This window comes from Hyperoodon ampullatus (genome assembly GCF_949752795.1).
Source record: "Hyperoodon ampullatus genome assembly, chromosome: 14".
NCBI classification, from domain to species: Eukaryota; Metazoa; Chordata; class Mammalia; order Artiodactyla; family Ziphiidae; genus Hyperoodon; species Hyperoodon ampullatus.
The window spans coordinates 36484665-36628843 of NC_136927.1; the positions used below are offsets into that span (position 1 = coordinate 36484665).

The 144179-nt window shown below is 47.0% G+C and overlaps 2 protein-coding genes across 2 annotated transcripts; both read right to left on the minus strand.

Annotated features, from left to right (window-relative positions):
• Nucleotides 1-299: 299 nt before the first annotated feature.
• Nucleotides 300-77777, minus strand: SYT17 (synaptotagmin 17; the record flags this gene model as incomplete). Its single annotated transcript, XM_079719274.1, has 8 exons — nucleotides 300-496; nucleotides 37064-37219; nucleotides 38975-39095; nucleotides 68049-68668; nucleotides 71461-71609; nucleotides 76709-76857; nucleotides 77510-77532; nucleotides 77675-77777. 8 exons carry the CDS (start codon nucleotides 77775-77777, stop codon nucleotides 300-302), a joined length of 1518 nt encoding a protein of 505 aa, XP_079575400.1.
• A 47808-nt stretch (nucleotides 77778-125585) lies between these two features.
• ITPRIPL2 (ITPRIP like 2) lies at nucleotides 125586-127184 on the minus strand (the record flags this gene model as incomplete). Its single annotated transcript, XM_079719697.1, has 1 exon — nucleotides 125586-127184. One exon carries the CDS (start codon nucleotides 127182-127184, stop codon nucleotides 125586-125588), a length of 1599 nt encoding a protein of 532 aa, XP_079575823.1.
• Between the last annotated feature and the right edge of the window lie 16995 nt (nucleotides 127185-144179).

Below are 144179 nucleotides of genomic sequence, written 5' to 3' on the forward strand. Positions count from 1 at the left end.
GATCCACAAGAGCAAGCACTGCCCGTAAGTCTCAGAGCAGAGCCCACTCAGCTCATGACCTATGGATGGGACTTCTGGAAAGTTCTCGGGCCTCGCTCCTTGAGGGCGGCCAGTTTGTGATCAACAGTCAGCTTCCTTTCAGTTCTGAGAGGAGTTGTGTGTGTGTGTGTGTGTGTGTGTGTGCGCGCGGTGATGAGTGTGTGTGCAGGTGTGGATGTAATAGTATACATATATGGCATATTTTTTGTCCTAAGTTTTCTTCCTTTTTTCACAAATGAAAGCTGCCTTCCCCACAGCCCTCAGGTCACCTCCAGTGAGGCAGGGGACACACGGTCACACTCGGCCCGGGACCGCAGGCTGTGCCACTGCTCCACGGCCGTGCGGTGGGCACTGAGCATCCGCCGCCAGTGGTTTGATTCTGAGGGGCCCGAAGAGTACTGGCCGATGACGATCCTCCCGATGAAGTCGTTGCTGCTCTTCATGTTGTGGCCGAACACTAGCCAGAGGGGCGAGAGGAGGAGGGGGCAGGACAGGAGGCAGGAGCAAGACAGAGGCGTTAGTCTCCATACTCCTCAACTGCAGGTGCGAGGTCCTTGTCTTCAGGACACTGTTACTTTTAACCATGAGAATTCCCTGATTCCCTCATCATCCTCCCACGAGTCCCTTGGCTGCAACTTTAAACTTCCGACCCATAGACTCACCACACTGTCCTCAGGGCACTACAGCCGGACAGTCCTGGTGGAACTGCCAGCCACCACTGGAGTCCAGCTGAGCACTTAAACCAGGGTTCTCAAGCCCGGCACTGTTGACATTGGGGCCTGGATAATTCTTTGTGGGGCATCCTGTGCACTGTAGGAGGTCCAGCAGCACCTCAGGCCTCTACCCACCAGATCCCAGTAGCACCCACTGCCCCCAGCTGTCAAAACCCCAGAGTCTCCAAACATGGCCTGGTATCCCCAGGAGGTCAATTCATCCCAGATAAGAACCACTGGGCCATGGGGCCAGACATCCTAGGTGAATCCTGGCTCTGTCATTCAACAGCTCTGAGACCCTGAGACAAGCAAAGGAGCCCCTCTGACACTCAGTTTCCTCCTCGGTTACACAGGAATCTTAACAGTACTTTGAGAGCTTTCAGTGAGATAATGCACACTGTGCCTGGCACTCAGTAAGTGCTCAATAAACACTACACTGCTCTTTCGATCCTCAATTTCTACCTCTTGACCTTTTACAAAAGGGACTTAGGCAACAGAGGCAAGTTTCCTGAGAGAAAGGGCTCCAGCAATTTCTCCTCCCCTTGTTGCACTGCATGTCTCTTTGGAAGGCTGTTAATTCCCATGCAAGCTTAATTTGTGTATTTCAAGCCTAATGAGATAGCTTGATTTATCTTCCCAGCCGAGTTCTGCCTAATTCCTTATCTGCATGTGGGTAGTCCAGGCATGCCATCTCACTAACGGGGAAGCAGGCTGTGTCTGTGTTATAAATGAAAGACTACGGAATGGGGACTATCACAAATTCACCCAGCGTGAGCAGAGCACAGGCAGGCTGGATCCCAGGAGGGATGCCCATTATCAAACAAACCAGCTAAAATATGCAGCCCAAAACAGAGCTTGAATGCTAACACATCTCTGTTTTCCCCTGTGGGGCTCACATCAAGAATTCCAAATGTAAAAATATGGGGAAAAAAAGAAAAGTGGAAAAACAAAAACAAAAATCTCATCCATTGTCTTTAAACCCAAAAAAGACCTAGAGTGAACCAGGCTAAGTGAAACGCTGTGCCATCTCCATCAAGAGTGTCCCGTACCTGTCAGCTCCGTGAACAAAAATTGGACCAGGTATATTTTTTGTACATTTGGTAAAGTGTTCACTTTGCATAGGTAGACCTTATTTATATGAGAATCCCTTATGGAAGAGAAAAATTAGGAAAAGAATCTTTGCTTAATAAAGGAAATTGCTGAGAAGCTCTCTGATGCATCTGAAAAAAAAAACAAAACTTTTTTGAATAGGTAACATTCAGGACTCTTGAACTACACTTAGTGGGCAATGTAAGGTTTAATTTTCACCAAATGAAAACAAGTTACCAGAGTCCCCTTCCCCGTGGGCCTCAAATCGAAAGTAAGACATTAGGAGACCATTTCAGGCCTCATTTGGCTTTCTTTCCTGGGGGCAAAATGTTCTGTCTTCCTCTGCCTCTCCAAAGCTCAAGAATGAAAATGCAGAAACATCCTAGTCAATAGGTGTAGGTTTTGCTTCCTTGGCAAGTGGTTCTAAGAGGAAATCTCAAAGGTTCTCAGGCACTGTTGGTGAAAGAGGAAGCATGTTCAACTTTTGGGGGAGGTTCACAGTATCTGCTCAAAATAAGAATGTCATTACTCAAGATTCAGCAATTCTACTTCTAGGGATCTGTCCCATAGAATTATCTGCACAAATGGACAAAGATAAACATACAAGAATTATCCACTGTAGCAGGGGTTGGCAAATTAGAGCCCTCAAGCTAAATCTGGTCTGTACCGGTTTTTTGTAAATAAAGTTTTACTGGAACCCAGTCAAACCCATTTATTTACATAATGCCCGCAGCTGCTTTTGTGCTACAGCAGCAGAGTTGAGTAGTTGCAGCAGAGACTGTGTGGCCTGCAAAGCTGAAAATATTTACTAGCTGGCCCTTTACAAAGAAGTTTACCAACCCCTGCTCTAGAACATCATTTGTGAGAACGAAAAACGGAAATAACAAAAACACTTCATGATGAAGTGTGGCTGAGGCTTGTTGGTACCCTGCCTGCCCCCTCAGCCCACCCCAGAGGCTACCCATAGCTTCTGTTGCTGGCATCCTTCCATGAGCGCCCAGTGCTCTCTGCCTGGGACATGCCAGTGTATGCTGACAATGTGACTTTCAGTAGGGGCCTTGGACCACTCAATAGAAACTTGACCTCTGAAAAGGCTGGGGACTAGGGTCAATCCAAATCCTGGACACCAAGGCTTCAGTGCTCTTCCCTGGTTGGCGATCCTCCGAGCATGCTGCCACACGTCGTTACCGGGAGAATTAAGTGCTGTCCATACACAACTGGAAACTCACGGCCGGTCTCTCCTGGACTCTGCCTTTTGCTGATTTGAGTCTGTATCCTTTCACTTCAATAAACCATAACCAGGAGTATAACAGCTTTTCTGAGTTCTGTGAGCCCTTCTAGAGTATCACTGAACCTGACGGTGGTCCTGGGGCCCTCCTGAGCTGCAGTTACCCACGCATCAATCGTCCTTGATTGGGGGCTTCCCTGGTGGCGCAGTGATTAAGAATCCGCCTGCCAATGCAGGGGACACGGGTTCAAGTCCTGGTCCGGGAAGATCCCACATGCCGCGGAGTAACTATGCCCGTGTGCCACAACTACTGAGCCTGCACTCTAGAGCCTGTGAGCCACAACTACCGAGCCTGTGTGCCACAACTCCTGAAGACCATGTGCCTAGAGCCCGTGCTCCGCAACAAGAGAAGTCACAACAATGAGATGCCCACACACCACAGTGAAGAGTAGCCCCCGCTCGCCACAGCTAGAGAAAGTCCGTGCACATCAACAAAGACCCAACACAGCCAAAAATAAATAAATAAGTAAATCAATTAATTAATTAAATAAATTTTTTAAAAAATCGTCCTTCATTGGCCTGCCTCCCTTCCTGGTCTCACTTCCCCAGCCTCTTATTGGAGTTTCCTGGGATCACCTTCCTAGTAGCCTGCTTGCACCCACGTCCTTGTCTTAGGATCAGATTTGGGAGCACCCAGACTAAGACTGGAGAGGACTAATTAAATAATTTCTGATGTGACGATACCATGGAAACCAGAACCATGGTAAAAAATGAGACAGACCTATATATACAAGATGGAAACATCTCCAAGACATATTGCTAGGAGACAAAATCAAGTTGCAAAACAGTATATGTAAACACAATCTCTTTTTGCTTAAGAAAATGTTAACATATAGAATAGAAAACAGTATCTGGAAGAATATTCACAAAATTGTTAAGAGTAGCTCTCTCTAGAGAGAGGAAACAGAGAACTTGCCACTTTTTCTACTTATTATATAAGTATGTACCGTTTGAACTTCTTACAAGAATATATTATTTTGGAAAGAAAACAAAGGAAACAATAAGTTGATATTAGAGAATCAACATCGAAATTACCAGAAGGCGCAGAAGGATGAATGGCGATCTGATAGCCTACGTTCCTTCACCCAATGTGCAAAGTAACTGGCCTTGGTGAGTCACTCAGCACTTGAAAGGTGGTCGCTCCTCAGTGATTCAGCCCTTCTGATGGGAAGCAGCTGCTGCTATGGCCATCTGACCTAACTGGCAGGCTTTGGGACTTGCAAATCACTTGGTAAAGTTATGGCAATCTTAACAGTCTTTTAAAAACCATACATTTAAAATGCAAATTATAACAAGCTGAATAAAACGAATGACTTCTATCATAAAAGTTGCCTGGGAGAATATGAAGATTTGCCATCACTGTAAATTCTAGGGAGTGTGAGAATAGGGAATTAAGACTGGATATTTATTGAATCCAGGAAGGGGCTCAGAGACAGGAGACCAGATACCCCTGACCACTCCACTTTGTAGATAGGGAAGCCAAGTCACTGAGCAAGCTGGTGAGACACTCGCAGTATTTGCAGCAAAAAACCTGTAAAGGAAGCAAATTCCTCATAACTAGATCCCTGTATTTCTCCTCTTTAGAAACAATAACATCTAGAAATTTTGTTGTGAGGCACCCCAAATATCCCCACTGGCTGTTATGGGGAACTCGTCTTACTGCAGTCAACAGTATACACCTGCAAAATGTATAGGCTCTAATTTACCCTCATCATCTGGAGGGAACTTCAAAACAAACTCTACAAACCAGAGAGTGACAAAAAGGCATAGATGTCAGCAAGGACCTACTGTATAGCACAGGGAACTGTGCTCAATATCTTATAATAACCCATAATGGAAAAGAATCTGAAAAAGAATGTGTGTGTGTGTGTATGTATAACTGAATCACTTGGCTGTACACTTGAAACTAATACAACATTGTAAATTAACTATACTTCCATTTAAAAAAAAAGGCATAGATGTCACAAAGTCCATGCACAAAACCTGTGAAGAGGGCACCTCACATTTCCTCTTAGATCCTATTTACTCTTCATGGCTTTAGACATAATTCAAATAAACTTGGTCATGTGGTTTCCCCATCTGGAGTAATTTAAATTAATCTGGTAGACTATGGCTACCACACAGATACCAGAACTTAAAAAAGTACAACAGAACCAGGGCCATTTGGTGAAGGGGCAAACAACCCTTTTCTCCTTCATAGAGCCCGGGGAAACTCACTGTGTGATCATTAATTTTTTTTTTTTTTTTTTTTTTTTTTTTGCGGTACACGGGCCTCTCACCGCCGCGGCCTCCCCCGTGGCGGAGCACAGGCCCCGGACACGCAGGCCCAGCGGCCACGGCCCACGGGCCCAGCCGCCCCGCGGCACGCGAGACCCTCCCGGACCGGGGCACGAACCCGCGCCCCCCGCATCGCCAGGCGGACCCCCAACCACTGCGCCACCAGGGAAGCCCTGATCATTAATTTTTTTTGTTTTTGTTTTTTTGTTTTTTTTTTTTGCGGTACGCGGGCCTCTCACTGTTGTGGCCTCTCCCGTTGCGGAGCACAGGTTCTGGTCGTGCAGGCTGAGTGGCCATGGCTCACGGGCCCAGCCGCTCCGCGGCATGTGGGATCTTCCCGGACCGGGGCATGAACCCGTGTCCCCTGCATCGGCAGGCGGACTCTCAAGCACTGCGCCACCAGGGAAGCCCCATTAATTTTTATAATTAAGATTCTGAATCAGTAGGAAAGCTCAACGTCCTGGTTAATGGGTCAAAGGAAGTACAAACAGTTTTCTATCAAACAGTTAAAATGTTAAAGCCTTTTTTTTTTTTTTTTTTTTTTTTTTTTGTACGCGGGCCACTCACTGTTGTGGCCTCTCCCATTGCGGAGCACAGGCTCCGGACGCGCAGGCTCAGCGGCCATGGCTCACGGGCCCAGCCTCTCCGCGGCATGTGGGATCTTCCCAGACCGGAGCACGAACCCGTGTCCCCTGCATCGGCAGGCGGACTCTCAGCCACTGTGCCACCAGGGAAGCCCCTAAAGCCTTTTTTAAAAGAAAAATTAATTAATTAATTTATTTTTGGCTGCATCGGGTCTTCTTTGCTGCGCGCGAGCTTTCTTTAGTTGGGGCGAGCGGGGGCTACTCTTCGTTGCGGTGCGCGGGCTTCTCACTGCGGTGGCTTCTCTTGTTGCGGAGCACAGGCTCTAGGCACGTGGGCTTCAGTACCTGTGGCACATGGGCTCAGTAGTTGTGGCTCGCGGGCTCTAGAGCACAGGCTCAGTAGCTGTGGCGCACGGACTTAGTTGCTCCGCAGCATGTGGGATCTTCCTGGACCAGGGCTCAAATCTGCGTCCCCTGCATTGGCAGGTGGATTCTTAACCACTGCATCACCAGGGAAGTCCCTAAAGCCTTTTTTAAAGTTTAAGGGGAACGCGTTTGGCGAGTAGAAAATTTACTCACACAAAACCCCTTTAGTGCCCCTCCCCCAGTGATCAGAGTACAGCACTGGGCATGCCAGGAACGTGCTCTGTGCCCTGTTACACTGTTCTCTCTCTAACCTCGACAAACCTCACGCACCCTGACGGCTACAGTCTCCAATGATCACCCTCTGTGTGGACCAGTGAGTCACTGAAGTCCAGCTCTATCCTCAGACAGGGCGTGGACATACCTGGCATATTCTACTTTCTGAAATTTATCTCTAAAGAATCACCAACATATTGAAACCATGTACAAGCCCCGGCGTCCTTGTCATGTTGCAGCAAAAATAGAAATAAGGTTTTTATCTTTTCTGACAAACAAGGAAAATAAAGGAACAATGGGTAGGCTAGGGAAACAACATAAACTGGCCTGAAAGAGTTAAGCAATCCTAGTTTTACTTTAACTGTTACTTGTCCTTCACAAAGCTAACTCCTTAAACACTCTCTGACTCATGTAAATTACATCCTGCACCTGGTATTTACATCCCCTACACTCCCTTGTAACAATTTACCCCTTGTAGCATTCTTCATTTCAGAAAGGTCACCAGCCATAACCCAGAGATGAACAGAACTAATTACTGGGCTGCCTGATGCCAGCTGTGACTGTTTTAACTTTTTGCAAAAAAAAAAAAGAATACAAGGCCATCACTGCTTTGATCCCTATCACCTATCCCAGACCTCAGACTATAAGACCTCTCCTGGGACTCCACTGGTGGCACAGTGGTTAAGACTCCGTGCTCCCAATGCAGGGGGCCCGGGGTTCGATCCCTGGTCAGGGAACTAGATCCCACATGCATGCCACAACTAAGAGTTCCCATGCCACAACTAAGGAGCCTGCCTGCCGCAACTAAGACCCAGAGCAACCAAATAAATAAAATGTCAAAGAGAAATGCACACTTCAATACACATCCCAAGGAGGGGAAAAAAAAGACCTCTCCTAATTCCCCAAAGAGGGGGGCACAGTTCTTGAGGCGCTAGCCTGCTGTGTTCCCTTTTTGTCTGGCAAAGAATAAAGCCACTCTTTCTCCTCCGAAACTCTGTCTCCATATCTTATTTCAGCATCCGTGTAAAAAGAGCCTATATTTTGACATCAATATCTGTCTGCTTCTGTGGTGCCGATTGCCATGGCAATTCAGGTTAGGGAAACACAACTGGCAAAACAAAAGCATGATGAGAGGCACCGATGGGCTCAAGGCTTTGAAGGAATATGGAGAGTACCACTGCTTTATGAAGCACCTACTATGTGTATGGCTCAGGGCTAATCATATCACATGGATGAACTCACTTAATCTTCATATCAACCCACTAGAATGGGGTTTCTCACCCTCAGCACTGCTGACATTCGGGGCCAGATCGTTCCGTGTTATGGGGGCTGATCTGAGCACTGCAGGATGTCCAGCAGCATCCCTGGCCTCTGCCCATTGGATGCCATTAGCAGTCCTCTCCCCAGCTGTGACAACCCAAAGTATCTCCAGACACTGCCAAACATAATCCACCCCCTCCCCTTCCACTGAGAACCACTGCTCTAAGGCAGCTGCTGTCACTGGCCCATTTTACAGGTGGGGAGCCCGAGGCCCAGAGGTGCAGGGAGATCCCTGCTCCAGTCAACATCCACGTGCCCTGAGTGAGTCAGGGGCAAGGTGAGGCTTTCACGTGTTGATATGTGCTGTAAAAATGATTTTGTTCTTTCCCACAAGAGCTAAACTCTTTTGGTTGCTAATTTAGTTTGCCAAGGCAGACGGTTCTGGCAGGGAAGCTGGACGACTTAGAGTGTGGGTGTGATAAACACTGCAAATGAAAAGGAAAGAAAATCTTGATCTTTACCAGTGGGAGCAGACTTGGCAGCTGCCCAGTTTGCAGGTTCGGTTCACAAGGTGATGCCCCCACCTGCACAGAGACCCCCGCCTCATGGAACCCCACCTCGTCACTGTCCCCTGCAGTCCACCTCTTGGGTGCTGGATTGAGCATGCTCCCGCATTTCTGAAAAAGCTGCACTAAGGGCTTCCCTGGTGGCACAGTGGTTGAGAGTCCGCCTGCCGATGCAGGGAACACGGGTTCGTGCCCGGGTCCGGGAAGATCCCACATGCCGCGGAGCGGCTGGGCCCGTGAGCCATGGCCGCTGAGCCTGCGCGTCCGGAGCCTGTGCTCCGCAACGGGAGAGGCCACAACAGTGAGAGGACCGCGTACCGCAAAAAAAAAAAAAAAGCTGCACTAAGCTACCAAAACCCATCCTAGCTGTTTCACAGTCCTCCTGAACTCCTCACTGTGGAGGGATCCCCACGCTTCATCAGGCTGTTCAGGAGTGATCTCAGCCCTTGGAGGAGCCCAGTCTACACGCCCCTGCTTCCTCCCCTTCCCCCTCCCCACAGGCCACTCCACAAACGGACCCATTCTCTTTTCAACTTTTGCAAAACTTCCTCAAATTCCAGTTGGTCCCCTGCATCCGTAGACATGGAGGCCATTTCATATAAGGGACGTGAGCATCCACGGAGTTTGGGATCCAAGGTGGGTCTGGAAACAACTGCCTGCAAATACTTTTTTCTTCTCTCTGGAACCTAGAAGCTATTTCAGGTTTTTCTTTAAAACTAGGTAGATCATATCACTTCCCTGGGCCTCGGTTTCCCCATTTACACAATGAGTGGGTTTATGTAGGATTTAAGGTCCCTTTCAGCTCTGAGATTTCTTAAGTTCTAGTTTCATCCATGATTTAAGGGTGACGTTTTTCATGCTTTCTTGGCTCATTCTGTGATTCATAGCAGCTGCATGGACGGAATTTTTTCTCCATGTTTTTCCTTCTAATAGTCATCGTGACAATTTAGATAGCAGTATTACAATAATTTAAAATCAGCAATGCCGAATCCTGACATCTTTTTACTAGGCACTGAGCAAAGTACTTTATATACATTTTTGACTTAACCAACACCACCATCCTATTAGGGAAGGTGCTATTTATACACCCAATTTGCAGATGGGGAATTAGAGGCTCAGAGGGTTTAGGAGGTTGAGTGTCCAAGGTCACACAGCCAGCATGGGCATAGAAGGAATTGAAATTCAAAGCTCAGCATCATTTCTCCTCCTTCTGTCTCAGAAAGAAGAGACTTCTCACCCATTCCCCCCTTCCACTGACCCTGACACAAGACAAAGACAAGATTAGGAACAGAAATATACACAACAGGTCCTCAAGTCAGCATGTCAAGGCAGAGGTGCCAAGAGTCAGAATGGCCCTAAAACCCCCTCATGACAGTGCCATGTGCACCCCAATGTTCATTGCAGCACTATTTACAATAGCCAGTCATGGAAGCAACCTAAATGCCCATGGACAGATGAACTCATAAAGAAGATGTGGCACATATATACAATGGAATATTATAAAAAGGAATGAAATTGGGTCATTTGTAGAGACATGGATGGACGTAGAGACTGTCATACAGACTGAAGTAAGTCAGAAAGAGAAAAACAAGTATCGTATATTAATGCATGTGTGTGGAACCTAGAAAAATGGTACAGATGAACTGGTTTGCAGGGCAGAAATAGAGACACAGATGTAGAGAACAAACGTATGGACACCAAGCGGGGAAAGGGGGTGGTGGTGGTGGGATGAATTGGGAGATTGGGGCTGACATATCTACACTAATATGTATACAATAGATAACTAATTGAAAAAAAAGACCTCTTTAAGTAATAGAAGACATGAAGAGATGAAAAATAAATAAATAAAATAAAAAAATAAAGTACAAGGCCCAGGGTAGAGGCCCCTTTTGCCCAGGTCTGCAGGCAATGATGGCTTAAAGTGTTGGATTCCTTTAATCCAGTGGTTCTCAGCTGGGGCCAATCCTGCCCCCCAAATTTGGCAATGTCAGGAGACATCTGGATTGTCACACTGGGGATGGGGGGTTACTACTGGCATCTAGTGAGTAGAGGCCAGGAACGTTCCTAACCATCGTACACTGCACAGGACAGCACCACATCAAAGAATTATCTGACCCCAAATGTCAACAAGTGCCAAGGTTAAAATTCCTGCCTTAAGGGAAAAGCACGCATTTTAGGGTTTCCCTTCATTAACACCCAATCCATTGTCACCAAAGGAAAGTCTCTGTGACCCAAGTGGCTACAAAGATCTGCAGGGAAAAAGAGCTGGGAGGGGAGAGGGAGGGAGAGAAGTCACCTCTCTGAGATAAAGAGGGTTTGGGGGCTCAACAGAGAAGAAAATCCAGAGCAAATTCAGGGCGAGAGGAAACCGGGGAGTGGGGGAAGGGACTGCTGAGAATGTCGCTGTGGCTTATGAATCAGATCTTCCTCCTTGCCCAAGAGAAAGAAGTCAAGATTGTAATCTGTTTTAAAATTCCTTCGGACCACGGCCGGCCGGACTACTTCTTTGTGTCTGTGTGGAAACTGAGCCATGTGGAGCCTGCATTTACAGGGATGACATATGGGTTGAAGAATCACGTTCAGATCTGTGTGTGGATCACACTGTCTAGGAGGAAGCATTTAAAAGTGTGACTGTAATGTAATGTGCTTGTTTTTACATGAACAACTGAAACTTACACGTCTGAATGAGGATCATCTTTGTAATATTTGTTTAAGAGATGCTGGCATTGCTTTGGGAGAGAATGTTCACTGCAAACTGTCTTCCGAGCTAGTTATAAGACACCCACTGAAGCTTTAGAAGATGTCCCTCGTCTTCTAAAATAACTGAGAAAATAAAGGGGAGATACCACGAACATGAGAATCACTTGGAAGACTTTTAAAAGTATCAGTGCCTGGGCCTCACCCCAAGAGGTTCTGTTGATTGGTTTAGGGGTGGGGGACTGGATGCCAGTGTTTTTCAACTGTTCCCCAGGTGATTCTCATGTGTGGTCAGGTTAGACACACTGTATTAGAAGCAGATCAAAATATCCACTGGATTGGTGGCTTAGCTGGGGAAAAACCCCACACGTTTGGTGTCAGAAATGTTGTGAGTAGAGAAAAACAGACAGTTTTTTCTTTTCACTGTGTTCCAATAAAACGTTATTTATAAAAACAGGGACTGGGCCAGATTTAGCCCATGGGCTGTGATCTGCCAATCCCTGATCTATCTAGGGCAGTGATGTTCAAAGTACAGACCCCAGAACACCAGCTTCAGCATCACCTAGAGCCTGTTAGAAATGCAAGTTCTCAGGTGCCATCAAGGATCTACTGAATCTACTGGAGATCTACTTGTCCTACATAATTTTTCCTTATTCCCAAACAGAGTCTCTTTCTTAACCTTCAATGCGGGTCAATGCAGCAATTGTCTTGAATCCTAGCTCAAGACAAGGTGTCAAATCCTAGTGATAGGTGGGCCCCTACTCTTAACCTCTCTTGGCATTTGCAGCATTCTAAATCATGCTTTGAAAGAAATGATGCTGATTTGGATGGGCACATTCTAGTATGTTTAAATATCACCCTACTTTTAGAATAGATACATAAATTGTTGTATAGTTACACACTGAAATACTATATTAAAAATGTGATGAAAGGGGACTTCCCTGGTGGTCCAGTGGTGAAGACTTCGCCTTCCAATGCAGGGGGTGTGGGTCTGATCCCTGGTCGGGGAGCTAAGATCCCACATGTCTCACGGCCAAAAAACCAAAACATAAAAAACAGAAGCAATATTGTAACAAATTCAATAAAGACTTTAAAAAAAATGTGATGAAAAACCACAAGTACACATAATTATATGAATAAATTTCATAAGGATGATGTTGAGTGAAGGAAGTGGTATGATTCCACCTACACAAAGGTCAAAAAGAGACAAAATGAATGTATGATAAGAAAAGTCAGCACAGTGTTCCCTGGGGGAGGGAGTAGTAATTGAAAAGGGCACGAGGAAATTTCTGGAAATGCTCTTTTTCTTGATCTGAGTGCCAGTCACATGGGTGTGTTTGTTTTATAAAAATTCATGAATTGTATCTTTAAGACTGATGTACTTTTCTATATGTATATTACACTGCAACAAAAAGTCAACTGTAAAAAACAAACAAATGGGACTAATGTCTACAACTGGCCTTGAAATGCATAGGAAAAAAATGAATCAAGAGATAAATAGAGAGATGGAGAGACGTGGTAAAGCAAGCAGAAAATGTTCAATGCAGAATTTAAGTGGTGGGAATACGGATGTTGACAGAACCATTCTTTCAAAAATTTTTAAAGTTTCTTAATAAAATGTTGGGATTTAAAAAAAACCCAAACACAGAAACAGCTTAATTGTCCTACTTTTATATTTTATAGCTTTCGCTTGCTTCTTTATACCATAGAAATATCAATTTCCAGGTCTGTGTGCCCATTCAGTTCACAGGCTGGTCACAGGGCTGTTGGATCCTGCAGCAGGGAGGCAACTTGGTGAATCATCCGGGACACAGGAGCGAGCAGGACAAGACTCTCTGGGGAGACGGTGACGACCTCCCAGTGGGTCCTGCCAACTTATCCCAATGACCACAATAACCTGACCACACATGGCCAGAAACACTGTCCTGCGCCTGAACCAAGGGGTCTCACACCCCGATGATCTGTCTACTCACAACACCAAACTAAAGGTTCAAGTTGACTTTGGACCACTGACCACAGAGCAAACCCCTGCCTTCAATGCCTTCCTCCTTCCACATGATCTACACCACAAGTCATTGGGGAAATGCAAATTAAAATCACATCCAGTTGTTTCATTAAAAAAAAATTACCTACATAGAATAAAATCCATCCATTTTTAAGCATACATTTTCTCCCTAGTACTTAACATCATTTCTACTTGGGATAACTCAGCTGTTTTGTTTACTGCCTGTTCTGTTTACAACATTCAAGCACTCACCCGAGGAAACTGGGATTTTTGTCTGATTCCTTCACTGATGTATATACAGAGCCTGGCTCACAAGAGGTACTCAATAAATATTTGAGTTGAATGAATATATACATTAATATGGAAAAATATCCAAGATACATTATGTGAAAAGAGTAAGTTGCATGAAAGTATATTTATATATTTTGGATGTTAACAACAGAGGATGGAGATCTATGCGTACACACATGTGCACACATGTCACACACACACACACACACAGGTGCACACATTCCTGGAAAGAAGGCTACAATAAGTTGTTAAGGGTAGTTACCTTTAAGTAGGGGGACTTAGGGATTTTTACTTTTTAGTCTACTCTCTCCTGTATGTTTCTATCATACACACATATGTATTATACATACATATATGAATATACATTTACATGTACATATAATAACAACGTAAAAAAGCCTCCAGTACTCCTTGTCCCATGTAACCCCTTCACGTCACCACATGCAGGTGACATGCACCCATAAACCACAATGTGGGGTGGAGTAGAGACCTGATTGAGAAATACTCCGCTCATCTTCCCAGGAGGGTTGCCCAGCCCTGTCTCCCGCTGAGCCAGGCCACAGTGATCTGCCCAGGCCACACTACCTGGGACATGGGGCTTGTTTGCAGAGCAAGATGTTTCTGTCTGGCCCAGTGTTTATGGGCAGAAACAGGGAAGCCGTTTGAAACCCTGCACAGATGAGCACGAATTCAGCCAACAGCCTCTGCCCTGGAACTCTTCACACTTAGGCAGCTAAAGCGAAACTGCTGGGAATGATGAGAGGTTAAAATGCCACAAAGAGAAGAAACATGCCCCAAACAGGCGCATTACAGGAGCAGACTGGCTCCGAGCCCACACCAACCTGCCCTTCACAGCTCCTGGCGGAGGCCACCACCTCACCCGCGAACTCCAAGGAGACCAGCAGAGCTGCTACTCCAGCTCAGGGGGTCCCAACCTCAGCACCCCCGACGTTCTCCTCTGTCTTGTGCAGTGTAGGATGTTTAGCAGCATCCCTGGCCTCTACCCATGAGATGCCAATAGCTCCCCCAAGTTGTGACAACCAAAAATACCTCCAGACATTGCCAGATGTCCCCTATGTGACAAAAATCAGCTCAGCTGAGAACCACCCATCTAACAGCTTTTCTACTTGAGCAGGTGCCCAGGGCTTGCCAGCCAAAAGGTATTTGGTGAATATACTGCAAGGACTTCTCTTGTTAGGCTGAATTCCCCAAGCCTGGAATTTGGTGGTGTAGGATCGCCCATTGACACTGATCATGAACTAAGGTAACAGGTGCTCAGAGAGGCAGTGGAGCAAACTGGTTCAGGGTCCAGGCTGCCTCTTTTGTTTGCCTCTTGGGTGCCCGTGACAGAGAAAATTGTGTGGTTTCCAAAGCCTTTTCTTCCTGGACAAGCAGCTGGACATTTCCCAGCCTCCCCTGCAGGGAGTTGTAGCCAAAAGTGTCTGAGTCGAAGCAGAAGTGATATTCATAACTTCCAGGCCTGCCCCATAAAAATTTCCCATGCAACACACAATCCTCAGCTCTCTCTCTCTCTCCCCCATTCACCAGCTGGAGATGAAACCCTCCAAGGCCTGAGAAGATGGCAGAGCCACAAGATGGAAGGGGCCCGGGTTACTGAATCACCGAGTGGAAGGCCACTTGTGAGAAGACCCACAAAGGATCAGTGTGCAAGAAATAAGGGCCAAGACTCCCTCTTGCAAAAGCACCGGAATCACAACTAACTGCTGAACAATCATCAACAGGAAGACACTGGAACTCAGCAAAAAAGATACCCCACATCCAAAGACAAAGCAGAAGCCACAATGAGACGGTAGGAGGGGTGCAATCACAATAAAATCAAAACCCATAACTGCTGGGTGGTGACTCATAAACTGGAGAACGCTTATACCACAGAAGTCCACCTACTGGAGTGAAGGTTCTGAGCCCCATGTCAGGCTTCCCAACCTGGGGGTCCAGCAATTGGAGGAGGAATTCCTAGAGAATCAGACTTTGAAGGCTAGTGGGATTTGATTGCAGGACTTCAACAGGACTGGGGGAAACAGAGACTCGCCTCTTGGAGGGCACACACAAAGTAGTGTGCACATCAGAACCCAGAGGGAAGGAGCAGTGACCCCATAGAAGACTGAACCAGACCTACCTGTTAGTGTTGGAGGGTCTCCTGCAGAGGCAGGGGGTGGCTGTGACTCACGGTCGGGACAAGGACACTGGCAGCAGAAGTTCTGGAAAGTACTCCTTGGTGTGAGCCCTCCCAGAGTTCGCCATTAGCCCCACCAAAGAGCCAGGTAGGCTCCAGTGCTGGGTCGCCTCAGGCCAAACAACCAACAGGGAGGAAACACAGCCCCACCCATCAGCAGACAAACGGATTAAAGTTTTACTGAGCTCTGCCCACCAGAGCAACACCCAGCTCTACCCACCACCAGTCCCTCCCATCAGGAAGGAAGCTTGCACAAGCCTCTTAGATAGCCTCATCCACCAGAGGACAGACAGCAGAAGCAAGAAAAACTACAATTCTGCAGCCTGTGGAAGGAAAACCACATTCACAGAAAGACAAAATGAAAAGGCAGAGGACTTTGCACCAGATGAAGGAGCAAGATAAAACCCCAGGGCTTCCCTGGTGGCGCAGTGGTTGAGAGTCCGCCTGCCGATGCAGGGGACACGGGTTCGTGCCCCGGTCCGGGAAGATCCCACATGCCGCGGAGCGGCTGGGCCCGTGAGCCATGGCCGCTGAGCCTGCGCGTCCGGAGCCTGTGCTCCGCAACGGGAGAGGCCACAACAGTGAGAAGCCCGTTGTACCGCAAAAAAAAAAAAATAATAATAACCCCAGAAAAACAACTAAATGAAGTGGAGATAGGCAACCTTCAAGAAAAAGAATTCAGAATAATGATAGTGAAGATGATCCAGGACCTTGGAAAAAGAATGGAGGCAAAGATCGAGAAGATGCAAGAAGTGTTTAACAAAGACCTAGAAGAATTAAAGAACAAACACCTAGAAGAACTAAAGAACAAACACACAGAGATGAACAATACAATAACTGAAGTGAAAAATACACTACAAGGAATCAATAGCAGAATAACTGAGGCAGAATAACAGATAAATGATCTGAAAGACAGAATGGTGGAATTCACTGCTGTGGAACAGAATAAAGAAAAAATAATGAAAAGAAATGAAGACAGCCTACGAGACATCTGGGACAACATTAAACGCAACAACATTCACATTATAGGGGTCCCAGAAGGAGAAGAGAGAGAGATAGGACCCAAGGAAATTTTTTTTTTTTTTTTTGCGGTACATGGGCCTCTCACTGCCGTGGCCTCTCCCGCTGCGGAGCACAGGCTCCGGACGCGCAGGCTCAGCGGCCATGGCTCACGGGCCCAGCCGCTCCGCGGCATGTGGGATCTTCCCGGACCGGGGCACAAACCCGTGTCCCCTGCATCAGCAAGTGGACTCTCAACCACTGCGCCACCAGGGAAGCCCCCAAGGAAATATTTGAAGAGATTATAGTCAAAAACTTCTCTAACATGGGAAAAGAAATAGCCACCCAAGTCCAGGAAGTGCAGAGAGTCCCAGGCAGGATAAACCCAAGGAGAAACACACCAAGACACATAGTAATTAAATTGACAAAAATTAAAGACGGAGAAAAATTATTGAAAGTAACAAGGGAAAAACAGCAAATTACATACAAGGGAACTCCCATAAGGTTAACAGCTGAATCTCAGCAGAAACTGTACAAGCCAGAAGGAAGTGGCATGATATATTTAAAGTGATGCAAGGGAAGAAATTGCAACCAAGATTACTCTACCCGGCACGTATCTCATTCAGATTCAATGGAAAAATCAAAAGCTTTACAGACAAGCAAAAGCTAAGAGAATTCAGCACCACCAAACCAGCTTTACGACAAATGCTAAAGGAACTTCTCTAAGTGGGAAACACAAGAGAAGAAAAGGACTTACAAAAACAAACCCATAACAATTAAGAAAATGGTAACAGGAACATACATAACAAAAATTACCTTAAATGTGAATGGATTAAATGCTCCAACCAAAAGACACAGGCTCGCTGAATGGATACAAAAACAAGACCCATATATATGCTGTCTACAAGAGACCCACTTCAGACGTAGGGACACATACAGACTGAAAGTGAAGGGATGGAAAAAGATATTCCATGCAAATGGAAACCAAAAGAAAGCTGGAGTAGCAATATTCATATCAGATAAAATAGACTTTAAAGAATGTTACAAGAGACAAGGAAGGATACTACATAATGATCAAGGGATCAATGCAAGAAGAAGATATAACAATTATAAATATATATGCACCCAACACAGGAGCACCTCAGTACATAAGGCAATGCTAACAGCTATAAAAGAGGAAATTGACAGTAACACAGTAATAGTGGGGGACTTTAACACCTTACTTACACCAATGGACAGATCATCCAGATAGAAAATTAATAAGGAAACACAAGCTTTAAATGACACAATAGACCAGATAGATTTAACTGATATTTATAGGACATTCCATCCAAAAACTGCAGATTACACTTTCTTCTCAAGTGCACATGGAACATTCTCCAGGATAGATCACATCTTGGGTCACAAATCAAGCCTCAGTAAATTTAATAAAATTGAAATCAGGGACTTCCCTCGTGGCGCAGTGGTTAAGAATCCACCTGCCAATGCAGGGGACGTGGGTTTGATCCCTGGTTCGGGAAGATCCTACATGCTGCAGAGCAACTAAGCCCGCATGCCACAACTACTGAAGCCCGCCCACCTAGAGCTAGTGCTGCACCACGAGAGAAGCCACAGCAATGAGAAGCCTGAGCAACACAATGAAGAGCAGCCCTTGCTCTCCACAACTGGAGAAGGCCCATGCACAGCAACGAAGACCCAACACAGCCAGGAAAAAAAAAAAATTACTACCTTAAAAATAAATAAATAAACAAACAAATAAATAAATAAATAAAATTGAAGTCATACGAAGCATCTTTTCCAACCACAATGCTATGAGATTAGAAATCAATTACATGGGAAAAAAAATGTAAAAAACACAAACAGATGGAGGCTAAACAATACATTACTAAATAACCAAGAGATCACTGAAGAAATCAAAGAGGAAATCAAAAAATACCTAGAGACAAATTACAATGAGAATACGATGATCCAAAACCTATGGGATGCAGCAAAAGCAGTTCTAAGAGGGAAGTTTATAGCAATACAAGCCTACCTCAAGAAACAAGAAAAATCTCAAATAAACAATCTAACCTTACACCTAAAGGAACTAGAGAAAGAAGAACAAACAAAACCCAAAGTTAGTAGAATGAAAGAAATCATAAAGATCAGAGCAGAAATAAATGAAATAGAAACAAAGAAAACAATAGCAAAGATCAGTAAAACTAAACGCTGGTTCTTTGGGAAGATAAACAAAATTGATAAACTTTTAGCCAGACTCACCAAGAAAAAGAGGGAGAGGACTCAAATCAATAAAGTTAGAAATGAAAAAGGAGAAGTTACAACAGACACTGCAGAAATACAAAGCATCATAACAGCCTACTACAAGCAACTCTATGCCAATAAAATGAACAACCTGGAAGAAAGGGACAAATTCTTAGAAAGGTATAACTTTCCAAGACTGAACCAGGAAGAAATAGAAAATATGAACAGACCAATCACAAGTAATGAAATTGAAACTGTGATTAAAAATCTTCCAACAAACAAAAGTCCAGGACCAGATGGCTTCACAGGTGAATTCCATCAAACATTTAGAGAAGGGCTAACACCCATCCTTCTCAAACTCTTTCAAAAATTGCAGCCAAAGGAACACTCCCAAACTCATTCTATGAGGCCACCACCACCCTGATACCAAAACCAGACAGAGATACTACAAAAAAAGAAAATTACAGACCAATATCACTGATGAATATAGATAGAAAAATCCTCAACAAAATACTAGCAAACAGAATCCAACAACACATTAAAAGGATCATACACCATGACCAAGTGGGATTTATCCCAGGGATGCAAGGATTCTTCAGTATGTGCAAATTAATCAATGTGATATACCATATTAACAAACTGAAGGAGAAAAACCATATGATCATCTCAATAGATGCAGAAATAGCTTTTGACAAAATTCAACACCCATTTATGATAAAAACACTCCAGAAAGTGGGCACAGAGTGAACCTACCTCAACATAATAAAGGCCATATATGACAAACCCACAGCAAACATCATTCTCAATGGTGAAAAACTGAAAGCATTTCCTCTAAGATCAGGAACAAGACAAAGATGTCCACTCTTGCCACTATTATTCAACATCGTTTTGGAAGTCCTAGCCACAGCAACCAGAGAAGAAAAAGAAATAAAAGGAAAATTAGAAAAGAAGAAGTAAAACTCTCACTGTTTGATGACATGATACCATACATAGAGAATCCTAAAGATGCCACCAGAAAACTACTAGAGCTAATCAATGAATTTGGTAAAGTTGCAGGATACAAAATTAATGCACAGAAATCTCTTGCATTCCTATACACTAACAACGAAAGATCAGAAAGAGAAATTAAGGAAACAATCCCATTCACCATTGCAACAAAAAGAATAAAATACCTAGGAATAAACCTACCTAAGGAGGTAAAAGACTTGTACTCAGAAAACTATAAGACACTGATGAAAGAAATCAGAGATGCCACAAACAGATGGAGAGATATACCATGTTCTTGGATTGGAAGAATCAATATTGTGAAAATGACCATACTACCCAAAGAAATCTACAGATTCAATGTGATCCCTATCAAATTACCAGTGGCATTTTTTACAGAACTAGAACAAAAAATCTTGAAGTTTGTATGGAGATACAAAAGACCCCAAATAGCCAAAGCAATCTTGAGGGAAAAAAATGGAGCTGGAGGAATCAGACTCCCTGAGTTCAGACTATACTACAAAGCTACAGTAATCAAGACAATATGGTACTGGCACAAAAACAGAAATATAGATCAATGGAACAGGATAGAGAGCCCAGAGATAAACCCACACACACATGGTCACCTTACCTTTGATAAAGGAGGCAAGAATATACAATGGAGACAAGACAGTCTTTTCAGTAAGTGGTGCTGGGAAAACTGGACAGCTACATGTAAAAGAATGAAATTAGAACACTCCCTAACACCATACACAAAAATAAACTCAAAACAATTAAAGACCTAAATGTAAGGCCAGACACTATAAAACTCTTAGAGGAAAACATAGGCAGAACACTCTATGACATACATCACAGCAAGATCCTTTTTGACCCACCTCTTAGAGAAATGGAAATAAAAAAAAAATAAACCAATGGGACCTAATGAAACTTAAAAGCTTTTGCACAGCAAAGGAAACCATAAACAAGATGAAAAGACAACCCTCAGAATGGGAGAAAATATTTACAAAAGAAGCAACTGACAAAGGATTAATCTCCAAAATATACAGGTAGCTCACACATCTCAATATCAAAAAACAAACAACCCAATCCAAAAATGGGCAGAAGATCTAAATAGACATTTCTCCAAAGAAGACATACAGATGGCCAACAAACACATGAAAGGACGCTCAACATCACTAATCATTAGAGAAATGCAAATCAAAACTACAATGAGATATCACCTCACACCAGTTAGAATGGGCATCATCAGCAAATCTACAAACAACAAATGCTGGAGAGGGTGTGGAGAAAAGGGAAACTTCTTGCACTGTTGGTGGGAATGTAAATTGATACAGCCACTATGGAGAACAGTATGGAGGTTCCTTAAAAGCTAAAAATAGAACTACCATATGACCCAGCAATCAATCCCACCACTGGGCATATACCCAGAGAAAACCATAACTCAAAAAGACACATGCACCCCAATGTTCATTGCAGCACTAGTTATAACAGCCAGGTCACAGAAGCAACCTAAATGCCCATCGACAGTCGAATGGTAAAGAAGATGTGGTACATATATACAGTGGAATATTAGCCATAAAAAGGAATGAAATTGGGTCATTTGTAGAGACGTGGATGGCCGGAGAGACTGTCATACAGAGTGAAGTAAGTCAGAAAGAGAAAAACAAATATCGTATATTAACACATATATGTGGAACCTAGAAAAATGGTAAAGATGAACAGGTTTGCAGGGCAGAAATAGAGACACAGATGGACACCAAGAGACATGTATGGACACCAAGGGGGGAAAGCGGGGGTGGGGGGAATGGTGGTGGTGGGATGAATTGGGAGATTGGGATTGACACGTATACACTAATACGTATAAAATGGATAACTAATAAGAACCTGCTGTATAAAACAATAAATAAAATAAAATTCAAAAATTCAAAAATAAATAAATAAATAAAGAAGGGCCACAAAACCTCAGCGTTTGATCTATTACAGCTGCTCGCCTTACCTTAACTAATACAGTGCCTTTTTTTTTTTTTTTTTTTTTGCGGCACGCGGGCCTCTCACTGTTGTGGCCTCTCCCGTTGCGGCGGAGCACAGGCTCCGGACGCGCAGGCCCAGCGGCCATGGCTCACGGGCCCAGCCGCTCCGCGGCATATGGGATCCTCCCAGACCGGGGCACGAACCCGCATCCCCTGCATCGGCAGGCGGACTCCCAACCACTGCGCCACCAGGGAGGCCCAATACAGTGCCTTTTGAGCAGGTCACTTGAGCTGAGTTTCCTCCTCTGTAAAATGGGAATAACACTAGTACATTCCTCATTTGGTTGTTGTGAGGATCAATTGAGAGAGTGCCTGGGACAGAGCCTGGAACATACTGAGCCTTGACAAAGACTGGCTATTATGATAAGTGGGGAGAAGAGCTACAACTGCATTCCTGCCCCTCCCATTAGCTCTTCTGTGAATTCTTTTCCAAGTCACACTCAGTAACCTGGAGAAGAATGATTTGCTGCCATCCTGAAATGCCTTAGGGACACACTGGGATTTTAGGGATACTTCTTGTAATGAGGCTGGGAACCCTCATTTTATCACACGGTTGTCCAGGCATCTCTTAAGTATCTTGGCCTCTCCGTACCAAAGAGGCCACTGAGAAGCCAGTGTGACCCTGCACAAGGGTGGAAGAGGACCCCACCCACGAATCATCCACAGGCTGCCTCTCCTCTGCTTCTCCAGCCCCGATAAAATGAAGTAGAATAAAACCTGAAAGCAGACACTTAATGGGAAGTTTGGCACCAAGCCAGTGGACACCCTTCCCGGATGCTGTAACTCAGGATCCTAAAGGGAGTGGCTGAGAGTTAAGCCCCCAAAGACCCTCCCTTCCCGGCCAGTGTGGGCACCAGCTCCAAGAGACAGAGGGAAGGATGAGCCCTCCTCCCACTCTGCTTATTCTTCACCCACTTGTATGCTTTGTTGTTGTTGTTTTTTCTGGTAAATTATGCCCTTGCCTAAGGCCATCTCTAGAAATAATTGCCATAAGTCAACTACATTCTGTCCTGATTTAATGCAGGGGGTGGGGGTCAGGCAGACACCCAGGGAAGCAGTTTTCATGTCAACTTACAAACAGGGAAAGAGAAAATTACACCCACTGAGCATCTGCTGTGTGCTAAGTGCCCTGCACTCACGTCAGCTCACCCATTCTTCGTCAAGGCAGAGCCACATCTGCCTTGCTCATTTCTGTTTCTCCAGTCCTAGGCACACAGGAGGTTATCACCTAAGCTCCTGACCATGGCCCCTACTTATCACTCTGACCTCACTGCATAAGTCACTCCCCTCATTAACTATGCTCTCGCCACTGTACCATCTTTCTTTTCTTTTCTTTTTTTTTCTTTTTTTTTTTTTTGCCTGTGTTGGGTCTTCATTTCTGTGTGAGGGCTTTCTCTAGTTGTGGCAAGCGGGGGCCACTCTTCATCGCGGTGCACGGGCCTCTCACTATCATGGCTTCTCTTGTTGCGGATCACAGGCTCCAGACGCGCAGGCTCGGTAGTTGTGGCTCACGGGCCTAGTTGCTCCGCGGCATGTGGGATCTTCCCAGACCAGGGCTCAAACCCGTGTCCCCTGCGTTAGCAGGCAGACTCTCAACCACTGCGCCACCAGGGAAGCCCCCGTCTTTCTTTTCTTGGAACAAAACAAGCTCACTCTTACCTCAGGGCCTTTGCATTTGCCATTTCCTCTGCCTAGAATGTCCCTCTCTGCCATCTTTGCAGGGCTGCTCCTTTCTCAGCTTACGTCACCCAGTTTAAAGTAATGCTCCAGGCCCTCTCTGTTGCCTTACTTTACTCATCTTTAGGTGTTTATTTATTTCTTGTTTGTCTCACCCCAACTAGAATGCCAGCATCGTGAAAGGATGGATTACTTCTGTCTCTCTGCTATCTCTCCAGCAACTAAGCACAGCACCTCAACATAGTAGAGGCTTGATAAATATTTGAGGCTGTTAAAACCCAGCGACTGAGAGCCCAGATTCTGGATCGAGATGACCCTAGTCGGAATCCTGGCTCCAGGATCTTGAACCAGACGCTCATCCTATTGCTGCCTCAGTTTCTTCATTCCTCATTAAAATGATGACGATGCCCATGTCACAGTGTTTCTATGAGGATTAAATAAGTTAATTCATGTGAAAACAGTTGGAGTAGTTCCTGGCATGTAGGAGATGCTGTATATGTATTTGCTATTATTATTGTTAAAAACTGAATGAACAGGGTCGGGGAGGGGAGGCGGGAGAGGAAGAAAGAAGTCAAAAGGTACAAACTTCCAATTATAAGATACAGAAGTACTAGGGATACAATGTACAACATGATGACTACAGTCAACATAGTATGATACGCAGGGAAGTTGTTAAGAGAGTAGATCCTAAGAGTTCTCACCACAAGGGGAAATTTTTTTTTCTTTTCTTTTTATTATATCTATATGAGATGATGGATGTTAATTAAACCTATTGTGGTGATCATTTCACAATATATGTAAATTAAACCATCATGCTATATGTCTTAAATACATAGACTGATGTATGTCAATTATTTCTCAATGAAACTGGGAAAAAAAGAAATCTAAAATAAGAAACCAGGAAAAAAAACTGAACAACCCCAAGGTAGATTCTATGTGCATCTGAAAGATGGAGAATGGAGGCTCAAAGATATTAAAAGGTCCTTCACAACATGATACAGCAACCAAGCTCTGGAATCTGGTTTTCTCATTTCTAAGCCACATCTATTTCCATGACGGTGAAAGCTCTCCTCGAAATATAGAAAGACAGGTAACACTATAGCTTGTGCCCTGCAGGCCCTGGCATTTTAAAGGTTAAGCCTTCTCCAGCTGACTGGCAGCTCTGGGTTCGTGAAGTTAGGACAAGGCAATGGACAGAAGGGATATCTGGAAAGGATACTTTTGATTTCTGATTTTACTTCACGCACAAGCTTTCACCTCCACAGCCTCCAGGTGCTGGCCTTGGCTGCCGGGCCTCACTGCTAGCAGCCAGCACTTAGGCAGAGGCGAGGCTGAACCTGGCCTCCACTGGCGCCCCCTTCTCACTCCATGTAGCTCAGGCCCTGCAGGCACACATATGGCTGGATAAATTCCCAGCCCCCTGATGGTCTCCCCCATGGGGACTTGCCTGGAACGAGGCTTCATCAAAAGGCACCAAAATCATTAAAAAACCATGCAAATGGAATAACCCCCCCCCCAGGAACCCTGGCAGTTGGCCTGGTCTTCAAAGGCTGCCACTGGAACCCACAATGAATGTTTAAGATCCAGCCAAGTTTTACCACCTGGGTGGACTCCGGCAGCCTCAAGGAGCTCTCTGGAGAAGAGGCTAAAGTGCGGGTGCCACTGCGGACTCTGTGCTCTGCCAGGGGAGCCCCAGGGTGACGGGTCTCAGCTTCCCTCTCCTGATAACTTGGCTGGAGTTCTGCGTCTGCCCACATCCAAGGTCAAAGCCACGATCCGCAGAGCCCTCACCAAGCACTGTGCTAAGCATGTTACATACAGGATTTCCTTTTGTCCCTGCAACACTCCACTCTGTGAGGTGGCAACTGAGACGTACAGATAAGGAAATCGTGGTTCAGACTTAAGTAACTTGCTGAGATAGAGGATGGTCCTTTACCTCTAATCCACCAGCACGTTCTGTTGACTCTGCCTACGTAGTTACATCCTAGCACGTTACTTCTCTGAAACCTTTCTGCCACCTCCCTGGTCCAAGCCACCATCACCTCTCCCCTGGACCAGCACCACAGCCTCATTCCCCATCCTGCTCTCCTTCAACCCAGCTCAACAGCTGGAATGATACTTTAAAACGTTATCCAAATCCTATCAGTTCCCGGTCAAAACCCCTCCAAATGTGTCTCGAAGCACTTAGAAAGCAATTACAAGCTTCTTGCCCTACAGCCTCTATTTGATCTGTCCTCTGCTAATTCTCCAAACTCATGTTGCCTTCCTTGCTCTAGATGTATTGGGGTAACGTGGGAGAACAGAGGAAAGATCTTCTTGCTATTCAAACTGTGGTCCTCACACCAGCACTGGTGTCATCCAGAGCTTATTAGAAATACAGATGCTCAGGTCCCATCTCAGACTTCCTGATTCAGAACCTGCATTTTAACAAGATCCCCAGGTGATTCATACACACCTAAGTGTACGATGAACAGTCAGGAAGGCTTTGGAATCAAACAGATTGAGTGGGAAGCTCAGCTCAACCACTCACCAGCTGGGTGACTTGGCACAAGTGACTAGTTACTTGCTGTGCAGTGAAGAATTCACCTACCCAAAGCGAGGTGTGGTCAATGTCCTTGGCTCCTGGGAGGTGATCGCCAGGCCCCTGGAATGTCCTGTGGAGTGCCTCTGTGTGTCTCAGGGCTCTGGCCATGGGACTAACAATGTGATTTATGATGGGAGCTTTTGGCCTCGCAGTTCAGTTCAGACCCCTGGAGAAAGTGATGACTAAGACGTGAGCTGGACCTCCGGGAGGCGCTCGAGATGGAAGGTCAGCCACCAGACAGCGTGTGATCAAGCCCCAGTCAGAATGCTGGACATCAAAGGCTCGGTAAGCCTCCCTGGTTGGCAACACTCTGTGCACACTGTCACCCTTAGTGACCAGGAGGAGGTACCGCTGCCCATGACTCCATGGGGAGAAGATGACGGGATCCTCTGGACTCTGCCCTGTGCGTCTCTTTCCTGGGCTTATTTTATTTTATTTTATTTTATTTTATTTATTTATTTTTTGGAGATATGCGGGCCTCTCACTGCCGTGGCCTCTCCCGTTGCGGAGCACAGGCTCCGGACGCGCAGGCTGAGCGGCTATTGCTCACGGGCCCAGCCGCTCCGTGGCACGTGGGATCCTCCCGGACCGGGGCACGAACTCGCGTCCCCCGCATCGGCAGGCGGACTCCCAACCACTGCGCCACCAGGGAAGCCCTCCTGGGCTAATTTTAATTTGTACCCTTTCGCTATCATAAAACTGTAGTCATAAGTAGTGCTTTCCTGAGTTCTGTGTGTCATTCTGGTAAATTATTAAACCTGAGGGTGGTCACAGGGACTGTGAACTTGTAGCCAACTGGCATGAAGTGAGGGTGGTCCTGGGGACCCCTGAGCTGGGGACCACTGAGCGTGAAGTGAGGACAGTCTTGTGGGGATGTTCTCTCAGGCTCTGCAGTTGACTCCATTCATTGCACTTCCCTTCTCTGAGCTTCAGTTTCCCCAACTGAAAAATGGCCATCAAAGAGATCACACCTTATATGGTTGTTGAAAGATTAAATGAGATAATGAGTACGTAGGAGCCTCACGATAACGACAAGCATCAGTATTATTGTTCCCATTGTTCAGACAAGGGAACTGAGGCTCAGAGACATAAAGCAACTTGCCTACAACCACACAGAGTGTGAAGCCAGGTCTGGCTGACTTTGTCCACAATGCAATATTGTCTACTCATGACTTGCTGATGTTTTCTGGGAAGGGAAGGACAGTAGTGGTCCTGCTGAGCTGGGGTTGTCCACCCTCATCCCAATGCTCCCCACTGTTTCTCTTCTCTCCTTCTGGGATTCATGTGACATAAATATTAGACTTCTTAATATTTCTCCATAGGTCTTTTTTCCCCTTCTTTTCATCTTCCCCCGCCCCCAGAGAATTTTTTTTATTCTCTGTTGTTCAGATTGCCTAATTTCGCTTGATCTCTCTTCAAGTTCACCAACTCTTTCCTCTGTTTTCTCCAGTCTGCTATGGAGTCCATCCAGTGAATATTTCATTTCAGTGACTGTACTTTTCAGTTCTAAAATTTCCATTTGTGTTTTTTTTTATATCTTCTATTTCTATATCTGTTGATCTGCTGTCTTTTCCATCTTATCGTTCTTTTTAAGAGGGATCACTCTTACTTCCTGAAGCGTGGTTATAACAGCTGCTTTAATGTCTTTGTCTGATAATTCCAATACCTGGGTCATCTTGTGGTTGGTGTCTGCTGATTATGTTTACTCTAGGAACTTGCCAGATTTTCTGGTTCCTCATAAACCAGGTAATTTGTATCCTGGACATTTCGATCTTGTATTATGAGAGTCTAGGTCTTGTCAAAATCCTATTGAATATGTTGATTTTTTTTAGCTGTAGCAGGCAATTGATCAAAGATTAGGTTCAGACTGAAAGTTCTAACCTGCCTTCATGTGCTGTTATTCCGATGCCAGTTCAGTGTGCAAAGCCTTTGCAGTGCTATTCCTATGTGTGCCTCATGTGTGTCCCCCAGGGGTCTACCCTGTGATTCAGTTCTCAAAGTCTCTGATACACTGTGTAGGGCCATCTCCACTCACGTGCAGCTTGGGATGAGCTCAGGAGTTTATACGTAAGCTTATGGGATCCCTCCTGGAGTGCCTCCTCTCTGCAATCTTTCTCATTCTGGCTTCCAGGGGCCCACTTTCAAGGCCCTCTGGCTAGAAAGTGGAGGCTTTAGTCTTCCCACTCTGCTGCTCACTGCCCGTGACTGGGTCTGGAGCCAAGTGCCTACTGCCAGCCCCGCACATACTGCCAAACCCAGGGCACTGAAGGCAGCACAAGCCGGCCTGGTCCTGTGGCTGAGTCCACACAGCTTCAGTGTCCATCCCTGGCTCCTGCACGCTGTACCAGCGGCAGCTTTGGGGTGATGGTGATTAGGTGAGGGAGACAACCACAGGCAGCTGGGCTGAGCTAGTAACCTCAAAAGTGCCAGCGTTTCAACTCACACACACTGTGATGATTAAAACAGCAGGTATGGATTTCTAAGTGGTCACTTCTGGGATGGACAGGTCCACATGATGACCTGCCTTTAATTCCTATAATAGGAATGATTTGCTAGATTTTACACAGGACAAAGTTGGGACTCAGAGAGGTGGAGTCATTTGCTTGAAGTCACACAGCTGGTTAACAGTGAGGCCAAGATTCAAACCCAAGTCTGTGTAATTCCAGGGTCCACTCCTCTATGGCAGCATCCATTAATCTCACTATCATCATCAATCTGGTATTTTTAAAAATAGATTTATTGATTGATTGACTGACTGGCTGCATTAGGTCTTCTGTTGCTGCGCGCAGGCTTTCTCTAGCTGCCGTGAGTGGGGGTCACTCTTTGCTGTGGCGCCACAGCAAACAGTAGTTGTGGCGCACGGGCCTAGCCACTCCACGGCAATGTGGGATCTTCCCGGACCAGGGCTCGAACCTGTGTCCCCTGCATTGGCAGGCGGACTCTTAACCACTGCGCCACCAGGGAAACCCAATCTGGTATTTCTTGAGCACTAACTATGTACAAAGCACTGCCTAAAGCCCTTTTTTTTTTTTTTTTTTTTGCGGTACGCGGGCCCTCACTGTTGCGGCCTCTCCCATTGCGGAGCACAGGCTCTGGACGCGCAGGCTCAGCGGCCATGGCTCACGGGCCCAGCCGCTCCGCGACATGTGGGATCTTCCCGGACCGGGGCACAAACCCATGTCCCCTGCATCGGCAGGCGGACTCGCAACCACTGCGCCACCAGGGAAGCCCCTAAAGCTCTTTATATGAATTGTTGAGACTGGAATGTTATAACAGGGGAGGAAACTGAGGCTCAGAAGAGGGATATCAATTACCCAAGGTCACAGGCACTTGCTGAGTGGTAAAGGTAACATCTGAACCAAATTGCATCTCACTTCAATCCATACTCTGAGTGGCCATGCGACCATCTCTCCAGGAGGCAGAGCTAGGCCTAGTACCGAGTGAGCAGGGCTGGGAGAGGAGAAGTCAGAGCCTGCGGAGGGTGCAGAAAGGGGGCGGGGCATAGGTGGGCCGAGGCCAGATGCTGGGGAACATCTGTGCCCCAGAACAAACCCACAGCATCTTGATCTCAATGGAGTTTCTGGCTCTCACAGAATGGCTATGCCCCTCTCAGACTGGCTTGCCCTTCTCTCCTCGGCTAGAAACCCAGCGCTCCACTTCTCAAACCCCGACACATTTCCAGCATGTCCCCTGTTGCCCATTCAACCCTGAGGTCTTTCCAGATAAGAGGGCGGCACACTGTGCTCCAGACCTCCCCTCTCATTCTCCTCCACGCTTCCCTACCCGTCTCATCTCACCAGCAGATACAATTAACCAATTTGATGCTACAGCTGCAGAAAGCCAAGCAATTATGGAAAACAGACCAGGTGCCTTGGAACTCACTCTCACAGAGGGGCCTGGGAAGCCTCCAAGCAGACAGTGGGGTCGGGAGGGAGGCAGAACAGGACAGGCAAACGCTTGCCAACCCAGGCTGTGCGAGAGATCCACTTGGGAAGTTTTGATAAATACACACACACACATCCACACACACCCCAGATACAAATGCCCTGACTGATTCAGCTGCTCTGGGCCAGGGCCTGGGCATCAGGATCTTTTAAAGTCCCCACGTAATACTAATGTACAGATGGGGTTAAGAAATCTAATGATGTGCAGAGGTGAGGATCACAGCTGGAGAGTCTGATTCTTTCTAACACAGGCAGAAAGACTGTCACTCACCCTGAAGCACTTTCTGGGTCTCTCCATATCTGCTCCCCAAAGCATGGTCTGCAGACCTGCAGCATCGGCACACCCGGCTGCTGTTAGAAATGCAGAATCTCAGGCCCTGCCCCAGACGGAATCTGCATTTTAACAAATCCCTGGGGAACGCCTTTGCATGTGAAAGTTTGAGGTGCCATGTTCTCTAGTCCTAGCTAGAGACGCTAAGAGTTGGCAAAAAGCTAGGCGTGTCATTCATTGCCTGGCTTCCCTCCCCCGGTGTTCTGCAGCCGCCCGGCACTGGTTATCACTGACAGGCCCCCTTCGAAGCCTATGCCCAGGCCAATTCCTGCAGCAGCTGCCTTGAGAAATTCTAACAGGACGGGAGGGCAGTAGGGCATGGGTTAGCACCCGTTAGCACCAGGCTGAAACGTGAAGTCGGCCTCAATTTCCCCTCCAGCCCTGCCTGATCTCCAGCCCTGCCTGATCTCCCCTCCCTCCCTACACCCTTCAGCTCCCAGCTCACATGTCACCTCCTCTCACTCCCCAGACTGGCTCGGGCACTTCTACAATAGGCCCTGCTTCTCTGCTTCATAACCCTTAGGCCAACTCACAATTACATCGCTTTGCTGTGGCATTTGATTGACGTCTCCCTCTAGAAGAAAGCTCCATGAGAACACGTGTCATGAATGTCTGGTTGTCTACCGAATAAGGATCATCTAGCACAGTGCCAGGCACATAGTAGGTGCTCAAAAAAAATTCATTTGGTGGGGACGGACACCTGGTTAGCTCCTGTCTTGGGCAGCTGGACCCTGCCCGCCCCCAGCTCTGCCATCAGAGGCTGCCTGTAGGCAGCGGGTCCCCACTCCTGTTGCTCCCAGGCATTGGGAACCTTTTCTAAGCTAAGTGCCTCCTGACTAAGGTCACCAGATGAGTAAGAGCTTTGAATGCTTTTCAGAAGGCCAGGAAGCCCAGGGTACTTAGGGGAAACAGACAGAGGTATAGGGCCAGAGGAGCACGACATAAACTTTAGTTCCTTCTAACCTAGCGATCTCCCCCAAACTTCACCTCCAAGCAGACAGAGCGTCTTCCTCTGACACTCAGAAGGAGAGGGACAGGAAGAAGAGACAATACCCCACCCAGGTAAGTCTGTAAAATAAGTCCTTCGCTTTTTGGACTTTCCACAGAATCTCAGACTCTAAATTGACAAAGTGGGTAGAACATATTATTTATTTATGTATAATTACCCGTCTTCTTTCAGAAGCTTTAAGATGGCATCTGGCTGCATAAATCTGGTGTCTATCAAGTAGCAATAATAGTAGCTAATACTGAAGGAGCACTTTCTCTGAGCCAAGCACCACTCTAAGCCTTCACATATATTAACTCATTTCGGGCTTGACAACATCTACTGAAGTAAGGGCCACTGGCCCCATTTTACAGATGAGGAAGCTGAGACAAAGAGAGGCCAAGGAAAGTGCCAAGATCACGGAGTGAACCCTGGGCATCTGGCTCAAGGGTCTGGCCCCTAACCACTGCATTCACCCCCTCAGGGAGGACAGTCTGCAAGGGTCTGGCCTCAGCATCCAGGAACTACTCTGAACCACTGGGGGTCTGCGGAGCTCAAGCTACATTTCTTGTCTCTCTCCTTTTTTTAAATTGTGGTAAAATACACGTAACATAAAATTTACCATTTTAACCATTTTAAGGTATACGGTGGCGTTAAGACAATTCACATTGTGCAACCATCCATCACCACCATCCATCTGCAGAATCTTTTCATCCTCTCAAACGAAAACTCTGTACCCATTAAATACTAACTCCCCATTCTCCCCTCCCCTCTGCCCCTGGTAACTCTATTCTACTTTCTGTCCCTATCAATTTGATTACTCTAAGTACCTCATATAATAAAGGGAATGACACACTATTTGTCCTTTTGTATCTGGCTTATTACTTAGCATAATGTCCTCTAGGTTCATCCATGTAGGAGCATGCGTCAGTTTCCTTCCTTTTAAGGCTGAATAACATGCCACTGTATAGACACACCACATCTGTTTACCCATTTATGCATCCATCAGTGCACACTTGGGTTGCCTGCTCCCACCCCCGCTCTTTCTAGCTGTTGTGAATAAGGCTGCTTTGAACACGAGTGTACAAATATGTCTGAGTTCTGCTTTCAATTCTTTTGGGCATATGTGCAGAAGTAGAACTGCTGGATCATATGGCAATTCTATTTTTAATTTTTTGAAGAGCTGTTATCAAGCTATGTTTCCTTTTTTCTTTCTTTTCTTTTTTCCTCCTACTTCCAATAACAGCCCAATAAGCCCAGTGGCCAACTCCACTTGACTACCTGGAAGAACTCTGGACCTCAGGCTGCTGTCTCAGGAGTCAAAAAGCAATTTTTCCCCTCTTTTAAACTTCAGCTGCAGAAATCACCTGATTGCAAACTGCAGAAGAACCCTCATCCCACACAGGAAAGGAACTGCTCAGAAAGCCCAGCCCACCAGCTAATTACAGACTTTTACCAGGATTCTCCACAAATGCTTCAATTGCAGATCAACCTTCCTTTTGTTAGGAAGTATTTGGAAACATGTTAATGGACTGGCTTTCAGATCCTTAGCCTAGAGGTGACAGCTCTTTCCCCCAGTTGATAAATAAAGCAAGTTAGAACCTTATGCATTTGAATTCAGGAGAATCACAGCTTTGCCTAGATAGATACCAGCTTAATCCACATTTCTTTATTATTCCAGCCAGTGGCCTTTATGTAAAATGCCACCCCAGCTGGGATTTCCACGCAAAGCTGTGGCTCGGAAGGCTGACTGAGCATTAGAAATATCTGGGGGGCTTTAAAAATATAGATTTTTTTTTTCTTTCATAGTTACATGCTTTATTAATCACGTCTGAGAAAAGTCATTGATTTTCATTTTCTACAGCATTATCTTTTTTTTTTTTACATCTTTTTTGGAGTATAATTGTTTAACAATGGTGTGTTAGTTTCTCCTTTATAACAAAGTGAATCAGCTATACATATATATACATATGTTCCCATATCCCCTCCCTCTTGCGTCTCCCTCCCACCCTCCCTATCCCACCCCTCCAGGCGGTCACAAAGCACCGAGCTGATCTCCCTGTGCTATGCGGCTGCTAAAAATATAGATATTTATAGAGAGCCCAGGACCCCGGCTTAGCCCAGCTGAATCAGAGTCTCTGGGGTGGCATCTGGCCACTGGTGGCAGTTTAAAGCTCCCAGCTGATTCTAAAGTACAGCCAGGCTTGAGAATTCCTTGCTTAAGTGGGCACAGAGGCCTGCAATCCTTCCTGCTCTACAAAGAATATTTTCAATGGGCTTTTAACCTGAGGAGAGAAACCCGAGCTAGTGGCCTGAAATGCCAACCTTTAAAGGAGAGAAGCAGGTCTTCCACAAATGGAGAGCACAGGCCTTGCTGATGGCCGCAGCTGACAACTGCCCCCTAAAGCTGGGGGAGGGGGGATGTCAAATGAGAGATGTACGTTGGGGAGGTGGGGCTGGGAGCGCCACTCCGGTTTGAGGCTTCTGCTGAGGCTTCTGCCGTATTGGCCTCACAGATGGGATTCAAGGGGTTCAAAACACCTCTGAACTGTGTGCAAAATTTTCTGTCCTTCTGTGTATTTTTCTGGGGAGTGTACTCCAGAGTTCCTATCACATGCTCTGAAGCTCTGTCACACGCTCCTACCCCTGCCCCCAGAATGAATAACCTTGGCTTTTTATCACAGTATACCATGTGATGGTATATAATGCAGTTATTAAAAACAAAGAGTTAGATCCATTCATATTTGCATTGATCTGGAGGGACTGAACACATTCACTGTTAATGAAACAGAAGCAAGTTTCAGAGTGACGTTCACAGAATGGTCCAGAAACCCCCACAAGAGCAGGGATTGCTTAATACACAGTTCTGGAATTAATGAATAACTTTTTAAAAGAACTGACTCTTCCGTTATGTGGATGATATTTGTGTGAACAAGGGGAAAAGTGTGGAGTGAGACACACCAGGACGTTAAAGGTGGCAACTTCAGGGAGAAGGGCCTGGAAGGAGGGTGAGGAAGAGAGTAAAATTTCCTTTTAATAATAGCAAACAGCTGAGGGCTTGCTTTGTGCCTGGCACAGTGCTCAGCATTGACTATGAATGGATCTCATTAATCTACATAACGGTCCTTTGAGGTCTTCTTGTATGGTTATCCTGGTCCATACACATCCTTCGGTTGTATCACTCACAAGCATGTGCTACTTTTGTCATAAAATTTTAAGTAAAATACAAAAGTGTCAGGACTTTCCACACGGGCTCTCTCAATGCAACTTGCCCCCTGCCCGAACCCCTTCCTGATCTAAAGGTGCAACGTTAAGTCCTTTATTCTCAGGAGGGATGTAGGAATCGATGTTCCATACTTGGATCCAGTCTTGGTTCAACATGGTTCCCACTGCCTGCTGGCTACTTTTAAGGAGTCAGTGGAATCACTGTCTTGTCTTGACCTGAAACCTTGCAGGGAGTGGGGTCCTTGTCTGTTGGTAACTCAATCTGGACAGAAGCCATCACAGGCTCTATCAGAAATCATTACATCTGCTAGGGCAGGTGGCCCTGATTCGATGCAGATGCTCTGGGTGACAGGTCTTGAGAAAGCCCAGAACCAGCCTGCCTCGGAGGGGTCTTGGAGCACCGAACATTAGCAGTCTTGGGGATGAGAAGCAATAAGCTTGTGCAGCAGAAGGATTGCATGCAAGGATTTTTCAGCCATGGCCTGCTTTCTTGGGACACCTGCACCAAGGATTCTAGACTGGATCTAAACAGATGAAGGTTTCCAATTACTCTGGAGCAGGACTCCTCAAAGTATGATGTCAGATCCCTAATGCCAGCACTACTTGGGTGCTTGAAGAAATGCAGATCCCTTGATTTTAGGAGCTAGCAAGACCAGAGCTTGAATCCTGACTCTTACCAGCTTGAGACCCTGGGTGGACTGCTTATGTTTTAGGCCTCAGTTCCCTGCCCTGTAAATGGATGAGGATGATGTTGACTTGACAGGGTGGACTATGATGAATATTAGCAATAATAGAGGTGAGGTCTGTGAAAAGGATACAGGAAATAATAACCATTACTTCTACTAACTACCTTGTGCAGGTGGGGGCAGCTTCTAAATTGGCTCCAATGATCCCTGCCTTCCAGTATCCACACCCTTGTATCCTCCCCTCCCCTTGAATGTGAGCTGGACCTAGCGAATTATTCACACCCTTGTATCACCCCCTCCCCGTGAATGTGAGCTGGACCTAGCAAGTTGTTCACACCCTTGTATCATCCCCTCGCCTTGAATGTGAGCTGGACCTAGCGAGTTGCTCACACCCTTGTATCATCCCCTCCCCTTGAATGTGAGCTGGACCTAGCGAGTTGCTTCTAATGAGTGGAATATGGCAAAAGTGATAGGACGTCACCTCCAAGACTGGGTTACAAAAAGACTCGAGCTTCCGTCTTGCTTACCCTCTCTTACTCCCTCACTTGCCCACTCTAATGGAAGCCATCTGCCATGTTGTGCACTGCCCTATGAAGCAGCCCATGCGGGCAAGGTCACTGGCTAACACCCAGGAAGGAACTGAGGTCTCAAGCCAACATTTTGCAAGGAACGATTCCTGCCAACAACTATGTGAGAGATCTTGAAAACAGATCCCCACCCTACCTCCAGTTGAGCCTTCAGATGAGACTGCAGCCCCCGCCAATACCTTAATTGCAGCCTTGCCAGAGAACCTCAGCCAGAAGCACCCAGCAAATCTATGACTGGATTCTTGACCTACAGGAACTATGAGATAATAAGTGTTGATTATTTTAAGTCACTAAAGTTTGGGGTGATAACTAATACACTCTGGAAACAGTAGATTAAATTACACACTGGAAACAATAGATTCAGCCAGAGTATGGCACCTGAAGCCTCTACTTAAATACCATGTCCTCTGGGAAGCCTTTCAAAATCCTCCTCTCAGAGTTAGGGGATCCTATTTTCTCATGTTTCCCTATTAGACCATAAGCTACCTGAATCATCATACTGTCAAAGCTAACACAGCACTTACTATTATCTCAAAGACACAATTTACTTAATCTTCACGACAAACCTATGAAGCAAGTACTATTATTGCTCACGTTTTATAGATGGAAGAAACTGAGGCTCAGAGAGGCTAAGTCAGCGGTCCCCAACCTTTTTGGCGCCAGGGTTTCGTGGAAGACAATTTTTCCACAGACGGAGGTTGGGGGTGGAACAGTTGTTCCAGTGATAATACGAGCGATGGGGGGATGGTTCAGGCAATAATGCGAGCAATGGGGAGCAGCAGTTGAAGCTTCGCTCGCTCCCCCGCCGCTCACCTCCAGCTGTGCAGCCTGGTTCCTAACAGGCCGCAGACCAGTACCGGTCCGCAAACTGGGGGTTGGAAGCCCCTGGGCTAAGTAACTTGCCCAAGACTTTAGTAATTATGTGGAAGTGCCAGGAAATCTGGCTCCAAAATTTACATTTGTAACAATTATACTTTGTGGTTCTATGAATCTTTTCCAAGTCCACAAATGGTGAGTTCAAACCCAGGTAGCTGAATACCATATGAGAAGTTCTTAAACACCACCCTCTCTAGATCACCTTCTATTCCTAGGACAATACATTGAATATGCCTCACCTGCAGTTCATTAATGTGTGGAACACTACCTACCTGTAAACACTAGGCTAGCATTTTCCAGTTCTTCTTGGGGAACTTTGAAGCTGAAGGATTCATTGTAGAAAGGATCAATTGTGCCTCTTAAGAAGGATGTCTTCTTTGTTTTCACAAGCTTGAGTCCATGTACCAGCTGGATTTTCACAAAGGGATCTGAGAATTGGATACAGAATCATAGCGTTGGAGATCAGGAAACCCAGTCCATCCATCCATCCATCTATCCATCCATCCACCCACCCACCTATCCATCCAACTTCCCATCCATTTGACAGCCCAACCACTGACCCATCCTTTCATTTCTCATCAGTCCATCCATTCCAGGTTTCCACTCCTCCTTTCATTCATCCATTTTCCCATCTATCCATCTATTATATATTCTTCCTTTTTCCCATCCAGCTGCTTATCTGCTCATCCCTTTCTCTCTTACTCTAGCCATCCAAAATTTATTGAGCTCCTCCCGTGTGTCAGGCATTGAGTTCATTTTACAGATGAAGAAACTGAGGACTCAAGACAGGAAATGATTTGTTTAAGATCAGGCTAGTGGAAGAAGAGCTAGACCCAGAGCCTGTCCTAGTTTTCTGCCCTTAGAGACCCATTAACATGTCAGTGAGCCCATAGCCCGTACAGGGAAAAACAGAATTGTAACTATTATTCTCAGATCACTTTATGGTTTACAAAGAGATTCATGTACATTATCTAATTTTGTATTTGTTTAAACAACCCAGTAAGATGAATACTGTTATTATCTCAATTTTTCAGATGGAGAAATTGAGGCTTATAGAGGTTAAGTAACTTCCCCAAGGCCACATTATTTATAAGCAGTAGAACTAGGCTTTGGTTCCAGGCAGTTTGACTCTGGAGCCTTTAATCATTTTATCATACTGACTCTCCCATTGTGGTGATTCTGAAACTCTCCAGCCTTAATACCATTCCCTCTACTGGCCCCTTCAAAACCTGTTTTTATAATGTGTGTTTTTTTGTGTTTTTTTTTTTTTTGCGGTACGTGGGCCTCTCACTGTTGTGGCCTCTCCTGTTGCGGAGCACAGGCTCCAGACGCACAGGCTCAGAGGCCGTGGCTCACGGGCCTAGCCGCTCCGCGGCATGTGGGATCCTCCCGGACCGGGGCACGAACCCGTGTCCCCTGCATCGGCAGGCGGACTCTCAACCACTGCACCACCAGGGAAGCCCTATAATGTGGCTTTGAGAATACAAGTTGTCTTCTAAATTCAGCTGTCACTTTATAGCAAAAGTAATTTATTTTAGCTATTGCACTTAGAGAAGACTGTACTTCCACTACTGAGCAACCATGGCTGCTTTCATGATAATATCCTTTGCTGTCATGGGAAAGCTACATACAAATGGAATGTAATCTGTTCTATTTCATTAAAAGTCACGTTTGAATTGGTGTGTTATAGGCACTTTAAATACAACAGTCTTTTCAGAGCTGGGATTTATAAAGACTTATGCTACTCTTGAAAAGAGCTGGGAAAAGAACCTCAGGGTGTGTCCACTGCTCTCACAGATTAGAATGCATGGTCAGTGCACGCTACCGCCACCTGGAGCATGGTGTCTCCATTACATGCATAGCATCTGGAAAGGCAAGTAACTTCTTTGGGGCTGCATGTGTACAAAGAGGATCTAGATTTCAGTAGTTATCACACCTGGTCTCAGTCAAACCCCTGCTTCAAATGGAGTAACTGGAATGGTATCACTTACCTGCCTCATCCTAAGAAACAACCGATCGTTTATTCTTCCTCTTGAACTAACATCCTAGATCTGGATGCTATTTTACCCTCAAAGGGTCGTTATTAATTAATAGTATCCAGGATGCAGAAAATCAGGTCCCTTGTGTCAAACAAACATAGATGGCTTGCTAAAGAAATGGGGGAAGGAGAGGCCACACAGTACCTGAACCTTGGCTCACATCTGTCTGAAGAAGTTGCTTGGCTCGAATGACATCAACGTTCAGTCTCCCAGCACTCGGGAGATAATTCAGTGACAGAAGCAGCTCCCCCAGCTCTACCTCATTCTGCGGAGGAAGGATATGGTCAGGAAGGTGCATTTTTTTGGTATTCTTTTTGTACCTATCATGCAGGAAACTGATTCTAGCAGCTCACAAATGGACTTCTGTGGGTGGATCAGCTGACAGTAAGTGCCTCTTTCTTTGACTTCTTTTAGCCTCTGTCCCCACTTATTTTCTTCCATCTATTTCAGAAAGTTTGCTCTGCTCTTAGAATGTTTCAGAGCAGCCACAATATAGTAAGAACAAAAGCATCAATAATGATAATAAATAAATGCTACATGTCGAGCTCTGTGCTAAGTGCTTAACATGTAATTATTAGTTCAATCTTCATAACTAGTCTGTGAGATATGAGTGTTACATTTAATAAGAGAGGAAACTGAGGCTCAGAGGAAACAGAGGCTCAGAAACATGTCCAAGACCACCCACAGCTAGAAAGTGGTAGTGCTGGCACTTGGAGCCAGGGAGGCTGATTCCAGATTCTCTGACCATGTGCTATTCTGCCTCCCTGCAGGGTAACAGGGAGGAAGACCACCCTGCAGGGAAACCATCCAGGTGAGAAATCTGTTCTCAACCTACAGGCTGAGTCCACAACAGAGCCCATGCATCTCGCCTCACCAAGGCAAGCTCAGACTGTGACATCCCTTGTTAAAGAGTACCCATTCCTCTGCTGTCAACACTACCACACTCATAGGAAATTCACATACGCACCCAGTACATGACTCCATACTTCCAAAAGTACCTAGAAACAAGAGGGCCCCACCTCTCTATCCCTTTAAACATTTTTTTAACTGTAGAAAATTTCAACCATATACAAATTAAATGCGCCAGTTCAATGAATCTCCATATAACCATCACCCAATTGTACCAATTATCAACATTTTGCTGAAGGATGTTTAATCTTGTTTTAGTCCATACAGGCTGCTATAATAACAAAATACCACAGACAGGGTAGCTTATGAACAACAGAAATTTATTTTTCACAGCTCTGGAGGCTGGGACATCAGGGTGCCTACATGGTCGGGTGAGGGCCCTCTTCAGGGTTGCGGACTTCTCACTGTATCTGCAGCAGAGGGCTGGAAAGTTCTCTGGAGTTTTAGTAAGGGCACTAATCCCATTCAAGGGGGGCTCCACCTTCATGACCTAATCACCCTCCCAAAGGCTCCACCTTCTGACACCATCATACTGGGTGTCAGGATTCCAACACGCAAATTTGCAGGTGGTGGGGAGGGGAACACAAACATTCAGGTCATAGCACATCTATACCCTGACTTGTGAAAATTTTTACCTGAATATTTTAAACCAAGTCCCAGACATGACGTCATTTTACCTATATCTCTTTCAGAGTGCATTTCTAACTGATAAGGACATTAAAACAAATATTTTTAGTATGGGAAATTTCCAATCATATTCAAAAGAAGGCAGAAGAGTATAAGGAAACTCCTCATAGCCACCATCACTCAGCTTCAACAATTATCGTCACATGGCCAATCTTGATTCACCTATCCCCTCGTTCAACTCCCTGTATTATCCTGAAGTAATTCCCAAACATCACATTATTTCATCTGTAATATTTTAGCATGTATCTCTAAAAGATCAGATTGATCTATCTGCCTATCTATCTATCCACCCATCCATCTATCCAACCGTTCTTCATCCACCAACCCATTCACACACCCATAATCTCTATCCCTTTTGGTGTCAGTCATTTGAGCAAATTAATGCCAAGTGGCAGCTCTAGAACAATGCTCCGTAGATACTCAATAAAGATTTGTTGACTAGATGAAGAGTCAAAGGAAAAGATTTCTGAACCGAGTGACTTAGTCCCCAAACAAGAAACAACCTTGTAAATTAACTCAGAGGTTGCAGACTGGCAGCCTGTAGGTGCGTTTTGTTTGGTTCACATCATGTTTAAACAGATAATTCCTTGTTAATAATTATAAAATTTAAGAATCAAGATTTTTCACACTAAAAAAAGTCTGGATTTCTTGTCTTTCTTGAAAAAACAGGAAGGTCTGGCAAGGCTGGGCCCACATTCCCACCTGGCAACATCTGGCCACAATGCAGTGCCCTCTAGATGGGACCTGCCTCTTCACGTCATTGGGTCCCCACCTGTCCTCCTTCACCCTTTAGGTTCCTGCTGTCCAGCTCTGGGCACATAAGCTTGCAGATTTTTCAAGAAAGAAACGGCCAACTCAGTGTCCTGAGTAATCAAAGAAGTTCAGAGCCCTTTACGCATTCGCTAGGGGTTTCATTCTTGTTCTTGAAGGCCTGGAAGATGCCGCACCTTCAGAGCATGACCCTGAAGACATATTTGTCCTCAGGCAAAGAATGCTGTGAATTATGCTGGTGCCCAGGCCATGGAGAAGTCATTCATGTCCTGTGGACTTTTCGTTCCTCCCAGGTTTATAAGTCAGAGTGATGCCTTCCCTGCTTCTTAAACAAACCAGCATCTCCTTTGATGATGTAGCTGTACAGACAGCGATCAGGACTTGTAATTCAGTCAGCTGAGGTGCATAAACAGGGCAAAAAATGGATTCAACCAATCTAGTTGTCGAGGGTAGTTTGTTTAGGGATGGGCTCAACTGAGGAACAATTTAGGATGGCAAGAAATTAGCCTACGTACACAGACCAGTGGTTCTCAACTGGGGACAATTTTGCCCCCAGGGGACATTTGCCAATGTCTGGAAACATTCTGGGTTCTCACAACTGGGGTCAGGGATGCTCCTGGCACCCTTCCCTTTGTAGGATACCCACATCTAGTGTAAGTCCCGGACCCCAAACAAAGAATGATCCAGGCCCAAATGGCAACAGTGCAGAGGTTGAGAAACCCTGGATAGACAAGAGAAAGGGGGGTAGATGTCTCTTTTGTGATAACAAGAGTAAATATTCTTTAACCCAGTAGTTCCATTCCCAGCAACGTACCCCACAGATATCCTCAGACATGTGTGTTGGGATGTGTACACACAAGGATAATGAAGACAATACCATGGCTTCCATAGATTGCTTGTGGGCCTACTATGTGCCTGGACTGGGAATGGGATACGGTCCCTGCCTTTGTAGAACATATACTCTGGTGGTGAAGACAGACAGGAAACAGACTAAAAAGGTCATGAATGAGGTGATTTCAGATAATGTTGAGTACCAGGAAGAAAACTCCTGCAGGGTACGGGAGGTGAGGGGCCTTTCTGGGGATATGGAAATATTCTGTATCTTGATTGTGGTAGTGGTTACACAGGTGCATTTGCCCCCAAATCAATAAACTATATATTTAAAATGTATGTATTTATTGTATGTAAATTATACTTCGATAAAGTTGATTAAAAGGAAAGCTCTAAAGTAAGCAAGTAGCGTAGAACATTAGCCCTTGTCAAGTCTGGGAGATGGGTACGTGGGTGTTTGTTTTATTGTTTTATGTTAGAAATATTTCATTTAAAAACACAAAATAAATATTAAAAAAGAAAGCAAGAAAAGTCAGGCAAGAGAGTGGTGACCGATGGGGCAGACGTGGGGACCGCTATGTGAGCCAGGGTGGTCGGAGGGCGAGGCCTCTCTGTGAGGTGAGCTTGGAGGTGGGGGACACGCCAGGCAGAGAGAACAGCAAGTGAAAAGAGGGAGAAACCAAGCCGGTGTGTTCAATAACAGAGGGAAGGCCAGTGTGGCTGGAGGGTGAGAAGAGGTGGATTCTGGAAGGGTCCCCAGAGCCAGAGAAAGCTGCCCAGCGGCTGACCGGGTGGGAGCCTGCTCACCCCCGGTTGCCAGCTCCTGAGCCCTCAGCGCCTAAGAGGCCCTCAAGCCCTCTCTAAGTGGAGAGTGCTTTCTGGAGTGGAGAGAGCTAGAGAGCTGCTCTTTCCCTCCCCTGAGGCCACTGACTGAACCCTCAACGAGGCAGCTTCCTGGTGTCATCACCTTTCTAAGAAGGCTGTTTGTCATCTAAGAGCTTCTTCTAGTCTTCCTTCCCTTAGTAGGGTACAAGCTCCCTGTGCCCTCCCGGTGCTCCGCCCCCAACACAAGCATCTCAAGGCTTTCATGTTCTATTTTTCCGGGGAAGCCATTCCATTGATCGAGCCCCTCTTTCCCTCTGTCTTGGGAGTGATCAGTTTGCAAGACAGCTGTCTGGAATTTGGGAAACAGTTGGTAGAAATAGAAAAGAAGGCTAACTGAGCAATATTGAAGGGCTGATTCATTTAACAAACATTTATTCAAGTTACTGGGGTCTGGGCCTGGAAAGTCATGAACACGGTAATTACAGCAAACCTTTATGGAGAAATCACCCTAGGACAGGCACTGACCCCAGCAAGTTAAGGCTCAATCTCATTTCTTCCCTTCAATAGCCCTAGAAATTTCCATTTTACAGATGAAGGGATTCCAGCTCAGAGAAGCCAAGTGACTCAAGAAATCATAAAGGACAGGATGCAAGCTCAGCCTCTGCATTAACTCTCACACCATGTTGCTGCCAATTAAAGCATAATCCCAGCCATCAACAAGTCAGTCTGTTGGGGAAGACTACGGAAGGTATAAAAAAACAAAAATTCCAGGGGCCTCATGCTCACTAGGATGGTTATTTAAAAAACAAACAGAAAATAACAAGTGTTGGCACAGATGTGGAGAAATTGGTATCCTGTACATTGCTGGTGGGCATGTAAAATGGTACAGCTGCTCTGCTGTAAACTCTAAACAGTTTGGCCATTCCATGAAAGGTTAAACATACAGATACCATATGATCCAGCAATTTCACTCCTAGGTATATATTCAAGAGAACAGAAATATGTGCACATGAATTTCACAGCTGCACTATTCACAGTAGCCAAAAGGTGGAAACAGCCCAAATGTCCGTCAGTGGATGAATGGATGAACAAAATGTGATCTATCCATACAATGGAATATTATTCAGTCATAAAAAGGGATGAAGTACTGATACATGCTACAGTGTTGTGTAGGTGAACCTTAAAAACATGATGCTAGGTGAAAGAAGCCAGACACAAAACCACATCTTGTGTAATTCTATTCATGAGATATCCAGAATTGGTAAATCCATAGAGACAAAAAGCAGATTAGTGGTTGCCAGGATCTGGGAGGAGGGGGAAATGGGGAGTGACTGCTTAGTGGGTACAGAGTCTCCTTGGGAGTGACAGAAATATCCTGGAAGTAGAGAGAGGTGATGGTCACACAATGTTGAGAATGTACTAAATGCCACTGAATTGTACACTTTCAAATGGTTAAATTGACCTTATGTGAATTTCACTTCAATTTAAAAAATGTTATAGGTCCTAACTGTTAATGAGCCATATGAACCAGACCTAGTGCAAGACTGAAGCACAACCCACTCTTGGGAGGGGCATGATTAGGGAAGGCTTCACTCAGGATGCATTTGAGTTAATCTCTAACAGATAGATAGGATGTGTTAACTAAGCTGATCACGGTAGTCACTTCAAAATGTACACATCTATATATGTCATCACGTTGTACCCCTTAAACTTACACAATGTTCTATATCAATTATATCTCAATAAAGCTAGAAAAAAGAAAGATAAGTAGGATTTTTTTTTTTTTTTTTGGTACACGGGCCTCTCACTGTTGTGGCCTCTCCCTTTGCGGAGCACAGGCTCCGGACGTGCAGGCTCAGCGGCCATGGCTCACGGGCCCAGCCACTCCGCGGCATGTGGGATTTTCCCGGACCGGGGCACGAACCCGTGTCCCCTGCATCGGCAGGTGGACTCTCAACCACTGAGCCACCAGGGAAGCCCAGAAGTTTATAGTTTTAAAGTGGTAGAATGCATTTATCTTTTTCCTCTATGGTTCATACTTTATGACTTTTTCAGAAATGCATTGCTATTCTTAGGTCATAAAGATATTCTCCTTTTTTCCCTTCTAAAACTTACAGTTTGGCTTTTCAAAAAGTCCTTGGACCATCTGGACTTGGTTTTTGTGTATGGTGTGAGGTAAGGCTCTGTTTTCATTTCTGAGGTAGTGACCCTCTTTTCTCCTATCTTTCTGCCCATGAGGCTGTCAAGGGTAGTGATTCTATGTTACCTCCGTCCATCTCCCCAGGTATAGAACAGACCCTGGGTGAATGCTGGCCAAGAGAAACGTTTGTTTATATCCTGTGTATGAAGCTAAATCTTCCAGGGAAGATGGGAGAGAGGCTCAATCTTCTCATGTCTGAGAGTTTATGCCTAGTGCTCAATGGCTGTCCAAATCAGATCAACCTACTTCAGATCCACTCAAGCATCTTGAAAGAGTGAGATACTGACTCTATTCTAAATTGGGCCCCCAGTGAGCATCTTGTAGCAAAGACAGCTGTTCTAGCAGAGATGCCGCCATAATATGCAACACTATCAACCCAAACCTGAATGGCAGACATGAAGCCCTGTCTCCAGCTACCCAGTGTCCATAATGAAGGACCAACAGTGGACAGTTAGGGAGAGTCCCCCTTTAGTAGAAGCAGCAGCAGCAGCATCCAGGATGGGCCAGAGCACTTGAGTGGCTGGGAGAAGCTCTGCCAGCCAAGGGAGGGCTTTCGAGTCAGCAGGGTCCAGCCCCAGACCCTTCTTTCATCTGCTCATCCCACTTCTGCACAGAAAGCCCCCCTCTGCTTCTCTGTGTCTTAGTCACCTCATTAGACCACCCCCTACCCAACCATCCAGTTCACAGATATGTATAGCGTGTTTACCACATGTCAGGCACAGGGCTAGCATACAGTAGGTGCTCAATAATGATCTGTTGACTGGGCAGTCATGCTAGACCCAAAGGACACAGCAGTAAGCAAGACAGTCAAGGTCGCTGTAATGCAGTTCCTGATAGTAAACATTATTTAATGAATTATTATGCAGAACTAATTAATAATCAGATGATTTAATTAGCACTGTGGTGTGTGCTATGAAGAATAACAGGGTGCTGTGGCAACCGACTTTCCTAAGACTCCCCTGCAGAAGTAGGGACAGGAGTTAGAGGGCCAAGGAGTTAAAGGTCCAAAGAGCAGGTCCACTGAACAGCGGAAAAGGCCTATATGGACAAGTAAAGGGGGAAGGGCTGGGGTAGGGCAAGGTGCAGGGCTGAGGCTGGGGGAGAAAGCAGGTCAGCTCATGCCTTGCAGCCAGGTAAGGAGTTTGGACTTATCCTAAGGAATAGGGAGCCACAGAAGGCTTTAGACAGAATCACCTAATTCAACGTGCATTTTTAAAAGATCTCTCTGGCTGCACCTCCTTCCTCTTCCGATGGAAGCTGTCTCTCCTTCTGACTCCCTCTTCCACTCATGTTGTAATTATTCACTTCTCTGCACCTCTTGTAACAAACTCTTTTATGAGGCTATTTTACTTTTCATGTACTATCATTTCTCCAGGGCAGGGCTGCACTTTCTATGTTCGCCCTTACCTCTCTTTCCTACCCCAGTATTTGGAGGTAGGGTGGTTGGTATACGTTGAATTGTGTCCCTCAAAAAGATCATGGAACCAAATCTCCCTCAAGGCCTCCAGAAGGAACCCGACCCTGCCAACACCTTGATTTTGGACTTCCAGCCTCCAGAACTGGGAGAGAACACTTTCCTGTTGTTTTAAGCCACCTGATCTGTTGTCACTTGTTACATCAGCCATTGGAAACTGATACAGTGGTGGTATAAGTAGGACTGAGCCACAGCCCTACAACCCAATGCCAGCTCCACCACGTACTCACTGTGTGGCCTTGGACATGTTGCTGAACCCCTCTGAGCCTCTTTTCCTCTCCTCCTGGGGAAAACGGGGGGCATAATAGACACCCCACAAAGTTCTAGTGGAGACCAGCTCTTCCTGCAATTCTGTCGCCATGCATGACAGGGTTCTCACCTACCTTCCCTCTCCCTCTAGCTTCTGTCTCCTGGTCTTCATAGTTCCTAATCCTTCTCCCCTGCCCTTAAATTCAGTTTTCCCTAGAATTCAACTCACGGTCACCTTTTCTTCTTACATTATACAGTGTTTCTTGGTAAATGCTGTCGATGCCTAGGGTTTCAACTATCATATTTTCTGTGTGTCCCAAACATGCTGATTTCTTTCGAGTTCTAGTCCTGCCTAAGCCTTATATGTTTTCTTTCCTCCTTCTCCTTTCCTTTCTTCCTTACTTGCTTCTCTTCCATAAATATTTTTATTGAACATCTATTATGTACCAGGCACTGGAGGACCAACAGTGAACAAGACAGAAAAAAATCCCCATCCCCTTGATCTTCACATTGTAGTGGAAGGAAGAGATAATAAAGAAATCAGTTTGCAAAGTCTGCTAGTGGTAAGTACTGTGAAGAAAAATAAAGCTGCCTAAGGGGATAGAAAGTGATGGGGCTGCTCTTAAAGAGGGAAGTCAAGGAAGGCCTCTCTGAGATGGTGACATTGAGGGCAGACCTAAATGAAGAAAGGAGGGAGCCATGCAGGTATCTGGAGGGAGAGCATTCCAGGCAGAGACAGCAAGTGCAAAGGCCCTGAGGCAGGACCATGCTTGGTGTGTTTGAGAAACCCAACAAAGTTGGTATGGCTGGAGCAAGTGAGGGAGGCCACCAACAGGGAAAAACAGGTTGGAGGGAGAAGGGACTGGGTCTTGTTTAGGTTTTATCTTGAATGAGATGGGAAACCACTGGAATGTTGGAAGCAGGAGGAAGACCTGAGCCGATATACATTTTACTAGATTCCCTGGCTGCCGTGTTGAGAATATATTGAGGTAGGCAAACGGATGAAGCAGGGAGACCCATAGGAGAGTTACGATAATCCAGGTGAGAGGTGAAGGTGGCCTGGACCAGACAGTCGGAGTGGAGGAAACTGGAAGTGGTTGGTAGGGCTGGCATGGTTTGCTGATGGTTGAAGGATAAGACTCCTAGGTTTAGGGGTAAATGCTGATACCACTGATGGATATGGAGAACATGTGTGGAGGAGCAATCTGGGGAGAAATCAACAGTTCAGTCTTGAACGTATTACGAGCGAGGTGTTGGCCATCCATCCAGGCAGGGGACAGGCCTAGGCTTACAAAGTTCCATGTTTCCATAGCTGCCCTCATCAGAAGCATCCCTGGGGGATTTACGGGGCCTCCCCAAACCTACTTGATCAGATTCTTCATAGGAGGGGCCTGGGAATTTGTATTTTAAACAAGTGCCCCAGAAAAACTGATAACACAGGTGTTTCAAGTGATGGGATCAGACACAATCACTTAGGGAGTTTAACTTTAGTCCACAGGAAATCTCCACGTGGATGCTTCATGGTCATCCTCAACCCCAGCATCCCAAAATGAACTATGCATCACCACCCCCACTCATCCCCACCTGTTCCTCACTGCCCAGCTCCCCCAGCCATCAAACCCCTCAAACTGAACAAGATCCTGGAGGCCTCCTTCACCCTCGTCCCTCGTGTCACTTCCAACAACTAAACATCCTCGACTCCAAGCCCACCCCTGCCCTCAGTCACAGCAGGATGCCTCACCCACTAGTTACAGGCCACCCGCCTCTGCTCTCACACTTCTCTCAACCAGTGCTTCTCAACCAGGCTATGTGCCCCCAGGGGACATCTGGCAGTGCCTGCAGTTTTGGTTGTCACAACTTGGGTAGGAGGTGCTACTGGCATCTAGTGGGTAGAGACCAGAGATGCTGTTAATAATACTCATTCCCGCCTAAAAGAGAATGGTCTGGCCCAAGATCAGTAGTGTTGAGAGTGAGCTCTAACCTATCTGGTCTAAACACCCCAGAGGATTAGCCTAAAATGCAACCCTGGCCAGGTTTCTCTACTACTTATCATCTTTCAGTGGCTCCTGCCCCCATGCCCCCCTCAGGATAAATGCCATCTATGAGGTTCTTCACTCCCCAGCTTCAGTTTCCCTCCATCTCATGCTGTGAAATTCCTTGTAGGGTCCGACTATGTGCCAGGCAAACGGAACATCCCAGACCACCCAACCTCCCTCCATGCTCCCACCCCACCCCCAAGTGGGGACAGAGGCCCCTCCCACAGGCCTCAGACTGTCAAGAGGAAATGCTACCAACAGGTCATTCATTCCACAAACAGAAGCTCTGCTCTGAGCCAGGCGCTGGCACAGCACTGGGCACAGAGCAGTGAACATGTCCCCCAGGAACCTCAGCCCAGGGAGGTCCCAGTGCAGAGCACAACTTAGGACACTGGGTTCTAACTGTCTAGACCTTCTGTGTAGACTGAGAGTCTGCACTAGAGCTGGCACGTGGGAAACCCTGCTAACATGTTCGCTAAATAAATGAACAACTGCAGTAGAAAATATTGACTGAATACTTCTGTACCACACGTGGGGTGGAGCATGTGGCATGTATTATCTCATGCAGTTCTCAAAAGAACCCGTTGATAATGATAATGATGCCGATGATGATGATGGTGATGATGTTGATGATGATGATGTTGATGTTGATGATGTTGATGATGATGATGATGACCAACACGACTGAGAACACACCACGTGCCAGGCCCTGAGTTCTGAGCCCTTTCCTTTACTTTCCCATTTAATCTTTTTTTTTTTTTGTGGTACACGGGCCTCTCACTGTTGTGGCCTCTCCCATTGCGGAGCACAGGCTCCGGACGCACAGGCTCAGCGGCCATGGCTCACGGGCCCAGCCTCTCCGCGGCATGTGGGATCTTCCCCGAGCGGGGCACGAACCCACGTCCCTGCATCGGCAGGCGGACTCTCAACCACTGCGCCACCAGGGAAGCCCCTCCCATTTAATCTTTACTACAACCCTCTGGGAGAGGGACTATTATTATCCTCATTGCACATATGAGTAAACTGAGCCACGGGGAGGTTAAGACTTGTGCCTGACCTTACAGAGTGAGCAGGGAGCAGAGCCAGGGTGTGATACAATGAGAAACACGTATTTGGTCTTTGTGCCCAGTTCCTGGCATACGTCTCCTAAAACTCTTGGGATCTCTGAAGTGATGAGTATCTTCTGTATGCTAATAAGATAACTGATTTAGGCTGGGGCTCCCAAAATAGCTTCAAGATGGAGGCTGGTCACCAGAAAGACCAAGGCAAGATTAGAGGGGTGGAACTCTCAGCCGCAACCCCCATCGTCTGGGAAGGGGAGAGGGTTTATAACAGGGTTCAGAGAACTTCTGAGCTGGTGAACACACTGAGGTACTGGGAACATGGTACCCCTGGAGAGGGCATGGACGCTCTCCGCCCTCAACCCACACCCAATACCTTGCCTTAAGCATCTCTTCCATTTGGCCATTCTGAGTTGTATTCTTTATAATAAACTGATAATAGTAAGTGCCTTCCTGAGTTTTGTGAGCCATTTTAGCAAATTATGGAACCTGAGGAAGAGGTCGTGAGAATCCCTGATTTATAGCTGGGTGGGTCAGAAGTATGGTTGACAATCTGGGACTTGTACTGGGCATCTGAAGTGGGGGCAGTCTTATGGGACTGAGCCCTTAACCTGTGGGGTCTGAGCTAACTCCAAGCAGTTAGTATCAGAATCGAACAGACTTGCAAGACTCCCAGTTGGTGTCTAGAGAAATGGAGAATTTGCTGGCGTGGAGAAAAAACCCCACACATTTGGTGTCAGAAATGTTATGAGTAAAAGCAGTTTACGGCGTATGAACCTAAGGAGGCTGGCTCCAGATTGTGCCTTCTTGACAACTATGCTCTTGGGCTTTTATCCCCATTTCCCCCACTGAAAACTAAGGCTCAGAAGAGTCAAGTAACTTTCCCAAGGTCACATAGTAAGTGGTCCCTATGACAACACTAGTGCCCTAAGTGCTCAGTAAATGTTTATTGAATAGATGAAGGCATACTTACACTTAGTCAAGTCTGGATTAGAACTCAGGTCTCTCAGATGTAAGTCTAATACATCTATTGATGGAAGGAAGGAAGGAAGGGAGGAAGGGAGGGAGGGAGGAAGGAAGGAAGGAGGAAGGAAGGAAGGAAGGAAGGAAGGAAGGAAAGCAAGGGAGGGAGGGAGGGAGGGAGGGAGGAAGGAAGGAAAAAAGGAGGGAGGGAGGAAGGGAGGAAGGGCATTTCCTTTCTTACACCTGCTGCCCTTAAAAGCTCTCACTTATGAAAATCCACACTTTCTCTCAGTCTTAGGTTTTGGAGGGGCCCTATAGGATACATCTGTTATTTCTTTCTGTTTAGCATCCCTCCCACTTATCAGAACCTCTTTGGCTGTGGTTTGGGTGGGGCTAACCCTGGGCATTTGGCACCCGCCCACCCCCCACTGGAGTAACTCCTCGTCTCGCTGGCCAGGTGACAGGCTCAGAGATGGCCATGTGACCAAACCACCCAATCAGAGTCCTCCTCCATGGGGGATGTGGGAGATCCAATTCTAAGATGGTCCCCAAGACTGGTGCACAACCCCCCCCCCCAGTTTACCCTCTCTGAACAATCAATCCCCTCCCCTTGAGTGGGTGGGACCTGTGTAGAGGATCCGACATCACTCTCATGATTAGGTTACATTAATGAAAACGTAAAGGGAGTCTGCAGATGTAATTAAGTCCCTCATCAGTTACTCTGAGTTCACCAAAAGGGAGATTATCCTGGGTGGGCCTGACCTCCTCAGGCGAACCATTTAAAAAGAGGATTTCAAAGTCAGAGATAAGGAGCAACAGCAGACACTCTCCAGTTCAGGTTCAAGCTGACCCTGAAGAAACTGCCGTCTGTAGAGAAAGCCACAAGGCAGGAACTGCAGGAGGCTTCTAGGAGCTGAGGGCTCAGTCTACAACCACACAAAACCGAATTCTGCCAATAACTAGGGAGTCTGAACGAGGACGCCAAGCCTCAGATAAGATCAAAGTCCCAGCCAACACCTTGATTTTAACTTGGTGGGACTCTGAGCACCCAGCTCAGCCGTACCTGGGAAGTGTGAGATAAGGAAGGGGTGCTGTTTTAAGCTGCTAAATTTGTGATGGTTACGGAGCAATAGAAAGTGAATACAGGGTGCCAGGCTGTGAGCTGGCTGGTGGCTGTCTAATGATAGAGTCTATCTGAGGGATGGAGAAAGAGAAGGGTGGCCCTGAGAACAAGGTTTGAGCCTCTGGATCCAGCTGTGCCTGAAGCTCAGGAAACTCCAGGGGTTCTTAATTTCCTGAGCCAGAATCTCTCCTCCCATCTCCTATAAAGGAAGTCTGAGTTGGGGTTGTGTCCCTGGTGGCCCAAAGAGTCCCAACACACTTCACAAACGTCACAGGAGGCAATTCCCAGCCCCCATTCCCACCGGAAGATGAGGGGCGGCCGGCCTCTCCGTGCTGCAGATAAGCAGTCTCTGTTAGCACCCTGTTGCCACACAGAAACCAACTTCCTCTATCACACAAGCTTGAAGTGCAGGTAGTGTAGTCACCTGGACCACTCAGGGGTGGCCGGGGCCTCAGTAGGGCCTGGTGCTAAAGGGGACCTCTGCCATGGGCCTTGAGAATGTGTGAGGGGCCATCTAGAGAGCCCTGGATGGTGGGGAGTTAGAGCTGTTCCCCAGCGGGTTCCCCCACTAGGATGTACAGCCTTTCTTCCAGATGTGTCTGCAAGCTGATCTGACCTTCAGCCTCCGTGCACCGACCTGTCTGCCTAGTTTAATTCCTGTGCCAGTTCAAAGGGGCACCTGAGCCAAGGAAGCTGGCAGAGTCACCAGTGTGGGCAGAAGCACTTCAGGAACTAAATCCTCCATCTCATCTCTCCCTCTCTCCTTTCCCCCAGCACGAGGATTACACACAACCTGAGGCCAAAGCCAACTGAAGTAACTGCCCAGATCAAACAGGGCCACACCTTCTGGGGGTGACTGACAGCACCTGCCCAAGACACCCAGCCCAAGGTGCGGGCCCACTGGATTCCCTGTGTCCTGGAAATTTGAAACTGGAATGGAGAGAGAGAAAGAAAGCAACCCCACGTCCTTGGATCCAAGTCAATCCATCTTCTTGCTCTAGTGCTGCGCTGTCAGAACAGACACCATCAGCCTCCTGTGGCCACTGAGCATCTGAACTATGGCTACTCCGACCTGAGCTGTGCTGTAAGCATGAAACAGACAATGGAGGCCACGATCTAGTGTAGAAAGATGTAAAATTTCACACTAAAAAAAAAAAAATTCACACTAATAATTTCTGATGATTACACATGGAAATAACATTTTAGTTATATTAGATTAAATAAAATAGTACAGAATAAATTTCATCTGGTTCTTTTTAGTTTTTTTAAATGTGGCCACTAGGCGATTTCAGATGACATAAGTGGCTCACGTTATACTTCTGCTGGACAGTGCTGCTCTAGAAAGAAGTTTGTGGAGATCTGCTCCAAAGGATCCCAGAGCTGCCTGGGAGCCTTCAGGGTTCAATTCCTCCTTTGCTTTTATGAACTACTCCACTACCCTTTCTATACTGCCCTCTTTTTCTCCCAGGGAGCCTGGTATGAAGCCTGGCTCTGCCATTTACTGTGTGACCTTGGGCAGGTTCGCTAACTCCCTGACGTCCGTTTTTGCACCTGTACAATAGGGACGGTAAGAGCACCTGTCATATATAATTGATGAAAGAATTAAATGGGTTAACATATGGGAAGGGCTTAGAGCCCAGCATTTAGTAAGTGGCTCTATTATTTTATTTATCATTTCCCTTCAGGTGGCCACAGTCAGATTTGCTGCTGCTTGAAACGAACAGACCGTTCTCCTTTGGTCCCACTAATTTTCACTTTGTATCATAGTTACTGATGGCCCTGACTTGTTTCTCAGAGGCACTTCCAGGTAATGAGGAAGTACTGAGCTCCGGAGTCACCTACGTTCAAATCCCGGCTCCAATATTTATTCCTTGAACACCGAGGCAAGCCACTCATCGACTCGAACCTCAGTTTACTCCGGTGTAAAATGATCACTGTACCTCACAGGCTCGTATGATTCAACAGGATCATGTATGGAAAACGCTTCATGCAGTGTTAGGAAACAGGGAGCACTGACAAATGCTTACTATTGTTATACAGTCGTTCCTTGGTATCTGCAAGGGACTGGTTCCAGGACCCCCTCAGATACCAGAATCCACGGATGCTCAAGTCCCTTATACAAAATGGTGCAGTACAGTTGGTCTTCTGTTCTGCATCCGCAGATTCAACCAACTGGATCTGGATTCAGAACTCCTGTATATGGAGGGCTGACTGTATTACGATGAGAATCTTAAAGGCAGGGATCAGGTAGCCCTCATGTTGGTAGCCCCAGAACCTGCCCTCTGCGTGTGCTCAAGCAATCGGGACGGCCCTCGGAAATTTTCAACCTCTCCCTCTTTGAAGAGAGCCCCAGCATCCTCTCTGGGGTGCACCGCCAGACGCCTGGACCACCCAGCCTGCCAGCGACTCAGAGTGACAGCCTCATCTCTCAATCCCAGCTGGAGTGGACAAATGGCTCGGTTGGCAAATGTTGCTTTAATCTCCTTGGTCAAACTGAGTCGCAGTCCCTCGGCTGGGAAGATTTTAGTGCAATCATCATGGTAACGATTGACAGTGACATTTACTCAGTGCTTACCAGCAGTAAGCACACGTCAACTAAGGCCCTGCCACGTGCAGGGCCTGTGTGAACAGCACAGGCGTTATCACATCCCACCCTAACCACAACCTTTGAGGTCAGGGTTGCTATTCCTGCCATCTTCCAAAGAAGGAAGATGAACCTCAACGAGACAGGGTGGTGGCCAAGAGCAGATGCTGGGATTTGAATGGAGCGACCTTCCTTCACTGACTGCATGGCCTTGGGCAAGTTACTCAAATTTTCTGTCTCACTTTCTTTAACTGTAAAATGGGGAGAATGATAGTCCCTGGTGGTTTTCTGACTTACACGGAAAGCCCCAGAACAGTACCGGGTCTATGGGAACCATTCAGGAAGAGTCAGCAATTTCCATTATTACCAGTGACCTTGAGTAACTGCCCAAGGTCACACCGCTGGAAGTGGCTGGACTGACTCTGGCCTGAAGATTTTGGGACTGCTGGGTCGTGCTCTTGACCACGACATGGCACCACTGTATACACCTGTCAGGCTCTGCTCTGTGGGGGGCAGAAGGGGGAGGCTCTGATTACAAACGCTACAGCATCTGTCAATTTCATACACAGCGGCTGATTTTCAATCTGCCAGTGTGAAGTCAGCGGGTTTGTGAAATTCCTGAAAATAACAATTGACTCTACAGGCCAGTTCAAGCTGGTTCCAGCACACCACATGATTCCCATTTTCTAGACAAAGAAACTGAGGCTTAGAAATGATAAAGTTAACTTTCCTGGACCCACATCTGTAGAAGGTGGCAAAGCTGGGACTTGAACCCAGGTCTGTATGACTCTAGGGCCTGTGTGCTCTTAGCCACTATAGATCCCTTCCCTTGTGGGGTAAAGCAGTATGTGCTAGTAGTAAGACCTCCTGCCTGCTGATCAGGTGACCTAACTCTGGTCTCCTTTCTGTCACTGAAAGCTGTGTGACCTTGGATAAGTCACTCAACATCTCTGTGCTGCAGTTTTCTCATCTATAAAATAGGATTGGTTCAAATCATCTCTGGTTCCCCTTCCAGTTCACGTTATAAACTAGGAATCAAAAGCTCACTTTAAGGCCTGAAATGTAAACTACATTTGTATTTTAGGAGGAAGAAACAAGAAGGACCACATAGAAAGAACCTTCTAGTTAATGCTGCCTTGTAATGCTGCCTGGTGTGCGCCCAGCCCTGGCTGCATAGTGGTGCCAACACTGCTGTTCACCAAACCTGGGCAGGAAACCCTTTTAACTAACACACGCGGAGGACAGGTTTCTGCCGAGAGCGTCAAGGCTGACAACAGCTCAGGACAAGTTAAAGACAGTTTCTCATTAAAAAACTGAATATGCCTTGTCAAGGGCCTTGCCTATTTAGGTATCAGGTGGTCAGTGATCACCAAATACAGTATGCAGTCAGGAGAGGCTGGGGCATGTACGGCCCCAGGCAGATTCCAGGTACTAGGCCCAATCAGCACATGCCTCTGGGTACCTCAAAGCATCACCATTTTTGCTATTAAAAAATGTCCTAAATTCCTTCTAACTTCGTTTGCCTGGGGCACGGTTAAGAAGAAAGTAGCATATACTGAAACACGATCGGATTCTAAGGCCAGTTCCTCATGGCTCAATCTCAGTTGCTCCCCAACCTCTCCTCCCTCGTTTTGCCCTCCTCCCTCCTCAGTTCCCTCCCCAACCTCCTGGTGCCTGAGCTCCTGGTCCCCACTGTTCAGTGTATATTATACGCCAGGTGCTTTGCGTGCCAGATCTTGGTTTATCAAGAGGCAATGTAGTGCAGTGGAGTGGCTAAGTGCACAACCCTGGAACTGGACTAGCCTGGGTTCAAATCCCAATTCTGTGGCCTTAGGCATGTTACTTAACGCATGCCTCAGTTTCCCCATCCATAAAATGGGATGCTGATAGTAGTGAATACAATAGAAGCCTTAGCACCATGCCTGGCACATGGTGAGTGCTATGTAAGTCAGATGTTGCTATTGTTATCTTCACAATGTTCCCCCAACTCTCCACGCAGTAAGCATTATTATCCCCAATTTAAAGGTGAGGAGTTGAACCCAAGTTCATTCAGCAGTAAATGGTGAAGCCAGGACCTTAACCAGGTCAGTCTAACTCAAAAGCTAACACTCTTTACACAATGATATTTATTTAATTCAAAAAACACCTATCGGGCTTCCCTGGTGGCGCAGTGGTTGGGAGTCCGCCTGCTGATGCAGGGGACATGGGTTCGTGCCCCGGTCCGGGAAGATCCCACACGCCGCAGAGCGGCTGGGCCCATGAGCCACGGCTGCTGAGCCTGCGCGTCCGGAGCCTGTGCTCCGCAACGGGAGAGACCACAACAGTGAGAGGCCCGCGTACCAAAAAAAAAAAAAAAAATTAAAAAAAAAACACACAAAAAAACACCTATCAAGTTCCTTCTATGTGCCAAAGCTACAGAGAATAAATAACAAAAGCTGATGTTATGGGGGGTCTGGCTAAGCCTTTAGCTGTGCGTGGACAGAATGTGGAGGGGACTTTTCCTGCTGATGCCAGAACTGGCTGCCTGGGCCCAAAGCTGGGGGCTAGAGAGAGGCAGCAAGGGGCTGGCAAAACCTGGGCCCAACACCTCCCTCCGGGATTTTTAAGAGGCAGAGACCTGGGCCTGCAGCTTTCAAAACCATCCTCCTTTCCCACCTCTATAAGCAGAGGGGAGGTACTGGCCGAGTGGGGAGAGCTGGGGATTTTCCCTGCCCACCCACTCAAAGCCGAGAGAGATGGCTGCCAAGAGGGTCACTTGCAAACATCAGGCGCCTCCTCAAGAAGGGGAGACCGGCGCCTTTTTCTCCACGGGCATCCACTTAGCCAGGCGTCTTTGCTCATCTGCTTTGCACCTTCCTGCCCAGAGGAAAGAAGAATGGAGAGGGAAGGGGGAACGTGGAAGATCCTGCACTCGGAGCCTTCGACGTGGCAAGGTTAAGTGTGGTGATGCTGAGGGTGCAGCCCAGCCCCCGGCCCTGACCAGCCCTCAGACTCTCTGCCCACAGAGTCTCAGGCCACCAGGGTCCTCTTGAAACCCAGTCCCCCTAAAACTGAGTTCCTCTGCTGAGTTTATGATTAACTCTCTCTATCCAAAACTTTACTCCCTTTCTTTTCCTGAACCTGTTCCCCTCAAGATTGAGGACTACCAAAGAAAGGGGGGATGGGAACCATATACAAGCCCCTTTGAAGTAAAAGCCTTTTGCTTTAGTTTCCCAGGCCTCCCTTTGATTCTTTAAAGGCTGGTTCAAGACTTCATGATTAGCAAACGTGAAGATGTAGAAACAGAATAGCTATTGGGCTGGGAAACTGGTACCAATTTAGACTATAAATCTACCACACAGCAGGATCACCCAACTCCCAGTCCCCTGAAAGACACAGATACAGGCCTGACACACAGTCCTAAGTTGCTTTCATAGGAAGCTGACTCCCTCCAGATGGAAACTGCTGATCGCAAGAACATAGACCCTGGTTGAAACCAGAAGGCTGATGATGCTTGAAACTTCACCTTGATGCCGACCAATCCGAGAATTGTGCACGAGCTGATCACACATCCTGCAGCCCCCTCCCTCCCACTGCCTTTAAAACCCCTTCCCTGAAAGCCATTGGGAGTTCGGGTCTTTTGAGCATGAGTTGCCCGTTCTCCTTGCTTGGTGCCCTGCAATAAACGCTGTACTTTCCTTCACCACAACCCAGTGTCAGTGGGTTGGCTTTACTGCATGCAGGCGAGTCGACCCTGGTTTGGTTTGGTAACACTCTCTCCTCAGATGCATAAGGCAGGCTGGAGGAGCCCGGGGAGTTAAGTGCTTCTGGAAACATCCTTCAACCTGTGGCTGCTGGGAGCTGGTGAACACATGCCCCAGCGCCCCCCACCCCTGGGGAAGCCTACACCGAGAGCCCAGAAGGGTCACGATCCAGATGCCCACAGTGGGAAATTGCCTGATAACACTGGTTCTTCTTGGCATCACCCCCCAAATAGAATACTTGCACTCAAATCTTGATCTCAGGGTCTATTTCTAGGGGAGCCCGACCTAGGCCAATAGATGACTCTCTCAGGGGGCAGTGAGCCCCAGAGAAGGGAGCTGGGATTGGACCATCCGACTAGGGCCCACCCTCCAGGGCTGCTCCTCTCTGAAGGGACCCCAACAGTAAGAGGCCATGGGAGACACTCCCAGGGCTAGGAGTCCACCCACCCACCGCCAGGACATTCCAAATAGTTGACACATGCCTGCCACCAGGGCCAGCTCTTGAACCCTGTCTGCCAAGTTCTTTAGTGGGGACATTAGCCAGAGAAGCTTCAGCAATAAAGAGAAAACTGTGGCCATGGCAGTGAAATAAGGAGACAGTCATGTTTCCTTCTCTGAAACTGCACTCCTTCCCACTTCAAGGCCTCCAGCGGTTGTGAAAAGCCACACTCCACTGTGCATGAGGAGGGCAGGATGAGGGAGGCCAGGCCGCTGAGAATCCTCCCTGGGACTTCTGGAACTTTCGGGAAACAGGATCTCTCTTTCCACTGGTGTGGCCCAGCTGGCAGGAGGTAAGCCTGGGTTTTGCTTCCCTGGGGAAAGGGCCTTCCTGAGAAGAAAGACAATGGATGAAGGCAGTGCTGAGGAACATTCCAGCTGAGAGATTCCCAGGATACAACCTGGACCCCAGACTCAGTGGAGCCTGGAGCCCACACAACCACAGACTTTCCTCTTTGACCAAAGCCAGTTTGTGATGGGTTCTGTCGGCTGTAACCAACATTTTGGGAGCCCCCTAAGAAAGTAAATCTTACTTCAGAGTCATGCAATTTTTCTTCTATTGCTCAATCAAAACAGCAGTCCCCACACTGACAATCAACTTGGTTACCAAATCAGACTGTCCTTTGGCCTCTTCCAAAGATCCAATCAGTTTGGTGCTCCTGAAGAAGGCCACCAGCTCACCCCTCAGACTCTGAAGGCTCTCCTAAGGGGCTCCAAGCCAACACAGAATTCCTCTGAATGGCTCCAAAGGTGGAAAGCAGCAAGATACACACTGATATAAAAATCTGGGTATACTTATGAGAAGTACAGTCTTATCACATCCAAGTTACACGGGGTGAGTCAATTTACAAAGTCCTCAGCCAGGACTTCCTCCTAAATAGATTATTTCATAGCGGTTATGGATATGGGCTTGCAGTCAGTCTCAGGTTCAAGTCCCTACTCCAGCTGTGCAATTTTGGGTACGTTTCTTAACTTTCCTGAGGCTCAGGGTCCCCACCTATAAAATGAAGGTGCCAGTGCCATCCATCTGGTAGGGAATTGTTAAGTATTACACTGAGCCCAGGGTCTGGTACGTGGTGAGAACCAGAACGCGCTTATTGCCACCACCTCTGACTCTTATGCTGCAAAGGCAACACACACAGACTTCACTTCCTAAGCCACGGGGCCCTGAATTATAGGCATTGAAGGTCTAAAAGGCGTTCCTTTGGCCAAAGCAAATCTCACATTAAAGCAGTTTTCAGAAACATAAATATCCAGCAGCCAGATGTGCAAATATCACTTTTGACTAAGCACATTTTCTTTTTCTGGGCTCAAATCAAACATTGTTCCTCAGCAGGCAATGTGGCTTTGTAATAAAAGATACTACACTCCACATGACTCAGAATTATCCCCCAAGAACATCTAAGAGCACGCTACCCGGAGCCTGCTCCTTTCCCAGATGGCTCCATAAAACACCATCCTAATGGCAGCCTAGATCGGGCTTGCAGGCAGCCAGGCCAGGTCGCTAAACCAACACAGCAGCCAACCAGCGAGACCACATCTCAGACCTGTCTGTCCAGCTGCAACAGCCAAACCCCTGCAGCATTCCACTGGCCATCCAAGTGCCTCCCAGAATGAGGTCCGCAGTTCACTTACGTCAGACTCTCCCAGCACATTCACTCAAGTGCAGGTTCACCCAAGACTTAAGAAATCGGAATCCAGGAGGCTGAGGTCTGGAAACCCCACAGGCACAGCTCCTGGCTGATTCTGATGCTCAGGAAGTAAGACAACAGCAGCATCCCGTTTGAGAATCCCCCCTCTGTTTGAGAGCCCTCATTTACAGCACCTCTGAAGCTGGAGTGTAAAGGCTAAGGGCTGGCTCTAAGGATCAAAGACTCTGCCTTCAAACTGTCTCCCAAGCTGGGCACTTGTCCGCTCCCCTTCCCACCCGGAAGCCCGCAGCGTATTACTCCTAACTGGTGTTCCCCAACATTTTCTTTCTTTTTTTTTTTTTTGTGGCCTCTCCCGTTGTGGAGCACAGGCTCCAGATGCGCAGGCTCAGCGGCCGTGGCTCACGGGCCCAGCCGCTCCGCGGCATGTGGGATCCTCCCGGACCGGGGCACAAACCCACGTCCCGTGCATCGGCAGGCAGACTCTCAACCACTGCGCCACCAGGGAAGCCCCCTAACATGAACGTTATCAAATACAGAGAAGCTGAAATAACTGTACACTGAACCCCTTTAAATATATCACCAAGCTCGTACAATGAACAGTTATTAATTCTGCAACTAATATTTTGAAAATATGCTATATTTGCTTTATCACACATCTATCAATCTTTTTCTGAGAGCATTTTAAAGTAAGTTGCAGGCACTAGTGACCTGAACACTTCAGCAGGCATATCATTAACCAAAATTTGATGTTTATGGCTCTTTTATTTTTCAGATAAAATTTATATGCAATGAAATGTGCAAACCTTAAGTGATGAGTTTGACAAATGCATACACCTGTGTATCCAACGCCCTATCACTATTAGTCTAGAAACTTCCCTTTGGCCCCTTTCCAGTCAATCCCCTTCCCCAGTCACAACCACTGTTTTGATTTTTCACCATAGATTAGTTTCGTCGTTTCTTAAACTTTATATATATGCAATCATCTATATGGGCTCTCTTGGGTCTGACTTCTATTTCTCATAATGGTTGTCAGCAGGATGTTCTACTTAGCATAATGTTTGTGACATTCATCCACGCTGTATCAGTCCTTTTTCCTTCTTATTGCTGAATAATGTTCCATTATATGAATGGTACATATGTTATCAAACTATGGTATCATAGTTTGTTATCCTTTATCCTGTTGATGGACACCTGGGCAATTTCTAGTTTGGGGCTATTACATGTAGAGCTTCTTTGAATATGCGTGTACAAGTTTTTGTGTGGACATAACATTTTCATTTCTCTTGGGAGTGGCACTGCTGGATCGTGGGGTAGATATCGGTTTAGTTTTACAAGAAACCACTAGAATTTCTTCCTAAGTGGTTACATCACATGATATACCCACAGCACTGCCTGAGAGTTCCAGTGGCTCCACATCTTCACCAACATTGGATGTTGTCAGTCTTTGTGATTTTAGACATTCTGGTAGGTGGGTTGTAGTGGTATCTCACTAAGGTTTTAACCTGCATTTCTCTGATGGATAATGAAGTTGAGCACTTTTCTATGTGCTTTTAGACCATTTGCATGAGTCTTCTTCTGTGAAACATCTGTTCAAAATTGTTGCCCATTTAAAAATTGGATTTTGTCTTTTGAGTCATTGGAGGTTTTTTTTCTTTTGCTTTTTAAAAATTGGGGTATAGTTGCTTTACAATGTTATGTTAGTTGGAGTTCTTTATATATTTTGGAAATAAGTACTTGTGGGTCTCCCAGGAACAGTTCTCTCCAGGCAGCCTGGCTGGGTCACCCCTCCTTCTCAAAATACTCCAAGGCTTCCCGTCACCCATAGGAATAAAATCCAAGTCTTTACCTCAGCCTACAATATCAATGTGATGGGGCCTTTTAAGCCAGTTCAACCTCAACTCCTGCTGCTCTCCCCTCACTCACTCTCCTCCAGCCTTCAACACACTCTGCCTCAGGGCCTTTGCACTTCCTGTACTCACTGTTTGGAATGCTCTTCCCCTGGACATCCTCCAGGCTCACTCCCTCAACCCTTCCAGCTCTCTACTTAAATGCCATCTCCTTACCCACCTAGAACAGCTTCCCCACTCTCACCACTCAGCCACCCCTCTCCAGCCCCTTATCCTGCTTTATTTTTCCTCCTGGCAGAGACAATGCCAACAGGCATGATGTGTTCGTTCATTCACGGAGTAACTCCGTCCACTAGAATGTAAGCTCCATGAGGGCAGGGGCTCTGTTTTGCTTGCTGTAGAGAACCAATCTAATGTCTTGGTTATGGTACATCACTTTTTAAGCCAAAGAGCCTCAGTTCTACCACTCAGCACAGAAAGATTACTTAACTTCTCTCTGCCCAGTTTCCCCACTTTGTAAAATGGGCCCTTGTGAAGATAGACAAGTGAGCACGTGTAGAACATTGCCTGGCTCATGGTAGACACTCAGGAAACTCAGAGTGAAATTAGTAGCCCCAGCCCCTAGAACACGACAATCACCTAACAAATATTCATTGACTAAATAAACGGATAGTTTATATATGTACAATATTTTTATTGTATATTTATAATGTAAAGTATATTTATAATTTTCCTCAATTCGAGAGACTTTCACAGCCAGAAGCTACCTTCTCCTGAGAAGAGTTTATAGCCCTAGAGATGCACTGCAAGGGAGCGGGCAGCAGGTACCATGTCTCCACTTGACACGAGCAAACCAAGACCTACGAGGTTACGTGACTCCAGTCACAAGGGAACTAGTGAAAGGGCTGGAACAAGAACTCTGGTTCCTCCTAATGCTCTGTGAGGTTCTGGCATGCCCACGGGACCTCTGCTCTTTCCACCTCCCTCCCCCTTCCTTCCCCAAACCACATGATCTCAAGAGAAAACGAACGTCCTTCATCCTGAATATTTTTCTGGCTCAAAAAAAGGTTGAAGAAATAACTGCACACCCCCGTTCATAGCAGCATTATTCACAATAACCAAAACGTGGAAGCAACCAAGCACCCATCAATGGATGCATGAAAAAACAAACAAAACGTGGTCTGTCCACACAATGGAATATTACACAGCCTTCAAAAGGAAGGAAATCCTGCCATATGCTACAACATGGATGAACCTTGAGGACATTATGCTAAGTGAAATAAACCAGCCCCAAAGAGACAAATATTGTGTCATTCCACTTATATGAGGTACCCAAAGTAGTCAAACAGAAAGTAGAGTGGTGGTTGCCAGGGGCTGGGGCCAGTGGGGTGTGGGGAGCTACTGTTTAATGGGGACAGAGTTTCGTTTCTTGCAAGGTGAAAAGAGTTCTGGACATGGGTGGGGGGTGATGACGTGTGTGTATGTACTCAATACCACTGAAAGATGGTTAATTTTATGTTATGTGTGTTTTGTCACAATTATTAATAATTTTTTAAAAAGAGTTGAGACTACATGGATTTCACCTCTAAATGGCCAAAGTATCAATTCACTTCAATCCACTTGGATGAGAATTTCTCTCAGTGGCCACTATAACTTCATACCACATCAATCACACCACACACTTCGGTATTTCTATGTCTTCATTTCCATTATCTTTTGGCCCAGCATTCTCAATGTGACCAAAAAATCTGCAGTAGATCCATTAGCTGCTAATTTCCTGAATGTCAAGATCAAAGACACAATGTTCAAAGGCACAAAACAACTGGGACATTCTGCCGTGAGCCAGAAGATGCCTATATGCTGGCCCTACAAGCCAGCAATCTATACGTCCCCACGGAGTCTCCACGGCAGAGACTGTAGAACTAATAAACCCTCAAGAGTTGCTCTGACCCGCATACCGCGAAGTCAGGCTGAAAACGAGAAACTGCTTCCACCCACCACCCACGCAGCTGCATCTTCGGAGCGCTCTGGTGAAGGCAGACGCCTGTCTCCAATGGAAATCAGAGATGATGGCCAACCTAACCGCCTGGGCACACTGTGTGAGGATTTCGTTTTCTGTCTCCAATGCAGGCCTATTTTGCTTGATGTGGATTTTTGTTCAAAACCGGTGTCTCCTTTTTCACATTTGGAATGAAAACCAAAGCAGCTACCTGGAGATCTGCCACTCACATCATCTTCCCCTTGGCCCGACCCCGACCCCTGACCACTGTCTCTCCCTGGAAAACCCTCCTTCCCCAACAGGGAACAGCCCAGCTCCCGTCTTGCCTGTCATGGCAGACCCTGCTCCGTCCCCCACCTCCATCCTCCCCTTCACCCCACAGCAGGCTTTCTCACCCTCAGCACTACGGACATCTTGGGCCAGATCATTCTGTGTTGCAGGGTCTATCCCGTGCGTTGCGGGATGTTTAGCAGCATCTCTAGTCTCTACCCGCCAGAGGCCAGCAGCACTCTCCCATCCCCCAAACCCAAAATGTCTCCCAGCACTGACAAATGTCCTGGGACCAAAACTGTCCCTGTTCAGAACCACTGTTCCACACTATAGAGGCTTCAGGGAGGCCCAGGGCTGCCCGGCTGAAAATCGGATTTCCCAGTACGGTCCCCGCCAATGGCTGACGATGTGGGCTGGCTGGCTCCCTTGTCTGAAGGAGGAAATGCTGCAATGAGATCCAGGACCCAGAGTCCCCTCCCCACCACACACCAGGCTGAGGCTCAGCCTTGTTTGACTGTCACCCTTCACCTAGACCACTTCACACCCACCCCTGCAGGGTTTTCTCTTGCGTCCCACTTTGGATTGAATTGTATCCCCCAAAGGTGTGTTGACTTCCTAGCCCCCAGTACCTCAGAATGTGGCCTTATTTGGAAATAGGGTCATTCCAGATGTGATTATTGAAGATGAGGTCATCCTGGAGTAGGGTGGGCCCCTAACCCAACATGACTGATGTTCTTACAAGAAAAGACACAGACACACACAGAGAGAAGGCAGGCTAAGTGAGGGGGAGGCAGAGATGGGAGTGATGCAGCTATAAGCCAAGACTGCCAACAACCAGAAGCTAGAAATAGGCAAGGAAGGATCCCCTCTAGGTTTCAGAGGAAGCACGGCTCTGCCAGCACCTTGATCTTCGACTTAAAGCCTCCAAACTCCGAGACAATACATTTCTGTAGTTTTAAGCCACCCAATTTGTGGTGCTTTGTCACAGCAGCCCTAAGGAAACTAATCCACACTGAAATCCTGTCTCAAGCTCTGCTTCTCGGGACCCCAACTGCAGACAGCTGACCCTCCCACTCAAAGAGTATAAATTCCAGAGCAAGCTTGAGATGGCAGATATGAGACCATTCTTCCCTCAATTTCCATGAGCCTTTCTTTACATGAGAAAGAAGAAGAAGAAGGAAGGGAGGAAGGGGGGAGGGAGAGAAGAAGGAAATTTACTTTGGGGATCCTTCTTTCCTCCATCCTCCACTCACTCAATAAATATTCCTGAGCACCACCACCTGCCAGGCACTGTTCCAGGAGCAGGGGAGAGAGCGGTGAACAAACAGACAAAAGTCACTGCCCTCACGGGGTTCACATACTAGCAGGGGAGACAGACCATAAAATGTACGGTTTACGGGATGATGACAAGTGCCATAGAGAAAACTAAAGCAGGAGAAGGGGACAGGGAGTGCCCAGGGTGGGGGCTGCCTCTGGCGTCTGATACAAATGCTCCCGTGGTCCTGTCTGGGCGAGGTCTCAGCTCAGGCAGGCAGAGAGCAGCACACCCGTGCACACCAGCACACTTGGGCTCCTTCTCTTCTCTGCCTTAGCCCTTCTGTGAGGTTTCGGGAGCCCACCTGGCCAGTGTGCTAGGACGGGGTCCATGCCCATCCCAGTGCCAGAATGGCGACCTTCAGAACCACCACTGACTCTGACGTTCCCGCCTTCCCTGTCTCCTTCTCAGCTCTCACTCCTGCTTCTTGGGATCACCTCCTAAATTAACGATCTGCACCCAGGCCCCTGCCTTGGCCTCAGCTTTCAGGAGAACCAAACCAGGGCAGATGGGCCAGGAAGACTTTCCATTTCAGGCAAGGTAACCTTTCAGCCAAGACCTAAAAGAGCCGAGGTATGGGGATGTCCAGATTCTCCACCTCCGGGGCCTTCCACTGATGTGAAGAGCGGAGCTGGCAAATTTGGAATTTATTTTGTCAGGTGGGCCTCCCTGTTTCAACATAATTTTCTTGACAGTGGAAAACCGAGTGATATCAAATATCGAGGAGGATACACAGAAAGCACCAAATATATCCTGATCGTGTGACGGGAAAGAGGATTTGGGATTAGAGCAGCCATTGCCAACATCGTGCCCACCTTCTCCTGACCGTGACCACTTCAGCCTGCCAGCTCCTGCACTTTTTTTGCATTTGTGGATGTCAAAAGTCTCTGTACCTGCCAGCGTAACAACAGGACAGAAATACCAGGAAATGAACATCCCCATCCCCCCAGCCCTCATTCAGTGGCTGATAGGAGGTGCTGTACAAAGACCCCAGGTCCCTCACCCCTCAGGTGGAAAGGCTCTTAGGTGTGTGTCTGACACTGGCTCCCAGTTCCCCCAGCAGGTTTCAGCTCCAGTCACCCACAGTGGTGGTCGGCTCAATAACTGCACCCTTCATGTGACTTTCCCACCCTCTCCTGGTGTTTCCTCTGGTGTCACCTCCCTATTAAATGACTTCCCCTGCCTCAGGGTCTTCTTTTTCTTGGGGAATCCAAACTAAGAGAGTGATAGCTTTGAAGATGTGTACACACACACACACACACACATACACACACACACAGTGGAACAGCCCCTCCAGGCCTCATGTTTAACACCTGCACCCCAAATGTGATGCTAGCTCATCAAATCCCTGGCCAGTAGAGCTCAGCTTTAGAAGCACCTTGATGTATTTGATGCAAAATAATCCCATCTGCATTACACAGGATCATTGTCCCCGCATGGATGGTCTAGACCAGCCTCCAAATGGTGGGGTTTTTTCCTTCCCATACACTCCCCTCATATCTTTCCACCCACAGTGGGGGCAGTGCTGTCCTCCAGCCCACAGAATGCCCAAGGGAGGGACCGTAAAAGCCCACCGGTGAGACAGCCTGGTCCATGGGTGGCTCCCCAAGCAGCCAATTGCTCTCCCCTGGGGTGCAAGAGGGAAGGAAGCTAATCTCACAATTTGCCCGAAAAACATCCATCTATCATCCCATTCTTCAGCCTTCATTTTATTTTTCCCAAATCAATTTCGGAAAGTCAAAATGACTGATAGCTTCATACCCTGGACAATCACTCTCCTTAGTAAATAACCCAGCATCAATGACAAAGAGCTCCCAGGGCAGTGGTGGCTACATGAACCCATACACATGGTAAAATTTCATAGAACTACACACACACACACACAGGGAGGTGCATGGGAAAACTGGTGAAAAATTGCATAGGGTCTGTAGTTTAGTTACCAACATCAGTTTTCTGGTATCGCTAATGCACTCGGATCGTATCAGATTTATCATCGGGGAAGCTGGATGAAGAATACACAGGACTCTCTGTACTGTTCTTGCAACTTCTTGGGAGTCAAAAGTTATTTAAAAAACCAAAGGTTTTAAAAATGCAAAAAACAAAAAAAAGTTAAATACTGAGATAAAAATAATCATTTTTTAAAAAGCTCCCAAGAGGAGACGCTGCCAACCCACCCCTTACCTGAGAACTGGGAATCAGCGCCTTCCACCAGTGTCCGCCTTTCACCAAGTCGACCTCGCACAAAGGCACGGCCACCTTGCCGATGACACAGTGGCGTGAGAACTTATCAAAGTCCAGCACGGTCAGCAGCAGGGTCCTCCTCTGCGCCTCCAGGAAGGGGATCTCAAAGGTGTAGCGCTCCTCGAACACGGGCTTCTGGGTCTTGCGTTTGACCCCAGTCTGCTTGGAGTTCTTCTGGTCTGGCAGGAGGCAGATCTTGACGTAGGGGTTGGAGTGCGCCATGTCCTGGCGCGTGCCGTCGTGGGAGATGGGAGGTGGCAGGTCCCTGGCCTCGATCACGCGCACCGTCAGGTGGTTGTGCAGCAGGTCGTACTGGGTGCTGAAGTGCAGCATGCCCAGCTGGTACTTGGACAGGATCTCTGCGTCCGTCAGAAAGTCCACGTCGTCACTGTTGGAGCTGAGGGAGTACAGGTGGGGCTCGAACTTTCTGAAATAGTCATCCGGGGTATAGGTCCGTCTGAGCACCGAGGGCTGGATGGGCTCCTTCTTGGCGCTGAGAACGCCGAACTCGATGGGTTTAATATCGATGAGTGGCGAGCTGGGTCGTCTGGACTCGAGACCTACACACCCATCAGAAATAACAATGAACACCACACCAAGTACCGGACCGGACCTGGGCCGATCTGTGAGACTGACGACATTTCCTGGATCCTCACACCTGTTCGCTCTGCTTCATAATGCTCTTTGCCAGGTGCTCTCCACTCCCGGAAATCCTCTTATTTACTCTATGGGAGGCAGCCTGGCGGTACAGCCATCCCCATCGCCATCATCACGGCAGCTAAGCGCCAGGCACTGCCCTAACTGCACTGTGTATATCCAGTCATCTAATCTTCACAAGGTACTAGCCAGTGACTGTTATCTCCACTTTACAGATAAGGAAACAGAAACTTTAAGTCACTCACCAAAGGTCACACAACTAGTAAGAGGAGGAGCCAGGAGTCAAGCCCCACCTGTCTGGCCCCAGAGTCTGGCTCTAACCATTACCCTATACTGCCTCCACTTTCACAGAGTAGGCTCTGGGGCCAGAGTGCCTGGGTCAAATTCCAACCTGGCTACTTCCCAGTGAGTGTGAATCTCTAGTAATGAGCCATGTGACTCCAGGCACATTTTACACACTCGGTTTTCCCATCTGAAACATGGAGTCAATCACAGCACCCATCTCAGGGACTGTGGTGAAGATTCACTGAGCAATGCACAGAGAGGGCTCAGCACAGAACATGCACATGGTTAAGAGGCACTAAATGGTAGCTATTACCCATCTTCAAGGATCACATTCACACCTCGTCACTTACGGGGTACCTCTCCCCGGCAAGCAGCAGAGTTCACTGCTCCCAGGTTCACCATTCCAATCTCTGCTCATCCCTCTATTCTAGCGATGAGCTCATGGCATTCTATTTTCATTTTTAAAGCACTTAATTGAGGCATGATTGACATACAAAAACCTGTCTATATTTAATATACACAACTTGATGAGTTTGGAGATAAGTTTGCACCCATGAAACCATCACCACAATCTATACCATAAACGTATCTATCACCTTCAAAAGTTTCCTCCTGCCTTCTTTATTTATTTAATTTTATGTGTGTGGTAAGAACATAAGATCTACCCTCTTTTTTAAGTACTCCATACAGTACTGTTAATTTTATGCACTCTGCTGGACAGTGAATCTCTAGAACTTACTCATCTGGCATAAGTGAAACCAACACCTGCCTGGTTCCAGCTCCCCCTGGTAACCATATTCTACTCTCTGGGCTTAGGAGTTTGATTATGAGATGTCTCGTATTAGTAGGATTGATATTTGTCCTTTCATGGCATCTTGTTAATTGCCCAAAGCCTGTCTTGCTGGCTAAAATCATGAGCCTTAGCCGGTGCGTGGCTGCACTCTCTGATAAATGTGTGCTAAATGCAGTCATCTCTGTGTAGAGCTGGGCACGAGATTTAGGAATCATCTAGACTAGCACCATCCAAGAGAAAATAAATGCGAGCCAGATACAGATGTTCCAGCCACAAAGGTAACTTAAAATTTTCTGGTAGCCACAATTTTTTAAAACTACAAAGAAAGAGGCGAAATTAATTTTAATGTTTTATTTAACCCAATATATCCAAAATATAATCATTTCAATATGCACTCAATATAAAAACATTTTAGTGAGACACTATAAATTCTCTTTTTCACACTGGCTTCAAAATCCACTGGGTATGTAACAGGTGCGGGGCATCTCAGCTCAGCCACATGGGTGGTGGCCGCTGTATGGCACAGCGTGGGGCAGGTCAGCCCTCTCATTCTACAGATGGAAAGACTGAGGCTACAGAAGCCCGACATCCCCTCCGTTTCACTATTTCAAGCCCTTGAACTTTACTTCCTTCTTCTTCCCCACCTAGTCCCGGGAAAGACCAGACATCAATCATTTCCAACTGAGTGGATTAGTTTCATGAATTTAAGCTTTTTCCCTGTTAAGTGAATTTCAGACATCAGCTGAATGAGACAGAGGAGACCCATTTGGGGAGTGACAGGAGATTGGGAGTCTCTGGGCTTTCTCCTCCACACCCAAATCATGCCATCTGGTCAAACACACAGGCTATACATCAGAGTGGACAAACTGAGTGGCCTGAGGGCCACATTCAACCCAGAGATACATTGTGTTTGGGTTTAAAAGTAAAGAAGTTTCATATAAAAACCGAGACTGCCAGTTTCTCTTTCCAAAGATCAGGCAATACAATCCCACATGGCAAGAGGTGAGTAGTAGCTGCCCCCGTTCAATGAGACGTTAGCTTCCTAACTGGCCCCAATCCCCACCCTGCCCTAGTACAAGGCCAAGAGTCGGCTGCCATTTGTCACTGCGTTAGGGTGACATTTATCTCTCTCCAACCCTCTGCACTCAGTCACTGACACAATCCATTTGGCCCCTGAAGTCACTTGAATTTGCAAGACCTGCTACGTAACACGGTAACTAACACTTGCCTTTTGGGGTCCGAAATGATATATGCTGACAATGTCATCAACTGAGGCAATTCAATGAAACTTGTGATCAATACTACAAAAATCAATCAAAATGATCGCTTCTTACTGAACTTGGAAGAAATCAGGTGTGATGCCCTCCTCTGTCACACTGCCATTATCTCTGTCATCTTGTCTCCTGGACTGTCACACCACTCCACCCCCTCCCCAGAGATGACCCTGTCCTGCACGTCTTTCCCGGGGATGCTCCTGAGTGTCTGGGAATGCCAGCTTTCTCCATTTGTCCTGGGGACCCAGATAGCGGGGGTGTACTTCACAGGACTCTGAGTGGCAGCTGAGCAGCAAGGCTTGCTCGAGCCAGGACCCCTGACTGTCACGGCAGAGACGCTTACTTGAAATCCTCCGGGTCAGGCTGTATGTAGACTTAGATGTGTCCGAGGATGAGCATCTCTGATCTGGGGAGTTGGTCCGCGGGGTCAGCGGGACATCACTGCCTGTGTGGACAGAGTCCCCGTCCTTGTCACTGTTCCGGCTGGCCAACCTGTAGGACAGAAGAGGTCTCAGTGATTGTCAGAGAATCCCCAGGGATTGGTATCTCTGTCCCGTGGGAGATAGACCCATGACGAAACTGCTCTCAGACCCAGTTTATGCAACTTGGAATAATGCAAATTTGAAATAAATTCTCAATAGCCGTTAACTCTCAATAACGTCTTACTTGTTGCACAAAATGTGAAATGATATAAATGAGTATTTCCCAATTTAGAACAATCTGCCAAGAATTTGCATAATTTCAAAGTTGAGGCTGGGGTAGGGGGAGGGATATGTAAACTTATTCGGGATATTGCCACACGGAGGGCGCCACTTTGACTAAACCAAGACAAGACCTGTCTGTCAATCCTCAGTCTGGAAGGGAGAATGTGGCTGTTTATAGGCATCAGAACTTCTGCAAGTGGCTTTTGGTAAGAAGTGTCCTGCTATTTCAACAGTCACTGTGTCTATAACATCTTTAAAAAATATCCTATAACAATGTCACTCAAAGTTTCTTTGAATGGCAAGGCTACGGCTACAAAATGGCCCTGAGAACCAATGATTTAAGAGCAACATTTTGATGTGTAGAAACAGCTGCGAATTAGCAGCAGCCACAACTCAATGTGCTCCCAATAAGGATGAGAAATGCTGAAAAAATGGAAAGCGCTTCGGGGGGTGGCGGTACAAGGTAGTAATTACGAGCTAGCTCAAGGCAAGTCCCTCCCTCTCTCTGTGCCTCCGTCTCCCCGTCTGTAAAATGGGACTAATAATAGTACCTACCTTACCCAGTTGCTGTGAACACTGAGTTAACAATATAAAATGCTTAGAACAGTGGTTGGTATGTTGCAGGTAAGTGCTCAATACATTTTAATTGATGTTATTATAGCAGAGGTGGCTTTAAGATCCCCCAATACTCACACAGCTACTAAGGATGCTGGGAGGGGGAAGGAGCAGGGAGACAGCTTGCAAAGTGGCCATGAGATTGATGCTGCCGATAGCAAGCCCCTCAGCCATACCTTCAAGACTGCATCCCCCAACTTGACATTTAAACCTGAGGCGAAACTAGTCTTGAAAAATTCAACTTTCAAATTCTATAAGGTCTGCAGATGCAGCCTGGGCATGACATGAGACTGATCTGATGTTCCTCCAAAGCTAGGGTCACAGCCAGGACGAATGGGCACGTTATGGGGTGAAACTCCCAGTCCTTGTTTGCCTCCTGCTCCTGGTCTGTAAAAGGAGAATGGAAGGGCTTCCCCGGTGGCGCAGTGGTTGAGAGTCCGCCTGCCAGTGCAGGGGACACGGGTTCGTGCCCCGGTCCGGGAGGATCCCACATGCCGTGGAGTGGCTGGGCCCATGAGCCATGGTCGCTGGGCCTGCGCGTCCGGAGACTGTGCTCCACAACGGGAGAGGCCACAACAGTGAGAGGCCTGCGTACCGCAAAAAAAAAAAAAATAGTACCAGGTGCTGAGCACCTACTATGTGCCAGGTACTGTGCTAAATGCTCTGTATGAACCATCATTTCATCCTTGAAACAATACAGGAGTTAGTCGTTATGAACCACCCCCAGCCCCTTTACAGACAGGGAAATGGAGGCCCCAATCGGGTGGAGGGAGGGATGGAGAATTGACCTGCACCACTGTGAAATGGCAGAACCCCAGTGGAATGCAGCAGTACCAGACTCCGGATCACATGCCCCACGCTACAGAGCTGGGTATCCCCTGGGAGGCCTGTAAGAGCCCTGCACTTAGTAGGTACTCAACACATGCTTGTTGGACAAAGAAATAACCTAATTCACTCTTCAGTGAGGGTCTTTCTGGCACTGCCCCAAAAGGAGCCAGTCGGATTGTACCGTTTTTCTGACCCTCACCAGCCCAGCCCAGCCCAGCCCAGCCCAAGAAAGCTGGGGGACCCACGTGATGGAAGCATATGTGACAATTAATGGTGTGTCCCCCCAAATCACACACACAAAGGGCCAGCTCATCTGCCACATGCCACCCCACAGAGAGGCATGTTCTGTGGTTCTTGGTTCAAATGTCACAGTAGGAACAGCACTACAAGGCCTGTACACTTGACATTTCTACACCCTGCCTGTTTGATAACATGCAACTGCCTGCTTGGTAAATAAATCTGAGGAAAGCACAAGCTGTAAATTCTCTTTTTGAAGGATTTAACCGACCTCCCCTTTACAGATTTCTCTTAATATTTTGCATGATATTGACAGTCAAAAATGTACTCAGGGGCCTCCCTGGTGGCGCAGTGGTTGAGAGTCTGCCTGCCGATGCAGGGGACGTGGGTTTGTGCCCCGGTCCGGGAAGATCCCACAAGCCGCGGAGCGACTGGGCCCGTGAGCCATGGCCACTGAGCCTGTGCATCCAGAGCCTGTGCTCCGCAATGGGAGAGGCCGCAGCAGTGAAAGGCCCACGTACCGCCAAAAAAAAAAAAAAAAAAAAAAATGTACTCACTGTGCCCAGGATTCAAGGAAGACCTGGGTCATTTTAGGAAGCACGAAGGCCATATACAGCTGCTCAGACCGCACACTGCACTACTCTAGGTGGTCCCATTCATAATGACCACCACGTGAAGGGCACCTCCTGAAGCTGTGTGGTGTGTTGGCTCTGCTGGAAGGTTCCAGCCCACTTCTCTGCTTGTGGCATAACCAAAACAAGTGTCTTGGGCTTCCCTGGTGGCGCAGTGGTTGCGAGTCCGCCTGCCGATGCAGGGGACACGGGTTCGTGCCCCGGTCTGGGAAGATCCCACATGCCGCGGAGCGGCTGGGCCCGTGAGCCATGGCCGCTGAGCCTGTGCGTCCGGAGCCTGTGCTCCGCAATGGGAGAGGCCACAACAGTGAGAGGCCTGCGTACCGCAAAAAAAAAAAAAAAAATGAGGCAGAGAAGAAAGCAAGCTTAAGAATGAGGCCAAAACAGAAGAAACATAAAGAGAGTGAGAGCACGTACATGCACGCCCATGACATCATTTGAGCCCCTGGATCCAGCTATGCCTGCAGTCATTCTCCCAGGATTTTTCCATAACAAAACTCTATGCAAGACCGTCATATGTGTGTGCAGGGTGTGAATACACAAACTGAACTTATATACCTGCTGTATCTCCTATACTAGAGTTTAAATCCCCTGAGCATGGGAACAGGACTCTATCTAGCCTTGTAGGGCAACCTCAAGAAAAAAACTATCAAAGAAACTGAGATTAACTTTTCAATAGCATGACTGGCACTTTCAGGACTCAATTTCTGCCTGCAGGTTAGTCAGTTGGTCAACAGCGATTTTTTGGAATGAACAAGATAGCCCTGCCATAGCAGAGCTGGAGTTCTTCTGAGCATGGCTTTAAAGACACCAGATGGGCTGAGCCAACCTCTGTCACTGGAAAATGGGAATGATCCCTTGATTAACGAGTTGGTTTCACCGAACATCTCAACTCTATACACACCTGCAGGATTCAGGCTACAACCTGTGAGTAATGGAAGGTTCCTTAACATTATCTTTATCAGTTTAAAGAATCTCTATCTGTACCTAATAATAATAGAGATGAATACTTACTATTGTGCTCAGCACGTTATGTGCATATCTCATTACTCTTTTTTTTTTTTTTTTTTTTTTGGTACGCGGGCCTCTCACTGTCGTGGCCTCATCCTGTTGCGGAGCACAGGCTCCGGACGCGCAGGCTCAGCGGCCATGGCTCACAGGCCCAGCTGCTCCGCGGCACGTGGGATCCTCCCGGACCGGGGCACGAACCCGTGTCCCCTGCATCAGCAGGCGGACTCTCAACCACTGCGCCACCAGGGAAGCCCATCTCATTACTCTTAACAGCGACCCTATAAAGTAAGTTCTATTACTTTTCCTACTTTACGGATTGGAGAAACCCAGAATAGGGTAAAAAGAATCACTTAACGTCTATGATTATCAAAAAGGTATCAAGCAGCCCTAGGTACTTTTCCATACACTAATTCATGCAATCACCACAACCACCCTATAAGATAAATACTATTCTTTTTATCATCCCCATTTGACAGATGGGAAGTCAAGGCATAGAGTGATCAAGCAACTTGCCCAAGGGGACAGAACTAGAAAAAAGTAGGAGAAACAGGATTTGGACTCACAGAGCCTGACACAGAGCCATTTTGCTATGGAAATATCTGATACTTGCTTCTAAGAAAATAAGAGGACTGAGGCATGACCCCGAACTTGGAGGCAAAGATGGGGCGCCAGAGGCTTCTGGAATCTTAGCCCAAGGATTTAGCTGAGACAGCACTGGATCCCCACTGAGGCTCCAGCTGTGGGCCTTCACACTGTCTTCCCACCTCTCTGAGCCTCCCCTCCGTATCATGAGAAGTGGCACTTGATGATTCCCAGGCCCTGGCCCTCTAGACTCAACCCAGACTCTCCGGCCACATTCCTCTCCCAGCCACAGAGAGGTGGACCAGACACGTGGCTGAGAAGCTTCAAAACTGCGTTCCCAAAATATCTGAGCGACTGGCAGATGGAGATGTTGTATGCAGGCGCGGGAGGAAAACGAATTGGAAATAAAACGAAAGATGCCAGAGAGAACATAAACAGCGAAGGAGGACACGATGGCGACTGGAGGTGCTTTTCTGCGTCCCTGTTTCTGAAGTTCCTGCTCAAACCAGCAGAGAGGCACTTGTTTGTTCATGCTATCCACACCAAATACTCACTGAGCATCTAGCATGAGCCAGGCACGTGCCAGGTGCTACGACAGTCTGTCATACTGACTTGGATTGAAACCTTTACAATTTGGACATCCCTTGAAGAATATAGACGCTCACAGATCTTTTTCTGCTTGGAACGACACTCAACGTGATTAAAAGTGCCCACATGCTTAGCATTACACAGTTCATATCTCAGAAGGCCCGATGTGAAACCAGCTAAACTGAAGCCCCACCCCCAGCTGGTCTCGCCAGCTTGCCAAACGCAATGAGGCACAGAGCACATCCCATCAGCAACTAAGAGGTCGATGGAAACTCAGCCTTTCCCGCTTTCATACCCCAAATCCTCCTTCCCGTGCCCCAAACCCCCTCGCAGAAACGGAGAAAAGGAAGGTCTTAAGATTGCTTTCCAGGAAGTTTGGAGCAGTTTTACTTACAGCCAGGGAGGAGTCTGGGCAGGGAAAGGTCCCAGAATTTCAACTTCATCCTCACTCGACTGGCAACAGCTGGATTCATAGCACTTCTGACAGCAGTGCCGGCAAGTCCATCTGCAGAGCAGCAGATCGGAGATTCTAGAAAGAAAACCCTGAGGCCATTGGGGGAGGTGGGTAGTGGAGAGGGGTAGAGGGGAGGTGGAAAGGGTGGGGAGGAAGAAGAGGAAAAACACCCAAAATTACAAGCAGCTGATCCCTGATGAGAAATAACGACATTCAGGAGGTCTGTCTCCGCCACTGATCACTTAGGACAAAATGTTTTCCATTTCTATTTACCAACTGCAGGCACAAAGATGGCAAACACCAACCGTCCGAGCCATTAATAGTGAGCAAAATATTTGCAGGTATTTTCTTTTGTAGTTTATGAGACCGTCTTTCTTGACATGTGGGTGGTTTATTCAACATCATGAGGGCTATGCAATATGTTCTCAAAACACAATGAATATTACTTTGTCTTCTTGAAAGCAAAGCAAAAATATTTTAAAAAAATAATCTCATGACATGAAAGTAAACAGAGATAATCAAATGGCATAAGTAGGGGGTGGGAAGGAAAACTTATCTCATCAACTAGTGTCTCTTCACCGGGATCTCCCTGCCGTAGAAGGGGATCGAAACTGTGCCGTTATCAACATCCGGTTGCTGTTTAATATTCAATATCCCCGCAGCCCCACATAAGGCTCCAAAATGACAAGCAAGCATTTCTTGATTAGAAGCCAGACCAAACAAATCACCGAATTAACTCACCTCGTTTAAAGGTTCCAACTGCCCTTTTGGAGATCCACGTGAAGCCAAGGGGCGCAGAGGGCGAAGGGGGCGACAGAGAGAGAGAGACAAGACCAGTTTAGCAATATTCCAGCAACCCCCCCCCAAAAAAAAAAAAAAAAAAAAGCCCTGGTTCTTTCCACTTACCATCCTGGGAAGGGAGCTGACCTCCTAACAAGGTGTTGCTACCTTCAGGGTTGCTGGTAGCCTCCTGGCTAACCAACACCGAATAAATGGGAAACTTTAGCATTTCGATTTGATTTGCACCGTATGCTGTTATGAATCAGAGCGGGTGGATAGATAGTCATGCTATCCAATGCAGCCACACTTCAGGAGAGGAGTAAACCTTGCTATACAGAAATAGCCATGAAGCCAACCCAAAAGGACATGATTAGCTAACACGCAGGCAGGCACAGCGTGGATGTGACTTGGCTCCACCGCCCTCCCCGAGGCCCTACCTTCCAATTCTGCTCCAATGGTGGGGAGCTTCACATGACCACCCACAAATAGAGGGAGCCAAAGAAAAGAAAGCCATAGTCTGGTCCTCAGGGAAGAAGGGAGGGGCTCCCTCCCTTCTCCAGCCCCACCTCCACCCCCGTTTCTTCTCTCGGTTCCGAAGGCACAGGCTCCCGCCACCCCCTTCTGGGAAAGAGTCTTAATGGCTTTCCAAACGGGCCAAGTAAACCAGGTAGGTTAGGAGGAGTCTCCCATAGAACTCAGAACTTTGAGTCAAGAGGGAGAAAGTTAACTGTCTTTTTCAATTCTCTTGCAAGGAGGAGAAACTCTTAATTTGGTACCATTGTATGTGACATTTTTCTAACAGTTGCAAATCCCATCCCCGCCTTCCTTTTTAAACAGAGAGCAGACCCCAGCTCAGAGCCTTGGAGACAGCCTACCCATCTAGAATCCAAGAATGTGGCATTATTCTCATTGTTTTCCTGCTGTCTTCTGTTTATATCACGTGACCCTGGTTTTCTATTATGGTAATAACATAAAGATTCCTTTTCATACTATTTTTTAAAGTTAAAATAAAGTGCAAGTCCATTTATAGAAAAAAAATGAAGTGAATAACAGCACAGGTGGTTCGCAGCTCATGAAAAACTCAAAATCCTTGAAGTGATAAGCGATTTACTGCAGCTTGGGAAACGAAGTCTCCGGCACTAATCACACGGAGGGGGGTGAGGGGGAGAGAACGAAACTGAGTGAAGAAGCGCTAGTCCTGGCCTCACCAGTGGCCAGTCATGTGACTTGGGCCAGTAGGGGTGGCGAGGGGGCACTCTGAGCCTCAGTTAACCTCTTTTCTTTAGTGGAAGGGCTAAGCTAGGACACTATGAAAATGCTTTGTCCTGCCCAGCTGCACAATATCTGAACCCTTTCTGTGGCTTATGAGAACCAGGCGGTTTGTCAAGTCCAGTTGGAACCTGCTAGGCACCGGGGACTGTCCTGGCCAATACAGCGGTGAGGTGAACAATGCAGCAAAAAGCTATGCCCTCGTGGGGCTTACATGAGAAAGTGCTTTAAAATGCTTATGGTAAAGTGCAAGGATAAAGTGATGCTTTTTCACAACAATCCAGGCTCACAGGGAAGTGTTTCTTGGGTATGTAGTGATCCAAAGAGAACCATTTCTAAAACCATGATGAGCAGAGGCAAGGCCACCTCAGGGGCCCCAATGAGGTACAACCACGCAGCTTTCTCAAGGCCCAGGTGCAAGGTGACTATCAGGGTGGCAAAGAGAAACCAAGGAAGATGAAGAAAGAGGAAAGGGAAGGTGCTCTGAGGCTCCCAGGCATGCCGAGTCTTTGAGGCTCCGTTTCATGTGCTTGACCCAATGGAGGAGAACTGATTCGAGCCAGAAAAAAAAGGAGGAAGGAGGAGAACCCAGATATTCTAGAACAGGGGGTGCAAGCTATGGCTAGCAGACCAAATCCAGCCTGCAGCCTGTTTTTCTATGGCCCTCCAGCTAAGAATGGTTTGTATATTTTTATTTGGTTGAAAAAGAAATTTAAAGATTAATACTTCTTGACTCATACAAAGTATATGAAATTCAGTTTCAGTGTCCACAGACTTTTATTTAAACATAGCCATGCCCATTAATTTACTACCGTCTATGGCTGCTTAGTGCCAGAGTCAAGAGGTTGTGACACAGACCACGCAGCCCTCCAAGAAAAAAGAAGTATTTACTATCTATCCCTTTACAGAAAAAGTTTAACACCTTGTTCTAGGAGGAAAGTCAACATCACCGGGCCATCCTCATACCAGATGCTTAACAAATCCCCCACCGATCTCCACCAGCCCCCCCTTTAGGCCTCACCACGACCCCTAAGCACCTGTATGGCCTTGGGCAAGTCACTTAATTACTCTGTGCTTGAAGGCAGTCATTAAGACCCGTAGAAGCCGGTTCTAACATTGTTCCTTTCTCACTGCACTGTGCATTCTGAGGGGCAGGGACCTGCTGCTTTCTCAGCTGTGTCCCCACTGCCCATACATAGTAGGTGATCAGCCAAGTGTCTGTTGAGCAACTGTCGAACAGCGCCCCTCCCGACAACATCCACACAGTAGGTGAACAGTAAATGTGACCTTCATTGAACTTGAAAAGATGACCTAGGGATTCCATAAAAGAGAAGTCAATGGAGCGAATCTAAGCCAGGAGAGGGATGTGGAGGCTATGGCCTAGGTGGCAGAGCAGAGTTCCTGGCAGGTGGAAAAGTCTAAGGACATGATGAGGGGATGCGTGAGCCAAAGGGGGACGAGGGGACCAGCAGCAACCCCAGCTGTAGCCGAGGGGAGACGTGAGCCCAGATGCACCCTGACTGTGGGAGCCTGGAGGCTTCTCTGCCAGGCGGAGAGGAGCCAACCCCAGAAGCAAGCAGCTCAGCGGGTCTGACTGCATGACCTTGGCGCTGACCCGTCGCCACTTCCCCGCCATGTATTGAGAAGAAAGGTCTTTCAGTCAAGCAGCGCCCCCTCACCCCCCGCAAAGAAGGTGCTTGTAAATTATTTCAGCCTAAGGATTCTTGGGGGGTATCCCCAAGATGATGGTGGTCCACAACTCCCAGGCCCCAATGCAATGGCCCAAAGTAATCGGCTGCCCCCCAACACCACCAGCGCGCCTCTGGTGTGTCCCCCACCGCTCAACACCCAGTGCCCGGGAGAGACGACGTCCTTGTCCCTCCTGGCCGGAACAGGCTCCCTCCGCCGGCCAATTAGCCGGAGCCGTCACCAAGGCAACGGCAGCTGGCGGGCCGGGCGGCTGGCGCGCCCCGGGCCGCCCTGCCCGCGGCCCCTCCCCTGGGGAGGGGTGCAAGAGGGAGGAGGTGGGGGAAGGGAGAAGAAAAGTCCGCCCCACCCCCATTCCTTCCCCAGGAGGCGAGGGTGCGCGTGAAGAGTCCGCTTAGGGCTCTTCGTCCCGGGGTGCGGGGGTCCCCAGCCTCTTCTCCTGGGGCGCACCCCCCACTGCTGCACAGGTAGCCTGTGCTCAGACACCCTTTTTCTCCAGGCAAGTTTGTGGCAGCGCAGCCGTCTGCCCTCCCTCCCGCGCGCTCACAGTCGCAGGGGGCGCGGCCCCTCACCCACACCGCGGACCTGGCCCCCCGGCCTCAGCCCTACCTGAATGTACGCCATTTTCGCCCGCGCGCACTCACTCCGGCCCGGGCATGGCGCCGCCACGGCCACTTTGCCCTCGCCAACCCGAGAGAGGGGAGAAAGCAAAGGGGGAAAGAAAGAAAAAGGCAGCCGGGTGGCCCCAGACGTGACTGGCGTGGCTGATGAGCGGCTCCCGCCCCTCCGTCGGCCGCCCCGTCCTTGCCTTCCCCTGCGTTCCGGCTCCCGGAGTCGGGGCCGCCTCCCAGGTTGGGAGAGCTCGGGCGCCCAGGGCCTCCGCCTCGGCCTCCCTCGCTGTCCCGCGCTCCCCGCGAGGCGCTCCCCAGGCTTGCTTAAGGCCGGGGCGCCTGGGGAGGGAGCCCGGGGCAGCCACGGAGACTGCAGCGACCCCTGCGCGGGCGGGGCCGGAGACGCTGGGGCCCGTGCGCGCCGGAGGCGGGGGAGGGGACCGCGATGGGGAACGGGGTGGGAGGGGGCGGTGCGCGGGTCAGCCCATCCGGTCGGCGCCGAGGCTGGCACCTACGAAGAGCAGGGCCTCCAAGGCAGCCGTGAAGCCGAAGGGGCACGGTCCAGCCCACCTTGTAGTCTGGAGCTGGGAGAGTCCTCCCCATCCAGCCCTCTCCCAGACCAGGTTGGAAAAACTTTATTCCCGCCCCCACCCCGACGCGCCTAGAACTGTTGCGGTGAGGAACGCAAAGGCCAAACGAATGGGAGCCTCAAGTTAAGGTGGGGCCTTGGGCTCCCCGAGGGAGATACAGCGGCCAGGGTGGCAGGGGCGCGCGGAGAGATCGGTGCGTCCTTTTAACCTAAACCTGCCGGACTTGCGCCCTGGGCGCAACAGGTCTGGCGCGGGACGGCCCAGCAGCGCCACCCAGCGTCGCGCCCAGCGTCCTGCGTCTCTGCCCGTTCGAAGCTCCGCGCCAGCGAGCGTGCGCCCCCGGGCGTGTCCACCCGCCAGCCTGCCAGCCCTCGTGGCTGGGACGCTTTGGGCATGGAGGCCTCCTCCAAACCGGTCCTCCCACCCCAAGGCCGCAGAGCTGGGGCTGGGTCTCCACTGAGGGATATGAGGTGGAACACTGCCCTTCGCCGGTTCTCTTTTTAAAATGCCCAGCCATCTCCAGTTGCCAGTCACCTCCAGTTGCCAGTCACCAGTTTACCCGCTTTTTAAATCTCCCACTGCCTCTGTCTTTTCATCAGTAAAAATAGCATAAAATCTCTGCCCTGCCTTTCCTCCAGGGCTGTCTTATGGGAGTAAATGAGAAAATTAATGCGGAAGTTATAAACAAAAGGTGTAACATAAATATGTGTAAATATCCAGCATACATATACATTTCTAAGTATGATATACTATTTCATTTGTAGCACATGGCATGTAACACATGTTGAGCGATTATAATTCCGCGGGCACCATGCTCAACCCTTCACAAGCATTTCATCTTGTCCTCCTCTGCCTTGCGTACTCCTGTACATCTAGCAGAGTGCTTGACTCCTCTTAACTTTTTGAGGGAGCTGCTACAACTATCCCCAGTTTACAGATGGGGAAACTGAGGTGCACAGAGGTAAAGCCACTCTACCAAGTCATGACAGCTGCCAGTTGGTCACACTGGCATTTGAACCCACATGGTCTGTACTCCTAACAACTTCATGGTATGTATCCACAGTGTTTCTTTAACACTGATGGGAAGTGTGCTTGTTCGGGAGTGGGCTTCACAGAGGAGGGGTGCCCACTGGGATAGGTGCTCCTTGAGGGGACTTGAGGGAGGTGGAGGGGTTAGCCAGGTGTTCTCATGAGGAATAGCTAAGCTTTTTGAGACTGTGCCAGGCAGGGCTTTAAACCTTTTAAAACCTTTTACATCAAATTCAATCTTTTAATTCTCTGATATGCTTGAGGTGGGCACTATTACTATCCCACTTTTCAAATGAGAAAAAAAGGAGGCACAAAGCAGTGAAGTTGCCCAGGGGCTATCTATACAGCGTCGAGGAGCTGGAATTCAAACCTAGACCCCTTAAACGGAAATCCTTCCCTAGCCACTGCCCCACATTGCCGCATAGTGCCGGATATTGGGAGGAGGGGGATGAAATCCTTAGGGTTAGTTTGGTACCTTAATCGGTAAAGACTTAAAACTGTCTCAGAATACCAAGCACCCCTCCTCCAATGAAGGGGGTTATTTTAAATGGGGATAACAGAACCTACCTCTGGGATTATCAAATACTTTCATGTATGTCAAGCACCGGCATGCAATGGGCACTTAATAAATGCTTGTTGAATGAACAAATGGATGGTATCAATAGCTGATATGGGTGCCTCCAACTCTTGAGTCATTATTATGATCGAGGGCTGATCCCTTCACGTGCATCCTTGTGTAATCCTCACCAGAGCCCTGCAAAGTGGGTACTGTCATCGTCCCATATTACAGGCGAGGGAGCTGAAGATCTGAAAGGGGAAGGGAGTTGCCCAAGGTAAACAGGTGAGAAGTGACAGAGACAGGAGAAAAATGCAGATCTGGTTAGCTATAAAGGCCCATTTCTTTAGGGCTGCACCATCCTGCCTCCAATGAAAGAAGGAACAAGAAATCGGTCCTAAGTCATTCATCAGGGGAATGTCACTTCAGGGTCCCCGGCTCTATGAGCCTCTACCTGCCCAACAGGGGACCGGCGGTCCAGCTTTGAGGTGAAACCTGGACTCAGACCAAGGCTGTGCCTGTTCGGATAAGGCAGCTGGTACCTTCACGGGTCTCGGCGGAGAGGCCCCCAGGCCAGTACACTGACAAATTCATGGAATTGCATGTAACCTGTGGTGTGATAAAGGGAGACCCAGGGGGCTGTCGGGGTACTGAGGAGGGGCCCTAACCTAGTGTGGTGAGGGTCAGAGAAGGCTTCCTGAGGGGTGACCTTAAGCTGAGTCCCAAAGAACCGAGATGGGGAGATTATTCTAGAGCCCAGTGGTGCTTAATTGGGGTGGAGGAGTCCATGAATTTAGAAAGGCATAAAGTTACATCTCCATGGTCACTGACCTGGGACTTTGTCACCAGTAGAAATCACATATATTCCTATCACATTACAGTTGTTGCTTATAACTTGACTTTTCATTGACACTCTTTACTGTTTGAAAATTACAGCAGTTATTAGGCCTCCACACTAGGTCTTTCTATTTAATGTATTATTGAAGAAGCACAGGCATTACCATAGTTAAATTGGTTTTAATATTTTGATAAAGGTATATCGATATATTATAATTTCATTATAATTCCATGTATCCTGCTCTATGATTGAAAAGACATTATTTTGAGGTGGGGTCTATAGGCTTCCACGGACTGGCAGAGGGGTCCATGGCAGAGAAAGGATTAAGAACCCCTGGAGGTCGCATGTACATTAGCTTAGAGGTGAGAGTGGGAACTCCAAGTAGCTCTCTAGCTGAAGTGAGGGGAGAGTGGTACCAGCTGAAATTCAACAGGTAGGAGGGACCAGGGGCCAGGTAGTCTGGCAGCCTTGTGAGTTACCCCATAGAAGAGCAGGAAGGGTCAGGCTGAGACAGATTTCTGGCGTGTCTGTGTGTGTGTGTGTGTGTGTGTGTCTGTCTGTCTGTCTGTGTATCTGTGAGCACCGAGTAGACAAGCCTGAAGGCAGGGAGGCTGTTGCAGCAATCTGGGTAAGAAGCAGTGTGAGTCTGAACCAAGGTCATGGCAATGAATCAGTGGCCGAAACTGAATAAGCAGTGATGAGGTGTGGAAGGCAGGGGAGGCTGGAGGAGGGCAGGTTTGCTGGGGGAGGAATTGGGGTTTTGTGTTTGGTTATGTTGAACCTCAGATGTGTATTGTCTAGGGTTCCTGAAAGAAACCCAGTTCAATCCAGCTTGAGCGAAAAAGAGCTGATGGGCTTATTAACTTGGAAGGCCAAGGGCAAATCCCACAGAGATGTCTGGATTTAGGGATGCGGTGAAGTCATGAGGACTCACTCTCTCTCCGTACCTTCTCTCTGAACATTGGATTATTTTTCCCCCTGGAGTAACTTTGCTTCACATGGCAGAAAAATGGCCACTAGTGCCCTAAGCTTATATTTTAACAGTTTATGCTCCAAAAGGAAGAGAGGCCTTGTATGAAATCTTAGGGAAAAACTCTAAATGGTCCTGCTTAGGTCACATGCCTACCTCTGCACCAGGCAGTGTTTCCAGAGGACCCAGCACTCTGCTTGAGTCAGCCTGGACCAGGTGACCAGACATATGTGGGTATCATTAGCCGTGACCCCATAAGGACCCAGAGAGGGGCAGGAGGGGTTCTGTAAGAGATTACAGGAGACAAAAATGCGCACAATGATATGGCAGTGGAACATCCAGGTGTAGATGCCCAATGGGCAGTTTCGATGGTTCCAGAGTTCAGCCCCTCCTAATGCAGAAAGACACTCAGAGTTGAAGATCAGGAGATGAGGCTTCAGTCACCCCCTGGTGGCACTCCCAGGCTCATCTCAGTCTACAGGGTCTACAAGGAACCTGGCCTCTCACATTCTCCCCTCAGAGACCCAGCCCTGGATGGCAGACACAGGCACATAATAATGGTTTTCTCTTCAGCATCCTTAAGAAGGTAGTTGGAGTTGGCACTGCAAACCACAGACCCCACGATACCTATTATAACTAAAAAGCACCAGAACAGCAAAAGCAGTCACTGGCATCCATATGGGCAACACACATTCTGGTTAGGTGACTTTCTATTTCTGCCATACAGGCTGACGGCATTGTCTCCCAAGTCAATTTTAATTATACAGCTTCCAGAACATGCCATTTAGCTCCTGTTTTAGCTGTGCCCGTAACCCTGGGCAGTGTTTCTGAACACCACGGAAGTAAGAAGGCTCCAGGCTAATTAAATAGCTGGTCTGGAAATAGGAAAGGCGGCCCCAGGGCTGACATAACAGAGCAACCCTCTGAGTGACCCTGCATTGCAGCCAGACCCCTTTCATCTCCATCCTCACCAGGGGTAGTGTGGTTTGATAGCTTCAAGTCCAACCTCACCTACATAGTAACTGTGTGGCCTCAGGCAAGCCATTTAATCCTGGGAACCTCAGTTTTCCTCACCTGCAGAAAGGGTATAATGCTTTCCTCCCAGGGCAGGTGTGAGATGAGGCCAATGAGAAAAATGCATGTGAAACACCAGCTCGTAGTTCAAAACTAGTGGCTTCTTTCCCCCGTAGCGTACATTTAATCTGCAGCCACGGTGCCTCTTTCCCTATTTTACAGTTGGAAGGGAAGAGTATGTCAGGGGGGAGGAAGGGATAATGTGGAGGTTAAAATCCTGACCTCTGGGCTTCCCTGGTGGCGCAGTGGTTGAGAGTCCGCCTGCCAATGCAGGGGACACGGGTTCGTGCCCTGGTCCGGGAAGATCCCAAATACCGCGGAGCGGCTGGGCCCGTGAGCCATGGCCGCTGAGCCTGCGCATCCGGAGCCTGTGCTCCGCAACGGGAGAGGCCACAACAGTGAGAGGCCCGCGTACCGCAAAAAAAAAAAAAAAATCCTGACCTCCGGAGTGAGCCGGGCCGGGGTCTAAGTCGTACCACCTGCCACTTAGAAGCTGTGTGACTTCACACCTGTCTCTCTGTGCGCCTCACCTCCCTCCTCCATGAATGGGATGCTAACAGCCACTATTTCATGGAAGTGAGGATTCATCCCTTAGCACAGTGCCTGCCACCAAGGAGGGTCTCAAGAAATGCTAGCTATTACTATTTTTTATTTTCAAAATATATACACACTACACAGACAAGTCACTATTTTTACTAGTCGCTGTACTAGATGCTTTGTTTACCCTGAACCATTGTCCTTTTCTGTTCATGGCCAAAAAGGAGAAGAAGGAGAGCTGTATCACACACTAGGACATTCGTTCTCAAACCTGACTGCACAGAAGAGCAGGATGGGGGCTGTCTTGTTAATTTCCCATTCTCAGACTCCTCAGCAGAGATTCTGGTGCAGTGGGGTCTGGGGGATCTGCATTTCCTAACAAGCCTCCTAGGGTAGGCTGATGCAGGTGGTCTAAAGTTTGACCTTGACCTCCGCACACTATAACGTCATCTTTGGACTTCCCTGGTGGCGCAGTGGTTAAGAATCCGCCTGCCAATGCAGGGGACACAGGTTCAAGCCCTGGTCCGGGAAGATCCCACATGCCGTGGAGCAACTAAGCCCGTGTGCCACAACTACTGAAGCCCATGCGCCTAGAGCCCGTGCTCTGCAACGAGAGAGGCCAACGCAATGAGAAGCCCGCACACCGCACGGAAGAGTAGCCTCTGCTCGCCGCAGCTAGAGAAAGTCTGCATGCAGCAACAAAGACCCAATGCAGCCAAAAATAAAATTAATTAAAAAAAAAAAAAGAACATCATCTTTATGTTGGTCACACACTTCCTACCAAGGAAGATGGTCACCAGAAGCCAGGCTGCCCCATGAGTGTCGTTCCATTGGCTAGAAAGGATCAGGTGGAAGATTGCATGGAGGCAGGGGTAGGCCTGATGGTGTCCATAATCCCTCAAGATGTTTGACTCACCGGTGATGCTTGACCTCCAGCTGATCCCTGCATCCCACTGGACATCTCCTTATCTTGCATGCTGTCTGCTGGTATCACTTCTAAGGGTCTTGCTCAGATGAAGGAATCTGAAGGTCTAGCCTTTGAAACCCCACTGAAGCCCCCAACCCATAATACCTCCAGCCCTCACACTGGTTCAAGAATTTCTACCACATATGCTCCTGACTAAGGCTGGTAGCTATAGTCAGCCAAACCCTCTCCTCCCCGTGATTCAGAAAAGGGTAGCTAATTATTTAGCCTTGAAGAAGGAAAATCTGAGGGCAATTTAATAATGGGCTGCAAACATATGAAGAGTTATTAGCAGGGAGATGGTGACCACCTGTTCCCTCTGTCTGCCATGGCTAGGAGAAACGGAGATGGGATTTAACTGCAGAAATAAAACAGGACACCAGGGTATTCATGAGCGTACATCACTAATGTGATTTCAAGGGGCAGCATATAAAATCTACCTTCCTAGGATTTACGGCAAGGAAAGAGCTTTGGATCTGATGTGTTGTCTCCCCGCAGAGGCCAGAGAAAGGCCTGAAGCTGTGAGCCACTTCAAGACAGGGATTTTGTCTTACTCGGCCCTGAGCCCTGGCACTGGGCACACTGTAGACCAGCGGTTCTAAAAGCAGGGTCCCTGGACCAGCAGCAGCAGCATCATTTGGGATATTGTTAGAAACGCAGGATCTCAGACCACCTCCCACATTTACTGAATCAGAAACTCTGGGAGTTAACGGGGACCAACAAACTATGGTTCAACAAATGATCCAGGTGATTCTGATGCCACTACTGTGTGTTCCACTAACCTGGGGGTCTTATTAAATACAGTTTCTGATGCAGTAGGTCTGGGGTGGGGCCTGAGATTCTTCATTTCTAATGCGCTTTAAGTGCTGCTGCTACTACTAGTCCATGGGCCAAAGTTTGAGTATCGAGGATCCAGAACAATTCAGCTCGTGTCATTCCTCTGCTTAAAACCCTCCAATGACTACCTTCTCATTTAAAGTAAAAGTCAGGGGCTTCCCTGGTGGTGCAGTGGCTGAGAGTCCGCCTGCCGATGCAGGGGACGCGGGTTCGTGCCCTGGTCCGGGAAGATCCCACATGTCGCGGAGCGGCTGGGCCCGTGAGCCATGGCCGCTGAGCCTGCGCGTCCGGAGCCTGTGCTCTGCAGCGGGAGATACCACAACAGTGAGAGGCCCATGTACCGCTAAAAAAAAAAAAAAAAAAAAGTCAAAGTCAAAATGCCCCACATAACCTGGCCCCCATTACCTGCCCTGCTGTGCTCGTCTCTCCTCCCCTACACCTTGCTCGCTCTACTCCAGCCACACTGGCCACCTTGCTGTTCCCTGAACACCCAGGCAAGCTCCCACCCAGGACCTCTGCATTTATTCCTTCTGCCTGTTACACTCTTCCCCCTGGGGTCCCCCATGACTCACTCTTTCATCTCTATGACGGGCAGCTTCTAGGATGGTCCGTAGTGATCCTGCTTCCTGATATTGACACCCTTTCATAATCTCCTACCATTGAGTATGGGCGGGACCAATCACAGGCAATGAGACCTCAATTCTGTGATTAGGTTACATAAGGCAGTAATTTCTGCCTTGGTAAGAGATGCTTTTCCTTGCTGGCTTTGATGACCCAAGTTGCCATGTTGGAGAGACCCACATGGCAAGTAAATGAGGGGTGCTTATCTAGGAATTGAGACCCTTAGTCCAATAGCCCTAGAGGAACTGAAATTCTGACAACAACCATGTGAGCTTGGAAGCAGATCCTCCCCCAGCTGAGCCTTTGGGTGAGACCCCCAACCCCAGTCGATGCCTTGATTAAAGACTTGTGAGAGACCCTGAAGCAGAGGGTCCAGCTAAGCCATGCTTAGCGCCCTGACACACAGAAACTGTGAGATTATAAATGTGTGGGTTTTTTAAAATTTTTTAGATGTTTGTGGCAGATGTATACAAATGGATTGCTTTTAGTAGATCTATTTAGCAGCCTTGATGAACTCTTACTTGCTTTTAAATTCTTTTTTTAAAATATTTATTTATTTATTGGCTACATTGGGTCTTAGTTGCAGCACATGGGATCTTTCACTGTGGCAGGCGAGCTTCTCTCCAGTTGTGGCGCACAGGCTGCAGAGCATGTGGGCTCTGTAGTTTGTGGCACATGGGCTCTCTAGCTGTAGCTCGTGTGCTTAGTAGTTGCAGCGCAGAGGGTTAGTTGCCCCGTGGCATGTGGGATATTAGTTCCCTGACCAGGGATCGAACCCGCATCCCCTGCATTGCAAGATGGATTCTTCACTGGACCACCAGGGAAGTCCCATAAATGTTGTTTTATAGCAGCTAAGGCTGTGGTATTTTGGTAGACAGCATTAGATACTACAACCCGCTTCAGGTTTGGCGCAAATGTCACCTTTTTAATCTGACCTTTCTGACTTTCCTCTTTAAAATAGCAACCTTTCCATTCTGCCAAGAACACCCTATTCCTTTGCTCTGCTTAATTTTTCCCCATAACACATATCACCTTGTGACTATATATTTCATATTTTTATGGCCTGTCTCTCCAACTAGAAGTAAGCTTTCTGATCTCAGGGTTTGTTTTCGTGTTTTTTTTTTGTCTTTTTCTCCCATACCTATATCCCTAGTACCTAGAGTACTGCCGAGCATGTAGAAAGCACTCAGTGATTTTGTTGAATGAATGAATGAATTCTGCCGACAGTCTCCCTCCATACAGTGGACAAGTAGCAGTAATGGGCACCAACCTTAGTTTTTCACTATAGCAACCCCGGTGAGAAAAGAGGTTTTTCCAGACATTTTTATACAGTCGTCCTCACTTATCTGTGGTTTCAGTTACCAGGGGTCAACTGTGGTTCAAAAATATTAAATGAAAAATTCCAGAAATAAACAATTCATCTGTTTTATATTGCATGCTATGCGGAGAAGTGTGATAAAATCTCGCGCTGAGAATCATCCCTTTGTCCATCATGTCCCACCCACTAGTCACTTAGTAGCAGCTCAGTTATCAGATGGACTGTTGGGGTATCTCAATGCTTGTGTTCCTGTAACCCTTATTTTACTTAATAATGACCCCAAGGTGCAATTCGTGCTGCTGGCAATTCAGATGTGCCAAAGAGCAGCTGTGAAGTGCTTCTTTTAAGTGGAAAGGTGAAAGTCCTTGACTTAACAAGGGAAGAAAAAAATTGTATTCCTAGTTTGCTAAGATCTACAGTAAGAATGAATCTTCTATCCACAAAATTGTGAAGAAGTAAAAAATAAATCTGCACTAGTTTTGCTGTTGCACCTCAAACTGAAAAAGTTACAGCCACAGTGTATAAGTGCTTAAAGGTGGAAAAGGCATTAAATTTGTACAATAAGATATTTGAGAGAGAGACCACATTCATATGACTCTTGTTACAGTATATTGTTAAAATTGTTCTGTTTTATTATTGTTATTAATCTCTTACTCTGCCTAATTTATAAATTAAACTTTATCATATGTATGTGTAGGAAAAACATAGTGTATAGAGGATTTGGTACTGTGTGTGGTTTCAGGCATCCACCTGGGGTCTTGAAACATATGCCCCACTAACAAGGGGGACTACTGTGTATCAATCCAGAAAAGGACTAATTGGTCCCACCTGGCTCTTGTCCCACCTTATTAAGGGAAACATGGAAAAATCCCTTATACAGGGACTGAGACCTTCTGACATCCGTGTATCAATCTGCCTTCTCAGGAGTAGCGGATAAGTCTTAACACTCTATCTATCATTGTCAAGCAAGGTTCACCCGGAGGCCTGGGTACATTTTCTTCCAAGAAGAGCTTGCCTCTCTGAGGTGAGGAAGGAGAATTCAGCATTGTCTACAGAGCCCTTGCCCTGCATGAACACTTGTATGTGAACATCCAGAGCAGCACTATTCATGATTGCCCCAAAGTGGAAACAACCCAAATGTCCATCAGTGGGTGAATGGATAAGCAAAATGAGGGTTAGCCATGTAATGCCTAACTTTACAGCAAAAAAAAAAAAAAAAAAAAAAAAGCAAGGGACTTCCCTGGTGGTCTAGTGGTTAAGACTTCGTGCCCTCAATGCAGGGGGCCTGGATTTGATCACTGGTCTGGTAACTAGATCCCACATGCTGCAACTAAAAGATCCTGCACGGGGCAATGAATATCCCGCACACTGCAACTAAGACCCGGCACAGCCAAACAAACAAACAAACAAATAAATAAATAAATTTTAAAAGTCATTTTAAAAAGGGCAAAGTACAACATGGATCACCTCAAAAGCATTCTACTAAGTGAAAGAAGCCAGACCAAAAAAACCATGTATTATATGACATCATATAATATATGTATTATATGACTCCATTTATATGAAATGTCCAGAAAGGGCAAACCTATAGAGATAGGAGGCAGTTAGTGGTTGTCTGGGGCTGGTAGTGGGAATGGGGAACGAATGCAGCTGCAGTGGGGAATGGGGAGCGGTGATGGAAATGTTCTAAAACCATATTGTGGTAATAGTTGCATGACTTTGTGAATTACTAGAAATCATTGAATTTATACTTAAAAATGAGTGAATTTTATGGCATGTAAATTGTACATTAACAAAGCTATTTTTAAAAAGAAGATAAAATGAAAAGCCCTTGCTAAAAACCTTTTTTGGTTCTATGTCTAAAGGACCTCCTCTCAAATTCTCTTTCAGGCTTATGCTTCCTCACTTTTTAGATGTCTGTTTCTATGAGAGATCAATGAAAAGCCCCCACTGGTGTCCCAAATAATATAAATGAACACAATAAATTAATAAATAAACAAGCAGGCCTTGTTTCTGCCCTATGGCAATAAAAAGGTCATAACATTCTGACCTTTTGAAGTGGTTTTCTGTTCATGTTTGCAGACCCTTTGCCATCTGACTCTGTCACTGGGTGGACTGCACCAGCCCCAGGGGTCTGTGCCCATCAGAGCAAATGAAGAATCCACATTCATGTAGGAACCGGAAGAGTATGAGTAAAATCTTACATTGTGATTACAGGAGTTTGAGAAAGAGTGACATACTCTGATTAGTCTGTCTCTTGGTGACCTGCAATTTCCATCTCAATGCAATCAGAGGGCAGAGGCAGCTTCAACTTTGGCAGCCCCTGGAGACAGCGCAGATGCATGGGGGGATGTAGCGCTTGGTTTGGCACTGCCTCGGCCAGGTGCCTATGTAAGCACTAGGGACGGCACACCATGAATGGCAGCCCGCTGGAAACACATGGAAAAGCGAAGGGAAGTTCCCACAAAGGAAGTAAGGATGGTGAGGAGGCAGCAGCACCGGAGAGCCGTTATTTTACTCCCACATGTGGAAAAATCATAATAGGGCAAGATATCCTATGGGCAAGGGCAGCCAGTATGGGCTTCAGAGAGCACAGGTCTAACAGCTGCTCATAGGGAAATGCCTTCCTGGTTATATTCAGATCCACCTTGATCAAGGGCAGCAAGATTTTCCGTTCTTAGGGCCAGCCCCATACACATACAGGTCCTCGCTCTCCACTCAAGGGGACTTAAAAGTGTTGAGGATTCTGGGAAAGCCTGTGGTCCAAAGGTGGTGGTCATTGGATGATCCAACACGGGCAGTGTGAAAACAGCAACCTCATTTAAAATAAAATTGAGAAGCCAGAAGGGGGAGCTCTCAGGCCCTGCTACTCCATGTCAATGGCTTCCCGGAGGGAAGAAGGTACTTTGCACTCCTGAACAGGAAACGCCAAGGTGGAATTTCTCCTAGCACAGCAACAGCCCAGCCAATGAGAAATGTCACTGCTAAGCTAATGAGACGTCATCACCACCCTGGGTTCCTCCTTTCCCCCAGTGAACTGTCATTTAAAACAGCCCCTCCCAACTTCTTTCGTTCCCCTATGAAAGCAGACTCCCTTCCTTTGTTTTCTGGACATGCTTATGGTTTATCATAGATTGCATGTCCCCAATCACAGTACTTTGCTGTTCCCAGATAAACTCATTTGCTGGTAAAATAACTAGCTGTTTTAATAATTTAAGGTCAGTTTTAAAACTGTTGACAGTTTTTAAGGTCAACAGCAGGCAGTTCATTGTCCACTGGGTCCTTTCCACCCCTGACCTTTACAGTTATGCAGGAGTGGCTACACATAATTTTCAGGGCTCAGTGAAAAATGAAAATGAGGGGCCCCTTGATCAAAAGCAAGCAGAGGGTCTTTCTGAGCATGGGATATGTGCCACTGCCACTAAAGCTGGCCCTGTCCTCATGACATAAATGTCTTCTTCCTTGTCCTACTTAGAAGACTCCTGGGCTTCCCTGGTGGCGCAGTGGTTGAGAGTCCGCCTGCCGATGCAGGGGACACGGGTTCGTGCCCCGGTCCAGGAAGGAAGATCCCACATGCCGCAGAGCGGCTGGGCCCGTGAGCCATGGCCGCTGAGCCTGCGCGTCCGGAGCCTGTGCTCCACGATGGGAGAGGCCACAACAGTGAGAGGCCCGCGTACCTCAAAAAAAAAGAAGCAGAAGGAGCAGAAAGAGCAGAGCCTCCACCAACCATATGTCACACAGAATCTTGACCCAAGAACAACTGTGGCCAGCATTCTGCCACTTGTAAGACATCTGCTCATGTTCTCCACCTGCCCTATACTTCTTCCCATTCTGCCCAACAGCTCAAATGTTGCCATCGCTGTGAAGCCTTCCTTGAATGCCCATAGCACTAACTTCAGAATTCTAAAACAGTTCTTAAATACATACAGATGGCCAACAGCCACATGAAAATATGCTCAACAACACTAATTATTAGGGAAATGCAAATCAAAAGTACAATGAGATACCACCTCACACTGATCAGAATGGCCATCATTAAGAATCTGCAAATAACGAATGCTGGAGAGAGTGTGGAGAAAAGGAAACCTCCTACACTGTTGGTGGGAATGTAAACTGGTGCAGCCACTATGGAGAACAGTATGGAGGTTCCTCAAAAAACTAAAAATAGCGTTGCCATATGATCCAGCAATCCCACCCCTGGGCATATATCCAGACAAAACTACAATTCAAAAAGATACATGTACCCCTATGTTCATAGCAGCACTATAACCAATAGCCAAGACATGGAAACAACCTAAATGTCCATCAATAGGTGAATGGATAAAGAGGATGTGGTACATATATATACAGTAGAATACTACTCAGCCATAAAAAGGAATGAAATAATGCCATTTGCAGCAACATGGATGGATCTAGAGATTATTATACTAAGTGAAGTAAGACAGAGAAAGACAAATACGATGTGATATCACTTATGTGTGGAATCTAAAGTATGACCTATTTATGAAACAGAAACAGACTCACAGACATAGAGAACGGACTTGTGTTTGCCAAGGGGAGGAGGGATAGTGGAGGGATGGATTGGGAATTTGGGATTAGCAGCTGCAAATTATTATATATAGACTGGATAAACAACAAGGACCTACTGTAGAGCACAGGGAACTATATTCAATATCCTGTGATAAACCATAACGGAAAAGAATGTAAAAAAGAATATATATGCATAACTGAGTCACTTTGCTGTACAGCAGAAATTAATGCAACATTGTAAGTCAACTATACTTCAATGAAATAACTTCTACAAAATAAAAATAAAAAATTCTAGGGGACTTCCGTGGTGGTCCAGTGGTTAAGAATCCACCTTCCAACACTGGGGACGCAGGTTCGATCCCTGGTTGGGGAACTAAGATCCCATGTGCCATGGGGCAACTAAGCCTGCGCACCACAACTACCAAGCCTGCACACCATGACGAAGAGCCTGCGTGCCGCAACTAAGACCCGACACAGCCAAAATAAGCAAATAAATTTTTTAAAATTCTACGAAACACACACACACAAATAAAGTAATTAAATGGTTCTTAATAGCCTATCCCCAAAACAGCTACCACTTAGTGAGTGCTTACTGTGTGCCAGGTACTGGGCTGAGCACTTAACCTGAATTATACCATTCGATGCTGACACTACACCCTGAGTAGGAATTATTATCCTCATACAGAGGAAGAAACTGAGGCTCAGAGAGCTAAAGGGGCTTCCAAGCTCACTCAGCTAGTTAGCGGGGGAACCAGGATTTGAACCCAGGGTTGTCAGGCTCTAGAGGCCATGCTTCCAATGCCTGGCCCCTCGCTAATACAATGTGGTCCTTAGACCAGGAGCAGCATCACCTAGGATCTTGTGAGAAAGGCAGATCTCAGGCTTTTCCCCAAATCTACTTCTGAGAGTCTGCATTTTTAGAAGATCCCAGGTAGTTCATGTGAATATTAAATTATGAAAGGTGCTGGCCGAGGCTAGTCAGTATTCTAGTTACCTGTTTATATGTCTGTTTCATCCCTAGGCCACCAGCCCCACAAGGGCAAAACTGCACCTCTTTCACTTCTCTGTTTCCTGAACACCTACTACAGAGCTTCGCACAGTAAACTGCTGGGAACAGTATTGAATCAAGTTCTCATCCTACCTATTGGAGTCTTTATCAAGCAGCCTACTTCCTTTTTTTTTCTTTAAACCCTGCCTAGGGAAAAGAACAAGAATCCACTGCACAGAGCCAATTTACTACATCTGCCTGTGTCCTCAACAATAGCCTGTTCCACTTTAAAAGGCATGACAATGCCCTGGAGTCCCTGGTTGCAGAGCTAACTCCCCAAAGTTGTTGAAAGCCAGGGCCCAAGACTCAGCTGTGCCCTTCCAACATTTGCTTTTCAGGAAAGTAATTTTTCTGAATGGAACCCATTCTGCTATCTTAGGAAGGGTAAATCTTTGGAGACTACTCAGCAGAGGTAGCCCCGGAATTTTTACACTAGGAGACGAGTTGGGACTCTGGTGGGAAGGAGGGTTGAAAATGAGGATATTGAATAGCACATCGGATTAGGAAAACGTCAGCTGCCCATATTAAAGAACGGTGGGCTGATGGAAACTGAGGGATGGGGAAGGCTAAAGCCTCCCCTTACCCCCCAGCAAAACACGCACACACACACACACACACACACACACACGATGCTGTCCCCTTGGAACCACCAATGGTATTCGGGTCTCAGGAGTGGAAACCACAAACCATTGGAAGAATAGTTATTGGGGTTCAGTGTTGATCCCAATCAATGTAGTAGAATTTTACGATCTTAAAACATCAGAGCTGGTTGTGACATGGCATAAGATGAGTGTTTCAGAAATATTTCTTAAAAGTTTAGCAATGTTGGGCTTCCCTGGTGGCGCAGTGGTTGAGAGTCCGCCTGCCGATGCAGGGGACGCGGGTTTGTGCCCCGGTCCAGGAAGATCCCACATGCCGCGGAGCGGCTGGGCCTGTGAGCCATGGCCGCTGAGCCTGCGCGTCCGGAGCCTGTGCTCCGCAACGGGAGAGGCCGCAACAGTGAGAGGCCCGCGTACCGCGAAAAACAAAAAAAGTTTAAGTTTAGCAGTGTTGCCAAAACTCAGCCTCTGTTCACCAGTGCCAAATAGAAATGTGGAGACAGAGTTTTGGGTGAAGTGGAAAAGAATAGCTTTATTGCTTTGCCAGACAAAGGGGGCCACGGTGGGCTAGTGCCCTTAAAACTGTGTGCCCCCTCCTGGAGGGGGTAATGAGGAGTCTTATAGCGCTCAAGGAGCAGGGCGTGGTCGGTTCGTGGACATTCTTCTGATTGGTTGGTGGTGAGGTAATCGGGAGTCAGCATCATCAACCTTCCAGTTCTGACTGATGTGGGGTCCACGTGCTTGTGGGCAGCATACAGTTAACTTCTTCCACCTGGTGGGGATTTCAGTATCTGCAAAACAGCTCAAAGGACGTGGCTCAGAATATTATCCACTGTGCTTGAGGAGGAGCTAAAGGTCCTTGACTTTGTTTAATGGCTAAAGTATTATTATTTTGTCTTGCTTGACTGTTTTCCTTTCTTTCTGCATTTTCTCACTTCTCTGATTAAATATTTTCTTTGACTAAAGTTTTTCTACAGACAGAAGGCGGGCAGAGGACATGGATGGGGTCTATTCTGGGAAGGCCTCATAGGATCCTGCTTGGTTACAGTAGGAATTAGCTTGGGTTGAGATTTTGCTCATCTTTTAGATGCTACTGAGATCAGGGATCCAGGAATGCCTGAATCTTGCCCCTGTCAATCTCCTTATACCACCCCCTCACTCCACCTCATTCCCAATGTTACTTAGGGAGCCACATGCAAGGGACAGTAGCTAGATTGGAATCAAGACACTTTATTAATAGTTGAACCTAGGGCTTCCCTGGTGGCGCAGTGGTTGAGAATCCGCCTGCCGATGCAGGGGAAGCGGGTTCGTGCCCCGGTCTGGGAAGATCCCACATGCCGCGGAGCGGCTGGGCCCGTGAGCCATGGCCGCTGGGCCTGTGCGTCCGGAGCCTGTGCTCCGCAACGGGAGAGACCACAACAGTGAGAGGCCCACATACCTCAAAAAAAAAAAAAAAAAAAGTTGAACCTAGACCTAATAATCACCCCTGTAAAATTTCCTTTAAATATGGCACAAATGAACCAATCTACAAAAGGGAAACAGATTCACGGACATAGAGAACAGACCTGTGGTTGCCAAGGGGGAGGGGGGAGGGAGAGGGATGGACTGGGAGTTTGGGGTTGGTAGATGCAAACTATTACATGTAGAATGGATAAACAACAAGGTCCTACTCTATAGCACAGGGAACTATATCCAATCTCCTGGGATAAACCACAATGGAAAAGAATATAAAAAGAATGTATATATATAGTGTATAACTGAGTCACTTTGCTGTGTAGCAGAAATTAGCACAACCTTGTAAATCAACTATACTTCCATTTTAAAAAAGGAAAAAAAAAAACACTCCCTTTAAAAAAGGAGCACTCAGTTTAAGCTCTAGAATAAAACAGGCTTCTTAATCCCCCGCCCCCATCCATGAATATAAATCTTGGAGCCTGCCCAACCTCATGGAGTGGGGGAGGGGCTGAACAGAGCTGCAGCCATTGCCATACAGTGAGCCCTCCCACTAGTGACCCATGGCCCAGGGAGTGTCCTGGACTCTCAGGGAGCCGACTAGCACCTTCCCCTCATAGAGGAACTAAAAGGGTGATGGGCAGTGGGGTCAGGCATGACGTCTGAAGAGTCCTCTTTGTGGACATAAATAAATCAATAACCTCTCAGGCACCACCCAACCCCCTTCACTTTGCATGAGAAAACCGAGATCCCCAAAGGAAAAGTGGCTCACACAACAGGACCACTGGCACAGCTGGAGTGAGAACTTGGGTTTCTGATTTCTGATTCAGAGCTTGGCAGATGGATTCTCTTCCCAGCTGGACACAGTCTCCAAGACTTATCAACTCTGTAAAAGAATGAAAGGAACTCAAGTGGCATCGAATCTCCTGGAAATGAAAGCAGCACTCCCCTTGGACAAAACAGGATCACATGGATACCCCTAGTTGCAAAGACGTCTGGGACAGCAGGGAATAGTATTTCCCAACTGACTGGCTTAGTGATCCATAGTCTAAGGTGAGCCCGCTCCTACCTGGAACTAATTCAGAGTAGGCAAAAAAATAGGGAAGATAGGTAAATTGTAGGTAACATTGTCCATATTACAAATGAATAGCCTGATATTAGAGAGGTAAATTGATTTGACTAAGGTCACAGCTAATTAATGGTCAAATTACATTTGTCCCTTGATTCCCGAGTTTGAGCTCTTAGCTGCAATGAAACATTGACTTTCGGAAAGAAAACAAATATGCGACTCTTCAAAATTTTGGAAATCTAATCATTTTTAAATCATCTCAGTTCAAAGATACTTGAAATGTATACACATTTTTCATTCAAAGCAGCAGGAGATAATTTTTTCTTCACAATGGAAGGATGTAGGACGATCAAACCTCACACCTCCAGGAGGCGCTACTCGCATGGGACCTGTGTTATGAGCACCCTCTAAGTTGTGCAGTGCACAACCTGCCCAGCCACAGATATCAAACGGTGCTAAGTTTAATCTGTCTGGGTTCCAGTTTCTTCATCTGCAAATTGAGCTGTTTGTTCTGGAATGATTCTGAGGTCCCTTGTGAGACCTTATGATACTGTGACAAACCATGTGTATTCACACAGGAGAATAACAAATAGGCCAGTACAGGAAGGTGTCATGCTTTCCCAGGAGGCCTTGCTGGTGCTTTGCCAAACTGCAGCATAGAGATGGTTCTGACATTCCCCATATTGCCCATAATACAGCCCTTTTGGTTGTAAAACACCCTTGTAAACAACCCAGAACTCTCTGGAGCTTAATTTTTCAGAAACAAAGTATGTCCTTATGGTCACATAAAAGTGATGCCTCTTCCTTGTCAGACTAGCAGCGAATAGGTGCTGATCCTTGAAGGACACTCTTCCTGGGCATGGTGCCTGCTATGAATTGGCATGACCTTTCCCCCTCATATCTGTCTAGTCCTCAGAGGCATAGGCCCTCTTATTACATTTTCTCAGCCTGGAGTTTAGCTCCACAGGCAACCTCCTGTCATTTGTTTGTCTGATGGATATTATTTCTTCTAAGAATCTAATTAGGATCTTTTAAAGGGTTCAGCCTGGGAATGAGGGAATTAACTATGACTCAGAGTGTGTGCTTTTCAAAGCCAAGCAAAAAGTTAGATGATCATTCATTTGGTTTATTCATGTATTTATTCATTCCACAAGCCCTGACAATGCACCTTTTTTGTGCCAATCTCTGCTGGGAGTTCAGGCAAGTGGAGAGAAATGGATGATTTCTGGGCTTGCCTGGTGGCGCAGTGGTTGAGAATCCACCTGCCAATGCAGGGGACACAGGTTTGAGCCCTGGTCCGGGAGGATCCCACATGCTGCAGAGCAACTAAGCCCGTGCGTCACAATTACTGAGCCTGCGCTCTAGAGCCTGCGTGCCACAGCTACTGAGCCCACGTGCCACAACTGCTGAGCCTGCGTGCCACAGCTACTGAAGCCTGTGCGCCTGGAGCCCATGCTCCGCAACGAGAGAGACCACCGCGGTGACAGGCCCGCGCACCATGACGAGGAGTGGCCCCCATTCGCCGCAACTAGAGAAAGCCAGCGCGCAGCAACGAAGACCCAACTCAGCCAAAAATAAATAAATAGATAAAAAGAAACGGACGATTTCTTTCCACCTCGGAACTGTTTAGCCACATATCACAAGTGCGCTCCACTTCAAGGAAAGTGATTAAACATGGCACAAAATGCCATGGGTCCACCAAGTCACCTTTTAGTTCCCTCTTTTTGGGGGCTGGTCAAAGAAGGTTACATTTCACAGCCCCTCTGCAGCTAAGTGAGGCCACGTAACTAGTTCTAGCCAAAGGGCTCTAGCAGAAGTGACCAGTGTCATGAAGAAGCAGGATGCAAACTTCCATTCTCTCTTACCCTGGCTTGGCGACCAAGAGTGCAGAGGTGGAGGTGTCTGAATATCTGTCAGCCTGAGCCTCTGGGTGACTGAGTGGGGCAGAGCCCCACCCCTGCTTCCTCTACCCTAACTCAGATGTGTAGCAGGAACGCGAAATAAACATTTGTCTTCTTAAGCCACTGAGATTCGGGGATTCACTTATCACCACTACATAACTTAGCCTCACCTGACTAATCTAGAATCTAAACATTTAAACCAGTTAAACTGGTGGTGATGGACCTGGGGAGAACAGTTATGTACCTCATTTATTTGGTAAATGTTTACAGAGCGCAGACTATATGCCATATACAGTGTTGTGGCTCCAAAAATGAGTAAAGGATTGTCTCTGTCCTCATGGAGCTCATGATTTGATCAAAATCAAAACATTACAGTGTCTGACACATAGTAATTGCTCAGCAAATAATATTACTACTCTAACTGAAGCTCAGATATGAAGAGATATTCACACTTGCAGTGCACTCTCACCAGCACACCCAGATTGTAACAAAACAAAAATGTATTAGGAAGTAATCTGTGCCTCAGATTATGTTCTTCTTTTTGCTGTGCATCTCGTGCAAACATTTTGGTAGCCTATGAAAACTTAAGATAATCATTTTAAAAAATCACAGAAAGTTGCCCTTTTATAAGAAAAGGCAGATAAACACACTTGACCTCACTTCCAAAAAAATGCAACTTTAAAAGAAAATCAGAGTTATTAAATACAATATGTTATGCTCGATTGGATCCTGGAACAGGAAAAGGACATCAGTGGAAAACTTGGTAAAATCAGAATAAAGTCTGGAGGTTAGTGAGTACCACTGTGCCAATGTGAATTTCTTAGTTTTGACAAATACACCGTGGTTTTGGGAAATTTAACATTGGGGAACTAGGTGAAGGGTATACTGGAACTCTCTATACTATCTTTGCAACTTTTCCATAAATGTACAATTATTCCAAAATATTTTTAAAAATCAGTGATGTTTCCCAGGTTTGTACTCTACAGATAGTGTAAGCGAGGTGAGTCTGTGTGTAGGGTAGCCAGAAAAAAATACAGGAAGCTCAGCTGAACTTTAATTTCAGAAAAATACTGATTTTTTAGTATAAATATGCCCCAAATATTGCATGGGGCAAAAAATACATTTTTAAAAGGTATTAGTTGTTCATCTGAAATTCAAATTCACCTAGGGTTCTGAATTTTTATTTGCTAAATCTGGCAACCCTATCCAGGTGTAACTTGATAAAGAAGTAGAAATAACCTTATTATTTAAAATGATACTACATAGGGCCTCCCTGGTGGCGCAGTGGTTGAGAGTCCGCCTGCCGATGCAGGGGATACGGGTTCGTGCCCCGGTCTGGGAGGATCCCATATGCCGCGGAGCGGCTGGGCCCGTGAGCCATGGCCGCTGAGCCTGCGCATCCGGAGCCTGTGCTTCGCAACGGGAGAGACCACGGCAGTGAGAGGCCCGCGTACCGCAAAAAAATAAATAAATAAATAAACAAAAAATGATACTACATAGACTGTAGATTCTAACATGTTATTATTAATATGAAAAAGCATTATTCCTCATTTCACTTGTCTGACATTAATTAATTATAACAGTGAGGCATTCTAAATGAATGGGTGATTAAAGGAGTTAATGAAAGAAAGACAGGAAGGAGGAAGGAAGGAAGGAAGAAGGAGACATGAATGGGTGAAGAAATAAATAAATGAATGAGTGAGTGAGTTGAATGAGTGGTATGTGTCCCCAGATTCCAAGAGAGAAAAATTTATTGGTATAAATATTAAAACTACAATAGGGCTTTCTAAGGTACCTGCAATCCACTTCATAAATTGAGACAGATTGAGATGAATTGGATGTCACAGTTCTAGTTACAATGGCACCAGTGTTGCAACACTTTACTCAAGAAGGAAAAGGAAACCAGGAGCATGGTGAAAACTACTCTGAAAATGGTACTTCAAGGAACCTGTGCACCCTTCTCCCCACAAAAGGATAGAGTGCCTTGCTCATGATTTTCATCTACAAAATTTAATATAAAAATTTCTGAACATACCAAGAAGTCTAAAGAATTTTATAGTGATCGCATAAACTCGAATGTGTCCATCCCGCTTTCCATCTGTTAATCCATCTTGAGTGTTGATACATTTCAGAGTAAGTTGCAGATATCAGTTCACTTCCTCCTAAATTCTCCTCAGCAAGATTATTATTCCCCAGAATTCAATATTTGTGTGTAGGTAAAATTCCAAATGGTAGTTCGCACAAATCTTTAGTATACCACTTAATGGGTTTTGACAAAGGCACACAGCTTCGCAATCCAAACCCCTATCAAGAGACAGAACATCTCCATCACCCCAGAAAGTGCTCTCATGTTCCTGCTTTTCTCATCCATGCTGATCTTCACCTTTGTAAAGACATCTAAAAGGGTAAAATTAAAGGCAAACACACATAATTCTAAAAGAGCAACTCAAAATTCTGCAAGCCATGGATGGCAAGCCAGGAGGGGTGGGGGGTGCCACTTATGGAGCATCTTCTGTGACCGAGACACTGCAGATGCAGCAGTGAACTAAACAGCCCCCCAAATCCCTGCCCTCACTGTGTTTCTATACCAGTGTGGGGAGTGGGTGGCAATAAACACAGAAATAAGCAAATATATGGATTTCCAGATAGTGATAAGTGCTACAGAGAAAAATGAAGCAGAAAAGTAAACTAGTGGGTATGAGGCACGGGGACGTGGGGTTGCGATTTTAAAGAGGGTGGTTAGGAAACCTCACTGGGTGACAGTTAAGCAAATACCTGCAAGTGGCAAGATGTATAGGAGAGTGTGATGAAGGAATACATGAGTGCATTAGTCTGCCAGGGCTGCCGTAACGAAACAACACAGACTGGGGGGCTTAAACAACAAACATTGTTTTCTGAAAAGTTCTGGAAGTCCCAGATCACGGTGTCAGCAGGTTTCTCCTAAGGCCTCTCTCCTTGGCTTGCAGATAGCCACCTTCTCCCTGTGGCCTCACATGGTCGCCTCTCCATTTACGTGTTGTCTGTGTCCTAATCTCTCCCTCTAAGGACAGCAGTCATATTGGCTTAGGGCCCACCCATCTGACCTCATCTTACATTAATTATCTCTTTAAAGGTCCTATCTCCAAATACAGTCACATTCTGATGTACTGGGCCTTAGGACTTCGACACAATGAATTTTGAGGGGAACACAATTCAGTCCATAACAGTGAGTGAATGAATGAATGAACAAATGAACCAGTCTGCTGCTTTGCTTCTGGGTGAGAAAGTGAAGGTAGCCAGAGAAACATGAAGAGGAAAAAAGGACAAGGAGCCAGCAGCCACATCAGGAGAAAAGCTGAGGATTTGACATGTGTTGTTTTTCAAATCCCTCTCGGCCGATTCAAAATGTGCTTTTTTCTGGCTCTGGCTCTCAACTATTTCCAGAAGTGGTTTATTAACTGCTGGCTTGCAGCAGGAAGCGGTAGAGGAAAACCCTGATCTTGGAACCGGAAGAGCTGGGTTCTGTATCTACTCTGCTGAGTGACTTTGGAGAAGTTACTTAACCTCTCTGCTTCATCTATAAAATGGAGGTGAGAATCCTGCCCCTTCACTGGCAGGAGAACTGGCAGAGAAGTGAAGTGAGGCAATCGGCAGGCAGATAAGGGCGTGTAGCAACAGGGCTTAGTAAACAGGGAAATGTAATATAAATAAAAGCGGAAGGTATTACTGTGAAGCTTGCAGTGAAAACTACTGCAGACAGCTCATAGCTGGGGCCTTCCGGCCACTTCAAAGGGAGTATATTAAACTCTAGTCCCTGTTCTGGGAAACAGCTGGGAAAGTGCAGGCTGGGGAGAAGAAAGGCTTATAAACATGGGAAGAGTTGTTGACCCCATCTCAGGCGCAGAACTGGCCATTCCTGCCTCACCAATGATTCTTTATACACACACATACATATATAAAGCTGTAGATGTTTAATGCATACAACCTGATGTGTTTGGAGATAAGTATATACCCATGAAACCAACATGACTGTCCATGCCATAAACTCATTCATCACCTCCAAAAGTTCCTCCTGCCCCTTTTGTGTTTGTTTTTTTCTCTTTTGTGGTAAGAGCACTTAACATAAGATCTATCCTCTTAGTGAATTTTGAAGTATATAATACAGCACTTTTAGTCATGAGCTCTATGTTATACAGTAGATCTCCAGAACTTTATTCTGCATGACTGAAACCCTTGGACCACCAGCCCCCAGGCCTTGGCAACCACCATTCTACTCTTTGCTTCTGTAAATTTGACTATATCTGAGTCCACATATGAGTGAGATCATGCTGCATTTGACTTTCTGTGGTCTGATTTATTACTTAGCATAATGTCCTCCAGGTCCACCATGTTGCTGCAAATGGCAGGATTTCCTTCTTTTTAAGGCTGAATAGTATTCCATCATATGTATATACCACATTTTCTTTATCATCAAGGATTCTTGGTATCGAAAGCTGACAATAATGGGCCCCCTCCTTGCCAGATTTGGTACTAAGCCCTCCCCAGGCATCAATTCACTGAATCCCGACAATACCCTCTGAGTCTGGAACTATTATCTACCCATTTTTTAGATGAAGAAACTGAGGCTCAATGGAGTTAAATAATTGCCCAGAGTCATGTGGCTATTAAGAGACAGAATTGAGCCCAAATCAACTTCCACCTACACCCCTTCACAATTACACAAAATGCGCTAAGGTGTGCTTGGCACTTAGCAGGTGCTAAAGATATTTAAGGCATCTCAATTCTGTTTGAATCCCACCTCTGACACTTCCCAGCTGTGTGACTTTGGACACGTTATTTACCTTCTCAGAGGACTACCCTGCTCGCCTGTCACCTCCAGTACTGACTAAGTGTGAGTTGGGGGTTTTTCTTTAGCCTCTTTGAGCCTCAGTTCCCTTAGCTGTACAATGGGGACAATAACAGCCCATATCCCAAGTGAAAAGCACTTAGCCCAGTACGTGGCAGCTATCATTTTGTGATAGCAGCAACAGTGCATCTACACTGCATGGGGGCGAGGAAGAAGAGCAGAGATAGAAACACAAACAGAAAGAATAAATTTAAATTTTGTACATTTTGCCCTTTCAGAACTTAGGATCAAAAATAATTATCTCAGCTAAAGATGTGTCATTATCCTTTGATTAGAAAACAAGAAACGGTGTGATGTGTTGTGTTTCCCTTTTTGCTTTGGCTACCAGAAAGCTCACAGCTAAATTCCATTCTTATTCATAGTAACTGGATAGTAGAACAGAGGCTAGGCTTAGTCTTCCTTTATGCTATATGCATTTTAAAATTTCTGTTCTATTGACTTTACTGTCCTGTAACATTTAGAGTTAACATAAAAAAATTATTAATCCAGCCGCCTGAAAAGTAGGTAAAAATAGTCAAGACATATTATGTAGTTATATGTCAACTATATATAGGTTAAAGCAGTACATTTGAAATCAAAACATTACCTGTTACTTGAATTTTAGACAAAGATAAAAGGCACAGAGATTACTTTCAAAGTAAGAGATTACTTTCAAAGTGGATTAGTTCAGATGAAATATTTAGGGGGAAAAATATGTAAGTGATTCCCAGTGCGGGTCAATCCTACTTGCAGGCAGAGAGGAGGGTCAGTTCTGGGTCCCCAGGGTCCACTGGGCTGGCACTCAGCTTTTCCAGGTCCCAGCTCTACGAGGAGCAGAGTTTCCCATGCCTTCAGGGGTTTCCTGTTTATCTTTCCAGATCGTGTGTCCACTTGCACAAGATGTGAATCCGTGGCAGAAGCCAAGATGACAGGAGCTATTTCTGTAAGTCAGTTTGATGTTAAACATGCTGGAGGAAGGAAATTTACATTTAAATTAAATTTTGGTTATATTCCCATTGTACAGAGTCACCAGAAAGAGTAACTGTGTGTGTGAGAGAGAGTATGTGTGTTTATATCCAAATACGATATTCTCTCAAATTGACAGTTACACGGGTTCTCATTCTGGTGCTGGTATACTGGCCAAAAGACTGGAAACAATGTAAAATTAATCAATGGGACCTGGTAGGATGATATGCCCACAGAATGGAAGAGGACGCAAGCGTTAATAAAGAACGAGGACCCAGCCACTTTGGGAACTAGTCTGGTTAAGATGAACTCACACGTAACCCAGGATTTCCTCAGCCTCCGTCACCCTCAGAAAAAAAATCTGGGCTTCCCTGGTGGCGCAGTGGTTGAGAATCTGCCTGCTAATGCAGGGGACACGGGTTCGAGCCCTGGCCCGGGAGGATCCCACATGCCGCAGAGCTCCTGGGCCCGTGAGCCACAACTACTGAGCCTGCGCGTCTGGAGCCTGTGCTCCGCAACAAGAGAGGCCGCGATAGTGAGAGGCCCGCGCACCGCGATGAAGAGTGGCCCCCGCTTGCCACAATTAGAGAAAGCCCTCACACAGAAACGAAGACCCAACACAGCAAAAATAAATTAATTAATTAATAAACTCCTACCCCCAACATCTTAAAAAAAAAAAAAAAAAGAAAAAAATCCAAATTCCTCAGCCTGGCCTACACCAGGCTTTCTCACCGTGGGCACTGTTGACGCTTGGGGCCGGATAGTCTATGTAGTGGGGGGCTGTCTCGTGAGTTGTAGGATATGTATGGACGTCCCTGGGTGCCACCTGTAAATGCTAGTTGCACCCCTGACCCCGAAAGTTGTGACAACCAAAACTGTCTCCAGACATTGCCAAAATATTGCTTCATGCAACAACATGGATAAATCTCACAAACATAAAAACACACACACAAAAAGAGTACATATTGGGAATCCCCTGGGGGTCCAGTGTTTAGGACTCCACGCTTCCATTGCAGGGGGCATGGGTTTGATCCCTGGTTGGGGAACAAAGATCCCGCATGCCGTGGGGCATGGCCAAAAAAACAAAAGAGTACACATTATTTATAAACCCATTTTGTTGGGAGAAAGAAGGCACAGGCAAGGGGCTTCTGGGATGAAAGTAACAGTCTGTTTCCGGATTGAAGTACTGATTCCTCAGGTGTTTTTCACTCTGAAAATTCATCGTGTTGTGCACTTTTCCATAATTATGTTATAATTCAGTAAAAATGGTTTTTAAAAAATGGCTTGATATGGAAAAATCTCCAATACACATGGTAAGTGGGAAAAAAAAGCAAGCTGAAGAACACAAATGTTGTAATTCCATTTATAAGGTATCTCCGGAAGCACGGGGGGCGGGGGGGAGGGAAGCACACACACTACTGATGAGAGTGTGAATTGTTAATCACTGCACAGCGACCTCACTAAAAATGCCGAGGCGGCCCCCACCCCACGACTCAGCACCTCTGGACCTCACGAATGTGCTCTTGAGAAACTCCTGCCCACTGCCCAAGGAGACTCAGACAAGGAATGTTCACCACAGTGATGACTGAGGCTCAGAGGAGTTAAGTAACTTGCTGAAGATCACACAGCCTGTGGATCAGAAAGCCAGGATCTGATCTCAGGAGGCTGAGGGTTGCTGGGGGCTCTAACTCTCCAGCACTTCTGCTGGTACTGCATGTGGGTGCAGTGTCCTGCCACAGCTGGCTAAGAGTCCTCCGGCGGAGCTGCAGGTGTTCACAGGACGCAGGCTTCACAGTGTGGAGGTGAGTGCAGCCTCGCTACACATGCTGCCAGCCCATCCCCCCTAGACCTCAGTGTCTCCTTCCCAGCCTTGGGTTACACCACAAAATGCCCCCGTTTTATTGCCTCCTCCTTGGGAGGTACCAGCCTCAGGGAAAAGAGGACGCAAAGGAAAAGTCCCTCTCTCCTCTCTACTGTAGGTTAACCTGGAATGGCCCTTCCTCAGAGGGCCTGGCAGCCCTGCCCGTTGCCCCAGCCCAACAGAGGAGTGATGACAGATTAGACCCCACCGCCTAGTGGCAGGAAGCCAAGGGTGGCTCTTGCCTTTGGGAAGGGCAAAGCTGTGAGCTGATTGAAGAGATCAAAGGCAGCTCCTTCCTTTTCAGATGAAATGAGCTGCTAACACTTTTAAAGAGAGAGAATAAGTAAACACGGGAAACTATCCCGGGGCGAAAAGAAAAGTAGTCACATCCTAGAAACTCTTGCTAGACTCTGAGCTATTCTCCTGCTTTCTCTTCTTCTGATTTGGGATTATCCACCAAAAAGTCAAATTCTTTCCCATATTGATGGTGATGATGGTGATTGTAACAATACCAGAGACTCTCACCACTGAGGCTTGTGAATGTAAGGACTTTACATCTAGTAACTCATCTATGCCTCCCACTTCGCAAAGAGCCTAAGAAGGAGGTTCAGTTGGTAGCCCAGGCTTGCCACTGAGAAAACTGAGGCCTTGATCAGAGGCAAGTCCCAGCTCCAGGCCAAACCCTTTCCAACTCAGCTGAGGTCAGAATTCTAAGTTGGAAGTCCACATCCTGCCATTGTCCCCGATATGTTGGCCTCAAAGCAGGAGATGATGTCATGGGAACTGATGTTTTTGTCGGAAGGGATGGTAAGGCTGGGGGGAGGGGCCTTCGGAGGGCAACCCTTCTCTCCCACTCTGGGTCGCTCACAGGGGTGTCCAAAGATCTTTACTTCTTTCTCACATGCTTCTGTGTTACTTGAAATTTTTACAGCGAGCATATATTATTTCTATGATCAAAAACAAACGAGAAAGCTATTTTCATTTTGAAAAAACAATCCAGGGCCAGTGTGCACTTTTCTAGATTCCCAGGGTCAGTTTCCGACCTATCTGGGTCACTTGCTCCTTGGCCTGGCTCTCTGTGAAAATAACCTAACAGACCGGGAGTCTCTCTCTGGTTTCTTCAACTTCAGACTGCTCTCTTAGGCTTGAATGGGTCATAGGCTGAGGATTATTTAGCACAGAGCCAAGCACCTAATGAGCACCAATAAATGACCCCTCTGTTATTATTCATCAGTCTTAATTATGTTCTGTGCCAAATACCATGCTTGCATGCTTGGTTGAGAGAGAGGTTCCCATTTTACGGATGAGGAAAATGAGATTCAGAGAGGCAAAGGGACTTCCCCAAGGATCTGAAGTCAAACCACATTGCATCTTCTGCCTGGCACGTCTTTCCCTCAAGTCTGAATTCAGTCCAATGTCACCTCCCTCAGTGGTCCCTCTCTGAGCTGATTCTCACTTACCTTGCCGAGGGCTCTTTGCCCCTGCCTTCACATTTGGATCATATGGGGAACTTTAAAAAATCCTGTTTCCTGGCTGTTTCTGTATCAATGACATCAGAATCTCCGAGGGTGTAATAGTAACTTGGGGGTATGATGGAGTATAATACTGGAGGCCCGTCAATACTATTTATTAACACTCCCCAGGCGATTTCAACGTGCAGTTAAGATTGAGAACGGGTGTTTTAGATGGATTTATGGGTCTGTCTTCACTTTCTCGTAAGAAGAACCAAAGTAGGGTAAATAGCTGTCCAGTTTGCCCAGGACCGAGGGTGTTCCAGGGACATGAGACTTTCAGTGCTAAAACTTTGAAAGCCCTGGGAAAACTGAGATGTGTTGGTTACCTTGGCCAAAGCCAGGTCCCACTGGCGGCAAAACCAACTGTCTCCAGGTATGAAGCCAGTACCTAAACGTCTGAAGTTGCCCGCAACGGGCAGTAGGAGATGGTGTTTGAGAGCAGACAGATGAAGAGAGCGTGTCCCGCCTGGACCCTCACATTCAGGTGAAATAAACATAACAAGCAGTGCTGCACTATCAGACCAGAGCCACTTGTTTTAAACTTCCAACAGGCAACCTTCAACTCCTACTCTAGAGCCACCAGAACAATTGTCTACCTACAGCAGAGTCCAGTGGACCCATAGTTCTCAAGCTTACACTGCAATTACCTGGGGAGCTTTAACAAAATCCTGATGCTCAGGCCCAGCCCACAACAATTGACTCATAGTCTCTGAGGGTGGCACTCAGGAGTTGCTATATTTTTGAATCTCCACAGGTGGCTGTAATGTCTGGCTAGGGCTGAAGATAAATGCAGTGGGTGACCAGATGAAGGAGGAAAGGCGGACATTTCTTCTCTGCACCTGGTGTGTCTCTAAAACCTCCTTAGTGTCTGACTTATAAGCTTTGAAGAGCATTTCTGTTCTACCTGCTCTTTACAGCCACTAATAAAAATCAATTCTAAAGCAACAAAGATGTCCTGCAGTAGTTGAATGACCTGTGGTACATCCAGAGGACAGAATATTTTTCAGCACCAAAAAGAAATGAGCTACCAAACCATGAAAAGACATGGAGGAAACTTAAATGTATGTTATTAAGTAAAAGAAGCCAATCGGAACAAAGGCTACATACTATATGATTCCAACTATATGACATTCTGGAAAAGGCAAAACTATGGAGACAGTAAAAAGATCAGGGGTTGGGGGAGGGGAGAGTGATGAATAGGTAGGGCACAGAGGACTTTTAGGGCAGTGGGCATACTCTGTATGATACTGGAACGGTGGGTACACGTCATTAGACATTTGTCCTAATCCAAAGAAGGTACAACCCAAGAGTGAACCCTGATGTAAACTTTGGGTGATAATGATGTGTCAGTGTAAGTCCATCAGTTGTAACAAATGTACCATCTGGTGAGGGATGTTGATAATGAGGGAGTGGGGACAGTGGGTACATGGGAATCTCTATACCTTCCAGTCAATTTCGTTGTGAATCTATAACTGCCTCTAAAAGAATGAAGTTTTTTTGGTTGGTTTTTTTGAATCAAGACTGAAGAAGTGCTTCCAACTCATTCATTCATCAGGCACCACTGAGCACCCAGTGCCTGACCCAGCTGCATGCTGGGAGATCAGGGTGTGCTGCAGGGGGATGGCTTCTGCTGTGTGACACTGGGCAATATACTTAGCCTTCCTGTGTCTCAGTGATTTCCTCCATGTCAACATCAGCTTGAGGTGCCTGGGTCTCAAGTCCTATGGACATTCCAAGTGGGGCTGGGGATCCAGTGTCCTGGACCCATAGGCCTTGCTGTGGTAGAGAGAGATTTTGCACAATGGCGCTAAGGCAGCAGGGTTTTCTGGCATTAGAACAATACCCTGTGCAAAAGAGGGGAGGAAAAGGTCTTCTGAGTCACTGGTGGAAATTACTATGGTCAGTGGAGAGGGAGGAAACAGTGTGGGCATATGTGTGTACATGCATGTGAATAGGTGTGATTACATATCTGAGGGGGGGTTGTCTGTGAGGGTGTATATGCCAGGAGTGTGTGTATGTGGTGGAGTGTGTATGTGTGAATGCCTGTGTGTGAATATGAGTGTGTGTATATATGAACTTGCAGGAGGATTTTGTGTCTATATGAGGACATAAGTGTATGTATATATGTGAATTGTGGACATATGTGATGGATATATATGTATAATGGTAATGTGTGACTATGAATGCACAGGCATATTTGTGTGAGTGAGTGTGTATGAGGGTGTGTGCATGAGGGTGAACTAGGTGATGGTGGGCAAGTTGTTTAACCTTTCTGTGTCTCAGTTTCCCTATGTCTAAAATGAAGACAAGTACTTGCTGTGGTAGGTTAAAAGTGGTCACAAACTCTTCATACCCCTGCCATTGATAGGTGGAGTCCATGTCGCTTCCTCTTTAACCTGCGCTAGACCTGTGGTTTGTTCTGACCAATAGAATCTGGGCCTTACGAGACCTGCAGTTCTGCATTTGCACACGTGTAACACCTCTCCTGGAAGAGTCCAGTGGCCGAGCCATGAGAAGCTAGAGCCAAATGGTGAGGCCACATGGAGGGAAACTGAGGCACACCAGCTGAGCTCATAGCCCACAGGACCACCAACTGCCCACTATGGGAGTGAGCCCTCCTGGACAGGTCTATGGTCCCATTTGGCATCACAAGGAGCAGAACTGAAACTGAGAAGGACCCTCAGGGCCCTCCTGAGTACAAGCCACTCGAAGTCCCCACTTTTCTTTGTAGAAAAAGCTTTAGTCTCCTAGGTCTTCCCTGAGTTCCAAAGAGTAGGCTCAACAGTTAATGACCAGAGAAGTGAGAACAATAAGGTCACAGACTCCTAGTTTCCTTCTGAAGGGGTATAGATAACAATCTGATGCATATCTTTGAGTTGTTCTGCAAAAACTAAGATACCCCCCACCAACCGGGTAGAGGATGGTGATACATGCTGACCACAAGCATGTGGACCCCAGACTGGTTGGAACCCGAAGGCTGATGATTGAGATTCCTGAAACACCCCCCTGTTACCTCCCTACCAACCAATCAGGAGGAAGTCCACAAGCTGATCACACACCCTGCAACCCTCACCCCTAATGTTGTCTTTAAAAACCCTCACCTAAAAGCTGTCAGGGAGTTTGGGTCTTTGAGCACAAGCTGACCATTCTCCTTGCTCGCTGCCCTGCAATAAACACTGCACTTTCCTTCACTGCAAGCCGGTATCAGTTGATTGGCTTTGCTGTGCTGTGGACCTGAGTTCAGTTCCACAGCAGAACTGCCAGCAGAGCTCATTAACACACAGACTCATGAGAGATAATAATGGTGGTGGTTATTTTTAAGCCACTAAATTTTAGGGTGGTTTATGCAGCAATAGATAACTGATAATATATAGAGTTTTTAAGCACTTAGAACATGGGGTCATCAAACTTTTCCTGTGAAGGGCCAGTTAGTGAATACTTTAGGTTTGGGGGCCATATGGTCATTGTTGAAACTATTTAGTGCTGCCTTTGCGGTGCAAAAGCAGCTAAGACAGTGCATTAATGATGGGGGTGACTGTGTTCCAATAAAACTTTATTTACACAAACGGGCACCCGCTCGATTTGGCCCACAGGCAGTTGTTGGCCCAGACCTAGAAAACTGCCCAGGACACAGTACATGCTATAGAAGTGTCAGCTATGGGTGCACGTGTGTGAGTTCAAGAGTGTGTATGTCTGTGAGTGCATCATGTACACATGTGTCTGCATGTGACTGGATGAGTGGAAATGTGTGTGGAATCTGTTTAGTCCTTCTGTAAAAACACAGCAACTAGCCTGTACCAGCCGACGTTTCAAAGCACCTCCGTCCGGGCTTCCTGCTTCTATTCTGAGAAGAAAGCAAAGCATCGGAGAAAATCAAGAGAAGAGAGAGCTGGCCTGTCCCATAGTTTGCATCTGGGCTACTGTAGCACGCCACCCACGCCTTCCTGTCTGCTGGAAGGACGGCGAAGTCAGCTCTCTGGTTGGAGGGAGAGGGGAGGCCATAAAAATGAAGAAGGAACTCTAGAGCTTTAAAGGAGCGGCGTGGGGGGAGGCTCCTGTGTGTGTGCCGGGGGCGGGTGGCTCTTCTAGGCAACCTGTAAACATCTGCCTGCTGGTTTTGTTTTGATCTCCCACTGTGGGACTCCAGAGGGGCTACTTCCTGCATGACTAACCGTCTTGGCTCAGTTTGCAGGGGCCAGAAATGTATCATGTGTTAGCTTGGGAGCCAGTAGATGTGAGTTCAAATCCCTGTCCGCACTTGCTTACTAAGTGGCGTTGGGCGTTCAGCCTCATCTTGCTGAGCCTCAGTTTCCTTACCTGTATAATGGGGATGATATTAGCACCAACTCCTAGGACTGTTACAACAATCAAATGAAGATACTGTGCATCAAGCCTTTGGTAAGGAGCTTTGCACACAGTAAATGCTCTGCAAGGTGACACTCTGAGACAGACCCCATGGGTTCCTGAGCTGGGCTCCAAGATTTCCCAGGAAGTCTTCCCTAACCCCCCAGGGCTGCCTTAAACTCCTTCAGATTTACGGTGTCATAGAAACCTGTTTCTTTCCTTCAAAGCTTCTACCTCTATTTGTTATTCAGCACTCGTTGGCAGGCTTAAGCATCTGTCTTCTCCAGCACATTGAAAGCTGCAGCCAAATGAGATGGTGTCTGTTTTGCTAACCACTCTGTCCCCAGGGCCAGCACAGGGCCTGGCACTCAATGATTAGTTACTGAATGAGTGTGAATGGAGATGGAAAACTTCATAATCTGGAACTTTCTGGGGCTCTAGGGAAGAACATCTCCTCATTTTTAATCAACACATGAATCTGAGAGGCTTTCAAACGGGGTTAGGTTAGGAGTCCTCTTCAGCAGCCTCTTGTATTAGTTAGGTTAGGCTGGGCTATGCTGCTGAAACAAAGAACCCTGACATTTCGTTTAAGAAATGTCATCACAAAGGTGGATTTCTAACTCAATCAAAGGCCAGTATGAATCAGGTGACTGGCAAGGGCAGTTGTTCTCGGTTCCATCTTGTGCTGCTGGCATCTTCGTGTGTGGCCTTTATTGCCTCTGCAGGATCATAACCAGTCCCTTCTGCTCCCTGCCTACTGGTCAGAACCAGTCAGTCAGCCCTATCAAACTGCAGGGGTGCTGGGAGATATTGGGTTCCTCGGGGATACTCGGCAAGCAGCCGAAGAGACTCTGCCACATGTAGGAAGGGCTCAGACTTCTTGGCTGGTCACTCACAGGTCTTGGTGTGGGGACTACCAAATGCATTTTGAAGGCTTGGAAAGTGGAGATTCCTACTAATCAGACTGCTTTTTGAAAATCAGGTATTTATCAGAGGAGAAATAAGCAATCATCACAAATCCTTTGCTTAAAATATGGAGCAGTGGGCCTCCCTGGTGGCGCAGTGGTTGAGAGTCTGCTTGCCGATGCAGGGGATACGGGTTCGTGCCCCGGTCCGGGAGGATCCCGTATGCCGCGGAGCGGCTGGGCCCGTGAGCCATGGCTGCTGAGCCTGCGCATCCGGAGCCTGTGCTCCGCAACGGGAGAGGCCACAGCAGTGAGAGGCCCGCGTACCGCAAAAAAAAAAAAAAAAAAAAAAAAAATATGGAGCAGTGTTTTCAGTGCAGTTTCTCGCCACGCAAGACCTTGAGGGCCCCCCATCTCCAAATGTCAAAAGCATTTTTCTCCATGGTTGAAATACGTTTCAATGGTTTCACTTTGATAAGGATCAGCAGCCGCCCATCAGAGGCTTAGCTCCTAATTCAAGGAGACCAATGATTAAATAAACAATAAAGATAAAAATCTTTTGATGACATAAGGTCCTTAAAAGCTCTCCGTTTGAGTCTGGCACACAGTGGGACTCCTAATATTTTTTTTCCTGTTTTCGTTGGAAGGTGACTTGATGAACTGTAATTTTTCTTAAGTGCTGGCTTAAAGTCACTGCATCTAAGATGGCAGTGGGGGAAGGGGAGACACTGAGACAAAGCGTGGGAGAAACCACTGAATATTCATGAAAAGAGCCAGCATCTTGTGAACTTAGGTTGTATATGATGTATGTCCTCTCCAGGTTAGATGACAAAAAGAATGAGGGAACTATCACTTCTATTATAGAGGCTTTTCTTTGCTGAGAAGTTTCAGGGTGACTCTGATGACTTTTTTTTTAAATTCAAAATTAAAAAAAATGTTTTCATATCCCTGGGGTTGTAGAAAAAGGGGACTGCTAGTGGGATTAAATCCTGTGCCTGCTTAGCAATATTTTGCCTTGTATGTCCCAGCTGAAGAGTTCCATCCTAGGGTTTTATTTCTACACCACCACCGCCAACCCTTCAGCTGCCTGTCTCTGTCACAAAGCAAACCTTACACATACCAGCTGGTGGTTCCACAGCACCTGGTGGGGAGATCCCAGTTTCTCTGCTGAAATGTTCCAGAGAGGCCATCTGACCTAAGTCAGTGGTTCACAACACTGGCTGCATCTTAGAATCATCCACAGAGCTGTATCCATGCCTGGGCTGCACCTGGAGAGTTTCTGACATCACTGGGCCAGGGTAGAGTCCTGAGCATGGATAATTTTACAAAGCCCCTTGTATAGCCAGGGCCAGGACTGAGAACCACTAGCCTGAGCTTTCCACCAGGACTCAAATTTCATTTGAGAAATGAAGCGGGGAGAAGTCTTAGAAGATGACACAATTCAAAAGAAAGAAAGAGATATAAGGGTGGTTGGTTCTCTCATTGGATGTCCTCCCTTCTGGGAACATGTACAACAAATATTCATAAGTGCAAACTCACTGACAGTCCTGTGGGAAAGGAAGTTTGGTGATGGGGAGGCGAGAATTCTACCAGTGAACCACCAATGCAGAAGTCTGGTGATGGGCAGGCTCTGAGCAGAGTGCCTGAGGGTGACCCCTACCCCTTAAGATATGGATTCACCTTCCTGTTGTACCAAAGATGCTGGGGCACCACTCCTAAGATATGGCAACTAACGTTTGGTAGTGCTTCTCAATCCCATGTGCATTACTCTTTGATTCTCCTGATAAGCCTATAAAAGGAGGGATTATCAACCCCATTTTGCAAATGAGGAAATTGATGTCCAGAAAACTTAACGGACTTGCCTAAAAGATTACAGCCAGGGAATGGTAGAGCTGGGACTTCAATCCTAACATTTATGGAGCATTTACTATATGCTAGGACTCAGGATGGGTATAAATTATATAATTATGGAATTATAAATTCCCCAATTACTTCTCACTTCAGTGACACAATCTTCTGCTATTTGTTTCTAGCATTTCTGTGGCAGAATCTTATTTACTCACTAATACCCATTTTTTTTTCATATTTTGCTCAGGGCTGCTGTGTGCCATGTGCCAGGCTCTCTTTCCAGCTTCCCTTGCAGCTAGGAGTGGTCATGTGACACCATTCTGGCCAATGAGATGTAAGGGAAGTCTACTGCATTCCTTAATCCAGTTTCTCTTCTCCATGGCTGTAGTAGCCATTGTGGGATCTTGATAGGACAAGCATGAAGATAAAAGTGAAAATACCCAGAATGACAGAGCAAAGAAATGCCTGGATCCCTGATTCATCCCTAAACTGCTGGATGCCTACCTCCAGGCTTCTGGATGATGAGAAAAAATAATTTGTCACTATAGATTAGGTTTTCACAAGTTGTGGCCAAATGTCTTCCTAAGTGATACAGTTTCCCACATGCCCTTTATCATTGTTGTTCTTTTCCTTTACAGTTGAATACACCGCCCACCAGCTTAACACCAGCCAGTACCTGACTGAAGCTGAAGCTTAGCCAAGAGGGGACACTGAATCAGTGTCTCAATTGCATTACCTTTGAGACCTATGGCATGTTGTCACCTGAATCAGCACTTTGACTTTCCAGCTTCCATTTGCTTTTATGAGATAAGGGCAAATGCAGGAACACAGTCAAACAGCAGTGTAAACACGCCCCCAAAAAGATAGCAACACTGCCACAACTCAGCCAACACTGTGCTTCAGCAGACGAGGGAAACCTGGATTCACTGCGGGAAGGTGGTTTGTATCAAACTCTGGCTGTCTGAAAGTCAAATGCACAGAAGTCGAGACTGCCTGTATTTACCCCACCGGCAGCCCCTCCAGATTTCTTTTTTTTTTTTTTAAGTTTCCAAATCTTTTAGCTACAGCTGAGCTACAAACTACCACTAACTCAGTGGCTTAAAACAATGTGTTCATTTTTGCTTGGAGTCTATGGGCCAGCTGGGTGGTTCTGCTGATCTGGGCCAGGCTCGGCTGGTCTTGGCCAGGCTCACTCAAGTGTTTCAATCATTCTGTTGTCTGGTCAGTTGCGGGGGAGAAGGGGAAATGGAGCTGGTCTGGGATGGTCTCAGTCATGTGTCAAAGGCGGCTGTCAGCTCTGGCGACAGGATCATGTGGTCCCTCATCCTCCAGCAAGGCCAGTCATTCACGTGGGGGCAGCAAGCTTCCAAGAGAACAATCAGAGGCAGACAGGCCTAGGCCGGGAACTAGCACAATGCCCCTTCCGCCACATTCTACTGACTAAAGAAAGTCACAAAGCCATTCCAATTTCAACGTGTAGGTAAAAAGGCTTTCTTCGTGACGGGAGAGACTGCAAAGTCACTTCGCCAGGGGCAGAGGTATAGGAAGCTTTGGAGAACAGGGGCTACTTTTGTAATCAGGCTACATGGTACCCAGAGTAAGAGCTTTTCCTAGAGGGGAACACCATGGGCATCAAGGAGCAAGATAAACAAAATCTGGGTAGCAGAGAGATGGTTGGGTGGACAAAAGGGAAACGCACCCTGCAGAGGAGGAAGAATGAGCCCAAAGGGAGCAGCGGAAGAGGTTGGAGTCACTGACTAAATGAAAATTCCACCCCAATAATTGCTTCCACACTGACGCACACTGCGTGCCTAACGTGCGGCAAGTCCTTTGCAGGCACAATCAACTTAATCTCATTCACTCCTATGAGGGAGGTCCTATTATTAATCCCATTTTATAGATGAGGGAATTGAGGTCCAGACAGGATTGGGTAACTTGCAGAGAGACACACAGATGAGAAGAGCAGGATGCAAGACTTGAAGACAGGCCTATTGGTGTTAAAGTGCTGGCCCTAACATGACACTGGTCTGTCTCCAGAGTAACTTGTGTCTCTGTCCCCACTCCCCTGCCCAGGCCTGGACCACTGCAGCATCTGATGACTTCCAGTCTGATTAAGTCCAGCCAACTTTTCCGTAAAAGGCCAGATAGTAATTCTTTTCAGTGTTGTGTTGCAATTACTCAACCCTGCTGATGAAGAGAGAAAGCAGCCAGAGCAGTATGTAAATGAAAGTGTGTAGCTGTGTTCCCATAAAACTTTACTTACAAAAATAGATGAATTGCCACCCCCTGCTTAACCCATTCTCCACCTTGCAGCCAGAGTGGGCCAAACTCAAATGTGACCTTGTCATTCCTTCCTAAGGTGGACTGCCAGTATCTTGGGGACCAGTCCAGACTTTCAGTGTGGTTTACAAACTTGTGATCAAAGAGTGGCCCCTGCATCAGTGGCACTGCCATCATCTATTAGGAAGGCGGGCTCTCAGGTCACATCCAGACCTGCGGAATCAGAACTTGCATTCGGACGAGACGCCCAAGTGGTTTGCACATTCCAGTTTGAGAAGCTTTGGCTTCCAGAACCCCTGTGCCCTGGTGCCTTCCTACCTCTCCCACCTCATCCTTTGCCCCCGGAGCCTCCCCGCTCCCGCCCGCCCCCACTTTCCAGCCAAACTGACTGCTCCTGTCACCTCTGTGTCCGATGCATTCCTCTCCAGCCCAGCTCCCTTCACTCAGCAAACTCCTATCTATCTCTGGATCTCAACTGCGACGTCACTTCTTCCGAGCAGCCCTCCCTGAAACCCCCGACTGCATGAGGTGCCCCTCTTCTGCATTTCCAGACCCTTCCCCCACCTAGCACCCACCACACTGCACAGAAATGACTTCTTTCTTTAACTGCCTGCCCTCTCACAGCAGTTTGTGAGCTCATGAGAGAGGCCGTATCTGTCTTCGTTGCCTCTGTGTGTCCTCAACGCCTGGGGACAGTAGCCACTCAAGAACTAATTGTTGAAAACTAAACAAACAGCCCACCACACCTTTCCCCTGGGAGAGTGTCCTCCACAAGTAGTTTAACCAGCCAGTGGCTGCAGGTTTCCCCAAACTTCCACCTGGCTCCAAGGCTTTGAAGAGTCCTACGTGGCCTCCAAGATTCCATCTCTCATGAAGCCTGGTGGGGTTTCATATTAGCAAATGTTTACCATTTGGAGAGGACCTGGGGGCCTAAGAGATTTCTGGGCAAAATTCTTGAGCTATAAATTAGCCACAGGCCAAGACTTGAGTTGTGTTTGGGCTGGTGTGTGAGAGCCGAGGGTGGAGGGGGTGGAGGTGGGTGACAGAGCGGGGGGCAGGGCCGGAAGGTTCTCGGTCAGAAAAAGACTTGAAGGCAGGCCCCCAGGGTGCCTACAGAGCCATGAACTGGCATCCTTTCCCACCTGTGTACGCTGCCAGTTCTGTACAATGATCCCAGCTTTGCTGTGTGGGAAAAAGTCCCATACACCCACTCACTGAAAGCAGGTGGGCCTGTGTAAGGAATCACAAGCCAGTGTAGCCACAGGCTGCCCTCCAGGAAGACGACAACCCTCCCCAAATCTGATGTTCAGTCCACAGGTTTCTACAAGTTCCTTTATTAATAAAGCAAAGTATGAAAGAACAAGGTCCCCAAATGACCCATATGATTAAAAGTGCAAATTTACTCCAACCTGAAATAGAAAACAAATGGCCGGCCTCGACTATTTGGGCCATGGAAATCTGGTGTGATTAGAACGCCTTTTAATCACACAACTGTAGCAGCTGAACCATAGCTGATTACCTCTTTGGTCTCTGTTATTGGAACAAAACATACACTATGACTGCAGCCGATAGACTGCATCATAATACACAGTTTGGGGTCAAAATCCACACTAAAAATAACAGTAAAATAAGAGGAATGTTTTAAAGTCAAGTGACTGAATCAAGGTATTTTTTTTAAGCAAAGGGTGCTAAAAATATTCCTGAATATCTGATACCTCAAAAACCAGATTACATATAATTTAGCTGCATGTTTTAGTCTGTTCTCTCTGTATGGATGATCACATACATCTTCGTCCTCTCCCAGCTTATACTTGCTTCATCCCCACCAAATCATGTGCTATGTAGGTATAGAAAAAATAAACAGTAGTGTCTAAGAAACAGACATGCAACTTTTTATAAAAACTAACAAATGCCACAATGATAACACTGAACTTTTTTCCCTCCCAAGGGATACTGGGAATGTTCACCAGTTTCATTTTTCCCACCACTGGGGAGGGAGGTAATAACCTTCCTCCATGTGGATACGATAAGTCATCGTCACGGTCAAAAGCCACATTTTACGGAAAAGGTGACTTACTCCATGAGGTTAAAGGCTATTAGTTTCATTCCTTCAGAAGGCTAGGATGTCAGTTTTGGTGGGAGCCACGGAGTCAGAAAGGGATAGAAACATATGATCAGAACAGTGCTCTTGGCACTGGGGCTGGTAACAAGCCTAAGAAGCTTGGCTGGGAGACCCAGCACTGCTTTGCTGGTGTTCACGGCCACCAACCATCATTGCAAAGGCTAGGAAACTACTAAAAAAAATAATAATTAATTTAAAAATAAGAATAAAATACAAATAAAGAAGAAAACAAGTTATTCTGCAATCCTTCCTGATTACTCACCTGCAGACTCCGACAGAGCCAAGGAGTTTGGCCGAAACTCACCAGGAAGGAAATGCCAAGAGCTGGCCCCTAGCGGTCTGATGTCCCATCTGACTCCTACGGGTCCAGGGTGGAGAATCCTTCCGGGAATTGTGAGTTAAGTGTTATCTGTGGCCGTGTTAATTTGAGGGGTTTGTTTCTACAATAAAGCTTAGCTCTGAGCGATAAAGAAGACTTGAAATATCATGCCCCCCCACCATGTATAACATCATATCCATAACAATAAATATAACCTTATACATACTTGAGGGGTTACCGTTTAAGGCAGGGGTCGCAAACTGGTGGCCCCCAGGCTCAACCAAATGTGTTTTTTGGCCCACTTGTGTTTTGGATATTTTTAAATTACGTTGTTTAAAAATCAGAAAGTTTCATTTTTTTTTTTTCTATTTCCAGCCCCACCCTACCCTTTTCCCCGCATGGAGCTGAGCAATGTGGCCCCTGAAGAGGGCACAGCCCCCATCACCACCCACCCCTTCTCTTATTTACCTCCCTACCTTGCTTCTGCAGGCTGCTGAGTTTGCGACCCCTGGTTTGAAGTAGCACATATCTAGAAAATGTGTTTCCTAACCCGGACCTCTCTTGCACCCTCATATGATTTCCACCCCATCTCCCCTTCCGCCCAGCTCTTCGTTTCACGTCCATCTTAAGTCCTCCTTCCTGAAATCTTCAGATTTCTCTTGGTTTGCTCACCATTTTCCCTTTTAGCTTCAGTTTCATTTTGCAAAAAAACAGTCTCCTTCTCTCAGCCCACGAGCATTCCGGGATGACTCCCAAGACTGGTCAGTGGGAGTTACTGAAGGGTGTCTTAAGGCAAAATGGCTGAGTCATCTCCCCAAAACACGTTCTTCGGACACTGGCTGGACAGTTAATCTTTTTTTAAAAGCACGAACAATTCTGAGCTTTCTTGTATGAGAATATTTGCATATATGAACCTCCAGTACCAAGTATACACCAAAAATGTATATATTTCAGATCAAGGACATGATGGAGCCCTAATAAAATACAGAATTGAGCTTAATTTAAGTGCCTTGGGCAACCATCACACCTGACTAATATGCCATATTATTTTATTTGTACACAGTACATGTTTTGGATTACTAAACATTGATCAAAATTGATCGAAATCTCTTAAGTTTTTGGTTACCATGTACAGAGAACAATTGCTCAGCATGGCATTTAAATAAAACATTAATATTTAAAAAATTCACAAACACAATGCCCCATTAATTAAAAAAAATAAAATTTAAAAATCTTGAGGATGGATGAGGCTTTGGGTAATTAACCTGAAAAAAAAAAAAAACCCACAAAGAAACAACAAGAACTGTATGTTACCAGATTCAAACTTCAAAATGCTATTCAGATAAAAGAGGAACCTATCAACTCAGCTAGAAATATTTGGAAAATTCAGCTTTTAAAGCTTTATAATCCCTCTAATAGCCTCGCTTTCCCCCACTCCAACTAAAGGGGAAATTGTAGCTGAGTATGGAAACATTATAAATATATATTTATATAAAGATCTACTTACTCTTGGAATTTATTTTAAAAATAATTTTAAAAAACACTGTGCAGTTTATATCTTCGCAGGAAGTTGGTAGACTGATTCCTGTGCTAAATGCAGTACCTTATGACCTAACACTGACCTCAAAAACTAGGAATGACTTTGTGGTATCAAGGGGAAATGTCCCCAAACAACCTCAAAGAGACAGCACAACATTTGCAACTGTTTCTCTAAAAGCCCAAGGTTGCAAAGGACATAAGAAATCTCTGCAGCTCTGATGAGAAGGATTCCCTATAAATCATTTATTCACAACGATTTCCCCACAGTGGCCAAGTAGGTCCCCTAAAGAAAGTTTACAGAGTTCCCTCAAAATAGCTCAGAAATTAAACAATGGCCCAATTCATGTGGCTACTTCTGTCTTCCAAGTTTTACCTTTAAGAGTCTGTTAAAAAAAAAAAAATCCCAAAGTATATCACTGGGACTGGCTGCATTTTCCATTCAGCAGATGATGGACCATTCTAAACTTCAACTGAGTTTTATGTCGACTGATGCAACTGAGAGCTGTTAGAAATTTGGGAGGACAGGGAGGGATTTCAGAATGCGCTAGCTGCAAAATACACCCAGCCTGGTGATATTTATGCTCAAAGAGAAGAAAGAACAGACAGCTGACAAAGGCTGTCTCCCTCCATCTCCCCCTAACTTGCCCTCCTCTGCTTGTCTTTCTCCTCTGTCAGCTGATTGGGAAATAACTGATCTTCAAGCACAGAGCCCAAGATACTGAACTCTAAGTGAAATGCATTGCAAGACCTGTGCTGAATCAACCACTCCTCAAAGGTGGGCTTCGGGCCACTTAAAGGCCGCTTGGGCAATGAGAGCAAAACTTCCCAACCACGGAGGATCACTGAGCATTGGCTGAAAGCAGGCAATTATCTTCATTATCTCATTAAACTCAGAAAGAAATCTCCATGCAAAGGAGTTTGCTAAAAAGACTTAAAACAACAAAAAAAAAGGTTTCTGTCTCCAGCCAGCAGCAAGCCCTGGCGAGACATCTTGCTAGGCAAAGAGTGAAATATCAATACATCTTTTTCGAGACCCAACATGTTTCATGCCCTCACCAGTGTTGTCTGAAGCACGTATCCTGTTGCCACTCTGCACTGTGCCTGGCTCACAGCAGGAGCTCAATGAATCACTGCTGACTGGTGCACATCCCAGCGCGTGCCTAAAGGGATGTCAAGCCTGCTCCTCAAGACTGCACATTTCTTAATAGTCAATGTAACTGGCCTCCCTTTCAGATGCCACGCTTGGCACTAGCAATTATCACAAAATGAAAGAACTGATCAAAATAAAGTGCTATTTGCTCTGGAAGTTTCACTAACCAACTCTTGACTGCCTTTCAACACCTGTGACTTAATTCTTCATAATCTTGCCAAACACCTGTGATGGGCCTTTAAAAAAATACATTAATATCAATTTGAACAGTGGAAACTATGTTCTTCAGAACATGAGCCTCTAGAATAGAACTGCAATTCCAGTTGTAGATAAAGATTCAGATTTTTAAAAAGACAATCAGGAACCCAGGACCTACCAAGTAGTTGTGTAAAAATACATTAGCTTCTTTAAAGTTGGGGGCCAGAGAGATCCGTCTAAACAACCCACCGAGGGAAATTTCCCTGCAGCCAGTTCTTGCTTCCTTTACTGAATCTCCCTGAAAGCTGGATCCTTCTACAGAATCATTCCACACAAACCAACATTTGGACCAACTCTTAGCTGCTGACGTTGAACGACTTTCCGTAGCTTGCCCAGGACGCTCTGGTGGGCGTGAAAAAGATGCCACAGCTATCTGGATTGTGGAGCCAGGGGGTGATGTTGAAGCCACCAAATGTCATCCTCTGAATGTTCCAACACCTTCTGCAGGTCATCTTCCTTGCCTTAAACTGGCTTCACTGTCATCCCCACCCCCACCTGGTGGGTGAGGCTTCAGGAGCACCAGGCCAGGTCGGGGTTCTGGCAGGGTTTATGGTTCATCTTCAGGGAACCCCTGGGGGCGCTGATTCCGGGGTGGGGGACACCTGGCAAGGTAGCGGGGACCCCCATAGGCCCGGAGAAGCTGGGGCAGCCTTCGCCACGTGGACAGCAACCGCGCCGCTGCGAGTTCCCGGGCCTGCCTGTCGAAAGTGGCCAGGAGGTCAACCGGGGTGGCTTCACGCAGTACCTTGGGCAGTGGGCCCACCTCGGCGGCCGCCCCTCCAGGGCCCAGGAGGCAGTGGAAGAGTGTACGGCGTCGCAGCAGGCAATCCCTGAGGAACTGTACTAGCTCTTCCAAGCGCTCGCCCAGGTGCGCCTCGTCCCAGCCTTGTGCGGGAGCCCCCTGGCGTAGCAGCGCCGCCAGCAGCACTGTCTTGAGCACGTATGAAGATAGGATGCGACCCCACTGGGTGGCGGCCGTCGGGTCCAGCCCGCGGGCGCCCAGGTCTCGCAGAGCTTTAAGTAACTGCAGGCACTTGAGGTAGCAGGCCCCTGGAGGGGCCCTTTCCTGCAGCCAGCTCAGCAGCTTCTGCTCCTGGCGCGCCGTGTTCACACCCCACAGTGCATCGGCGCGCAGGCCTCCCGGGAGCTCCGACAGGGGCCCGACGGGTGAGGGTGGCGGTGGTGGGGCCACCAGGAAGACGCTGTCGCCCAAGTGGACGGCAGGGATGAGACGCACGGCCATAGAAAGGCGGCAGCAGCCGTAATCGGTGCGGCAGGGCAGGACGTGTAGGGTGGGGGGCTGCTCCAGGCCGCCTGGGGTCAGGCTGACCCGACAACGCCCCTCCAGGCTGTAGCGCACGGTGGCCAGGGAGCGCTGCAGGTGCGACTGAAACCAGCGCAGTACCAGCGTAGCCGAGAGATGGCGCCGCCCGCGCACATCCACGCAGAAGCCGTCGGCGAAGGCTTTGCAGTCCCGGAGCCAGTGGCCCCCGGAAGCCCCTGGCGGCGCCTTCAGTGCGCACACGAAGCAGCCGTGGAAGGCTGGGGCCAGCGCGGGCTCCGCGCCCAGGCTCCGCGGCTCCAGCGCCACCAGGGGAGGGAGGCGCAGCGGCACCAGCACGTCGAAGCCGTCGGGCCGGCGGATTTTATGCTGCTCATAGGCGCTGCCTACCTGGATGAAATCTCCGCGAAAGGCCAAGGCCAGCGCTCCCCCGGGGATGGGGCCTGGGGACCCTCGGGCGCGGCCAGCCCGCACCAGCTCGCCCACGATCCGGCTCACGTGTGCTTTGCTGTGGCCAAGCACGTGCGGCGATAGGCGCACCTCGTGCTCGTAGTAACTCTCCAGCAAGATGTCGAGGCTGGGCTCTCGTAAGTGTCTAGGAGAGAAGGCGGAGTGGCCCCCCAGGCGGGGAGACCCCGGCAGGAAGCGCTGCCGGACAGCGTGGCGACAGCGCAGGAGGATGTAGCCGAGGAGCAGCAGGACGGCCACCTTGAGCAGCGGGAAGCCGCCGTCCGCGCCTTCGGGGGGCTCGGTCCGGGCGCCCCCGCTTCCCCGCAAGACATGGTAGAGGCACACGAGGGCGGTGCACAGGCCAGTCACCAGGGGCCAGAAGACGCGCAGATTCAGGGTGTAGTGCACCGACATGCCGGGCGCCCGGGGCAGCGGCGGCCGAGCAGCCCAGGGCGCGAGCCCCGGCGGCGTCCCAGGCCCAGCATGCGCGCAGCGCCCGGGCAGCCCCGCTGTCTCGGTTCCCTTCGCCTCCGCGGCGGCGACCCCGTCGCAGGGCCGGGGAAAGCAGCCCTCCAGCTCGGCCTCCTCTTCCAGCTCAAGCGCTCCTTCCAGCAGCGGCCCGCCCTGCACGCTCCGGCTCCCGGCCGCGCCCCGTGCCGACTGCGCGGTGCGTCCGGCCCGGCGGCCCTCCCCACCCCGCTCCCCGGCGCGCCGCCTTCGGCCAGCTTCTGGTCCCGCTGCGCTCGCCTCCTACCCCGGGCCGCCCTCCCGGCGCCGCGGGTCCCCGGAGTCCCCCGCTGCTCCCCTCCGCTCTTGTTCCCGTTACTCGGCCACGGGAGTTTCCTCTTCCGAGGGGAGGCGAGGCCGCGCCAGCTAGCGGGGAGGAAATGCCGAAGTCTGGAGCCGCGAGGCGAGCGGGCGGGCGGGGTCGGCCCCCTCCCGGGCCTCCGCCTTAAAGCGACGCGAGGCGGCGGGAGGGACTTCAGGACGCGCTGGCAACTGGCCTCCCGCGGGCCACCCCTATCCTCCCTCCCCGAAGGCAGAACCAGGAAGGCTCTGATTGCGGGGCGGTAGCCTTGTCCAGGGAGCTTCTGCAGTTGTATTCACACAAAGTTACACTGGGAAGTTGAAAGGAGGGGAAAAGAGCGCACAACGAAACCGTCCATCCCCCGCCCCCCCAGCAAGTCGTGGTGGCGTGGTGTTGGTGGCGTGGCAGGCCCTGGAACGAAGCTGCCCTTGCCAGTGTGCCGCTGTCCTTCATTCAAACCAGTATCTACTGAGCACCTACTGTGTGCCAGGCAGGAGACCAGGTGCTGGCGAAATAGCAGTTGACAAAATAGACAAGGCTTCTGCCCTCCATAAAGCTTACTGCCTTTTGAGAAAAGGAAACTGAAAGAGAAGGGATCCACGGCAGAAAATGCTCTGAAAGAAGCAAAACTGTGTGAAGGAGTGTGAAGGTAGAGGCTGCCCTGTGGAAGCCTGAGGCTCTCTGTGGGTCTGAGACCCACAGTTGGTCTGAGACCTGGATGAGGAGGATCCAGCCTTAAAGTAATAATCACAGCCTTTACAAAGGTCATACTGTGTGCCAGTACTGTGCTGATCACCTTACACATTCGCTCCCCAGTTCATCCTATGAAAGGGACACTATTACTTTCCCCATTTTTCAGATGAGGAAACTGAGGTGCAGACAGGTTCACCCCTTGCCCAAAGTCACACAGCTTTTAGCAGAGCTGTGCCTTGAACACCTGTCTCCAGAGAAGCTGGGAGGCAGGACTCAGGGAAGGGGACCAGGGAGTCCCTTCCTCAACTGCTGAGAAGTGTCCTTTGTCAGGACCTACCCTGGGACCTCAGTCCAGGAAGCTTTGTTTTGTTTCATAACAGGGAGCACTCCCTGAAATGATCGGCATTTATTTAATTATCCGCATTTATTTAAACAATTAACTGTACTTATTTACACTTGTTGCACCTTCCTTGCTCCCGGAGAGCAAGGGTAAATAGATTAAAACTGTCAGAACCCACATGCCATCTGGGAATCAGGACTCAGAGGATGCTCCTGGCTTAAGCACCAAGATTACTCCCAGGAAAGCCTCTCAGAGCTGAGCAGAAATGCTTTCAGATCCCCATCCCCACTACTATTAGCTGTGAGATCACGGTCTATTAGTCAGGGTTCTTTGGGTTGCAGGTGAGAGAAACCAGCTTAGAAAGCATTTTATTGTCATATTAACTGAGACGTCCATGGGGCTCCTGCTTCAGTATGGCTGGATCTAGATACGCTCAATCCACTTCTTAGCTCTGCTTTCTTCTCAGTGGGCTGCACTCTCTGCGAGGCTTTCTCCATAGGCCCCTGGCTGCTCTAGCCTCATGTTTTCCTCAATGAAGAGGAAAAGAGAGCTTCGGTTGCCTGAGAGTTGCAGCAAATGTCATGCCTAGGGATAACATTGGGTCCTACTCTAAAAAGTGACCAAGTAAGAGAATGCACTGATTAGCCTGGCCTAGGGTGGTGTGTGGACTGAAATGTTTCCCCTCAAAATTCATATGTTGAAGCCCTTTTTTTCCCCAAATTAAGTTCATATTCACAGGTTTCAGGGGTTAGGATGTGGACAAATCTTTTTGGGGAGCCACCCTCAGTAAATGATGTACTGTATTACCGTTACTATCTTTTCTGCCTGTAATCAGTTTCCGTAGCTCATTTCCTCCAGAGAGTTCAAGGTACAGACCTCAGAACTTTGCTCTTGGAAAAATCTACTGTATGTTTCAGAGCAAATACAAATTCATTTATTCATTAATTTATTACCCAACATACCATGTGCCAGGCAGAGGGGGATGTGACGGAAAAGAGGGGGCTCTGCACTTATGGACTAAAACGCCACACAGTGTGGGTGGAGTCAGAAAACTGCCACTGTTTCATTGACTTTTGATCATTATTTCATTAAAAATCTCCTTTAATGTTTAATATTTGACAAAGGCCACTCCTGGGTTTTTTTTAACAGCTCAGCAAATGTATACACACACCCCTCCCAACATTTCTGATATCCCGGAGGTGTGTCCTGTGGAGGAAGAATGGCAACATTGATGAGGGGAAAAGGGAATGAGGTGGTGACATTTCCCATGGGAGGCCCAGGGAAGGCTCCTGGGAGGGAACATCTGATCAGGCTTTGAAGGATGGGAAGGGACAGTGTGTCTGATAGCATGTCTGGTATTTCCACTGCAAACATTTTCACCACATAACTAATTGGCCTTAAAGCCATGTTGCTGTAAAAGATAAAATAATGAAAACCAAAAGAGGGGCATTAAAAAGGACATAATGAAACATGAGAAATGAATAACAAAATTAAAGACTTTATTGCAAAATGCAAAAATATTGAGTACATTTAAAATGTGTGTCAATTTATGGCAATACTGCACAGATAATTGATTTTATTTTGTAAGTTGTACCTAAGCAATTGTCTTTCAAGTCTTTTGTTTATAGTATTTTAGAGATATTTTGCTTTTGACTCATCTCCCCATTCAGCTTTGCACTTTTTCTTTTTCTCTAAAATTTCTTCCATCCTTAAGAGGGGCATCAGCTTCCAAATACCAGGATGCATATTTGCACCTGAGCTTTGTATCGAGTTGGGAAAACTGTTTGTTTTTGGCAGGTTGTCACATGTCTACTGATAGACGTTCCAAAGTTCTATGAAAGGTGTAGGTTCAACTCCGTGCCTTCAAATCACTGAAGGATTTGCAAACTGATATGTTATCATTTTCTGGTACAGTATGTACTCTGGCATACTGTCTTACTTCACACTTCCAGTAACTTTTATCACCATATTTTCTATCAAGTTCACATATGTAGTTGTTATCATCCTCTATTTTAAGACCGCCACGTCTACTCATCACTGTACAAACCATCATGAGGGCTGAGATTGATGGAATATAAAAATGAGAGTTCTACGTCAGTGGAGAAATGAAACCAAACTGTCAACCAATTGAAAGCAAACTGTCAAACCAAACTGTCATCCAGTTATTTTATCTTTTACAGCAAAATTGCCTCATGACCAATTAGTTACGCAGTGAAAATGCTTGTGGAAATGTTGTCTATGCAAAGATGCTTGAGGCGTGAGTCCCAGGGGCCCTTTGATAAATACCGTGTGCCTCCTGGATGAGGCTCTTCCCCTGTGGTGTCTCCTGAAATGCTGAGAACCAGCCCAGTGAGGGAGGTGCTGCTATCAATGCCATTCTACATACGGGCAAAGTGAGGCAGAGAGAGGGCAAGAAACTTACTCAGAGTCACACAGCTGGCAAGGCTGACTCCAGGGCTGGACTCTGAACCCCTCTGCTTCACTCCCTTTCACATTGTAAAGGGTTTTACAGGCACATCTCGTTTTATGGCGCTTCGCTTTACTGTGCTTCACGGATATTGCGTTTACAACAAACTGAAGGTTTGTGGTCACCCTGTGAGCAAGTCTGTCGGCACCATTTTTTCCAATGGCATTTGCTCACTTCGTGTCTCTGCCACATTTTGGTAATTATCACAATATTTCAAGTTTTTTAAAGTTTATTTATTTATTTATTTTTGGCTGTGTTGGGTCTTCATTGCTGTGCACGGGCTTTCTTTAGTGGTGGTGAGCAGGGGCCACTCTTCGTTGTCGTGCACGGGCTTCTCATTGTGGTGGCTTCTCTTGTTGTGGAGCACGGGCTCTAGGCGCACAGGCTCAGTAGTTGTGGCACACGGGCTTAGTTTATCCGCATCATTTGAGATCTTCCCGGACTAGGGCTTGAACCCATGTTACCCTGCATTGGCAGGCAGATTCTTAACCACTGCGCCACCAGGGAAGTCCCCAAAACTTTATTATTATTATATTTGTTATGGTGATCTGTGATCCGTGATCTTTGATGTTACTTCTTTGACTCACTGAAGGCTCAGATGATGATTAGCATTTCTTAGCAATACAATATTTTTAAATTAAGGTATGTACATTGTTTTTTTAGACATAATGCCGTTGCATACTTAATAGACTACAGTATCGTGTAAACATAACGTCTATATGCACTGGGAGATAAAAATATATATATTCATGTGACTCACTTTATTGTGATATTCGCTTTATCACAGTGGTCTGGAACTGAACCTGCGGTCTCTCTGGGGTGTGCCCGTATAGCACAGAAAGAGCGCATTCTGGGAAGGCAGGTTAATTTATGTTTGTCTCTAGCTCTCTAACCAACTGATGAGATTCTTGGGGGCAGGGACATATTCATCTTGGTATCCCCATCAGCCAACATCATGCCTGCTACTTTATAGAGCTTTATGAGAGGAAGGAAGGAAGGAAGGGAGGAAGGGAGGAGTGAAGGGAGGAGATTTTGACCAGCAGAAATTCAGGGAGGCCATTCCAGGTAATGGAAACAAAATGTGCAAATGCTCGAGGAGCATGTGACAGCTGGGTGAACAGGACGTCAATGTTGTTACGAAGTCTGGTGTTTGTGAATGGACACTGTGGCATTCACTGGCCAGCCATTCCAACCTTCTTCCAACAAGCCTTCCACAGGCAGCAGCTTCCTTGGTGACCGGGTTCTGCTGTGTGGCTTAGGAATCTTTTCTGGAAGTTGGGCTCAGAGCCCTTTCCTGCAGTTTTCCCAGTGGTTCTGAAAGTATTTGTGATAAATGATCTGTTGCCGTTTTTTTAAACTTTCCTGTGTGTTCTTCTGTGCTTCACTATTACACAGATGATGTCATGCAACTCAGAATACCCACACGGGTCTATCCTCTCTTCAGAGAGATGTGCCTATCAATCACTTTGGTGAATGTCAAGGCAAGGCCAAGTTGATGCAGATGTGGCTGAACACTTACTATCAAGTGACTGGATCAGGGCGGCCAGTAACAAGGGGGCCTGACACCCAGCTTTGCCAACAGTGCCATCTAGTACTTGACGGTGACCAAGTGACTCAAACCTATCTTCTGTCTTGGAAAGTCTGAATGGGACACAGAAGCTGTGAGGAAGCAGAGTTCAGAATTAAGCTGAAGCCATATAAAAGCAGAAGGATGGAATAGGCAGAGGCCTTGAGGAAACAGAAACCATCGCAGGTCAGGGGAGGGTAGGAAGAAACAAGAAGAGTAAGCAGCCGACCTGAGAATGGTGAGTGTCAGAGTTGATACTGGGGCACTACAGCTAGAGAAAATTCCAGGCCCCCTCCTGTTTGATGAGCAGCTGCCTCAGTTCCTGTGGAGCCTGATAATAATCCCCACTGGGCTCTGAGATCATATGAATGTGTCTCTTCCCTACAACCCAGACTCAGGGGTGGGGAGGATTTTTAGCCCCTGTTCCCTGGAAAACAGAATCTAAGAGTACAGCTTGCATATGAATGTGTGATTGGGGGTGCAAGCCCAAGGCAGCAAAGAGTGAGGGCAGAGGGGGAGTGAAGCAGGGAAGGAGGGGAACATATCCAATATGTTGCATACAGAGCTGGCCACGCATTGCTGCAAACACAACTGGTTCCCCAGTCACCAAAGAGGCTGCACAGAGCCTCTTTATCTCCAAATAGTTAGGGAGGAAAAGGGCAGACAATTGAAGGGATGTCTCCTTCCCATCTCCTGTCCCTCATCTGTCAAAGTATGCCCACGGGGCACTAACTGACCACACTTCCCCACTGTGTCATGAGGCTGCTAGAGCAGCCAGGGTCTCTGTGGGTCTAGCCCAGTCTGAGCACCTGCGGGCAGTCTCTCCTTCTCAGTCGGCACCATGCAAAGGAAGTCCTTGGTCAGTGGCTGTGACAGGAACCGGCTCTTTCCAACTGTGAGAATGGAGTGAGTCGTGGCTAGGGCTGCTCTGGGCAAGAAGCAAGGCCGAGGCCTGCATATGCAGATGGGGCTGAATGGATCTGGGGAAACTGGGTCTGGTAAGAAGGTTCCCTGGGGGAAGTGTCTGCTAAGCTGATTTTGGAGGATGAATTGATTATTGCCTGATAAAGGGATTGAGAAAGCCGACTGTGCAGAAGTCCCTTCATGTATGGAATCCTGGAGAAATGAAAGCATGGTTTCGATTCCAGTAAGTCTGAACTTTGGGGCTTAGGAGAAAAATGTTGAGAGATGAGACTGGAGAGCTGGTCACAGCCTTGTGTACCAGGCTGTCTGGTTAAAATGCTCTTGGTTATGGTTCACAGAAGACCGCCAGTTCAGCTGATTTAATTGACAAGGACTTGTTACAACCTCACAAACTGAAAGTCTGGAGGTGAGTGGCTCCAGGCTTGCTTAGTTTAATGACTCAACCATGCCATCAGATTCCTTCCATCTTTCTGCTCTACCATCTACAGACTAGCTCTCCTCCTGGTTACAGAATAACTGCCACAGTTCCAAGCATCACATTCAGACACAGTAACATATATCAGAAGATGGACCTAACACCCTGCCTGGTACTTTATAGAGGTGCTTATCTCCCTGGGATCTCTATTTTAGAACAAGGAAATATTTCACAGAAATTCCCCAGCAGAACTCTTGGCAATTTTCATGGCCTAGAATTGCATCTTGTCCAGGCCCAAACTAGTCACTGGCAAGATTGCCCTGATTGGTTTATATTAATGAGGATTTACCTCTGAGCTAGGGGTACAGTCACCTTTGTTACGAGTTGATACTTGGGGCTTCCCTGGTGGCGCAGTGGTTGAGAATCTGCCTGCTAATGCAGGGGACACGGGTTCGAGCCCTGGTCTGGGAGGATCCCACATGCCGTGGAGCAACTAGGCCTGTGAGCCACAACTACTGAGCCTGCGCGTCTGGAGCCTGTGCTCTACAACAAGAGAGGCCACGATAGTGAGAGGCCCGCGCACCGTGATGAAGAGTGGCCCCCACTTGCCACAACTAGAGAAAGCCCTCGCACAGAAACGAAGACCCAACACCACAAAAATAAATAAATTAATTAATAAACTCCTACCCCCAACATCTAAAAAAAAAAAAACATTGAGGTGGGAACCAATTTGGCATATTTAAAAAAAAAAGAGTTGATACTTGAATAAATCTGGGGTTCTTTTAATAAGGAAGAAGGGGACTAGGTGATGGGTAGATGTGTTAATTAGGATAGCAGTCCTGCTGTTGTTACAGAAACCTGAAATTACAGCGCCTGAAACAAAATAGCAGTTTGTCTCTCATGAAACAGTCACAGAGTCAGGAGCCCAGGCTCCCTCCCAACTCGATCCACTATGCCTAGGTGGTGCCCTGACGTTGATACTGCAAGATGGTGCACCAGCCCCTGCATTCCAGCCCATGGGAAGGAGTAAAAGGACAAAGAAAGGGTGTTCTCTTCCTTTTAAGAGCATGACATAAAATTGCACATTCTGCTTCTGCACATTACATTGGCCGGGACTTAGTCACATGTGTGATATTGTGACTTATAATAAAAAATATATATTTGGTCTTCATCCCTGTTCCTGGCACAGAGCTCCTAAAACCCTTGGAATTTCCTAAGTGATGAGAGCAGCAAAGGTGTCTTGTTTTGTTAGGGAGGTGACTTTTGGAAGCACCTGAGGGTGGGAGCTTGTTGCTAGAACCAACCTCATGATTAGAGGGTTGGAACTTTCAGTCCCACCCCCCGACCTCCAGGGAGAGGAGACGGGCTGGGGATTGAGTTCGACCACCAATGGCCAATGATTTAATCAATCGTGTCTATGTATGAGGTCTCCATAAAAACCCAAAATGATGGGGTTTGGAGAATTTCCAGTTGATGAACACATGGAGGTGCAGAGAGCATGGAGCTCTTGGAGAGGGCATGGAAGCTCCGTGCTCTGTCCCGCACACATTGCCCTGTGCATCCCTTCCATCTGGCTGTCCCTGAGTTATAGCCTTTTATAGTAAACTGATTCCAGTGAGTAAAATGTTTCTCTGAGTTCTGTGGGTTGCTCTAGCAAATTAATTGAACCCAAGGTGGGGATGGGGGTTGTTGGAACCTCTGATCTATAGCTGGTTAGTCAGAAGCACAGGTGACAACCTGGACTGGCAACTGGCATCTGAATGGGGGCCTTGGTGAGGAAACTGAGTCCTTAACCTGTGGGATACAGCACTATCTCCAGGCAGATAATGTCAGAATTGAGTTGAATTGTAGGACACCCAGCTGGTGCCTGAAAATTGCTTGGAGGTATGGGAAAAAAACTCTCCACACATTAAAATTGGTCCCAGCATTGTACATGGCCACACATAACAGCAAAGGAGGCTGGGAAATGTAGTCGTTATCCTAGATAGCAAGCATCCTGCTAAAAATAAGTGTTTTGTTACTATGGAAAAGAAAGAGAATAAATGTTAGGAGGCAGTCATCAGCCTTTGCCATAGCAGGCAAACAACAGTATCTGCTCTATGGGCTCCATCCTAATTGTGATGCATTATTCGTGTGATTACTAATTACATGTTTGTATTTCTAAATATATCCTGAGGGTTTTTTTTGTGAGCAGGTGCTACATCTGTCCAGCGCATGCTCAGTGCTAATTGTTAAATGACTGACTGAATTAAAAAACTGAATCTATTTCAGGAGTCCAGCATAGTAGTCCCATACAGATAAAGAGCGTTTCACTAGAAAATGTTCTTTCCTGATCTCCATTTTCAAAGCCACTGTTTTTTTATAAAAGAGTCATGAATAATGAAACCGACATCCGTCAAGGGGAAGCTTCCGTCTGGCAGAGATGAAGGGCTAGGAGAGAGCTAATGAGTCTGTAATGCAATTTGGTGCCAATAAAATGGTGCGATATTAAATTCAAGGCCGTGGGATTTATGTTATAAATCCAACACAATTAGAGAGTAAGAACCCGATCTCCCACCTGCTCAGTTCCTCTAGCTTGAGTCATTTTATGGACACAGACTTCCCACAGACATTGCCTGGTGACGTCATGGTGAGAATTTTGACGGTCATTACATTTCTGGCTGGAGGGCCAGCGGGGCCAAAGAGACTCAGAACTGAGTGGAACATAAAATCACTGGGTTCAGAAGGCACAAAGTTAATGTGCCCTTCATCCCTGCCTCCTGCTGTTAGAGCTGGTGAGAAGGGTCAGCCTCTCCTGAGCGTTCACCACTCAGCAGGCAATGTTCTAATCAGGCACTTTACAAGATGTAACCCATTCAGCCCTCACCACACAGAACAACCTTATGAGGGAGGTCTATCTTTACCCATTGTGTAGCTGGGGAAACTGAGGCCTAGACGCAGGATACATACCTTGCGTGAGGTCAGAGCGCCAGAAAGTGGCAGAGCTGGGATTCAAACCCACGCTTCCTGTACTGATATTTTTAACCACCGCACAAACTGCCTGTAGTCAGTTCTTTCCAAATGGGCATCTGGTGATGTTTTCCAGGGTCTGGGGCAACAGAGCAAAATAAGACACGTGAAAGGCATTTTTCATAAAGCTCAATTCACAGTGGGAGTCTCATCTCGCAGGGTAGGGACATTTCAAAGTCAGCACATAGCAAAACAAAATCTAATTTAGTTCAAATTACCCATGATAGATCGGCATAGGGGTTCGGATCACACATTTGTCAAAACTCATTGAGTGGTGCACTCCAAACTCAGGCATTTCACTGTATCTAAATTTTACCTCAAAAAAATCACAAACACATATTGGATTCTAATGAGTGATACGCATGCTGAAGTGTACGGCCTCAGCAATTGCCTTTGAAATGTATCAGAAAATAAGATGGACTGATTGATGGGTGGAGGGAGGGAGGGATGAACAGACAGACAAGAGAGAAAGCAGTCAAGTTAAACACTAATGGTAGAATTTAAGAGGTGGGTATATTGATGTTCTCTGTACAATTCTTTCGATTTCTCTGTATATTTGAAAAACGTTTTTAATATAATGTTGAGAGAAAACAATACATTTGAAAATCTTTTAGGAAGTTGCTATTGTGGAAACTGATATTCTGTCTCCCATTGGCCATCACAGTCAAAGTTTTCTCCAGCATTGAAACCAAAGTTTCAGCAGTTGAGCCCCTGATGAAGGAGTTGGTTTGAGTTCATGGGCCAAATTGTAGGAATAATATGTATCTTTAGCCACCCAGCTTGAAGCAAAGTGATGAACGAGATTGTCCATGCTATTTAAAGAACTCTCTCCCACACCCCAAAGCATGTTTGTGTAGCTGTGAACTAAAATTCATATTTTATGGCAAGACAAGAAAAATTTAAACATAAAAAATTTTTCTCTGCCCTTTTGGCCTCCTCTCTCCCCTCTGCTGTGCATTGTTTATCTGCATTAGGCATCAACCAAACCTCCCATTGGTAGAAATACCTGTTCAGCCATACAGAGCAGCATTCTCCCAGCATCAACAAGACAATTCCCTAGGAGATAACATTCCTTCTTAATCTTGTAAGGGGTCATGATGACCCAAGACCCACTATTCTGCTACTGCTAAATTGTGAAACTGTCAATAATACGCTATTTAAGGTACTCAAAAATAGATTATATAATTGTGCTTTGACCTCTAACCAAGGGAACAGTTCTCAGAGCTTTTTGAGAGGCTGTTCCCGGGTTATAATCCTCAATTTGGTTCAAATAAAAGTTTCCATTTCTTTCTTAGAGTGACTGATTAAATTTTTCATCAACAACTTAAACTTACATATGATATGGTTCTAATATAGTCATTTTAAAAGTTTGTCCTTTAAGAGTACATCCTTCCACTCTGTTGCATGTTAAAGTAACCATTTTCTTCTAAGGAGAAATTGATAGTAATGATATTCATGGGAAGGTGGTTTCTTTCTTTAATAAATTTATTTATTTTATTTATTTTTGGCTGCGTTGGCTCTTTGTTGCTGCACACGGGCTTTCTCTGGTTGCAGTTAGCAGGCGCTACTCTTTGTTGTGGTGCACGGACTTCTCACTGCGGTGGCTTCTTTTGTTGTGGAGCACAGGATTCAGTAGTTGTGGCACATGGGCTCAGTAGTTGTGGCGCACGGGCTTAGTTGCTCTGCAGCATGTGGGATCTTCCCGGACCAGGGCTTGAACATGTGTCCCCTGCATTGGCAGGCGGATTCTTAACTACTGCGCCACCAGGGAAGCCCCTTTGTGTGGCTTTCTTAAGGTCCCCTTCCCTCAGATGGGAATAAAGTAAGAGGTATGAAGTGACTCTCAGGACGACGGACTCTCAGCCTTAGCTGCCACCCAGGACGGGTGTCTTTTTTTCCCTGTCTGAAGAGGTCCTCTCTCCCCCTCCCATCTTTCCTATACTTTAGGCTGGGCTTTAATTGATGGCATTAAATTGAAAAACTGCAGATAATTTTCCTTTGGACAATATCTCATCCCCCCAGCAAACACTTAACACTGTTAGTAACACCCTTATCACCTTAAGTAGCTTGGAATTGCAAAATATGCTTTATGTCCCTTTACTTTGATCAATACCAATAACTTTCTCTTTCTTAATTTCACATATAGTAACTCTTCAAACACCTCAAATATTTCCATGGTCCTCCTGAACCTTAAGTGAAATCATTACTAAATGTTGTGGCTCTTAAAGGGTGGGAGATGGTGATTTCACTGAGAGCCCTTTCTACCTGCCAAGGAAATGGAGTTGAGAGAAATTCGAGGAGATGAAATTATAGATCTTAAGAATTATTCCATCTTGAGGGTGAGGCTAAAGACAGAGGCAAGGATGGATTTGGCCTCTAGTTTAGGCAACTGGTAGATCTTTTAATCTCCCACAACTGGCACTTTATCTGGCACAGGGCAGATGTTAAATAAGTATTTGTGAAGGAAAAAGACCCCCCAAACCAGTCACTTCCTTGATTTGATTCCCTTATTTCTGTCCTACATTCTGATTGTTTTCCTGTTCATTCAGCCTGAAACTCACCATTGACTCATCTTTCTTTTAGGTTCTGTATTCATCAGGGTTCTCCAGAGAAGGACAACCAAGAGGAAGTGTAGAGAGAAAGGAAGAGACTCATGTGATGAGGGAGGCTGACAAGGGCCAGGATCTGCAGTCAGCAAGTCAGAGACCTGGGAGAGCCGATGGTGTGGTTCCCATGTAGAAGTTGGTGGCTTCAGACCCAAGAAGGTCCAGTGTTTCCATTCGAGTCCAAAGGCAGGAAAAGCTTGTTGTCCCAGCTCAGCAGCCAGGCAGAAGGAGTATTCATTCAGGAGAGTCAGCCTTTTGCTCTATTCAGGCCTTCAGCTGATTGGATGAGGCTCACCCACCTTGGGGAGGGCACCTGCTTCACTCAGTCCACGGATTCAAATGTTAATCTCAACAAAAAAACACCCTCACAGAAACACCCAGAATCATGTTTGACCAAATGTTTGGGCACCCCAAGACCCAATCAAGTGGACACATAAAACTGACCAGCAGGAGTCCTTTCCGATTAGCCAACAAGTCCAGCTTTTCTGGAGAGGAGCTTTCTATGCAGTCAGTATCCTGGCAGGAGAGAGAGGGACACACAGTAGGGGGTAACAGAAGGGAGGTGAATGATGGGATTATTCAGAACTCAAGATGGTGAAGCTCCAGGGACCTGGGAAAGTCAGAAGTGCCAGGCACTGCTCAAAGCACTTGACACATACGACCTTTAAAAACCTCCATGGTTTAGGCTTCCCTGGTGGTGCAGTCGTTGAGAGTCCGCCTGCTGATGCAGGGGACACAGGTTCGTGGCCCGGTCCGGGAAGATCCCACATGCCGCAGAGCGGTGGGCCCGTGAGCCATGGCTGGTGGGCCTGCGCGTCCAGAGCCTGTGCTCCGCAACGGGAGAGGCCGTAACAGTGAGAGGCCCGCATACCGCAAAAAAAACAAAACAAAACAAAACAAAAAAACACCCCAGAAAACAAAAACCTCCATGGTTTAATTCACATACCATAGAATTCACAGATATAAAGTGTACAATTCAATGGCTTTTGGTATATTCACAGTTGTGCAACTATCACCATGGTCAGTTTTAGAACATTTTCATTACCCACCCACTCCTCCCAGCCCCAGGCAATCACTAATCTACCCTCTGTCTCTATAGATGTGCCTATTCTGGACATTTCACGTAAGTGGGTCATACGTTATGTGGCCTTTGCAATCGGCTCCTTCCACTTGGCTTATTGTTTTCGGGTTCATCCATGACACCCCTGGTGCCATCTTTTTACAAGTGGGGAAATTAAGGCACAGAGAGGTTAGGCAACACCTGGTAAGTGGCACAGCAAGATTTCAGACCCAGGTGGTGTAGACCATCTTGTTATACTGCCTGTCATCCCAGAGTCCCCACCCAGGTCATCATCCAACATCAGGGGAGGCTACAGTAATGTTCCCCCTGGTCTCAGCCTTCCAGCCCATCTGGAACCCACTGCCCCACTTGCATCCACTCAAGTCTTGTCCCATCATGACTTCCTTGGCTCAGGGGATATCAGGCCTTTTGATCTGCCCAACATCTGTTCTCCCTTCTGGTAAGAGGACTCTGGCTTTCTTTGGGGGAACCACCTTACCCCACTCTTGACCCATGTGGCTTGGGTGGAGTTGTCCCCACTCCACCCACTTCAGGATCAACCATGTAACCAGGCCTGGCCAGTGAGATTAGTCTCAATCCTCCAGGCCAGGTTGAGGGCCAGGAATGTGATTCGATTGGAGGAAAATGAAGCTAGAGGTAGGGGAGGGCTGTATTTTGGATTCTGGGAAAACAAAATTTTCTCTTTCTTCTGCAGAAGCTAGAGGAAAAGACCCTCATCCTTCTTTTGGATGGAGGAATGTTAGGAGGTGATGTATGGAAATACTGCATAACAATAATTATGTGGCCATACTTGAAGAGGGCCTTGGGGGCCACCATGAGCCTAATGTCAACCCTGTGGAAAGCAAAGAGAGGAGAGAGAGAAGCCAAGTATTTGGTGTGAGCTCTTGGATCAAACCATACCTGAAGAACACCCTATGGATTTTTCATTTAGCAGAACTAACAACTTCCTATTAAAGCAAAGGTGAGATGTTGTGTTGTGTCTCTTCTAAATAATATAAAAAGAGGAGTGTGAATTTCATGTCCTAAAATTCCTTTATTCCACAGTACTTAGAATAATATGCTACCTTAAAGCATCCAGGTAACTGAGATAATTATTCTTTTTAATGCCAATGTTGTCTTATTTAAGCACACATACAGGAAGTAAGTGCAACAGGTGGCATCTCCATGCAATTTTTAAAAAATTGTTTCACTAAAGCCAGTTGGAAGTTAGGCATGGAAAATACCACATAAAGGCTGCTCGCCCAGCAGTACAGGGAGCACGGCTGTTCACCACTGTTCCCACCTGATGAAGACAACTTGGTCTGGAATATGTTTCCAGCTGTCATGGCACTGAATGGGCTGGAGAAAACTGGAACTACAAGTCACATCTTAGCAGAAGGCAGTGCAGGAGAAGTGGTACAGTGTGGAAAGCTTAAATCAGCCCAGAAAAATAGGATGTAAAGCAGGGGAAAAGCATCCATTTGGAGGCAAGTTTAAAATAAAGTCCTTGTGGAATTATACCGTTGATTCTTAATCATGGCTGCCCATCAGAGCCCCTGTATGTGTTTTTAAATTATATTCCTACCTTAGGCCCCCGGCCCAGAAGCTTCTGCTTCACTAGGACTGGGTGGAGCGGGAGCATCTGTAGATTTTTTAAAATCTCAAGAGTTTATTCTGATGTGCATGCCCAGTTAGGAACTCCAGGAGGAAGCAGTAGGAAATTCTGTATAACCTTGGAAGTGCTGAGGTTAACAAAAAAAAAAAAAAAAAAAAGGAAGAAAGCATCATGAAAAGAGATTCTCAAAAAACAAAACACAGGGCTTCCCTGGTGGCGCAGTGGTTAAGAATCCGCCTGCCAATGCAGGGGACAAGAGTTCGATCCCTGGTCGGGGACGATCCCACGTGCCGCAGAGCAACTAAGCCCATGCGCCACAACTACTGAGCCCACGCACCACAACTACTGAATCCCACTTGCCTAGAGCCCGTGCTCCACAACGAGAAGCCACTGCAATGAGAAGCCCGCGCACCGCAACGAAGAGTAGCTCCCGCTCGCCGCAACTAGAGAAAGCCCGCGTGCAGCAATGAAGACCCAACACAGCCAAAAATAAATAAATAAAATAAATTTAAAAAAGAAACAAACAAAAACCACAGCAGCAATGAATAAAAAGCATTTCAAAGGACAAAAGTAGAGACATGGTCATGTGTTAAGTGTTTGCCAGGCTTTGGGGTGCAGATGGACAAGAGGACTAAAGGGCACTCACAAGGTTGACCCTCCCTCCCCACTTCATGCTTACGTCCAGAAGTTTCTAGGTGTGCTCATATTGAGATCAGGAGGATCGTTTGTTACTACTCGTAATTACTTTTGCTCCATTCTATGAGTCCACGTGATTTTTTAGCGTACATTAGTTTATCAAACGTTGGCTGAGGGCCTGCTAAGCTCCAGGTGTGGGGACAGCCCTTGACTTTGAGAAGCTCGCTGCCAGCTTGGAGAGATGGTAGGAAAGCAGGTAATGACGGGATGCAATACAAATGCAAGAAGCTGAGGGATGGGGGATGGGAGGTGCGGTGTGGGATGACTTCCCCTATGAGCTAGGGGTTTAGAAGGCCGAATAGCCTTCATCAAGCAAAGCGCTGAGCACGTGGGTGGGAGAAAGGCGTGTGTCCAGGGAGCAGCATGACCTAATGAATAAACATTAGTGAGGCTCCTTGGACACTGGTTGACGCTTGAAGCCGGTTTCATCGTGTGGTACCCCTAGAGGGAGACTAATCGACCTCCCCTGTGTTTTCCTCTCCCTTTTCTGAAAAAGAAATTGCATCCTCCCAGTTAAGGACGCTAAAGTCAGTGGGCCCGCGCAGACAGGAGCAGCCAGGTGAGCCCGCCGCATCTCGCAGTGTGTGAACGAGACGTTCCACTCTCGTCCTACCGCGGAGATCAGGAGGCCGGATTATCAGCACTCCTAGCTATGACCTGGCCTCGCCCGCCGGGCGTGTCCCCGTGACGTCTGGCAGGGCCTGGCGGGTCGGTGGCCGGCCGCGGACTCGGAACGCCGGCGCGAGGGCGCCCTCTGGTGATGGCGGCGGGCGGGCGCCGGGAAGCCCGAGACCTTCCTCGCCCTTGGCGCGCCCGGGAGTAGATCTACCTACATGATCCGGATCAAAGGCCCGTGGGGTTCAGTCACAGCCCTGCCGGGCTGCCATTTCGGGAGCGGGAGTGGGAGGAAGCACGTCCCCGAAGCCAAAAGGAGCCTTTGAAACCTTTGAAAACATATTCAGTAGAAAAGTGCTTTGTGCTCCTGCAGAGCCAGAGAGAGCGATTTTGAGGAAAGGTTTATTTTGTTCCTCGCGGTTGGGAAAGGTCACGTTTTCTTCTCCTCAAATCACTCGGATCAAGAGACCTTAAGGAGGCCCAGGGGTGACGGTCCAGAGCTTTTATTATATGGTCAAAGAAGTCTGGGATCTCCAGAAAGGTTAAAGACCCCAAGGTCTTTCCAGAGGCTTTCCCTCCTCTGGAAATTCCATA